A 144,179-nucleotide genomic window follows, 5' to 3' on the forward strand; every position below is an offset into this window, starting at 1 on the left:
AGAACAAGGGTACTGAGCGTGACCAAGACAAAAAGTCACTTGGATGTCTATCCACTCGTCAGTGACTTGCTTGATGTTGCAGTAGTATGACTAGTCCTTTGACCTGCGGTGCTTCAGCTACTCACAGTGAGGTTATTGTAGTTTGACTACACGTATACATGGTCTCTAGTCATATGGGTCCTTGTAGTGTAGATTGGCTGCAGTAAGTTCACTGTAGGAGTAGGGTATGCACTTACATGGAATCTATCGACCTTGATAGAAGAGGAGTGATCCTATGTGATTTGTTAGACTGAGTTCTAAGACCTTGGCCAGGGCAGTAATATAAAGTGGAGAAAGATTTTCCACTATCGAACTCGAGTCGAATAAATCTTGACATATGACAGACGAAGGGGTTTGACGAGTTATCCATGACCTCTGTCCTGTAGGGATCCACGATAGTAGGACTGTATCACATGATAACTGCACCTAGAGGTTCATCATTCTATTCTACTGGGTAGCCACTACATGCTGCTAGGTGTCACTGGTGGATAGTGGGACTCACAGGGATTATCTCGATGATCGATAAACCCTAATGAGTAGAGTTGGAATCGTTCCAATCCATTGAAAGGAGTTTTCAATGATATTGTGATAGAGATCATAATATATCTCACTACCAGTCAGAGTAGAACCTATGGGGTCACACACACTAGAAGTATTGACCGATCCGATGGTTGAATTGTGATTAGGAATCACAAGTAATCAATTCGATTGATATTCAGTTGAAGAAGGAACAAAGGGAATTAATTAAATTGGACTTGAGACAAGAGTCCTACTTCGAGTAGGATTCCTAGAGTCCTAATTGAATTAGGACTGGGAATCCTAGTTGGAGTAGGACTGGGATTCCTACTTGGAATAGGATTCCTACAATCCTAATGAGATTAGGAGTTTTGAATTAAAATCGGATTCCTACTTGGAGTAGGATTCCTAGAGTCCTAATCAGATTAGGACTTCGGATTCAAATAGAGTCCTAATTGGATTAGGACTAAAATTAAATAAGTCCTAATTGGATTAGGATCTCCTAAGCCCTAATTAATCATCAACCTAATGAATCAAGATGACTCCTAATTGGGTTAGGATTGAAGAGTTCAAGTTAAGTCATGGTTCATTCAAGTTCTAATTGGATTAGGACTTGTATAAAACCCAAATTGGTTGAACCTTGGACTAAGCCTAATTAGATTAGGACTTAGCCACTAGAAGACCTCCTAATCCTCCTTAGAGGAGGACTAGGGTTAGCCAAGAGGGAGGGGCGCACGCCCCTCCTCTTTTCCCTTTGTTGGTGCGGCAACACAAGAGGGGCCGGCGCCCCTCTTGGAAAACAATCAAGGGCTCCTAACTTGTAGGAGCCCTTCATGCTTAAAAGGGGATGTGGGCGGCACCCTAGGGTAGTGAATTGAAGCCCTCTTCCTTCTCCACCCGTGAGCCCCCTCTCCTCCTCTTGTTTCAGCCGCAAGCAAAGGGAAAAGCCAAGAGGAGTCTTGGCGGCATCCTCTTCCTCCTTTCCTTCTTCCAACGCAGGCAAAGGAAAAAGGGGCTGCAAGGCTTGGTGTTCTTCTTCCTTGGTTGCTTCTTCCTCTTCCTCCTCTCAAGCACAATCAAGGGTTGATTGAAAGAGAGGAGATCAGCCATCAAAAGTTATCTCTGCAAGGGAGCTAGCACCTCGGTGAGATAGAGAGCTTGGATCGGATCCTGCTTCGTGTGGATACCCGTAGAGGCCGGACACTTGAACGGCTTCAAGCGAACCTTCATCCAAAAATCACGATCATCAGTTTGCGGTGATCATCTACCCGCACAAGGTGAAGATCTGATCTTCTAATGTTTTAAAAAGTTTTTTAATCCTTATCTATCTACGAACGGTTTTTGAACAACGTTCATGCGATGAACGGTTGATCCCGCGCATGCCTCTTCCGCTGCATCTGAATTTTTTAAATTTCAGCGGCATGATCGGGGTTTTCTAACAGTGGTATCAGAGCTTAGGCTTCATAGATTAAGGTAAGGATTAATTATTAATAGGCTTATTAAATCTGAAAATTGAAAGATTATGCATGCTGAAAATTTTCTGCATGCAGATTTTTCTAGGATGCTGATTTTTTGCATGCTGATTTTTATGTGATAAAAAGATGATTCTAATTGCATTGTTAATGGGATTACAAAGTTTAGAATCATGATTAGCATGATCAGCAACCTATTTCATGAGATAATCAGTTAGTTTTCAGATCTGAAAATTATAATTGCTGCATGTGGTGATGATCATAGGATTCAAACCCTTTTGGTATCAAATGTAATGACCTGCGATGTGATCTGTGATGTCATGTAATTTTTCAGATGCTTGCATGCATCTTATTTGATGTTTTGAGAGGCCTGCGTGCCTCCTAAAAGAAGATGCAATTTATTATTATTTTTATTTTACATCTGGTTGTATTTTTATGATGTGATGTACGTCAACGACCAAGTTGAAGACAAGGCATGAGATGAACAGGTGATCTAAGCGGTTGATGGCGATTGGATCAAGAGTTGATCAAGGATCGAATCAAGGAGGCTTGGAACCAATTCAAGAGTTGAAGACCAGTTGATCGATTGACGTGCATGTGCTTGTAATACGACCTAACTAGAATCCATGATCATCACCTATTTAAAGTTTAGCTTTAATTATTGCTGCGATTATAACTGCCTGCAATGTGCCGTTTGCATGTGATGTGAATGAGAGTCGGGTAGATAGGTTTACATATGATGTAGCAAACCCAATTGAGACCTTAATTAAAACCTCCTCAATCAAGTCGAGAGTGAACCAACATGAGCAAGTCATATTAGATTAATTGATCTAATTGGTGTCTAGGAAAGCATGAAAGGTGGTTACTTAATTAGGACCTTACTCTCTGAGTAAGGGGAGCCTCCCACCTGCTTACCTGGCCAATTGTTCGATTACCTCTTATGAAGAGCTCAAGTTGCAAACACTAAGACCTGATTAACCAATATTAAGTCAATAGGTCTTCCACTGTAGTAGAGCTGCTAAGGTCTTTCTGATGTTGATTTGTCTCGGCTGGATACAGTGGTCAAGTTGCATCGGGGGGCTGGACCTCTCTATAGACATGAGATGTTGTAGGATAAAGGTGGGGTTGGGCACCAATAACTGTTAGGTGAGGACCCAATGACGACTTTATTCCTACGGTTATACGGTGGGTCTGACTTAACTAAGAAATGGGACCAATAACTGTTAGGTGAGGTTTTCATGGCTTAGAGACCAAGTTACACTGCAACATGCTTGAGAAGCATTGTACAAGAGTTGTACATTCATCAATCTATGTGTCACCAATAACTGTTAGGTGAGGTGGCATGTAAATCGGTGGGACCGCAGTACCCACTAGAAACCCTAGTCGTATGGGATTTCCGTTTTTCTACCAGGGGAGTGTGAGGAATTCGAGAAAATAGTGGGAGTTACATTTGTTCTAAAAGACCTTAGAACAGATTAGGATCAAGTACAAAAGTCTAACTAGAATCTTTACTCTCTGAGGATTATAAAGTCAGCTTCTAGACTCTTAACTCATATCCTATAGAACAACCGTTTGACCAAACCCAATTATAAAGATTGGCTCAGCAAATTTCAAAAATAGTTTTGAATTGTGAGAAATTCGGGTATATGCTAGACCATGGAATCCCCATGTTACCAATCCGTCCGATCACTGATCAGCGTAAGACGCTTGTTAAGTGGATGAACAATGACAATAAAGTTAGGTGCTGCACAATGGCATCCATGTCCAATGCATTACAATGCCAGCATGAGAACATGAAGATTGCCAGGGACATATTAAATCACCTGCAAGAGTTGTATGGTGATCAGAGTCACGCAGCTCGGTTTGAAGTGTCCAAGAGGCTCTTCAAAGCCAAGATGCACGATGGGCAGTCTGTCCATGATCATGGTTTGACCATGATGAAGGACTTAGAGAAGCTTGAGAAGCTTGGCATGACCATGCACAAGGAATTGCAAACGGATTTGATCCCGCAATCCCTTCCAGCTTCATATGAATAGTTTATAGTAAACTACCATATGAACAAGGTTGTATGCACTAAAATAGAATTGTTAAATAAATTGGTAACTAACTTAGGGACCTTGAAGAAGTTCAAGGGGCATCGTTTTCGCTGTCAAGTTGGTTTCTACTTTCAAGAGAGAGTCTATTTGGAAGAAAAAGAAACCTGCGAGGAAACAGAAGACTAAGAAAACACCAAGTAAGGAAGTTCCAAGAAAAAGGCCAATTGCAAGAAAAAGTGTTTCCATTGCATCATGGACGGCCATTGGAAGAGGAACTGTCCTACATACATGGGAAGCATAAAGAACATGAAGGGTGACAGACCTTCAGAAGGTATGTCAGATATGCTCAGGGTACTTAGGGACTGTTACCTATTGCTAGCAGAAATTTGATTTCTGTATTTTATTTAGCACAAAAAGATTTTTATTTGAAAAATAAATTGATTCAACATGGTTTTATGATTGACAGTCTCTATCACATACATATGGATGTATCTGTGAATATATCTGAGCAAACAGTGAATACCATAGGATCTAATAGATCCAAAAATGAGATAAATCTAAAGTATTTGTGGCACCTCAGGCTTGGCCATAGAGGAGAAGACAGAATAAACAAATTGGAGAAACATGAGCTTTTGAGCTCATTGACTTCCGAGTCATATTTGATTTGTGAATTCTGCCTTCAAGGAAAGATGGCCAAGATATCCTTTGTAGGACACAGGAAGGTCCACTGAAATACTTATCCTAGTACACACTGATGTGTGTGGCCCATTCGATGTGCAGGCTAGGGGTTATAATTTTTTACTTCATTTACCGATGATTACTCACGGTATGGACATGTGTATGAGACACAAATATGAAACTTTTGAAAGGTTCAAAAAGCTTAGATATGAAGTAGAAAAATAAGCACAAAAACTCATTAAGGTTCTTCGATCAGATCGAGGAAGTGAATACCTTAATGGAGAGTTCCGTGATTATCTCAAGGAGAATGGTATAGTTTCATAATGGACTCCTCCTGGTACACCTCAGCTCAATGGAGTGTCAGAGAGGAGGAATCGGACTCTATTGATATGGTCCAGTCCATGATGAGCTTCACTGATTTACCCTTGTTTCTTTAGATAGATGCCCTATTTTCAGCTATTTACTTGTTGAATAGAGTTCCCTCTAAAGTCCATTCCTACCACACCATATGAGATATGACATGGTAAGAAACCAAGATTTGAGGATGTCCGGCCCACGTCAAGAGACTACATGCAGACAAGTTAGAGGCTAGGACCATAAGTGCTCGTTTTATAAGATATCCTAAAGAGTCATTAGGATACAATTTTTACGTCTCAGAGGATCACAATGTGTTTGTGAGCCGTCACGCCATCTTCTTGGAAAAACCAGTTTATCCTTGATAGAGGCAGTGGGAGGAAAATTGAGCTTGAAGAGAAAGTCTCTGAAAAGCAACGAGTCATGGATCCTATCGAACCCATTCATACAGAGCCAGTACACGATGTCCCTCAACCATCTCGTAGATCTAGTAGGGTCTCCCATCCTCCCGATAGATACTTAGGTATACTAGAAGAGGATACCGAGGAAATGTTCCTAGTGGGAGATAGGGATCACACGCAGGATCCCAAAACCTACGACGAGGCGATATCTGATATCGATTCCGAGAAATGGTTGGAAGCTATGAAGTCAGAGTTAGACTCCATGCATTCCAACCAAGTCTGGACCTTAGTAGACCCACCAGAAGGTATTGTACCTATTGGATGCAAATGGATCTACAAAAGGAAGATAGGTTCGGATGGAGAGGTAGAGACCTATATGGCAAGGCTTGTGGCGAAAGGGTATAGTCAGCGCGAAGGCATTGACTATCAGGAGACCTTTTCACCTGTAGCCATGCTGAAATCCATCCGAACATTGCTTGCCATTGCAGCATTTCATGATTATGAAATCTGGCAGATGGATGTGAAAACAGCTTTCCTAAATGGATATCTTGATGAAGACATCTAAATGGAACAGCCTTTGGGTTTCACTTCCAGTGATGGAGATCACAAGGTCTGCAAGCTGCAAAGGTCCATCTATGGACTAAAGCAAGCATCTCGGAGTTGGAACACTCGTTTCAATGACGCAATCAAAACGTTTGATTTCGAAGAGGAACCGTGTATTTACAAAAGGGTTAGTGGGAGCGCTGTCGTATTTCTCGTACTGTACGTGGACGACATCCTCCTGATAGGGAATGATATTCCCATGCTAACCTCGGTCAAGGTCTGGTTATCAAAAAGGGTTCTCCATGAAAGACCTTGGGGAAGCATCCTATATTTTGGGAATAAAGGTCTATAGAGATAGATCTAAAAGGATGCTTGGCCTATCACAGAAGATGTACATAGAGAAAATGCTGAAAAGGTTCAACATGGAAAACTCTAAAAGGAGTCTCTTACCCTTAAGGCATGGAATTAATCTCTCCAAGAAGATGTGACCCAACACATCTGAAGAGATTCAACGCATGAGCAAGATCCCCTATGCATCAGCAATAGGGAGCCTCATGTATGCCATGCTATGTACATGACTTGATATAGTACATGCTGTGAATGTCACGAGCATATGTCAATCAGATCCAGGCAAAAAGCACTGGATAGCTGTGAAGAACAGTCTTAAGTACTTGAGAAGAACTAAGGACTTGTTCTTGGTCTTTGGGAGAAGATCAGAGTTGAAGGTAGAAGGATACACACATATTGATGTTAGAAAGTCTACATCAGAATATGTGCAATGGTGGTTCAGTAAATTGGAAGAGTTCCAAACAATCGATCATTATAGATTCTACCTTAGAAGCTGAATGTTAAGCCGTCTCTAAGGGTGCAGTGGAAATCTTTTGGTTTAAAAAGTTCATTGCATAGTTAGGTGAAATGTCATCAGATGTCATAACACTCTACTGCGATGACAAAGGCACCATAGCACTAGCTAAGGAGCCAAAGGTCTCACCAGAAATCGAAGCACATAGAGCGGCAGTTTAACCTAATAAGCGACTACCTCGAAAGAAAATAAGTAGAGGATCAGAGAGTAGACTCCACAGAAAATGTGGCGGACCCATTCACTAAGCAGCTAAGTCGGCAGAAAACTAAAACGCATCTTGAGAAGATGGGGCTTAGGTTTATGACTGATTGGCTTTAGTGCAAGTGGGAGATTGTTAGATGTATGCCCTAGAAGCCAATCTGGCTGACACATTGTTAATTCTAGGGACATAATTTTGTACTTGACTATTTATTATTGAATAAATAAAAGGCATCTTTTCATTCATATTATTTATGTGTCTATGAATCGTCTAAGAAATTAATAAGATGATGATGCATATTCTCAAGAGTTGAGAATTTGAGCCATGTATCATTGGTGATTAATTTCTAAATGCTCCTGATCAATGGATCATCACGAGGACGGTGATCGATCCGATCAGTGCACAGATCACTTTCCTTTTGGATGGACGAGACTTGAGTCCACAGTGTAGGGACACTGAAGTGATAGTGCAGGTGCTTGTTAGAAAACAAGGGTACTGAGCGTGACCAAGACAAGAAGTCACTTGGATGTCTATCCACTCGTCAGTGACTTGCTTGATGTTGCAGTAGTATGACTAGTCCTTTGACCTGCGGTGCTTCAGCTACTCACAGTGAGATTATTGTAGTTTGACTACACGTATACATGGTCTCTAGTCATATGGGTCCTTGTAGTGTAGATTGGCTGCAGTAAGTTCACTGTAGGAGTAGGGTATGCACTTACATGGAATCTATCGACCTTGATAGAAGAGGAGTGATCCTATGTGATTTGTTAGACTGAGTTCTAAGACCTTGGCCAGGGCAGTAATATAAAGTGGAGAAAGAGTTTTCCACTATCGAACTCGAGTCGAATAAATCTTGACATATGACAGACGAAGGGGTTTGACGAGTTATCCATGACCTCCATCCTGTAGGGATCCACGATAGTAGGACTGTATCACATGATAACTGCACCTAGAGGTTCATCATTCTATTCTACTGGGTAGCCACTACATGCTGCTAGGTGTCACTGGTGGATAGTGGGACTCACAGGGATTATCTCGATGATCGATAAACCCTAATGAGTAGAGTTGGAATCGTTCCAATCCATTGAAAGGAGTTTTCAATGATATTGTGATAGAGATCATAATATATCTCACTACCAGTCAGAGTAGAACCTATGGGGTCACACACACTAGAAGTATTGACCGATCCGATGGTTGAATTGTGATTAGGAATCACAAGTAATCAATTCGATTGATATTCAGTTGAAGAAGGAACAAAGGGAATTAATTAAATTGGACTTGAGACAAGAGTCCTACTTCGAGTAGGATTCCTAGAGTCCTAATTGGATTAGGACTGGGAATCCTAGTTGGAGTAGGACTGGGATTCTTACTTGGAATAGGATTCCTACAATCCTAATGAGATTAGGAGTTTTGAATTAAAATCGGATTCCTACTTGGAGTAGGATTCCTAGAGTCCTAATCAGATTAGGACTTCGGATTCAAATAGAGTCCTAATTGGATTAGGACTAAAATTAAATAAGTCCTAATTGGATTAGGATCTCCTAAGCCCTAATTAATCATCAACCTAATGAATCAAGATGACTCCTAATTGGGTTAGGATTGAAGAGTTCAAGTTAAGTCATGGTTCATTCAAGTTCTAATTGGATTAGGACTTGTATAAAACCCAAATTGGTTGAACCTTGGACTAAGCCTAATTAGATTAGGACTTAGCCACTAGAAGACCTCCTAATCCTCCTTAGAGGAGGACTAGGGTTAGCCAAGAGGGAGGGGCGCACGCCCCTCCTCTTTTCCCTTTGTTGGTGCGGCAACACAAGAGGGGCCGGCGCCCCTCTTGGAAAACAATCAAGGGCTCCTAACTTGTAGGAGCCCTTCATGCTTAAAAGGGGATGTGGGCGGCACCCTAGGGTAGTGAATTGAAGCCCTCTTCCTTCTCCACCCGTGAGCCCCCTCTCCTCCTCTTGTTTCAGCCGCAAGCAAAGGGAAAAGCCAAGAGGAGTCTTGGCGGCATCCTCTTCCTCCTTTCCTTCTTCCAACGCAGGCAAAGGAAAAAGGGGCTGCAAGGCTTGGTGTTCTTCTTCCTTGGTTGCTTCTTCCTCTTCTTCCTCTCAAGCACAATCAAGGGTTGATTGAAAGAGAGGAGATCAGCCATCAAAAGTTATCTCTGCAAGGGAGCTAGCACCCCGGTGAGATAGAGAGCTTGGATCGATCCTGCTTCGTGTGGATACCCGTAGAGGCCAGACACTTGAACGGCTTCAAGCGAACCTTCATCCAAAAACCACGATCATCAGTTTGCGGTGATCATCTACCCGCACAAGGTGAAGATCTGATCTTCTAATGTTTTAAAAAGTTTTTTAATCCTTATCTATCTACGAACGGTTTTTGAACAACGTTCATGCGATGAACGGTTGATCCCGCGCATGCCTCTTCCGCTGCATCTGAATTTTTTAAATTTCAGCGGCATGATCGGGATTTTCTAACAGTTCTTCTTTTAGAACTTTATTTTTATTGATTAGTTTTTTGTGTTCTTCCATGAGTTCTAAAAATGCATCATGTAATTCATCAACAGTAAAATCACATTCAAGTTCAGAATCTACCTCATCGTCATTGGCCATATGGCATATTTGGGCCGTCTCTTGATGATCTTCCTCTTCCGAACTTGACTCCTCACTTTCACTCCATTCAGCCATGAAGTTCTTCTTTTTAAGTTTTCTTGCCATCCACTTTAATTCCGGGCAATCTATCTTATAATGCCCGGGCTTGTTACACTCATAACAAATAGGTGTTTCCTTTTCCTTTTCTTTGTCCTTACCCTTTTCTTTGCTTGAGCTACCTTTGAAGAAGGGTTTCTTTTTATGAAATCTCTTCTTACCTCTCATAAATTTTCTAAATTTTCTTCCTAGCATAGCCATTCCTTCTTCATCAAATTCATCATCATCATCAGATTCTTCCGACTCAGTTTCTTATTTTGGAGTGGTAGACTTTAGGGCAATGGTCTTTCTTCTCTTGACCTCATCTTCTGAATTTTGCCTCATGGTCAACTCATGGGTCATGAGTGATCCTAGAAGTTCCTCCAATTGCAGTGTATTGAGGTCCTTTGCTTCCTGAATTGCTGTTATCTTGGCCTCCTAAACTCTTGGTAGAGACTTGAGAATTTTTCGCACCAATTCAGAGTTAGTATAAGACTTTCCTAAACTCTTTAGCTCATTTATAATTTCAGTAAAACGAGTAAACATATCAGTTATGGACTCAGTGGATTCCATTTTAAACAATTCATACTTATGTACTAATATGTTTATTTTTGACTCCTTAACTTGATTAGTTCCTTCATGTGTGACCTCAAATTTATCCCAAATTTCTTTTGCAGAGATGCATGTAGATATTCTATTGAATTCACTTACATCTAGTGAACAGTAAAGTACATTAATTGCTTTAGCATTTAATTGTGCTAATCTTCTATCACTTTCATTCCAATCCATTTCTGGTTTGGGTATGATAGTGCCCTCTATACTAATTGTGGGTGTGTGAGGTCCTCTAGTTATAATATACCACAATTCATAGTCTAGAGCTTGAATGAATATCCTCATCCTAGCTTTCCAGTATGTGTAATTTGTGCCATTAAATAGAGGAGGTCTATTTGTGGATTGCCCCTCACTCATAGAACATCCCACTTGGGTTGTCATGATCTTTGACTCTTGATTGTGAGATCAACAAATACTATAGGAGCACCTTGCTCTGATACCACTTGTTGCCCAAGGTGACAAGCCAAGAGGGGGGGATGAATTGGTTTCTCTTAATTTTTTACTATCTTACTTATGTCAATTGATGAGTTAGTGGAATATAACAAAGCACAATACAAACACACAAGAAGTATAGTGGTTCGGTGCTCTCCTAAGCACCTACGTCCACTTCCCAAGCGACCCCTTGGGAATTCACTATAATTCCGCGGATTACAGTTGGATTATTTTCCGGGCTCACAATCCAAAAACCTTTACACTTTGGTTTTCCGGGATCACCAAAAACTTATGTTGGTTTTACGGGCTCACCAACGAACCTATGTTGGTTTTCCGGGCTCACCAACGAACCTTTACAATTAGTTTTACGGGTTCACCAATAAACCTACACCGTTGGTTTTGCGGGCTTACCAACAAACCTTTACAAGGTGATTAATAAAAGAAGTAAGAAGGTTTAAGCTCCTAGATGAGCAAATATAACAATTATAATCTACAAAGAAGAGTTTAGAGAATAGTTATTGCTTGATGAAACTTCTCTCTTCTTCGTCAAGAGTGCTTCACTCTTCAAGGGTGGATGGAGCTCTTAATGACTCTTGGAATCTGCTCAACCACTTTCTTTTGACTCTTGAATGAAGCACTTGGATGAAGAAGATTAGGGCACTTGTCTTTCTTGTGTAATCTTTGATATTTTGCAAAAGGATATTTTCTTTGATGAATAGTGCCATTTTAAATAGTTTCCTTCATCCATTGGACAAGCCCCAATGGTTATAATTCAAAAACTAGCTGTTACTTACTGTTGGAAGGTCAAAAAGTACTTCTGCAGAACTAGCCGTTATGCTTTTGCCCGTGCTTGGGTCGACTCAACTTTTACTGGGGTCGACCCAACTTTCACTTGGGTCGACTCAACCTTTTCTTGGGTCGACCCTCTCAGAACCACAGAACCTTGCATTTCAGCCTTCCTTCACTTGGGTCGACTCAACATCTTTTTGGGTCGACTCAAGGTTCAGTTGGGTCGACTCAACTTCCACTTGGGTCGACCCTCTCAGGGTTTCCAGAGAACCTATTTTTGAATGTCATTGCCTTTGGGTCGACTCATGTTAACTTAGGGTCGACTCAAGTTTGGGTCGACTCAACTTTCTCTTGGGTCGACCCTCTCAGTGTTTCGAGAGAACTGTTTTCTTGAGGCTTGAGGTTTGGGTCGACTCATTCTTTACTTGGGTCGACCCAACTACTGTTCATCCGTGCCATTTTTGCAGATGTGTGCCAGATGCTTTCTTGATGTGCCGGGGTCGACCCAATCAACCTTGGGGTCGACTCAATCCATACTTTGCTGCAACTTAAGGTTAGATTCATCCATATAAACAATGAAATGTATCTTTATCTTATTATACGAATGTACTGAGAGTAACAGACTTATAAATGATGTATCGAATTAACTTGTAACATACTCTTGATTATTGTATTAATCATCAAAATACCACTATCATCCTCACCCTTGATGAAGTTGGACAAACTTAATGTGTTGGAGATTTGCATGCAACATCTTAACATGTCAAGGTGCAAGCGAAGAAAAAACTTAATGTCTGGACAAGGGTGCGGTGCAGCGACTTGTAGCAAAATTAATATTTTAGAAGTTTTCTCTTTGATGGTGAGTTCAAGTAGAGAAAATTTGAGTCTATTGAGGTATAATCTGTAGTCACTCGGTGGACCATGTTTCTCATTGATCCTCCTCATAAGCTAATAGTATATCAGCATACAAGCTTAGAACCTTGATTAGAACCATCCTATTCTGCTTCCCTTTTCTCATCAACCGCACTTTCCTAGATTGCTCGAACTCTTGGTTCACCATCAAGCACCAGTGGCCATTGCTCGAAAATAGTCCAGTTGTTCTTGGTCAACAAAGTCATGTGGGCACTTTGGTGAAGAGCTGATTATTCATTTATTGGATCTTGCCGGTTTCCAATAGATACTATGAAAGGTGATCACATCTGATTTATAAATTCCATTCTTTTTATTAACTTAAATAAATTATGAAAACTCATGCAAGCATGATAAAGTTGTGCTATATGAACCAGAGAAAGCCGTTGATGATTGCCAAGCTGCAACTAAAGTAGCAATCTTTGCTCGCCAAAAAGAGGGTGAGGAAGAACTTCATGTTAAGAAATTTTAAAAGATGTTACAAGTCTAATTGCCATAGTGTAGGCCCAAAATACCTACCTTGCTAGGTTATTTTGATGCCTGAGTGGAAATAAAACTATTTTAACAAACTATTTTATTATTTTTTGAGAAGAAGAAACGTCTATATCATTATCAACGTCAGTGCGTTTCAATGTATCACAAGGATCGATGCTGATGGAGTCCAAGCTCTACAATCATAGATTATTATGTAGACTACTCCAAGCTCTACAATCATAGATTAGCATGTAGACTAATGGTGGAGAGACAAGTGATGAAAGGGGCAATTCGGCTTCTTACTCTACAACCTTTTACATTCACTTAAAAGAATGAACTCCAATCTTAATCCTAATATTCAACCCTAAATCAAAGAAGCCTAGGCTTTCTTTAAACAATCATTAACAATGGACATCACCAAGAAGTCATTGCTGATTGCCACTATCTAGTGATTGCCATCAGACGCTCATCTTCAATAGATCAATGAGCAAAAAAAGGATGCTTAAGGAGGAAGAGAGCCACCAAAGGAGAAAGAATGATAGAGCGGTTAGGCTGCAGTAGCCCCAAATCGACCCATAACTCTATCATCCAAAGGGCTTGTGCTGAGTTGATGGATTTAGAATATTGCATTCAAACGATGCAAAAGCTAAATTTAAAAATATTTGATCACAAAATATAAATATATTATAGTTATTAAAACTTTAACTAAAACTTCTACATAGTAGCACACATGTTATAGAGATTACCTTATATGTATAATATTATATTATATAATATAACTATATTGTATAATTTATGTAATATTGTTTACACCATATCTCGGCAATATAACTGGCAGTCAAAAGCAAGTGCCACATGGATTAAGTTTGATTGATTAAAACAAGTGAGAATCATGTGACTTTTGCTAAGATTGGATAGAATTTAGCCATGAAAATTATACAAGGATGGAGATATAGGCCAAATAGATAGAATTCGGCCATAATACGGATAAGTAGGCCAAAAGATCAAGTTTTGGTTATAAAAGATAGCCGATAGAAGATCGAGGTGACCATCCTAGTTTTAGATTTTCCAGAAAGAGAACTATATTATAGGTTGGATAATGGAAGACAAGAAACAGAAGCTACATCAGGATAAATTAAAGGCTAATAAAGCATGACTATCGATTTGGTAGTTGCATAATGATCATGTTTGTGTGCATGCATAGTGAGAAGATGGTTGGTAGCAGTTACTAGAACTAGTATATGTAGGAAGCAACTATCCAAGCGGGCAGTTATTGTGTTTGAGGGTAGTTGTTATGTTTTAATATAAATAAGTAGAATCGTTCTATGTAAAGGACCCTTCAATAATTAATCTAATTAAATTATCTTTATCTTTACCTTAGTCTTTATCCTAAGAGTAGCGATAACTTAGAATATCTACTGAAGCCCAATGCTACATCCTCATCATAGCCAGCACTACACCACTACCAGACTATCAACATATTTATCTTGAATTATTATGCTAGAGGTGTTATTGATATATTAATACCATTGCCTTAGTTATTAAAATATTATAGATATAAAGAGCAGACTTTGCATGTCTTGTGGGGATTATATGCTATGGATGTGCGGTTGTCTGCCATGTGCTTGACATGGGCCTTTGTTTTAGGGCATGATAGATAAAATGGTACCAGAACCTAAATTTTGGATACTTAGTGCTTTGATTAGTTAGTATAGAATGGGGTAGAATTTAGGGTATGATAGGATGCCTTCGAATAAAAAAAACTCCTAGTACTAAAAAATTGTTTAATTCATTTATAATGTCAAACCTAATCTTTTCTTATGCATATAGGTTGGGATGGCCCAACCTCGAACCTAAAAGTTGACTGATATTGTAGAGAGTTCCTGTGTAGCTAACACTCGCCATACTCTTGGTACCCTTCAAACTGGTTGCACCTCCTAAATTGCTGATGCCTCTTGGATAGTTCACACCCTATTGTCTAAGTAGTCTAAAATTCAAGTAGCCAACTCTATTCACTGATAGGCCTTCAACACCCTAGGCAACAATCAAGGGGCTAGTAGCATTCTGGGAAATCAAGGTTGAGTAGCTGACTTAGTGCAAACCCGGACTAGTTGATTAGACTTTACAGTAAATGCAACAAATGGGGCAGCCAAGGACTGAAGATGGGCAATCTTTAAGGTTGGAAAGAAGGATCATAAAGGTAGAATTCGAGAGTGCACCGAGGCCACCACCCTCTCAAACTCCTCTAGGTGGAGAAACTTCCCGTTAGGATTAGGCTGCATGTTCAAGGTAGAACCATGGAGAGGCACTTTATATTAAACTCTATGCTTGCTTTGCCATCTAGAAGGTAAGATTTTATTATCTATAGTCATGCCTCCAGAAAGGAGCTAGGATGTGTTCTAATGCAAAATGGAAAGGCAATAGTGTATACCTACAGATAGCTGAAGCCATGTGAGCAAAACTATCTTACTGTTGCCTAGTAGACAACCCAAGAGGGGGAGGGGAGTGAATTGGGTACTAGATAAAACTTTAGTTTCTTTTTAAATTGTCTAATGTGATTAAGAAAGTTTTCTTGATTTTAATCTAAAGAGATTAGTCAAACTATAAAGAAAGCAATAGAGAAGAAATACTCAAGAAACCACAATACAAACACAACGAATTTTATAGTGGTTCGGACCCAATTCTGCTCCTACATTCACTCTCCAAGTCTCACTTGGAAGTTCACTATAATTCCTTAGATTACAGCCGGTTGTTTTACAAACTCACAACTAAACTTGTTGTTTTCACGATATTACAACGAACTCGGTCAGTTTTCACAGACTCATCGACTAGACCAATCCGATTATTTTTTCGAGCTCACAATCCAATCCAGTTGATTTTTCCGGCTCACCAACTATAACTTTACAACATTGGTTTTCACTGGCTCACCAACAAACCTCAATCTCCTTGATTCAATCTCTTGATTGAATCAAGTAACAAAATCAGAGCTTAAATGTTTAAGAGTTGCAGCTTCAGAAAAAAAAAGCATATTTAACAATGTAAGCAATATGAAAAGGAAGAAGCTTTGAAACAGATTTTTGCTGAAGGAAGATGTGGCTTCTTCTTTTCTAGATCCTTTTTTGAATATACCAGTGGTTGAGGATCAATAAATCGAGCTTTGAATGTGAGGAATACTTCTGAAATCGATGTAGGCGCAGTTACTCCTCTTTTCTCTTTGGAAAGGCTTTAACTCTCCTTTGGTGGTTGTGAACTTTGAATCCTCTTAATTGGTCTTTGTATTATTGTCTCTACTTTATTTATAAACACTTTTTAGAGCTTTAATTTTCGAGAAACAGTCATTGGAAGAGGTGAAAGAACCGTTCTGACATGACTGTGCAACCTGATAATAGACCGTTGAGATCGGAGTCGACTCGCGCGACTTGGAGATGGCTCGGTTGAAACTGGAGACAACTTGCATTCTTCGAGAGATGACTCGCTTACGACATCTTTAGAAGTACTAGATAGACGCTCTTTTCGGAGATGGCTCGCAACATTCTAGAGTCGACTCGCCAAAAGCGAAAAACGGCTCGCGTCCTTCAGGTGTCAACTCGGCCTTAGGGTATCAGAAACTGACTTTCTGTTTTTTCTCATCAGAGTCGGCTCACGACATTCTGGAGTCAACTTGCCAAAAGCGGGAGACGGCTCGCATCCTTCAGGTGTCGACTCGGCCTCAGTATATCAGAAACTAACTTTCTGTTTTTTGTCATTGGAGTCGACTCATCCACAGCTGGAGTCGACTTGGCATCGAAGTTTTGAAAACTCGATCTCTGACTTGTTCCTCGGAGTCGACTCGACCTCAGTGCCGCAGAATACACTCTTCTGTCGTTCTTGTCGGAGTCGACTCGTCCATGGCTGGAGTCGACTCGATATCAATTGGCTTGAAAGCGGATCTTCTATCTTTTTGCAGGAGTCGACTCGGCATCAGTTGGAGACGACTCGATCTTTGCTCTACGAATCGGGTCGGTATTAGGCGGAGTCCTAATCCTCATCTAAAGTAATATTTTCAGGACTACTAGCTCTAGAAGGATGACCCCTAAAGGAAGCTCTACGAGATCTAGTGTGCGGTGCCGTTCGTGTAGGCTGAGTGGTCTGGGAAGGCGGGAAAGATTGTCCTGCACTCTGCCGCTCCAGTCTGGTGATGATCCTTTCCAAGCTAGTCAGATTGCCTTGGAATCCAGTCTGGTGAGTGAAATCGCCTAGGGCAGTCTCAAGTCCTTGGATGCCCTGCTCTAATCTTCCTCTAAGAGTGGCCATTTCTCTGGCAAACTTAGACTGTCTCTTCGCAATTAGCGATATCCTATCAGACACTCGAGCATCCACCTCATCTGTAATCATCCTGATCATCCTCCTCACCTGATCATCATCTAGTCTCACAGAGGATGCATCCTGCTGTCCTGCCGATGCTGAAGGTGAGGTATAGAAAATGTCAGAAGATGAAGGTGAGCTAGATGTAGTCTCTGCTCGTGCTCGGCTAGGTCCTCCTTCCTCCAGTGAATGTGGTCCAAATCTTTTTCATTCCCATTTTGCATTCACCTTTCTATACTCCATTCTATGCAAAGATTTTTCATTGTAGACATCAGTGTGGTATAGTAATTTTTGCGGCTCCTTCTCAGTGATAACAATTTCGAATACTCTAAATAGTAAAGTGAGAGTCATTTCATAGGATAGACTTAATCCGGTCTTTATGGCAACCTCATTCATATAAATCATCATCATCCTTGGCAAGTTCAGCTGAAAGCCTACTAATACGAAGTGTATTACTACAATATCTCTCTCAGTCAACCTCTCAAAACGTCCTGTCTTTGGGAACAAAATTCTTCCTAAGATACTGTGGAGAAACCTCATTTCTACAGGTAGTTGGTTTGCTGTAATGTCTTCCAAGGGATCTATTTCATCCTTTTCCAAGATTGCTCTAAGTGCTGCACTTTTATCAGAATGCATTGTATGGGTAAGTCCTTCATTCGACATCTTCAGAACTCGAGCAAACAATAGTTCTAACAGAGCAAACTAAAGTTCCTGTCTTGCTATCTGTTTTCAAGGAACTATAGAAATCTCTAACTAGGTTAGGGTAGATGGGTAAATCTAACAAGCAGATGTAACCCCAACCTAAGGCCTTCAACTTTTCTCCGATTGTAAATCCTTCTCTTTCAAAAAATTCAAAATCGATTCTGCTACCCGTGGTTACGACTCTCTCGGCACATGATCTAGGAGTTTGGCCGAGGGCGAAGGAGAGATCGGGATTACGGCTTCTGTCGAGCTGGGTTTCCTTCGCATGGATCTTCTTTCCTCTGGAGTCATTTCGGTAGATCTCTTCCTTCGGAATACGAGTTTCTTCCTAGGTCTCATCTTTGCTAAGATTTGGTGAAAATACGGAAGGCTTGGAGTGTATTTTTGAGAAGTTTAGAAGGAATGGCTTGAAAGAGAGCTAGGGCATGAACGGAAAATGGCTTGAAGGAGGATCGGAAAATGAACAGTCGGCTCGTATTTAAAGTGAACGTTCCTTCAGCGAGTCAACTCAAGCTTTAATGGAGACAACTCAACCAAAAAAAAATTGTCGATCCGTCCTCGAGACGACTCGCGCAAAGTACGAGTCGACTCGCAGTTCTACCTCGAGTCCTATCCAGTCCAAATATATTCAATAGTCTTGGGTTCAAATAATTCTAGATTGAGTTCAAGAACGACTCAACCACTATAGCAAACATTCAATGTTATCACACCGTCATGATTTATTATACTTATTAAATACTTATTTATATTATAAAATATAATTGTTTTATATATGTTTTGATATTTTATATTTTCATAATTAATTTTTTCATCCTTTTCTCTTTGATATAAAAACTAAAAATGATTGATCCCATTTTATATAGTATTCATGATAGTTTCAAAAAATTTTTAATTAAAATATTTCAAAAGATCAATCATTTCAACATATTTTTATTTATATAATTTTTTTCTTAAAATTTCAATAAAGATAGATAAATCAAGATTCTTTTTTATTTATGCTGCAATTGAAGCCTAACAATTGTATTGAATATTTTTTTAATATTTTTAATATTACATACTATATTTGAGGCAATGGAAAATTTATTTTATTCTTTATGATATTTTCAAAATCTTTTTATTTAAAATATTTTGAAAATCATTCATTTCAACATATTCTTATTTATATAGTTTTGTTATAATTTGTTTAAAAGTAGTAATTCTTGATTCTTTTTATTTATGCTACGATTAAAGAATAGCAAAAGTATTTAATATATGCAATTTAAATACTTTTATATTAAATATTTTATTTTTTAAATATGTTTTAATATAAATCCTACCAGATCAGTCATTCAAATTTTTGGCCAAATCAAACTTCATGCAAGTATGATGACTATATCTTAGGCCATTGCGGTGCATTATATGTAATCTTGATAATGGATTTTATTTTCATCCTTTATGATTATATTATTTATGTTAGTTTTTATAATCATATCTAATTATATTTGAATAATATATGGCTTATATCATAGAGAAAATAAAGATATGACTATAACTCAGCTTGTATTCATTTAAAATAAATATCGGTATGCTAAATATTTCATGCATTTCCATATTTATTTACAAAAATGATAAATACTAATTTTATTATTTATTTAATTCTTTTATTTATATTGATATTGGCTGATAAGGTTTGGATAAACACCATCTCTTATGTCACCGTTCATTCAGCAGCCCAGCTGCATCCTTTAAAGTTTAAACCATCCTATAAAATAGGAAACCAGCCCTGGGTCTACTTTACCTTGCGGCGAGGACCGTTCCCCTGTTCCTGTCTTTTCTGCGAAGTACCGCCGGATCGAGGATGTCTTTTACGGAGAACGACTGAAAGAGACAGAGACACCTCCCCTCCCCTCCCCTCCCCTCCCTTTACCGTTAGAATTTTTTGTTTCTTGCTCTTTTCCCCTCGCTAAGAGCCAAGAATTCAAACCAAAAAGCCACCCAAGAGCTAGGAAAGCGGGGCAAAGGAACAGGAGTCCTCTTCCCATCTCCATTTATTCACCTCTTTTATAGTAGGTAGGTGGGTGGCGATTTCGGGTCTTCCTCAGTTAGGTGAGCGATTGAAAAATAATAATAAAATAAAAAACATAGCTTTCCCCTGTTTCTCTTTTATCTCTCTTCTTTTGTTGAATATTATATGAAACGTATGTGTCGTTGGATTTACTTGGGTCGCCATTCCTTGTTGCTGGCCTTTTGTATCTACTGTTGCTGTTGAACGTGTCTCCTTGGGTTTTGGATTATTATTGGTGACTTGATCGGGGAGGTGGTGAGGGGATTTGGATTGGGCTCCTTTTCTTTGCCGCTCGAGGCTTCTTAGTCTTTGGAGAGGAAGAAGAAAAAGGTGTGCTTTGGGATGCCTTCATCCTTTTTGTCTTGTTTTTGAGGCTTTTTCGCTATTTATTTATTTGCCTTTTGATCTATTTGGATTATTACTTTGTTTGGGCTTTATTTGCTGCTGTTCTGTTGTTATATTTTGTTTTTTTTTTTTAAATCAGACCTCGAAGTAGTTTTTTTTTCTTTCTTTTCTTCTTTTTTCCTTCTTTCATCCATCTCTGTTAGCTGCTGTTATTTGGAGTTTTTTTCATCTATTGGTTTGATTCTTGATGAGCAATTTTGTTCATTAGGATTTTGATTGTACTATTTTTCTTTTTTCTTCCTGATTTTTGTGGTTGTTGGCTTTTCCCTTCGAGAAAACTTATGCTTTTTTCCCCGAATTTCTTTCTTCGAGATGTAGTTTGTTGAAGGAGCTTGTCCTCTCTGTTTCATCATTTCCTGTTTGATGGTTTAATTATATTCATGTTTCATAATTGAGCTTTGGTATATTCTTTAAGTTAGTATTTACCTTAAACGGCTGAATGTTTTCAATTGCTTGATTTGTTGATATCATAAATATCATTTGCTTCGGAGATTGATGGGTTCCTGGAAGTCTCAATCTATTGCCCTACAAAGATCATTGGTCTACCAAGTTCCTAATTTTCCATTTATAAACAAACTATTTTATTCCTGGTCTCATTCACTGATGAACTTTTGGAATTTAGGATAACTGCTCCTTTAAGAGGTGGGGCTTGTTTCAGTTCTACTAGGATCTTTTTATTTTATTTTGCACTTCATTTGACTTGGCTTTTTTCTTTTAACTAAGTCTTATCTATATGGCTTCTCTTAAATAGTCTAGAAGGATGAGAGGAGACGGAGCTGCAACTGCAAACTACTTTGTGTTAAATACAGGGGCTAAGATTCCAGCTATAGGACTTGGAACATGGCAATGTGGAGGAGACATCTGCATTGAGGCAGTGGCCACAGCTTTGAAGGTTGGTTACCACCACATAGACTGTGCGCACCTATACGGTAATGAGGTTGAAGTGGGAAAGGCTCTGGCTGAAGCTTTTGATGGTGGACTAAAGAGGGAAGATGTGTTCTTGACTTCCAAACTGTATTGTGCTACAAATTCACATAAGAGAGTTGAAACTTCTGTAAGAGTTTCTTTGAAGAACCTAGATGTTTCCTATTTGGATCTATATCTTGTACATTGGCCTGAGAATTCAGCTTTTGGAGATGCTACTGATCCTCCATGGAATTCAGGGAGTGAATATAGGCAGTTCTTGCATCGGTTAAAGCCAACATGGAGGGCCATGGAAGATCTTGTGGAGATGGGTCTTGTTCGTGCTATTGGTGTTAGCAATTTCAATCTTCAGCAGATTAGTGAATTGCTTCAGTTTGCAAAGATTGTTCCAGCTGTCAATCAGGTCTGTTTGATATTGCCCTCTTCTATTCCTTAACATTCTGCATTGCTACTTGTTAAAGAAATATCTTTTAGAAGTTAGGCTTTAGCAAATACAAGCCAACATTCTCCATGCACCTTTAGAGTTTGAGACATGTAATTTCGACCATTATATCGCTTTTGTCCAATTTGACACAAAATATTCTCCCTAATACAGTCAGAATGCTGAAGCCGTGGACAATCTATTCGTTTTGTTTTTTTTTTTCTAAATTGTTTCTTGGACACAGGCACTAGAGTTAGATTTATGAGTAGATAGAAGGTCCAAAATTCAGCAAAGGAGGAAAAAAAGGATACAGGACTTGCAGGAAAATATAACTTTAATAACTAAATAATACATACATTAATGCTTATCTTGCAGTATCAAAAATATGAAAAGATAACATCTAAGGTGTTCCATCCTCTATATATAAAATTAATGAAGTGATTGATTAATTCTTGGTGTCACTTTTGATTTTAGACATTTAAATAATTGCAAATTATTAGATCAATACATTAAAAGGTGTTACACTGGTAAATTAGTGATGCATAAGAGCTTTAAAAGTTCTCGCAACTATAAATCATGAGATATGAGATTTGTTCATTTGCTATGTTTACTTTCAATTAAAGGGTATAAGCATTACAGATGATGAAAAAAAACAGACACTAGTAAGATATGAAACATGTTAACTTATAATTGGAGAAAATAGAAGGAAAGTGTTTTATATTCCTTATAAACGCAAACATGTAATTTGGATTATTATATCACTTTTGTCTAATTTGACACAAAATATTTCTTCCTAACATGGTATGCCGTATGTTAGGATCAAGTGCTGACCATTATACCAAAAGCGGCTGCTTATAGTGAAGGCGCTACTTTATATCCTTAAACTGCACCCAGCCAGCGCCTCGAGTCAGCTACTGGGTGACACCAAGCCATGGGTTCAGGACCCAACCTGGGGTATAACCCACCTACTAACCGGCGCATCCACGTTGGCAGGCGGCAGGACTGACTCGGCCAATCCGGCCTCCGCCAACGTTGACTCGACCCCTTAGGCCTCCGCCAACAATCCCCCCCAGCGCGATGCCCGAGTTTCGAACTCGAGACCTCTGGCTCGGATATCAGTTGTTAGGATCAAGCGCTGACCATTACACTAAAAGCAACCGCTTATAGTGAAGGCGCTACTTTATTTTCTTAAATCGTACCCAGCCAACGCCTCGAGTCGGCTACTGGGTGACACAAAGCCATGGGTTCAAAGACCGAACTGGGGGTATAACCCACTTACTAACCGGCGCATCCACGCTGGCAGGTGGCAGGACTAACCGGCCAACCCGGCCTCCGCCAACGTTGACTCGGCCTCTCAGGCCTCCGCCAACACCGTACCGGCCTGAACCGGTGGTATAGGGCAGAGTGTACTAGTTTGTTGCCGGTACCTGGTATGGGTGGTATACCGATATTCAGTACGCCAAAAAAACTCTATACTGTACCGACACTATAATAGCGTGGAACCGGTACGGGTCCGGTACTGAGACGGCGAACCTTGCTCCCTAATACAGTTGGAATGCTGAAGCCATGGACATTCTATTCACTTTGATTTTTTTTTTCTAAATTGTTGCTTGGACATAGGCCCCAGAGTTAGATTTACAAGTAGATAGAATGTCCAAAATTCAGCAAAGGAGGGGAAAAAAAGGATACAGGACTTGCAGGAAAATATAACTTTAATAACTAAATAATACATATACTAGTGCTTATCTTGCAGTGTCAAAAATATGAAAAGATAACATCTAAGGTGTTCCATCCTCTATATAAAATTAATGAAGTGATTCTCTGTTGATATATGGTATCGAATTAGTGATTGATTGATTCTTGGTGTTACTTTTGATTTTAGACATTTAAATAATTGTTAGATCAATACATTAAAAGGTGTTACACTGGTGCATTGGTGATGCATAAGAGCTTTAAAAGTTCTTGCAACTATAAATCATGAGATATGAGATTGTTCATTTGCTATGTTTGCTTACAATTAAAGTGTATAAGCATTACGGATGATGAAAAAAGACAGACACTAGTGAGATATGAAACATGTTAACTTATAAATGTTTTGGAGAAAACAGAAGGAAAGTGTTTTATGTTCCTTATAAATAGTATTTTTTCTGAAAATACTTGTTTCTAATACAAACTTGAAAATTAGCTTCAGGATACAAGATACATGACAATTTGATTTTTTTTTAATTTTTTAATTACCTTCATCCATGTTCAGATTCCGAGAACTACAAAAGCCCGATCCTAACATCATTATGGTTGGTTGGACAACTATAACTCCAAGAAGGTACGGAGGTCAGATCAAGACGGGATTTCTGCTAGGAGCAGAAATAGGGTTGATGGGAATTGAAGCACATTGGAAGTTGGCAAATGGAGGATTTTGTAGTGGCCAGGTTATGGAAGATAATTTAAAAGACTTTTGAAGTGGAGGATGTGTCAGGCACAAATCATAATCTAATCGAAGTAGCGGAGAGGACACCTGCTAAATGGAAGATATATCAGTGAAGCATAGATGGCAGAATATGGAAGAGGTGGGGATCATAAGGTGATGGGCCATCCTTAGGTGTGTGATGATCGATGGGCTTGACACTGTTTAGGTTTAGTCTATCTCAGTTAAGCTTCTTGCTAACCTATTAGGAGCTGAGGTTAGGCAGCAACAAGGATTGAAGTAACCCCTTACTGTTTTTCCTCACATTAGTAAATTGTCGTAAAGCAGCAGCTTCAAGCTTTTCTATATTTTTGTTTCCCATTGTTAGTCTTTCCATGTGTGTGTGTGGTTGTGTGTGTGCTTCTGTCTCTCTTTGACATGTGCCATGCTTCATATGCTGCATAGTGCATACATTGTCAGATTTACAGTTTTTTATAGTTTATTGTACAATCAAGCATGTGAAAAGAGTTGGAAATGGATTGAACAAATAAAAAACAGGAATGATACTAGTGAAGGATAAGTGATGAAAACATAGTTTAGATAGTTTGTAGTGGACGATATTGATAAATATAAACGAGAAGAAGTTTATTATAGAAGTGGGTACGATTGAAAAAAAGAACAAATGGTAGAACTGGTTAGTTGGAGCATAACCTAGATTACTTTAACCTCAGTTGTTATCATGGATAATGATTTAGTTATATGTATTATATTCCGCATTTCACAAATGATAATATGTGCCTTCCTGGCTTGGCCTCTCTTGCTTTCCTGCTATTATACTTGAGCTATTAAAATGAACTTACAGATTTTTCTTATTCAGCTGACTGACATGGTTATCTTTAGGTGGAGTTGCACCCTTTTTGGAGGCAGGACGAAGTTGTAAAGTTTTGTCAAGAGAAAGGTATCCATGTATCTGCTCATACTCCATTAGGAGTACCGACAGCTCCTGGTATGTCAACCACCAGTCCTGGTCTGTCTGACAGTGGATCAGAGGATGAACCTGGAACTCCTAGAATAACATTTAGAAGGTCAAGATCAGTGCATGGACCAATGCTGAAGCTTTCTGTTGTTGAAGATATTGCAGAATGCCACAACAAGACAGCTGAGCAGGTTACTGGCTCTACCTTTTCCTCAATCTTTATCCATAAGTTGATAATCTTTATTAATAAATTGATCATTTACCATCAATCTGTTGAATAAAATAGTCTTGCAGAAGAAACATTTACCACTTGGAAATATCTTACAATTTAGTTTTATTTGTTGAGGAATATGGGGAAGTAAAAACTTCCTAATGCTGAGTTAACTGAAAATTTTCTTTGCTGAAATAATGTTCTGTTTGTATGCTCAATTGTGTCAGTCACTTTTTCTTTTAATGTATGAGAACCTGAATGACTATGTTTTACATATGGATATAAAGAGAAGGTACCTAGTTTAAATTTTCTTAGAGAGCATGTGGAATATTAACTAATCAATCTTAGGAGAGAGGTTGAAAGCTCTTATGTATGATGTGAATAAAATACATACATAATGGTATCTGCAACTATCTCCAACAATTAGAAGATAAAAATAAGAAGCCATTGGCATCCCATATATTTTTCCAGAAGTGATAGTTATCTGATGTGCCCGCATGATTTGTATATGTATTGTCAATTCTGTCTAGAAAATGGATTTTTTGGGATCATGTCCACTTGGAAATGCATAAAAAACTAACAATATATGTTTACAAAGGTTTCTTGGTGAAGATCATGAGGGGTCCAATGATTCGGAATCTGAAATGTAGGGCATTACTCTATGATTTAGGTTGTTGAAGAGAAATGATATATGTTGGATATTGACCTAGGCTAAATTTCAATTCTAAAACTCAGATCCTGAATCCTAGTGAAGGGAAGATATTATTAAAGACAGAAGAGGATTTTGAGAGAAAAATGATTAAACGCTGATGTGGGTCATGGAGTTGGATTACGTGGTTTGAAATGAACAGGGTGGCATGGATAATAAAGATGAGGACATCAATTACAATATCCTTGATTCCTTGTATATAGTATACCATATTCTATGATATTGTGCCTCAGGGTCGTTAGTGCAGTTCAAGGATTTGTATCCTTGTTGCATTCATGCTAGCTCATCTAGTTATTTATCTACATACATGAACTAGTATTTGTTGCTGCTGATCTTGGGACGCCGATGCAGACTGCCTTAGCAGACATGTGAGAAAACAGATAAAAGGTGAGAGCTTGCCGGATTGGCTCCAACTGGGCCTTCCGATGCTTAAGTCAGAGAAGATCTTAGAGGGGATCAAAAGGAGGAAGAAAGAACAAAGAAGCAGAGCCTCTTCTTGCTATGGTGATTTTTATGTTACCTCTTTGGTAGAGGGCCTCTGGGTTTCTTTATAGTTGGAATTCCACATTTGCAGTGAATCATATCTCAACAAACCTAGGATCGTACTGTAACAAATTGCTGATATGGTGTAATAACCTTGAGGATGTGCTGCAATAGCTTGGCATGTGACGGGATTGTTGAGGCCATGTGCAAATTTGAGATGAAGGAACCGAATTGTTTTCTTCATGAGAAGATCCTACTCGACTCGCATCAGTGGTCAAGGTGGTTGAGCTGAGTCGTGAGATATCGGCCTCGGAGGTCGACTGCCCAGGTTTGCTCGTGTCGGTAGAAGAGATCTGACCAAAATGCCTTGTAGAGTTTTAGGATGTGGCTTGACCTCTACATGAGTCATGAGTTGGACGAATCTCATCGTGTCACATCACATTGGTCATTAAATGCCATAACATTGCCTGCCCCCACTACCGAGCTTGAAGCATTTCTTTGATTCGAGCGAAGGAAGTAACCGTCTGTTAGACTCACTGTCACTTTAATGAGGGCATTAACTCCAAAGTGGTGCCTCTTGAAGGATGAGTCCTGATGCTTTGCCTTCTAAGACGTTGTTTGACCATTTGGAGCAATGTTGGTGCGTTGCTGTCCATTGATCTCGATGGGAAAACGACTGAGTGAACCAATTCAGGTTGTCCAGGACGGAGCTCCATGCAAATCCACCATGCTTGAGAAGGCTTTAAGCATCCCCCCCCCATTGTTATGAGAGGAATGTAGAACCTATTCACCAAGTGCTCCAAATCAACCTTAGCTGGTGGTTTTTGCTGCTCTTCCTTTTTTTTTTTTTACCTAGGTAGGTGACCTTTCTTTTGATTCTCCCCTTTTACTTTTGCAGGATGGACTCTCCTCGGGAAAGGCATTGCCAAAATTGTATGGAAACACTTCATTTGGCCTTGTGGCTAGCTAGGGAGAAGGCAACCAAGGCAGGGGCCAAAGTTGGATCCCTCAAGAGCAGGCTGGCAGACGAGAAGGATTGGATCTAGGTGGTGCTGCTCAGAGCAGTTGTTATAAAGGAAGAGCTAAGGGTAGCTCGGCTTCGGGTCACCCAGGATGAGAAGAAAGCTTCTCGTGTGGTAGAGAGGTTCATGGCATCAGGGAGCTACCAAGTATGGCGCGTCCTCACTGCGATCGAATCATTTGTGGAGGGCTTTGATGAGTGTTGAAGCCAGGTGTTGAGGCTCGTCCCATGGGCCGACTTAAGAAATCTCGATTCGGCCGCAGACAGTAACGGCGAGGCCGAGGAGCGGGAAGTGACAGTGAGGCCGGGGAGCTGTTGAGCCCCAAGCAATAAGCCTTTGCTAACACCCACCGCACTCTTCTTGGCGCCACCATGGAGGCTCATGACAAGGTGTAGGGTGGTATCTTGAGTTAGGGGACCTTCGCAGAGTTGTCGGCCTTGTAGAGCCGAAGTGTTACCAGTCTAGATGTTTTTCTCTTGTAATACAGTAGTTTAGTTTGACCTTTGACCTACCGTATAATTACATTATTAATGAAATAAAAGATTACGCGTACCTCTTTGGTCTAGATGATTTGCTTAAGGTCGTCCTGAAGATGCCGAGGTGGACCAGATTTGGCTAGAAACATGTATCTCCGAGGTCAGTTCAATTGGGCCAGAAAGCCAAAATGGAGCTATAGTTAATAAAATCCAGATATCCAAGATTAGTTGAGTACTTTGAGATGAAGCCATAACACCATAATACCCTTGGGACTGGCCAAGAGAGAAAGATAAGGCTGAGAGATGATGATGAGGCGAGATTATAGCAAGATAAGCCAAAATTATAAGCCAAAATGCATTCTGAGCACATAACATCATAATTCTATAGAGTGCATAAGATTTGCAAGAATACCATCGGTACAATTAAGAGATAATTAAAGATTGTCTCGTTGGAGTAGAATATAATTCCTTGCGAGCCTCTTATAAGAAGAGAATACTTGACCAAGGACGAGTATAGGGGCTGGTAGGCCTGCTCGAACCTTGGAGGCTAACGAGCCTTGAGAACACACGAGAACAAGTATAAGGGCTAGCAGGCCTACTCAATCTTCAGGGGCTAACGGATCTTAAGATTACATGAGGACAAGTATAAGGACCGGCGAGCCTTCTCGATCCTCGAGGGCCAACAGGCCTTGAGAATACATGACAACGAGTAAGGGCCATTGGGCCTATTTGGACCTCGGGGGCCAACGAGCCTTGAGAATAATGATGATGAGTATGAGGGCCAGTGGGCCTGCTCGAACCTTGGGGTTCGACGGGCTTTTTGTCGGTGAACACTTCGGGTGATCATGCTAAGCATGCCTCCTAGATTGAGCTAGGATTTTTCAAATAGGAGATCCTCCGAGGTCCCTAACATCCATGAATTGGTACGACCTATAATGCTTTAGCCTCTTAGGTAGGGAATTTGAAACACAATTCCATTATCGATTAGCAATAAAAAATACAAAGATTTAGAGATAGAATTTGTACTGGTTCTTACATTCTGCTGTTGCTAGGGTAAGAAGTTAAGAACTTTTCGAGTTCAGTTGCTCGGCACAGATGCTCCTAGCTCAGTTGGGCTTTACCATCATTTTGCTTAGGCCGAAGGGCTTGGGTTCCTTGCTGAACGTTTTCAAAAGATATTGGCTATCGCTCCGATGAGTGGTTGATTACCGTCCTGCATTTTGGGAGTTCGCCTGCCTCAACCAGAGCTCCGGTGATCGCTTATGTACCATTCAAGGTATCCTCGTCGGACGAGGGCTTCAGTCTTGTCTTTTAGTTGAAGGCATCCTTTTGTGTCGTGCACATGATTTTTGAGGAATTGGCAGTATCTTCCAATGCCCCTCTTCTTGGCGAGGGTTCGCAACTTTTGAGGCCAATGTATGTAGTCTCGGTCCTAGATCTCCATTAGAATTTGGATTTTTGGCGCATTGAGAGGAGTATACGTCTTAAACTTAAGTGGTGGACTTCGAGTTGGTGTAGCACTTCGCTCTTCTCGACTGTGTTTTCTCCTCGGATTGTCCTTCTTGCAATTTGTTGCTTATGGCCTCGTTTTTCCGCTGATTCCTTTCAAGCAGCAAGGGTTTTCTTGGCATTAATGTACTTGTTTGCCCGAGTTAGAGGTTCAGCCAAATCCTTTGGAGGCCTCTTCTCTAAAGCCTATTTAATCATTGCGGTTATTGCAATGGAATGATCCAGCTCGTGCACCTCTAACTCCTCGGTGTTGAACTGATTGATGTAGTTTTGGAGGGACTCGTCTTCCCATTGTCTGATACCGAACAAGCTTATCGAATCTTTTCTCCATCTTCTGCTACAGATGCAATGGTTGGCGAACTGGCAGCCGAGTTGATCGAAGGAACAGATCGAGCCTAATTGGAGGCTTGAGTACCAGAGTTAAGCCGCTTTCCTGAGCGTGGCTGGGAATGCCTGGCACATCACGGCTTCGAAGCTCTCAAGATGATCCATTAGATTTGTGGTGCCATCATAGAGCTCAAATTAGAGTACTTTAAACTCCTTTGGTAGGGGGCTCCTTAATAATTTCTTTGTTGAAAGGAGATTTTTTCATTGTCTCGTGATTGTCTCCAGCTTCGACCTTTCGCTCCTATAGGGCTTTGATTTGATTGCCCATCTTCTCAATTCTGTAGTTGAGGTCTGCTTCCCACCCAGAGACTTCTTAGTTGATGCGGAGAGAGATCGTTGGGACTGGAGCTGGCTCTGGAAGGAAAGTGGGAGTGACATTGTTTTTAACCTCTTCCATGACCTTTGGGATGGAGTTAACTGCTACCTTGGGCTTGATCATCTCAATGACTTGTCTGGCCCGCTAAAGGAGGAGTGATCTGCTGTTGCAGTCTTATACCATCGACATAAGAACTTGTACCTGCTCAACTAGTAGATTGAGCCGCTTGGTATCAATAGTCTATGCACCTAGTTAAGGGGGTGGAGACCTTGGGGAGCTGTGCGGGGAGCGTTGAAAATCAAGAGGGTTCACACTCACAAATTACTCTATGGAAGAAAATTGGAGAGGATTTTAGGCACACATGAATAACTTGTATTCCACTGACTTCAAAAAACAACTAGAGTACATGAATATTTATAGACACCATTAGATGGTCTTTTAACCTCCCTAATTGAATTGGTTATTACACCATACATAACCCCAAATAAATCTCAAATAACTCCCTCTAAATAAAACCCTTATAACTCCATGTAACTCCCACATGACTAAAAACCCAAAAGACATGTAACTCCTGACCATACTAATATGCAATTACAGAGAATAAAGCCATAAGTTACTAATATTAAAAACTAAGTTTAGTAACCAACATCCGTCCTTAAACTTGGTTTTGCAACTCCAAGCAAACTCCTAAACTTGCAAAAAGTTTCACTCTTGAGGGGCTTAGTAAAAATATCGGCAATTTGATCTTGAGACTGTCGGGTTACCCCCGCACGCATTGCGACGATCGCAACGGAAACACACATGCGGGGTTGTTCATCACACGAACAACCCAGAGAAGGTAGATTTCAAAAAAAATTCTGAGTTCTCTAACTCAGAAAATTATGAAATCTAAAAGATAAGTTAAAATTAAATCTTAATTATTTCAGATCTACAATTAAAAATTGTAAAGATCAAATCTTTACCTTTGAGCGGGTAGATCTTCACCGTTATCTGATGATCGTGGAGATCGGGTTCGCTTGAAGCCGCACAAATGTCCGGCCTCTACGGGTATCCACATGAAGATCTGAATCGATCAAGGTCGTGATCTCACCGGGGTGCTAGCTTCCTTCAGAGATCCCTTTTGATGGTTGGAACTCTTCTAAGCAATCAACTCTTGATTGCTCTCAAGAGGAGGAAGGAGAAGGAAGAAACACTTTCTTTCCTTTTCTTTACCATGGAAGGAGGGAAGAGAGGAACACCTTCCTCTCTATGTTTTCTTCTTGTCTTGCGGATGGAAGAAGGAAGAGGGAGCCTTGCTGCCTTTTTCCCTTGCTTGCTGTGGAAGGAAGAACAGGAGAGGGGAGGAGGCCGCCAACATGAAACAAGAAGCAAGGGGGGTCGGCCCCCTTCTCCTTTTTCTTATGCTTGCCCTAGGCGTGGCCTCCTCATATATATAGGAGGAACCACGCCAAAACGGGTCTCGCATCCTGAACACCCGGGATGAGTGTCTCGGACACCCGGAATGCGCGTGCGCATCCCGGGAGTATCCAAGGAAAGGAGGGGCTCTTACTCATCCCTTCTAATCCTAATCAAATTAGGATTTAGGTGGCCCTTGGTTCATTGAATTCTAATCTAATTAGGATCCAATTAGTCTCCTTATTTGATTCAAGATCCTTATCCATAAGATTAAATCAATTGTGACTCTTGGAGTCCTAATCTAAATAGGACCCCATTGGATCATGACTCAATTGAACTCTTCAATCCTAATCCAATTAGGAGTCATTTTCATCTATTAGACCAATCATTAATTAGGACTCTAGAAATTCTAATCCAATTAGGACTCATATAATTTTAGTCCTAATCCGATTAAGACTTTAGGAATCCTACTCCAAGTAGGACTCTAATAATTTGAAGTCCTAATCCAATTAGAACTTTAGGAGTCCTACTCCAAGTAAGACTCTTGAACCTTATCAAATAAGATCGAGCCCAATTAATTAAGTCCAATTGATTCAATCAAATTGCAATCCAATTGCAATTAATTCGTTCTTCAACGCACTAATCTTAGTGGGTTAAACCAATGATCAATCAAATTGACAATTACAAACTATTGTGATTCCAAATCACAATCAAATCATCAGATTGATCAGATTCTCTATTGTGTGTGATCTCATAGGTTCTATTCTGTCTGGTAGTGAGATATATTGGGATCCCTATCGCAATATCATTGAAACTTCTTTCAATGGGTTGGAACAATTCCAACTCTTCTCATTCGGGTTCACTGATCATCAAGTGAATGCTTTTGAGCCTCACAATCCATCAGTGACACCTAGCAGCATGTAGTGGCTACCTAGCAGAATAGAATAGATGGATCTCTAGTTGCAATTAGCGTATGATACAATTCCTCTATTGTGGAACCCGACAAGATGGAGGTCATGGATCACTCGTCAAACCCCATCATCTGTCATATGTCAAGATTTATTCGACTCTAGTTCGAGATTGGAAAACTCTTTTCAAAAAAGTACTTTGGCCAAGGATTTACGAACTCAGTCTCATAAATTACATAGGTTATATCCTAATTTATCAAGGCCGATAGATTCCATCTAGATGCACCCCTACTCCTACAATGAACCTACTGCAGCCAATCTGCACCACAAGAACCCAAATGGATAGGGCCCATATTTATGTGCTCGTCAAACTACAACAACCTCACTGTGAATAGCCGAGGCATCGCAGGTCAAAGGACCAGTCATACAACTGCAGCATCAAGTAAATCACTGACGAGTGGATAGACATCCAAGTGACTACTTGCTATGGCCACGCTCAGTACCCTTGTTCTCTAACAAGCACTTGCACAATCCCTCCAGTATCTCCACACTATGGACTCAAGACTCGCCATCAAAGAAAGTGATATGTGCACTAATCTTAGCGGATCGATCACCGTCCTCGTGATGATCCATCGATCAAAAGCAATTCAAGAAATAACACATTAAATTCTCAACTCTTGAGAATATGTATTATCTTATTAAATCTTTGGACGACTCATGGACACATAAGAACTTGAATGAAAAGAATGCCCAACTTAATAAATTCATAATTAGGTCAAGTACAAATTTATGTCTCAGAACAAAATAATACGTCAGCCAAATTGCCTTCTAAGGCATACTTCTAACAGAAACTTCATGTACTTGAGATTCACTTCCTTAGCCATACATTCTTTAATGAAATGATACTTTGTATTGATATGTTTGCTTCGCTCATAAGATACCGAATTTTTGGCTAATGCTATTGCCGATTTGTTGTCTACAAAAATCTCCGTTGGTTCTTCTTGTAACATATGAAGCTCCTTTAACAAATACCTTAGCCAAATGGCTTGACAAACACAACTTGAGATGGCAACATACTCTACTTCACAAGTAGAAAGCATAACAATAGGTTGCTTTTTTGAAGATCATGTAAAAGCCGCACTTCCCATAAAGAAAATATATCCTATCGTACTTTTTCTTTCATCCACATTCGGCCCAATCACTATCTATATATCCAACAAGTGTGAAGTTATCAACAAATGAATAAAATAGGCTATAATTAAAGGTACTTTTTATGTAGTGGAGAATTCTGTTGGCCACCTTCAAATAGGATGAAATAGGAGCTTCCATATACCGACTAACAAGTCCAACCCCAAAACGAATATTGTTGCCCAAGATAACAACCCAAGAGGAGGGTGAATTGGGTTTTCTAAATTTTAGGACCTTACTTAAGATGATAGATGTATTAGTAATTTAGCTTGTGTTAATTATATAGGTGCAGTGGAATCAAAAAGAACACAATGCAAACACACAAGAAGTATATTGGTTCGTGCTCTCCAAAGCACCTACGTCCGCTCTCCAAAGCACCTACGTCCACTCTCCAAGCATCCCCTTGGAAATTTACTATAATCCCGCGGATTACAGTTGGATTGTTTTATCGGGCTCACAATCCAAAAATCCTACAATTGTTTTTATGGGATCACCAACAACCTAACCGTTGGTTTTACGGGCTCACCAACAACCTACACCGTTGGTTTTACAAGCTCACCAACAAACCTTACAAGAAATGAAAGAGAGGAAGTTTAAAGCTCCTAAATGAGCAAGAAATATAATAATGCACTTAAAGAAGAGTTAAGAAAATATTTATCGCTTTGTAGATTGCTTTTCTCTTCTTTGCCAATGTTGCTTCACTCCTCAAGGGATTGGTAGAGCTTTTGAATGCACTTGAATACTGCTCAACCACCTTCTTTCAGAATTTAAATGAAGCAAAATTGATGAAGACACTTGAACTTTCTTTTCTTTTGAATGCACTCTTGATTGCTTTTCTCTTCTTTGCCAATGTTGCTTCACTCCTCAAGGGATTGGTAGAGCTTTTGAATGCATTTGAATACTGCTCAACCACCTTCTTTCAGAATTTAAATGAAGCAAAATTGATGAAGACACTTGAACTTTCTTTTCTTTTGAATGCACTCTTGATTTTTGCAAAAGATTCTTTTTCCTGATGAATAGTGCCTCTTAAATACTTCTCCAACCTCTAATAGTCACTCCGTAGTTGTTGGAATGGAGAAACTAGCCGTTTCTAGCTGTTGGAGACTCAAAATGTATTTTTGCAGAACTAGCCATTTTGCTGTCAGTTGTGCTGGGGTCGATCTAAGCAAATCTGGGGTCGACCCAAGTTACTGTTCCACAGACTGTGGTCGGCTCATGTTTTTCTGGGGTTGGCTCCAGCTACAGTGGGGTCGACTCAAGCTTGGCTGGAGTCGGCCCTCTCAGGAATTCCAGAGACTTGTTTTTCTATCATTGGGCTAGGGTCGACTCAACTTCTCTTGGGGTCGACTCGAGCTACAGTGGGGTCGACTCAAGCTTTTCTGGGGTCGGCCCTCTCAGGGATTCTAGAGACTTGATTTTCTGACTCTTCAGGCTGGGGTCGACTCATGCTTTTCTGGGATCGACCCAAGCTACAGTGGGATCGACTCAAGGTTATCTGGAGTCGACTCTCTCAGGAATTCCAGAAACTTGCTTTTCTGGCTCTTTTGGCTGGGGTCGGCTCATCCTTTCTTGGGTTCGACTCAAGCTGGGGTCGACTCATGGTTTCTTGGTGTCAACCCAAGCTCTGTGCTATTCGTGCCATTTTGTGCCAGAATATGCCAAATCGTGCCAGGATCGACTACATTACTTCTAGGGTTGACTCTATCTCTGTGCCAAGTGTTCCAAGGGTGTGCCACTTGTTCCAAGATGTGCCAAAAGTATCAGGGTTGACTCCAAACTGACTGGGGTCGACTCTAACCCTGTTTTTCTGTACTTGAAAGTTAGTTTAGCACATCAAAGTAATAAAAGGATATTCCAATTAATTTAGGATGAATGACACATTCAAGTTTCATTTATGTAACTAACAAAAATACGGAAATACCCCTTATAAAGAAAACTTCACTCTTAGTTTGGTCAAACTGAAAATTTGATTTTCTCTCAAATTCTGCTAATAGAATTTCCTTGGAAGAATTCTTGAAGGCTGTTATAAAACATGGTAGATGAGTGTATCATGAATGTATCAAGATTGTAGGATGTATCGAGAGTATATCACTTTTCTCTTTTTTGAGTGTCTATTTACTTGATTAAGCTTGTTAATTGCAATGGTACTTCCATATGGCCTTCATGGTTTTGTAAACATCAAAATAACATTATGATTCTCAATATCCGGCCTTGCGCAAGTTAAATATCTTAAACTTCTAACAAGACTTTTGAAGAATGTAGGATCTACCTTTTCTCCATCTTCATATCTTGATAATTTGACTCCACATTCCACGGGAGTGCTCACCGGGTTGCTATCATCCATCTTGAACCTTTTGAGAACTTCTTTAGCATAACCTTCTTGAGAGATGAAAATTCCATCTTCCATTTGCTTCACTTCAATGCCCAGGTAGTAAGCCATAAGGCCAATGTCTATCATCTAAAACTCTTGAGACATAACTTGCTTGAATTCTTCAAACATACTAGAATTGTTGTCGGTAAAAATCAAGCCATCTACATACAAGCAAACCACGAATATATCTCTATTATCATTGACCTTTGTGTAAAGGGCATGCTCATAAGGACATTTGGTGAACTTGTTGTCTTGGAAATACTTGTCAATTTTGGTATTCCAGGCTCTTGGTGCTTGCTTCAAGCCATACAAGGCTTTCTTTAATTTCAAAACTTTATCTTCTTGCCCTTTCACAATATATCCCAAAGGTTGTTTCACATAAACCTCTTCTTCAAGAAAACCATTCAAGAAAGCAAACTTCACATCCATTTGATGGATTCTCCAATTGTTTTGTGCTGCCAAAGAAATAATTAATCTAATAGTTTCCAAATGAGCAACGGGTGCAAAAACCTCATCATAGTCGATCCCGGGCCTTTGGTTGTATCCCTGACAACAAGTCTTGCCTTGTGTCTCTCAGCTTCTCCTCTTGAATTCTTCTTTGCCTTGTACACCCATTTGACTCCGATTGCTTTTTGCCCGTCCGGAAGAGTGGTGAGCTCCCAAGTTTCATTCTTCTCTATGGCTTTAATTTCTTCATTTATAGCATCTCTCCACTTCTTGTCTTGAGTTGTTTCTTCAAAGTCTGTTCACTACCAGCAAAGACAAAAAAGTGTTAAATTACTTAATCTTTCCGTTACCTCATTGTTGGGAACCCGCCCATGCCGCTGATATTTCAAAAATTTTTCAGATGGCAGCGGAATCGGCATGCACGGGTTCGACGTTCATCGCATGAACGTTGTTTCGAGACCTTTCGTAATTAGGTAGGAATTAAAACTTTTAAAATTATTAGAAAGATCAAATCTTCACCTTGCGCAGGTAGATGATCACCGCAAATCTGAATTCGTGGTTTTGGAAGAGGGTTCGCTTGAAGCCGTTCAAACGTCCGGCCTCTACGGGTATCCACACGAAGCAGGATCCGATCCAAGCTCTCTATCTCACCGGGGTGCTAGCTCCCTTGCAGAGATAGCTTTGATGGCTGATGTCCTCTCTTTCAATCAACTCTTGATTGCACTTGAGAGGAGGAAGAAGAAGGATGAAGAAGAGGAAGAAGATCAAATCCCTTCGCAGCTTTCTTCTCTTCACACGCGCTGAAGCCAAGGAAGAAGACCAAGAGGAGGGAGACGCCTCCTCTTCTTTTTCCCTTGCTGATGGCGGCTGAACCAAGGAGAGATGGAGAGGGGGTGGCCACGTGATGAAGAGGAGAAAGGGTTATCTAGGGCGCCGGCCCTAGTCCTCCTTTAATAAGGATGAAGGGCTCCTACAAGTTAGGAGCCTTGACAACTTTCCAAGAGGGGGCGCCGGCCCCCTCTCTCTTCATGTCGCACCTAATCAAGTGGAGAGGGGCTGATGCCCCTCTTACTTGGTTAGCCTAATCCTCTTCCAAAGAGGATTAGGTCCCTCTTTCATGGTTTAATCCTAATCTAATTAGGATTGGCCAAATTGGGTTTAATCTATGCTAGTCCTAATCCAATTAGGACTTGAATGAACCATGACTCAATTGAACTCTTCAATCCTAATCCAATTAGGAGTCATGTTGATTCATTAGATTAATAATTAATTTAGACTTAAGGAATCCTAATCTAATTAGGATGTATTTAATTTTAGTCCTAATCCAATTAGGACTCTATTTGAATCCGAAGTCCTAATCTAATTAGGATTTCTAGGAATCCTACTCCAAGTAGGAATCCTATTTTAATTCAAAATTCCTAATCTCATTAGGATTGTAGGAATCCTATTCCAAGTAGGAATTCCAATCCTACTCCAACTAGGATTCCCAGCCCTAATCCAATTAGGACTCTAGGAATCCTACCCGAAGTAGGATTTGTGTTTAAGTCTAATTAATTAATTCCCTTTGTTCCTTCTTCAACTTTTATCAATCAAATTGATTTCTTGTGATTCCTAATCACGATTTCAACCATCGGATCGGTCAATACTTCTAGTGTGTGTGACCCCATAGGTTCTATTCTGACTGGTAGTGAGATATATTGTGATCTCTATCACTATATCATTGAAAACTCCTTTCAATGGGTTGGAACGATTCCAACTCAACTCATTAGGGTTTATCGATCATCAAGATAATCCCTATAAGTCCCACCATCCACCAGTGACACCTAGCAGCATGTAGTGGCTACCCAGCAGAATGGAATGATGAACCTCTAGGTGCAGTTAACATGTGATACAGTCCTACTATCGTGGATCCCTACAGGACGGAGGTCATGGACAACTCGTCAAACCCCATCGTCTGTCATATGTCAAGATTTATTCGACTTGAGTTCGATAGTGGAAAACTCTTTCTCCACTTTACTGCCCTGGCCAAGGTCTTAGAACTCAGTCTAACAAATCACATAGGATCACTCCTCTTCTATCAAGGTCGATAGATTCCTTATAGGTGCATACCCTACTCCTACAGTGAACCTACTGCAGCCAATCTACACTGCATGGACCCATATGGCTAGAGACCATGTATGTGTGCAGTCAAACTACAATAACCTCACTGTGAGTAGCCGAAGCACCGCAGGTCAAAGGACCAGTCACACTACTGCAACATCAAGCAAGTCACTGACGAGTGGATAGACATCCAAGTGACTTCTTGTCTTGGTCACGCTCAGTACCCTTGTTCTCTAACAAGCACCTGCACTATCACTTCAGTGTCCCTACACTGTGGACTCAAGTCTCGTCCATCCAGAAGGAAAGTGATCTGTGCACTGATTGGATCAATCACCGTCCTCGTGATGATCCATTGATCAGGAGCATTTAGAAATTAATCACCAATGATACATGGCTTAAATTCTCAACTCTTGAGAATATGTATCATCATCTTATTAATTTCTTGGACGATTCATAGACACATAAACAATATGAATGAAAAGACGCCTTTTATTTATTCAATAATAAATAGTCAAGTACAAAATTATGTCTCTAGAATCAACAATGTGTCAGCCAATTTGGCTTCTAGGGCATACATCTAACAATCTCCCACTTGCACTAAAGCCAATTGGTCATATATCTTAGGCCCATCTTCTCAAGGTGGGCTTCAGTCTTTTGCTGACTCAGCTGCTTAGTGAACGGGTCTGCCACGTTATCCGCGGAGTCTACTCTCTGCACCTCTACATCATAGTCGCGTATGAAATGGAAGCGCCGCTCTATGTGCTTGGACTTCTGATGAGACCATGGCTCCATAGCTAGTGCTATGGTGCCAATGTTATCGCAGTAAAGTGTTATGGCATCTAATGACATTACACCTAACTCTGTAATTAACTTTTAATCAGAAGGTTTCCACTGCACCCTTAGATACGGCTTATCATTCAGCTTCTAAGGTAAAATCTATAATGATCAGTTGTTTGGAACTCTTCCAATTTACTGAACCACAATTGCACATATTCTGATGTAGACTCTCTATCATCAATATGTGTGCATCCTTCTACCTTCAACTCTGATCTTCTCCCAAAGACCAAGAACATGTCCTTAGTTCTTCTCAAGTACTTAAGACTATTCTTCACAGCTATCCAGTGCTTCTTGCCTGGATCCGACAGATATCTGCTTGTGACACTCACAGCAAGGGCTATATCAGGTGGTGTACATAGCATGGCATACATGAGGCTCCCTATTGCCGATGCATAAGGAATCTTGCTCATACGTTGAATCTCTTCAGATGTGTTGGGGCACATCTTCTTGGAGAGATGAATTCCATGCCTTAGGGGTAAGAGACCCCTCTTGGAGTTTTCCATGCTGAACCTCTTCAGCACCTCCTCTATGTACATCTTCTGTGAAAGGCCAAGCATCCTTTTAGATCTATCTCTATAGACCTTTATTCCCAAAATATAGGATGCTTCCCCAAGGTCTTTCATGGAGAATTCTTTTGACAACCAGACCTTGACCGAGGTTAGCATGGGAATATCATTCCCAATCAGGAGAATGTCATCTACGTACAGTACGAGAAAAACGACAGCACTCCCACTAACCTTTTTGTAAACACATGGTTCCTCTTCGTTTTTGATGAAATCAAACGTTTTGATTGCATCATCGAAACGAGTGTTCCAACTCCGAGAGGCTTGCTTTAGTCCATAGATGGACCTTTGCAGCTTGCAGACCTTGTGATCTCCATCACTGGAAGTGAAACCCAAAGGCTGTTCCATATAGATATCTTCATCAAGATATCCATTCAGGAAAGCAGTTTTCACATCCATCTGCCAGATTTCATAATCATGAAATGCTGCAATGGCAAGCAATGCTCGGATGGATTTTAGCATGGCTACAGGTGAAAAGGTCTCTTGATAGTCAATGCCTTCGCGCTGACTATACCCTTTCGCCACAAGCCTTGCCTTATAGGTCTCTACTTCTCCATCCGAACCTATCTTCCTTTTGTAGATCCATTTGCATCCAATAGGTACAATACCTTCTGGTGGATCTACTAAGGTCCAGACTTGGTTGGAATGCATGGAGTCTATCTCCGACTTCATAGCTTCCAGCCATTTCTCGGAATCGATATCAGATATCGCCTCGTTGTAGGTTTTGGGATCCTGTATGTGATCCCTATCTCCCACTAGGAACATTTCCTCGGTATCCTCTTCTAGTATACCTAAGTATCTATCGGGAGGATGGGAGACCCTACTAGATCTACGAGGTGGTTGAGGGACATCGTGTACTGGCTCTTTATGAATGGGTTCTATAGGATCCATGACTCGTTGCTTTTCAGAGACTTTCTCTTCAAGCTCAATTTTCCTCCCACTGCCTCTATCAAGGATAAACTGATTTTCCAAGAAGATGGCATGACGGCTCACAAACACATTGTGATCCTCTGAGATGTAAAAATTGTATCATAATGACTCTTTAGGATATCCTATAAAACGAGCACTTATGGTCCTAGCCTCTAACTTGTCCGCCTGTAGTCGCTTGACATGGGCCGGACATCCCCAAATCTTGAGATGACCCAGACTTGGTTTCTTACCATGCCATATCTCATACGGTGTGGTAGGAACGGATTTAGAGGGAACTCTATTCAATAAATAAATCACTGTGAGTAAGGCATCTCCCCAAAGGAACATAGGTAAATCAGTGAAGCTCATCATGGACCTGACCATATCCAATAGGGTCCGATTCCTCCTCTCTGACACCCCGTTGAGTTGAGGTGTACCCGGAGGTGTCCATTGTGAGACTATGCCGTTTTCTTTGAGATAGTCCCGGAATTCCCCACTAAGGTATTCTCCTCCTCGATCTGATCGAAGAGCCTTAAGAGGTTTTCCAGTTTGTTTTTCTACTTCATTCTTGAACTCTTTGAACTTTTCAAAAGACTCAGACTTGTGTCTCATAAGATACACATACCCATACCGTGAATAATCATCGGTAAAGGTAATGAAGTAAGAATAACGTCCCCTGGCTAGCACATCGAATGGGCCACATACATCTGTATGTACTAGGGTAAGTATTTCAGTGGTCCTTTCCCCATGTCCTACAAAGGGCAGTCTAGCCATTTTTCCTTGAAGACAGGACTCGCAAACTGGATATGACTCGGAAGTCAATGAGCCTAAAAGCCCATCTTTATCCATTTTGTTCATTCTGTCTTCTCCAATATGGCCAAGCCTGAGGTGCCACAAATATCTTTGGTTTATCTCATCTCTGGATCTTTTGGATCCTTTGGCACTCACATCTTGCTCAGTAACATTCACAGATACATCCATATGTAAATGATAGAGACTGTCAATCATAAAACCACGTGCTACTATTTTATTTCTTAAATAAATAGAACAGTAGTCTTTGTCAAATGTAAAAACATGACCTTCCTGTGCTAGACATGAAACAGAAATCAAATTTCTGCTAGCAACAGGTACATAATAACACTCTCTAAGTATTAAACTAAATCCAGACGGTAGTCGCAGATGGTAGGTGCCTACAGCCACAGCAGCAACTTTTGCCCCGTTGCCAACCCGAAGGGTTACCGCACCTTCCGCCAGCCTTCTACTTTCCTTTAGACCCTGCATGGTAGTGCACAAATGAGCACTAGAACCAGAATCTATAACCCAACTAGAAGTAGAAGAAACCGTTAGATTAGTTTCAATTATGAGCAAGTCTATACCTTCCGAAGGTGTGTCACCTTTCTTGTTCTTCAGGCTCTCGAGGTATGAAGGACAGTTTCTCTTCCAGTGGCCTTCGACATTGCAGTGGAAACATTTTCCTTTGTCGTTAGCCTTTTTCTTTTGAACTTCCTTCTTTGGCTTCTTGTCTTTCTTCTGCTTCTTTGCAGGCTTCTTTTTCTTCCAAGTAGACTTTCTCTTGGAACCAGAAGTCAACTCAGCAGCAAGGACATTGCCCCTTGAACCTTTCAAGGCTCCCTCAGCAGTTACCAACATGTTGATTAGTTCAGTCTTAGTGCATTCAATCTTATTCATGTGGTAGTTTACTATAAACTGACCAAATGAATCAGGAAGTGACTGTAGGATCAAATCCACTTGCAATTCCTTGTGCATGTCCATACCGAGCTTCTCAAGCTCCTCTAGGTCCTTGATCATGGTCAGACCGTGATCATGGACAGACTGCCCTTCGCGCATCTTCGCTTTGAAAAGCCTCTTGGACACTTCAAAGCGAGCTGTGCGACTCTGCTCACCATACAACTCTTGCAGGTGTGCCAGTATGTCCCTAGCAGTCTTTATATTTTCATGCTGGCATTGGAGTTCATTAGACATGGATGCCATCATATAGCATTTTACTCTAATGTCATCATCCAACCACTTTTTATGCATCTCATGCTGAACATCAGTAGGACGTGCTGGTAGTGTGGGGATATCTGAATCGAGTATATAGCCTATTTTCTCACAGTCCAAAACAATTTTGAGATTTCTAAGCCAGTCCTTGTAATTGGTTCCGGTCAGTCGGTTGGTCTCAAGAATACGGGTCAAAGGGTTTGAAGCTGACATTGTATCTGCAGAGAGTAAAGATTCTAGTTAGACTTTTGTACTTGATCCTAATCTGTTCTAAGGTCTTTTAGAACAAATATAACTCCCACTATTTTCTCGAATTCCTCACACTCCCCTGGTAGGAAAACGGAAATCCCACACGACTAGGATTTCTAATGGGTACTGCGGTCCCACCGATTTACATGCCACCTCACCTAACAGTTATTGGTGACACATAGATGGATGAGTGTACAACTCTTGTACAATGCTTCTCAAGCATGTTGCAGTGCAACTTGGTCTCTAAGCCATGAAGACCTCACCTAACAGTTATTGGTCCCATTTCTTAGTTAAGTCAGACCCACCGTATAACCGTAGGAATAAAGTCGTCATTGGGTCCTCACCTAACAGTTATTGGTGCCCAACCCCACCTTTACCCTACAACATCTCATGTCTATAGAGAGGTCCAGCCCCCCGATGCAACTTGACCACTGTGTCCAGCCGAGACAAATCAACATCAGAAAGGCCTTAGCAGCTCTACTACAGTGGAAGACCTATTGACTTAATATTGGTTAATCAGGTCTTAGTGTTTGCAACTTGAGCCCTTCATAAGAGGTAATCGAACAATTGGCCAGGTAAGCAGGTGGGAGGCTCCCCTTACTCAGAGAGTAAGGTCCTAATTAAGTAACCACCTTTCATGCTTTCCTAGACACCAATTAGATCAATTAATCTAATATGACTTGCTCATGTCGGTTCACTCTCGACTTGATTGAGGAGGTTTTGATTTAGGTCTCAATTTGGGTTTGCTACATCACATGTAAACCTATCTACCCGACTCTCATTCACATCACATGCAAACGGCGCATTGCAGGCAGTTATAATCGCGGCAATAATTAAAGCTAAACTTTAACTAGGTGATGATCATGGATTCTAATTAGGTCGTATTACAAGCACATGCACATCAATCGATCAAGTGGTCTTCAACTCTTGAATTGGTTCCAAGCTTCCTTGATTCGATCCTTGATCAACTCTTGATCCCATCGCCATCAACTGCTTAGATCACCTTTCATCTCATGTCTTTGCTTCAACTTGATCGTTGATGTACATCACATCACAGAAATACAACCAGATGTAAAATAAAAATAAAAATAAATTACATCTCCTTTTAGGAGGCACGCAGGCCTCTCAAAATATCAAATAAGATACATGCAAGCATCTGAAAAATTACATGACATCGCAGATCACATCGCAGGTCATTACATTTGATACCAAAAGGGTTTGAATCCTATGATCATCACCGTATGCAACAATTATAATTTCATATCTGAAAACTAACTGATTATATCATGACATAGGTCGCTGATCATGCTAATCATGATTCTAAACTTTGTAATCCCATTAACAATGCAATTAGAATCATCTTTTTATCACATAAAAATCAGCATGTAAAAAATCAGCACCCCTGAAAAATCTGCATGCAGAATTTTTCAGCATGCATGATCATTTAATTTTCAGATCTAAGATGCCTTTAGATATTTAATTCTTACCTTAATCTACGAAGCCTAGGCTCTGATACCACTGTTGGGAACCCGCCCATGCCGCTGATATTTCAAAAATTTTTCAGATGGCAGCGGAATCGGCATGCACGGGTTCGACGTTCATCGCATGAACGTTGTTTCGAGACCTTTCGTAATTAGGTAGGAATTAAAACTTTTAAAATTATTAGAAAGATCAAATTTTCACCTTGCGCAGGTAGATGATCACCGCAAATCTGAATTCGTGGTTTTGGAAGAGGGTTCGCTTGAAGCCGTTCAAACGTCCGGCCTCTACGGGTATCCACACGAAGCAGGATCCGATCCAAGCTCTCTATCTCACCGGGGTGCTAGCTCCCTTGCAGAGATAGCTTTGATGGCTGATGTCCTCTCTTTCAATCAACTCTTGATTGCACTTGAGAGGAGGAAGAAGAAGGATGAAGAAGAGGAAGAAGATCAAATCCCTTCGCAGCTTTCTTCTCTTCACACGCGCTGAAGCCAAGGAAGAAGACCAAGAGGAGGGAGACGCCTCCTCTTCTTTTTCCCTTGCTGATGGCGGCTGAACCAAGGAGAGATGGAGAGGGGGTGGCCACGTGATGAAGAGGAGAAAGGGTTATCTAGGGCGCCGGCCCTAGTCCTCCTTTAATAAGGATGAAGGGCTCCTACAAGTTAGGAGCCTTGACAACTTTCCAAGAGGGGGCGCCGGCCCCCTCTCTCTTCATGTCGCACCTAATCAAGTGGAGAGGGGCTGATGCCCCTCTTACTTGGTTAGCCTAATCCTCTTCCAAAGAGGATTAGGTCCCTCTTTCATGGTTTAATCCTAATCTAATTAGGATTGGCCAAATTGGGTTTAATCTATGCTAGTCCTAATCCAATTAGGACTTGAATGAACCATGACTCAATTGAACTCTTCAATCCTAATCCAATTAGGAGTCATGTTGATTCATTAGATTAATAATTAATTTAGACTTAAGGAATCCTAATCTAATTAGGATGTATTTAATTTTAGTCCTAATCCAATTAGGACTCTATTTGAATCCGAAGTCCTAATCTAATTAGGATTTCTAGGAATCCTACTCCAAGTAGGAATCCTATTTTAATTCAAAATTCCTAATCTCATTAGGATTGTAGGAATCCTATTCCAAGTAGGAATTCCAATCCTACTCCAACTAGGATTCCCAGCCCTAATCCAATTAGGACTCTAGGAATCCTACCCGAAGTAGGATTTGTGTTTAAGTCTAATTAATTAATTCCCTTTGTTCCTTCTTCAACTTTTATCAATCAAATTGATTTCTTGTGATTCCTAATCACGATTTCAACCATCGGATCGGTCAATACTTCTAGTGTGTGTGACCCCATAGGTTCTATTCTGACTGGTAGTGAGATATATTGTGATCTCTATCACTATATCATTGAAAACTCCTTTCAATGGGTTGGAACGATTCCAACTCAACTCATTAGGGTTTATCGATCATCAAGATAATCCCTATAAGTCCCACCATCCACCAGTGACACCTAGCAGCATGTAGTGGCTACCCAGCAGAATGGAATGATGAACCTCTAGGTGCAGTTAACATGTGATACAGTCCTACTATCGTGGATCCCTACAGGACGGAGGTCATGGACAACTCGTCAAACCCCATCGTCTGTCATATGTCAAGATTTATTCGACTTGAGTTCGATAGTGGAAAACTCTTTCTCCACTTTACTGCCCTGGCCAAGGTCTTAGAACTCAGTCTAACAAATCACATAGGATCACTCCTCTTCTATCAAGGTCGATAGATTCCTTATAGGTGCATACCCTACTCCTACAGTGAACCTACTGCAGCCAATCTACACTGCATGGACCCATATGGCTAGAGACCATGTATGTGTGCAGTCAAACTACAATAACCTCACTGTGAGTAGCCGAAGCACCGCAGGTCAAAGGACCAGTCACACTACTGCAACATCAAGCAAGTCACTGACGAGTGGATAGACATCCAAGTGACTTCTTGTCTTGGTCACGCTCAGTACCCTTGTTCTCTAACAAGCACCTGCACTATCACTTCAGTGTCCCTACACTGTGGACTCAAGTCTCGTCCATCCAGAAGGAAAGTGATCTGTGCACTGATCGGATCAATCACCGTCCTCGTGATGATCCATTGATCAGGAGCATTTAGAAATTAATCACCAATGATACATGGCTTAAATTCTCAACTCTTGAGAATATGTATCATCATCTTATTAATTTCTTGGACGATTCATAGACACATAAACAATATGAATGAAAAGACGCCTTTTATTTATTCAATAATAAATAGTCAAGTACAAAATTATGTCTCTAGAATCAACAATGTGTCAGCCAATTTGGCTTCTAGGGCATACATCTAACACTCATTCGTGGCATCATATATGTTTTGAAGACTCCTTGCGCCTTTTGGTCCTTCACTTGAACTTGCCTCACTTGATGATGAGATGATTGCACTTGAGCGGATGATGGAGGTGTTGAAGGTGGAGAAAGGGGTTCCAAGACTTGACTTCCTTGCTCCTCTTCAAAGAAAGGAAAAAAATCATACTTTTCTTTTGGAGAATTCCAATCCCATGAACTTGTTTCGTCAAATTCAACATCTCTACTAGTGATGGTCTTGTGACTTCTTGGATTGTACAGCTTGTAGCCCTTGGATCTTGCATCATAACCGATGAAGACTAATTTTTCTCTCGCCATCTAGCTTAGAGCGCTTTTCATCCGGCACATGCGCATAGGCTATGCTTCCAAAAACATGCAAATGAGAGACACTTGGTCTTCTTCCACTCCATGCTTCTTGTGGTGTTTGATTTGGCACACTTTTGGTACAACACCGGTTGGATAAGTTCACCGCACAATTAATGGCTTTGGCCCAAAAATCTTTGGGCATATTCTTGCTTTTTAACATACTCCGAATTGTTAAAGAATGGTGAATTCCATTTTTCTCACAAATGCTTTTGAAAGCATTTGATGTGAAATCACTTTCTCTATCGAATCGTATAACCTTTATATCAAAACCACTTTGTTTCTTAACAAGTGCCTTGAGTCTTTTAAATGCTTCAAACATCTCCGATTTTTCTTTAAGAAAATATACCTAAGCTTTTCGGCTTAAATCATCAATAAATAAGTGAAAGTACTTGTTCTTATCAAAAGATGGTGGATTGAATGGACCACAAACATCCGAATGAACAAGTTGTAGTGGTTCCATTGCTCTTGTACTAGCTTCTTTTGGAAAGCTTTTTCTTGATTGCTTGCCAAAAAGACATCCTTCACGAAGTTGATTTGGGTGGTCAATAAAGGGCAACCCATTCACCATATCTTTCTTGGCCAATAATTCTAGCCCATCAAAATTCAAGTGCCCAAGCCTCAAGTGCCAAAGCCAATTTGGATCTTCAACACAAGCTTTCAAGCATTTAGCAACATCGGTTTGAAGGTTGAGCAAAAACATGCGGTTTCTTGTCATTCTAACTTTGACCACCAAACTTCCTTTTTGATCTCTTATCGAAAGACTAAGATCTTTCATTTGAATATCATAGCCTTTCTCTAAGAATTATCCTAAGCTCAAAATATTATTTTTCATGCCTGGGACACACAAAACATCAGCAATAAATTGATGACCATTTTCAAGCGAATCAAAATTGTACCTTTTTCCTGGATCGAAACTTTGGAAGAATCTCCAAAAACCACATTACCACTTGCAGTTTCATCCAGCTCCACAAATTTGCTTTTGTCACCGCACATGTGGTTGCTAGCCGCATTGTCAAGATACCATAAATCATGATATTCGTTTTCTTCTCCTTTGCATGCCAACAACAAAGTTTGCTCTATCTCTTCATTTTCAACATAGTTAGCTTCTTCTTCGGCATTTTGAGAAGGACTTCTACACTCCAAAGCAAAATGACCATATTTTTACAATTATAGCAACGAATTCTAGATTTATCATACCTCCCTTCATTTGATCTCGAATTGTTTCCTCTTCCACGTCTTCTTGATTGATACCATTCTTGCTTCTTTTCTTTTTTGTTGGATGATCCACGACCACCTCTTCCTCTACCACGTCCATTTTCACGTCCATGACCTCTTTCGCCTGTCCCACTACAATCTTCTTTCTCTTTCAAAGAGATTTTTGTTTGTAACATTTGCTCTAAAGTCTCTTGCTTTTTGACAACCTTCTCTTCATGAGCTTGTAGTGACCCCATGAGTTTACCGATTGTCATGGAGTCTAGATCTTTGGACTCTTCAATGGCTACAACAATAAAATTGAACTTGGGATCCAATGAACGAAGGATTTTTGCAATAACCCTCGTATCACTCACATTTTCGCCGTACCTCGTTAGTTGATTTATGACGGTCAACACCCTTGAAGAGTAATCTGAGATTGATTCAGATTCTTTCATATGTAAGGCTTTGAATTCACTACGCAAAGATTGAAGACGAATCTTCTCGACTTTGTCAACTCCTTGATTGGAGTTTTGGAGAATCTCCCAAGTTTGCTTCGAAGAAGTTGCATTAGCAACTCGTTGTAGCATGCCATCATCCAAACATTGATGGATGATCATGATGGCCTTCCAATCCTTCATTCTTGTGCCTTGTAAGGACTCTTTTTGAGTTGGAGTCAAGGAATCATCGTTCTCCGATTCCTTGTAGCCTTTGTCAACGATCTCCCACAAATCTTGAGATCCCAAGATTGCCTTCATATGGATATACCAATTTTCATAGTTATCCTTGGTGAACCACAGCATTTGAAACGTAAGCATTCCCTTTGCCATCGCTCTTTCTTACAAGAAAAGTCTTGGCTCTGATACCACTTTGTTGGAAATCAAGAGAGTTCACACTCACAAATTACTCTATGGAAGAAAAGTGGAGAGGATTTTAGGCACACATGAATCACTTGTATTCCACTAACTTCAAAAACCTAGAGTACATGGATATTTATAGGCACCATTAGATGGTCTTTTAACGTCCCTAATTGAATTGGTCATTACACCATATATAACCCCATATAAATCTCAAATAACTCCCTCTAAATAAAACCCTTATAACTCCATGCAACTCCCATATGACTAAAAGCCCAAAAGACATGTAACTCCTCACCATACTAATATGCAATTATAGAGAATAAAACCATAAGTTACTAATATTAAAAACTAAGTTTAGTAACCAACAGGGAGTTGTTGGACTCTGGCTGAATGGCTCCTAGGTGGTTGTTCCTTTTGAGCTTCAGGGCTCTTCTTTTTTCTCACAGATGGTGCCAATCTGTTGCCATTGACCTAAAGATGCTGATGCAGACCGCCTCCGTGGACTTGCGAGACAATGGACTAAAGGTGAGAGCTCGCCGGTTAGCTCCGATCAGCCCCTTCGATGCTTAAGTCAGAGAATATTTTAGAAGAGAACAAAAGGAGAAAAGAATAGAGAAGCAGGGTCTCCCCTAACTATGGTGATTTTTTGCGTTCTCTTTGCTAGAGAGCCTCTGAGATTATGTATAGCTAGGATCCTGCATCTTCAGCAAATCATATCTCAATAAACTCGGGGTCACGCCATAACATGATGTGGCGTAACAACCTTGAGGATGTGTTGCAATAGCTTGGCATGTGATGGATTACTGAAGCCATGTGGGACCAGTTGCTTCCTTCGTAGGAAGATCCTGCTTGGCTCAAATCAGTGGTCAAGGTGAGCTAAGAGATATTGGCCTTGGAGGTCGGCTGCCTTAGGTCTGTTCGTGTTGGCAGAGGTGGCTTAACCAGAATGCCTTGGCGAGTTTCTGGAGGCATGATGGACGAATCTCATCATGCCACATCATCTTGGTTATTAAATGCCATAATAGTAATAAAGCAATAAGCATTGGCAAGTACAATTGGTGGTACATGACTGTAGCATGCTTAACTCTTCTTATTTTCTATCTAGGCATCCTAAATCTTATTTCCATTTAATTGTCTAACAACTATGATGATATTTTTTTTGTACTTTTTTAATGAGGATTTGAAATCCTACTCTCTAGTTTGGACCCATAAAATGTTGTCATTCGGTATCATATCAAAGGTTACAATTCATCATAATTCAAAATAAATAAGATCCATGCAATATTATCAGTATATAAACATGGCTGGCACTGAAATACATGAACATCGCCTACAATGGAGTGTCAATTTGTAAACATAGATGGATGTCTTTCACCAGTTTTATTATGAATTTTAAGCTTAGTTTATTGTTTGTGTGTAAAATATACTTGTCTGGTATTAGTTTGTATTAAAAAAATATTTGAAATTGTTGTGCACATGTTGAATGTAGGATTTTAAAGATTAGTTTAAAGCAAAGTTTTAAATCTCAAACAAATGGTACATTATCAACCCTGTATGATGGGCAATGTCAAAAAAATTGTGATTCTGCATGAACCCCATATCAACTCGAGGGTGTCAACTGGTTCAGCACACTAAATAGATATGGGAGGCATACCCTATCTCATACCATACTTGTATGTGAATGGTACAGGAGCATACCATGGGTTTTGACACGATGGTATATAACTTTATTTATTTGTTTACAACATGTGTGCATACTAGTATCAAGCAATTAAAATTGGTTTGACTAAAAAACTTAGCATATCATATTGAATCATTTTACAAATTTGTGTATCTCCCCATCGAGATGTGTGCCAACCATGGTATGCTGAACCGGCCCGTACCAACCGGTTTAGCATGTACCGAACCTGTCCGGGCCCTGACCGGTACGGTTCAGCCGTGGAAAACGGTACATAGCCTGTACCGACAGAATCTAGCCGGAGCCAGAAAAGAAGAAGATAAGGCGAGAGTGAGCGGGGGAGGGAGGGAGAAGAAGAGGCCTCCGTTGTCATTGGAGGGCCTTGGGGCCGCGGCGGAGGCCGCGGGGGAGCGGCGGAGGCCGAGGCCGTGGCCATATCCTCTGTTTCTTTCGAAATAGGGGATGCGGCCACGAAAATAAAATTGGAGTTTTTTAAGTGAAGTCGGCAAAACGCTTGCCGACTTCACTTAAAAATTCTCAAATTGTTTAATTTGAAGATTTCTAAGTAAAGTCAACAAGAGAGTCGTCGACTTTGCTTGAAAAATTTCAATTTTTTTTCTGCGGCCATGTCGAAATAGGGGCGCAGCCGTGGCCTCGGCCTCGGCCGCCCCCCTGCGGCCTTCCGCTGGCGGTGGAGGCCTCTCCTTCTCTCTCCCTCCTTCGCTCGCTCTCTCTTTCACCTCGTCTTTTTCGGCTCTGGCTCTTGGTACGGGCCCGATATCGAAACGGTACCGAGGACGATGAGCCGGTCTAGTAGGCCACCGGTACGCCTACCGGTACCGGTTCGGAATACCTTGGTGCCAACTGTGGGCATACTATGCATGACATGCCAACACTTTCCCAGCATAAGCTGGATACATGATACTTTAATCCTTGATGGAGAATAGGGTATTGGACATGAGCAGCGGAAAGGGAAGGAGGGTTGTTATGCACTGTTGCCTTTCTCTCAGACCTGATGTTTTAATGTAATGAAGACTGCTGTTGGTTGTGCTGGAAGGAAAGATGAAGCAGAACAGAAATGGAAAAATGAATGACAGGAGGTAAGAGGAAGATGGCTAGGAGAGTGAGGCTAATGGAAATTGAAGTAGTAATTTTGTAATGGAGAGGGCAGAGATATTGTGAGCAAAGAAATTTTCCTTAAAAACCTTTTGTGCAAGTATCATAGATGTCACCTTTGAACAATTTCATATGATGGTTAAATCTGTGGATTCCATGGGAACTCTAGTTAAGTAAAAAGCTTGTTGAAATGCCACATGTCGTAGGAAGAAGCAAAAGCCTTACATTTATGATCCTACTTTGTGACTGGAAATTTTGCTTTCAATAGGTTAACAGAGAATGGGGATCAAAGTAGGTCATACCATACTGAACCGGGCGGTATGGAGTATATATTGTACCATACTAGTTTGGTATTGGTACATGGTATGGGGGGTATACCGACATTCGGTATGTTGAATTGGCCCTTTATCAGGCATAGGGTGGTTTTGGTATAGGGCCCGGTGCTGAGACATGATGAGAACTTTTTGTTTGTTTGTTTGGTTTTTAATTTTTTTAAAAGCTTGAGAGCTATAGGAAAGCTAAATGCATTGCGCTCTAGTATAGTCCTTTGCTGCAGAATCATAATGTAACTTTGTTGAAGCTCAATCTTGAGGTTAAAACTACTAGGGAAAAACAAATTATCTTACTTTCCTCAGAATCCTTTGTGATGTATCAGATTCACTTATTAAGATCCAGGCGTCATTTGTGAAGGAGAAATCACAAGAAAATATTTTATGCACATAGTGCGTGTGAATGTCTATGTGCAGGCACACACATGCATGATCATATATGCATGTGCATGACTGTGTGCGTGTAGACATGCATCTGTATGTCCATATGTATTATGTAGTTCGTTATACATGTACATGCATGCATATAGGGAAACAGAAGAGGTCAATGATCCTCCATAAAATTTTTGGGATATCAGAATGTTCTAGAAGGTAATTTCTGGTGTCCTTAGATCCTCAAATTTGTAGGGCTGGTGGAATCCCTCATCCTGCCGCTCTCTTAAATACTACCCTCCTCAACTCTTCCAAGCATGAGAGGAATTTGATAATAGGGAAATCAGGCTGTTTAGGGAAATCAGGCATCCAAACAGGACTTCGATACGTAATTTGATGCTGATGTAATCCAAATTATATCTAGGGTCTTAAACTTAGTTCTTTTCTTCCATCAGGTGTTTTCTGTTTTAAAGATTCACAGGTTGCCTTTTCTTTTTCCTAGTTTTATTGATTACTTTTTCTAGTGTACTCTGCTGCCTTTCAAAGTAGGTGTGCAAAATTCCACTTTAGGTGTGCAAAATTCCACATTGGAAACTAATTTCAAGCTACAGCTGTCAGAGTCTACAAAAGTTGGGCCAAACTTTGGTGATGATAATAGAATTTTTCAGTTTGGGTCATATATGGTGGTGGACAAATGGTTTTGAAATCTTAGCTCCAGTGTTGGGCTTGATATCACTTGAACTTGATGTGGACTCCAGATCACCTAAAATGGTTGTTCTTTAGAGAGAATAAAGGAGACTGGAGCCATAAATTTGAGAAAATTTCCCTGGGATCTACAAAAAGGTGTGACTGGTGAGATTTCTGGTTGTAATGCTGAAAGTTGATGAGGACCTTTTGCTTTCTGTGTGTTTCATGGCTGATATACGGGCTTGAGGGAGTCACCCTTTAGTTATGGAACCTTACCCCTTTGTTTGTGTTTCTTATATATAAATCTTTTTCAAATGTTAGGTTTCTTTTATCAAATGTGATCATAAATCATATTTATTTTTTCATAATGATCATTGGATCATCAATATCATTTATATATATTTTTTTGAGTCTTCATTTATATTTTACTTTTGAATGAATTTGTATGCATTCTCATTGATGGCATTTGTACTTCATTTATTATAGGTCATCCTGAGATGGGGGCTACAGCGAGGAACTAGTGTGCTCCCATGCAGCCTAAAGTCGGAGAAGATCATCAGAAATATAGATATTTTTGATTGGTCACTTTCGGATGCGGAATGGAATAGGTTGAACGAGATTGAACCACAGGTATGCCTTTTTGGAAATTGGCCTGTGAACACATCTGAAAGTGGGTTTCTGTCAGGAAGCGGTCCTCTCCAGGCAGTGCACGAAATGGAAGATGATACTGAATGAGATTCTTGATCCCTACTACTATCTCCTGAGATATTATAAACTATAAGAAATTATCATTTTAGACGTGAGAGATTTTACAAATATTTCTGGACCATCAAAAATTGATGGAATTCTGTCAAGCTTTTCTGTTAGTTTCTGCTTTCACTTCATGTAGTAGCGTGTAATATTTTTGCTTCAACTTTTCCTGTAAAAACTGTTCCCCCCCCCCCCCCCCCCCAAAAAAAAAAAAGTAAAAAAAACTTCCCTTATGTCAGCACTTCAACAACCTTCAACTCTAAAAGATCATTATCTAAGCCTTTTCCATGTCAGGCTGTTATCAGACTGGTTCTCCAAAGCTGGGTTGATCATTTTGCAGCGCATGCAAATGTATGGCAACTTTTGGTTGTTACAAGACTAATTGACTCAATTGATACTAAGGTGGAGATCAATGCAGTGCATTTATGTGAATTTTGTAACAGCTAAAGGAGTCTCTGGATTCAACTTTTTATGCCATCAGATGAAAAACTTTGAAGTAATCTCTGGATTCTATTTCATTTTCATTGACAGAACTAAAATTTTTATCTGATGTGCTTATATCGCGCCTCCGCTATCATTTTCCTGGTTAGTAAAGATATCTTTTATTGTTGTCGCTTAATGTGATGATCAAATCACTGTCATTATCCACATATCTGTGATGATCATACCACCTCTTAGCTGCAAGCATGGAGGCCATGGTAGGTGTCATTACTGAATTCAAGCAAAAATTGACTGCATCGATTTCTTTGTGACATGCATGTGTATGAGCAACATGACCAATTCCAATGGGCCAATAAATGGTGTCGGTGTTTGTCGGACCAACATTCATGCCTTTTTCTATGATGTCTTAAACATGCATGGAAAGCTACACAATGTGTCTTATCAGTGGTGTTGCGAAATGTCCTAATTAACAGAGCTCCAGACATAAATCATTGCTGATGTGGTGGGAAATTAGCGGGATCATCCTACTAATGCTTTGTGAACTGAAGCCATTGTCTCTAGGTGGTTAGGACAAGTCACCTATAAATTTGGCTAGTCTTCAATTTCTTAAATTGTCGCGCAACTCAAGTACATGTGTACAATTTCTTAAATTTAGGCTCGTTTCCTGATTTTCAGAAGACATGTCTCAACATTGAGGAATGACCCAGGAGTACATGGTTACAATTTCTTAAATTGTTGCGCAATTAGGAGTGAAAGTAGATAATATCCATCTGAATTTGTTTTCATATCCGAATCTATCCAAATATGGATATAATTTTGAGCACAGGACTAATATCTATATTCGTATCTATATCTGTCAAAGAAAAATGAATATGGATATGAATAGATAACGACCCAATCCGTATACGAATATCCGATTCTATTTGTAATTCTATTTAGACTTAGTCAGTTTATGCAGGCACCACTCCAACCCCATATGGATGCTGATCTTCGATTCTTAAGATACCTCAAATCATGCCCTAGCTTTAATATCCTCATGTCTACTTCGAACGACTTTTATCTCAGTGTTTATTGTGATGCTAATTGGGCAACTTGTTCCACTATTTACCATTCTATCATAGGTTATTGCATCTTTCTTGGTGATAGCCTTATCTCATGGCGCATGAAGAAATAATGTACTATCTCTCAGAAAAATAGATTGTCATGTCGCTTGAAAAAAACTACAAGTATGCACAATGCAGACCAAGTTTCTTCGAAGTGACAACCCGTGTGCTGATATTTTTACTAAAGCTTTGGGCCGTGAACAGTTTTTTTATTTGCTACACAAGTTGGGTGTTGCGGATCTATACACACCAACTTGAAGAGGAGTATTATAGTTGTCAGAATCATGCACAATCTCACCTATTATAGTATATACGATATTGGATATCACAGCTACTACATATTGCATACGCAATTTTGGTTTATCAGCTCAGATCAATCTCTAAAAATTATGAGATCTGATTGTTATCTTCAAATTTAGTATTTGTACCAAATTATAAAATTTTGCTGTTGTATTATACTATATCTAGTCTTTAGTATCTTTTCTATAATTCTAGAGTTTTATTATTGTATTCTACTATATCTGGAGGCTCAACTTGTATATAAAGTACACCAATATCATGAACAAAATGAGCAATTCAAATCTTATTTTCAATACAAATTTCTCAGCAATGATGTTATAATTAATTGGCTATAATGGAAGTTTCAAAATTAAGTAGTCATTGTTAGAGTGCAGGTTCAAGCAGAAATACTCTTGCTTTTGAGATTCTCTTGTCTATGGAAAAAGCTCTTCTGTATAAAGAGTAACCCCAATGCTACGTAGAGATACATGCCTTTGCATCATATATATGGATGTATGTTGTTCTTGAAGACTGATGTTTTACTATAAATGATGCAAAAACAAATTTCTAAACCCCAATTGTTGCTATGAGGTTGTTGGGTGGTATAGGGGCAACCTATCAGCTAGGCCTGCTTTATCAATTCCACTTTCTTTACAAAGTTATTAACATTCAAGCTTTTATCTTTGCGTGACACATCCACCGCGACAATTGTGACAATTTATTTCAAAGTTGGGCTCTGCATTCTTTATATACAATAATTTTTTAGAAGAAAACCAACTTCACAGCAGATGCTATTCTGACGCCTTTCAGTAAGAAAATCATTTAAGCTTTTCAGTCATTCAATGAGATGATGGAAATTTCCAAATTGTCAACGTTTGAATTTGGCAGATCTTTCCTTCTAAGTAAACAAAAAAAGAATGAAAATTGCTCATTAATAGCAATTAGATACAATTCGAGGATTCAGCTAGCAAGCTAAGATATTGAAGCTAGCACTTTACACACTAAACTGGACCAGATAATACAGGCAGATTGTACGAATTTGATGGGTACTAATTCCTGTATAGGAGTTGGCTATGACTATATTGATCTAAGGTTTGTTGTACTAGTTAGTACCGGCGTATACTGATCGTACTGTACTATATTGGTACTAAATTGGTATGCGGTATAGAGGATATATCGACACTCGGTATACCAAACGGCTTCTGTATCGGACGTACTAACATTATATTAGGAAGATATTGGTATGAGGTCTGGCAGCGATACGACGAACCTTAATATTGACATATGGTAGGTCTTGTCGTTTAACTCAAACAGTATCATGTATTGGTACAGAAGCCTACCCATGCCATTTGGCAAGAAACCTTAATGGAACATGTACACTATCCTAGTCCTTAAAATTTAGAATATCAGAATCCTCAAACCACAAAGGACAGAAAGATCATGCAGGGATAATTAAAAAACTATTTTAGGGATACTGAAGAAATAATGCAACATAATAAAACACACCAATTAAAACTTCTAGAATTATGGGGCTATGGTGGTGCCTTTTCCTATTAGAGAGTTGCATTGCGGTCCAATTCTCCTAGGTCATCATAACTTTACTGAGTAAATGGCCTTCATGTAATCACAAGACCTGTGAACTTCCTTAATTTGCATCCTACAGAATTGAGGAATCACAGAGAGGTAGCAAGTTGTAATTCAAAATAACGAAACCATATACCAAGGAAATAGGAGTTTGCAGAAAACATCTTTCTTATGGTAAGGAACTGATAAAGAAATGCAGGTTATGAATGTCACTCAAAAAATAAAATTATCAAATGAAAAACTAAGATTTCTAATGACTGAATCTAATTTCGGTTGAATTCTATGGATTGTGAGCTCATGGAGATTCCTCTCTCCCCCTTCTTATATAGGTAACAATTTTATTAATAATCAAAACAATGTCTTTTCCCCCAACGAGGAAACTAAGATTACGGTACGTTCCTTCTATGATTCTATCAATCCATCTCCAGCGAAATATTTTTGTTTTTCATTAGCACAATGACCTACATAGCTGAAACTGCAAACATGCTCATGAGAAGGAACACTTTAAATTCGTTTCTGTTTTAGATTATTATATAGTCTGACCTTAGGAGATGGGTGTATCAAAAGCAGAAAACTTCATGCTATTCTAATTACTAGTATGAAACCATTTTTTCAACTTTCTCTGACCCTGATTGGAGATCGTAGAATGCAGAGGTTAAGTAATTATACCAATTATAGTTGGTCCTCAACATTTGACATACTTGGTCTTTGATCATTCTAAATGGCAGTGGCTCTCAACCTATAGAAACTTGGATTATTGTTCTACCTCACTCTTATGTATCACACCAAGTGAATGCCATTTGCAGAAATCTTCTCAAAGAAATATCGAGTTCGGGCTTCTTTCACTCCTTTTAAAACAAATGGATGTGCTCATGTGTTGGCAAACTTTGCAATCAAATATGTTTCTAATTCTACTTGCTCTTCTTCTCATCCAACTTTTATCTCTCTTAAATTAATTGTACAGAAGAATCATATAAATTGCACAATCTGTACAAGGGAGTTATAGTTGAAGGAATTGGCCTTAAGAGATTTTTAAAGTTCGAGGAGTGGATGCATTTACTAGATATTCTAAGATCTTCCACCCTCGGCTATTTAGGATTAAAGAAAACTTATGAAACTAGGGTAGTTTTAGGTTTTTTTTTTCCTAGTGGTAAGTATGGACGTAGGGTAGCTGAAAGTGACCCTGAAATAATTTGGAAATCTGAGTTTGGATAAGAATCTGACAGTGACAAAGGCAGATACATCTAAGAGCTACACAAAAGAAATAATCAAATTGAAAATGGTTCCTTAATCTCTTCAAAACTAGCAAAACAAACAATTTTGAATCATGAATGAACTATTCAAAAATCATGAAGAGTAAAGTTTTTTATTTGCACCAGACATCAGAGGATCAATGAGAACTAAGAAGTGTGCCAACAACATGTTGTCACCATTGTTACCATTGTTTTTGAAAGGTAATCCAAGTGTACCAAAAAAAAAAAGGTAATCCAAGAAGGACCCCTCTGATAACTCTTACAACAGAGATAAAATGTACAACTTATCTTTTACAACAGAAGTGTGAAACTAAGTCTTATTCATGAAAAAAGTGCAACTTACATCTTAGTATGTGTATGTTGTAACCTTTGATGACCTCACCTCCTCTCTATGTATAGTAGGAATTGCCAGAGAAGAAAATGCTAATTGATGATATGCAAATGTTATGTACAAGTGATCTCTATGTTTTGGGGAAGATTGGAAACTGGCACAACTCTCCCATACTGAAGCTAGAGTGCAAATGGGGAAACGAACCAGAAACACTAAATTTTGCCATAACAGAGAGGTAAGACCTCCTCATTTTGTCATACAGCCATCCAGACCAATGTTCTCTAGCCATGCAACTAGTTGATGGGACAATGGCCTCAATTTTGGAGAGTCATTTAGGCAAAGACATGCAATCTCAAGCATCTGCTTCATCTGGCTATCATGCTCTTTATCATATATGAAGGGGTCAAACACCTCATTTTCCCTCTTCTCCTTTCTCATCTGAAGCACCCAGGAAATTAAATCCCTGCCACCCTTTGGTCTACACATATCCACTGGTCTCTTACCAGTAAGGAGCTCCAAAAGAACAACACCAAAGCTATAGATGTCACCCTTGAAAGTAGCAGCAGAGGATTGACCATATTCAGGAGGGATGTAGCCCAAAGTCCCAACCAGGTCTGTTGTTACATGGGTGTCGCACGGCAGAATAAGCCTTGCAAGCCCGAAATCAGCCAAATGAGCTTCAAAGTTCTCATCAAGGAGTATATTACTTGATTTGATGTCACGGTGCAGTATATGGGGCTGACATGACTGGTGCAAGTATGCCAATCCCCTTGCTGATCCTTGAGCTATCTGAAGCCTTTTCTCCCAATCTAGCATGGATCCCCCATCCTGCCTTTCATGAAGCCAGTAGTCCAAGCTCCCATGCTCCATGTATGAATAGATTAAGAGTCTATCACTTCCAATCCTGCAGTATCCTTGAAGCAGAACAAGATTTCTGTGCTGAGCTCTAGAGAGAGCTTGTACCTCGGCTTGGAATTCCTTCTCCATCTGGCCATAATCACCAGAAAGCCGCTTGATAGCAACCTTGCTCCCATCCGGTAAAACTGCTTTAAAAACTAGACCAAAGCCCCCACACCCAACGATATTAGCTTGGTCAAAGTTGTCGGTAGATTTCAAGATATCACGGATGCTCAGCTCCTTGTTGTCCTTGTTCTGAAACAGAAGAACCAATGTAGATGCTGCTGATTCCAAGTTTCCATTGGCATCTGCTACCACTTTTACAGTATCTTCCTGCCTTCTGGAATTGGAATGAGTTCTTGACACAAATAAATAGATAATAGCAAGAAGAAAAGCTGTTCCCAGCCCAATTCCGACAGCCATTCCGATGATCACACCTTTATTCTTTTGTCCCTGGCTCACCGTCTGTATGGGAGCTTTGGAATCGCAGGAAGGTAAACGAGGACCACAGAGACCCGGATTCCCATCGAAGGCAGTACTTGAGAAGGTCGAGAACTGGCCTCCAGTTGGGATTGACCCGACCAAATTGTTGTATGCCACACTGAAACTTGATAGAAAATTAAGCCTGGTAAGTGATAAAGGAATGCCTCCTGTGAGATTGTTGTGTGACATATCCAGAGTCTCCAAGCTTGACATGCCTGATAACTCGTCTGGTATTGTCCCGGAGAGCCTGTTCTTGCTTAGGTCCAATACGTGGAGCTGCTTAAGGTCCCCAAATCCAGGCAAGATTGGTCCAACAAGCATGTTATTACTCAGAATCAAGGATGGAGGGAAGCTGCTGACCTGATTATACTGCAATCCCTTCCCAGACATATTCTTTTTAATAAAGAATGGAAAGTCCTCCATCGTGGTCCCCTGCTGTAAATTGTTCGGAGAAATAAGGCCTTTCATCTGAGCGAAACTACTTGGGATTTCTCCAGTGAATGAATTGTTAGAGAGATCCAAGTAAAATAGATGGTCATAATATCCTATCCACAAAGGGATGGTCCCATCCAGGCGATTCCATGACAAATCCAAAACCTTCAATTTTCTGCAGTTAAGCAACCACAGAGGTATTGACCCCAAAAGATCACAGTTTGCGATGACAAGAACCTCTATATTCTGAAAACCTTGAATCCCATCCATTGGCATCCTCTCACCATCAAAGAAATTTTTAGTGAGGACAAGACTATTAAGGCTTGGGCAATCCTGTAGAATTTCCAATGCCAAGGACAAATTGGAGATGCTGTTATTAGATAGTGAGAGATGCGACAGTGAACTGAGGTTCTTGAAGCTGATGGGAATTTCACCAGTAAGACTATTCCTAGCAAGATTCAAGGTCTTCAATTCCACACACTGAGATATATTATAAGGAATAGGACCAGTGAGCGAATTCGTAGCAAGATCGATAAAGCTCAGGTGAGTCATAGCTGTGCAATTGAGAGTTATATGACCACTCAGAGAATTGTTCCTTAAATTAAGCACTCTAAGACTGGGCAAGTTAGCCAAGGAAGCAGGTAAAGAGCCATGGAAACTGTTAGATTGAGCACAAAAATACTCGAGCATAAGGCTACCAAAAACATTCGGGATGTTCCCTGAGAACAGATTAAAGGAAAGATCCAACTGAGCAAGGTTAGAGAGATTACTGAATCTTGTGCTCATCCGACCGAACAGGCGGTTCTCCTGAAGGTATAAGCTCTTCAAAGATGACAGCTTGAACAAATCTTCAGGCAAATTCCCAGTAATATCATTCATATAAAGAGAGAGCTCAACAAGAGAATTGCAATTACCAAAACCCACGGGGAAGCCGCCGGTGAAGGCATTCATCGAAAACTGAAGGATTTGAATTCGGGTGGAGGAATTACAGATGCCCGGGTTGATTAGACCCACAAACCCATTGAAACTGATATCGAACTCTTCAAGATTCGTCGACCCGGAGAGAATCGGGTGGCTGCCGTTGAACATATTGTAAGAAATGTTGAAAACCCGAATCGAAGGAAGGTAAACATCCAGTGGGATGGGCCCGGATAGATCATTCGAGCTGAGATCAAGGTGCTCCAGCCGGGGGTGATGGAGCAGCTGCAAGGGAACAAGGCCTTCAAGAGAATTATAAGAGAGATTGAGCCATCTCAGCTGATCCAAACCAGTCAAAGAATCAGATAAGGAGCCCTTCAAGCTCTTGTTCTGGAGATCCAACCCGATCACCCGTCTTTCCGAACCCGTCGGCCGGTCACACAAGACGCCGGCCCAGGTGCAGCAGTCGATGGGAGAAGAATCAAAGCTCCAGCCTTGGATCCCTCCATCGAGGGCACTCGAGAAGCCCTGCAAAGCATGCAAATCGCCAGAATTGCAGGTCTGGTTCTGGGAATTGGTAGGTATGAAAAAGAAGAAGAGGAAGAAATACAACAACAAGCACCACGTGTGCATGAAGAGAAACCACTTCGGGTCCCCCCTGTCTCCCATTTCAAATGATCCCAAGAACCAGAGAAGACGCAGAACGGTGTAAAGGAGGCTCCTTTCCGGCGTTATAAGCTATGGCTGGCGAAACCCATTCGGAATTCCGGACAGATTCTTGCTCTGCGAGTGCTGAACTTTGGGATTCTACAACCAAAACAAGAGAACAGAGCTCTACAAGAAAAACATAGGAGTGGAAGAAGAGGAGGAGGAGGAAAAAGAGTGAACTTTTCTCTGTGGAGGCAGTGAGAAGAAGAGCTGAGAAGGGGAAGAAAAAGAGAGGTTTGGTATGGTTCTGGCTCGCGTGTGTTCCATTTCAACTCTTTTCTTGGTCTCTGAATTATTTTTATAATAATTTGGTCAAATTTAATATCCATATCTTGTTGGATTTCCACTTGTTTTAGTTTTTTCAATTAATGAAGGTAGTTTGCGGGTGGGGAGAGCCCTGGAAGAACGACGTCAGGGGGAGAAGGAGGGAGGGAGGGAGAGATAACCGGGAGTAGGCGGTGGGCGGGCGGCGATGGTGTGCGGGGCTTCTGTCGGGGAGCAGAAGTCAACGGTCAAAAGAAGACGACACGTGCATCGCCGCTTTGGGCAGCGCCGGTTTTCGGGGATCGGATGGCGACCACTGCATGTTCTGTTGTTCCTTCGGACCGTCTGGATTAAAATGTTAGGCTACAAAGGACAAGAATACGATACAATTTTCTTTGTGGTTATTGGAGAAAAGTTTGGTGAAATATTTGTGAGTGGGGAACAAGGGAAGGAAGGTTTCATGTGATCATAGCGTGGTGGTTGAAGGGATTTGGGGGATCGTGATGCCACGGCTGCCTTGACTTTTGGCAAAATAGGACAATTTACATGTCGTCTTCCTAATTTTAGGAGCTTCTGTTTGTGTTCCAAGTTTTGTACGGGATCAGTTCAATGCGGCTTCTGGTTTGCATCGACAAGGGGGATGTGAGAAAGTCCACTCGTTGGATCTGGTGTTCGGCGTGCGATACCAAAAGTAGGTACCGGGTGAATGGTGACTGCTATCCTGAATTTTTGTTTTGTTTATCTTTATTTGAATATTTTTCTCCTTCTCTTCCCTCCTAAAAATGTTAAATTTATTTGTCTCTTCATCAACCACGCTTTGCTTCAGTATATTTAAGCTAGGAAGGTCTGAAGACACGTTGAGATTCGGCCGGATTCATGAAACCACTTGGGTTCCTTCTGCATGCGATTCGTCGATGGGCTGGTGCCCCCGACACGATTTTTTTCTACATATCAGATCTGGCTAGTCAGAAATGCATGAAGTATGTCCGGAGGCAGATTGTGGAGTATGTCTGGAGGCAGATTGTGGAGTCCATCTATCATGTGCTAGTTGAGTGCCCGCGTGCTAGTCAGATTTGGAGGTGTGCGGGGCTCCCCTATGATCCGGGGCAGAGGTGGTCATCCATTGACGAGTTTCTGCACTTTCTAGAGGTCCCGGGGTCAGGGTCTGAAGCGGAGGATCAAGGGAGGGACTCGTGTTACCTACTTGGTCTACCACTTCTGGTTGGATAGGAATGCACGAGTCTTTGAGGGTTGTAGTTCACTTACCGGGTTGGCCAGGGACATCTAGGGTACCTTTTATGCTCTTGCAGCGTACAGATATGTTTTCGTATCCTGGGTGCCCCCACCTCCTGATTTTCTGAAGGTGAATTTCGATAGCAGTATGACCGCTGATGGGAGAGGCAAATGTGTAGGCTTCGTCATTAGAGATCATGACTCCAGACTAGTGATGACAGGGGGCCAGCGGATCTTCGATTTGTCGGTAGTGTGTGCTGAGCTTCGAGCCGCCTGGGAAGGCATATCCTATGCCAGACGAATACTTGGTGTGGACCAGATCATCCTCGAGGGCGACTCGACCACTGTGATTGATTGGATCAGGGGTTGGGGACGTGTAGGTGAGGGCAGGCCGCTGCTTCTGGACATTCGCAGACTCTTGCAGGAGTGTGGCACCCATCAGACTACACACGTCTACAGGGAAGCGAATTGTGCAGGTGATTGGGTCACTTCCTATGCGGCTTACCATTCTGAAGGCTTTGTTTTGGAGGGAGCGCGACACAGTGCCGGAGTCTCTTTCTGCTTTGTTATTTTTGAATTTTGTTGGCCGTATCCACACCCGTAGGGTATGAGCCGCCGTTGTACAAAATAAAAAAATGCATGAACCTTTGCGAAAGTAGCCCTTCACCGAGATTCATTGCAGAACATGCCCAAGTACAGGCGGCAGAGATTACTTATGTAGACCCGTCGTATAGACTTTTGACAGCTTGGGGCACTTGGGGCTCTTCTTTTGCTCGTGTAACGCCTCATACGATGTTTTTCACCTGAAAGCCCTCACCTTTGAGTTTTCTCAAGATTAATTTCGATGGATGCGTGCTAGATACAGGTAGAAGGAGAGGTGTTAGATTAATCATCAGAGGCTTGGACTCTAGGGTAGTGGCTGCTGAAGGCTGTCAGATCTTCGATACCTTAGTTCCGAAGGCCGAATTGAGGGCGACATGGGCTGGCCTGGGCCATGATCAGCGCGTGTTGCGGGCCAGTGTAATTATGTTTGAGGCCGATTCGACTACGGTGACTGGTTAGATTCAAGGTAGCACTGGCAGCGCAGGAGGGTGCCACCCCCTGCTTCGAGACATCTCGGCTATAATTAGTAGAGATGTGGCCTTCTAGGCTAAGCACGTATTCAAAGAGGCTAATGGGGTCGTGGACTGGGTGGCCTCGTATGTGGCTAATCACTCCGGAGGTGCCTTGTGGGACAGAGAGAAGGAGTTGTCTTGGTTGCTCCGAAACTTGTTGTTTTCTGACTTTATTGGATATATCCATACTACAACTATATGAACCATCCGCTATAGTGAAAAAAAAAAAAATCTATACGTCTAGCCGATATTTTCAAAAACAAAATCATATACTATACATTATCTACTTTGGGCATGTTGATACAACTTTGTACTACGCTACTTATACCAAATGTCACTATTAGAGGCACCAAATAAAATTTGCTGGAGTAATGCTTTGCATAACTCTTAGCATACCCTGAATGAGCACCAAACCAAGTTTTTGCACATTATACACTAATAAGTTGATCCTCGGTGACTTGCAAAACATCGGAGTAGGGTACCCTAGGAGGTGTATAAAGCATTTGCCAATTTGTTTGTCACTAGTTTCAATGGAACTAGTAAGGAATGAAAAAGGAAGGGCTCAGTGAGGCTATGAGCTAATTTAGATATAGGCAAGTAACTAATATACAGAACCCTAATTTAATGGAATTTATCAATAAAATTGGCAAAAGGTGATCCAATCTAAAACTTGACCCGTCTTTATACTTTCCTAATGAATAACTTACCTCTAATTGTGTTATTAAAAGATTTCATCTAGCTTTTTATGGATTGGTATGGGCTATGAGAGTAGGCATCCTCTGGAAATAGCTTTAATAGGCTAACCATAAACTGGGACACAACCATATTGAGCTCAAAATTTCTTGCAAGTAGATGCAGTTTCATACCATCAGGGACATGCCTTTGTTAATTTTATAGATATCTAATCATTGATCAAATTTCAATTTATACAAGTATTGAGTTATGTTGGTTGTTTTGCAATGTAAATTGATGTTAGATTCAAATTTAGTAAGGCTCGAATTTTAGCATAGAGATGCAATCAACTTGAGCAAGATTGCCTTGGAAGTTAACATTGAAACATAATTCTACTGAGCTTGGGTTAACGCTGTTCATATTTCTACATTATACTATTAAATGAGATAGGAATATGTTAGTTTAAATTTCATCTACCAAATTTTGTGTTAGTTTCTCTTTTCACAAATATCTATGAAAAAAATCATTAAGAAGTTAGTTCACATGTGCATCTATTTTTCTTTATTTCTCATCAACATGATTTCTACTAAGCATCCAAACCAAGAGCACTCTATTTTTTTTTAAAAAAAAAATCTCTATACATCTCATATTCACATCCCCAACCGAATGAACTATTTTTAAAATTAAAAACAAATAAAAATATTAGTATATTTTATCTCTCTAATTTTTAAATTTTTTCAACTCTTTTTTTTATTTTATAACATGCATTGCATATCTCTATTTCTGGCATCCAATATTATAATATCAGCGATAAAATTAGGCCTACAATTGGGTTGGATCAACATAACCAGGTTAGGCTTGACCTAACTCAAGTTTTCAAATTAGGAGTGGGTCATGGTCTAGAAAAACGACCCATCTAATAAATCTAGCCAAACTAGAATCATTTTTTCGACTAACTTGGTCTTCCGCATGCTGCTCCATTAACCAACATTAAAATTGACCAAATATTAGATACCAAACACCCAGATTAACCTTTCTCTATTTGGCTCAACCCAAAATTCCATGGCTTTTAAATCGATGCAGTGGGAAGAGAAAAAAAGAGGTGATTTGATCAATGAGATTATACTTCGAAGATTAATATACAAATAGAAAAAAAATTGAAATAAGAAATTTTTCACTTGGTGAAAGAAATTCTCTCAAAAATTTCTTTCATACCCTACCCTAATTTGAGTATTAAACCCGATGTGAAATCATACTCGAAATAGGACTCGACAATAAGAAAATATAGTAAAATTATTTAATTACAAATATAAAAATATGACTAGAATTTGATATTGTTCCCAATGAAAAATTAATGAGAAAATCTACCAAAAATCTCTAAATACCGTTTACTTACTCACATGATGAAAACAAATCAAATTTTTGCATACTATAGTTTTCACCCACGAATCTACTGTCCCTTTAGATACTTAGTATGGTCTCATTGGTCATAATAGTATTTGTTGGCTACACCTTATGCTGCATTAGAAACCTTTGAACTGCCTATTGTTGGTTCTATTACCATACTTTGGTAAGTAAGTTGGATACTACAGTTATTTTTTTTTGTAAGGTCATGACTGAATTATATATATCTTTATGGAGAATATCAATGCTAGCATTCTGTATTAACGTCCTTTTGGAGTTTTCTCCGCTTATTACATCGCTAATAGCTAAACGCAGAATGCATATCCTACATAAAATTGAAGCTAAACCCAATTCAACTTGGACCTAATTAGGTGCATTTGATCTTGGATCCGAGTCACACTTGCCTGGACCCGACGTGAATGATCCCATGGGCCCTGAGATTTTTTGCATGGCCAACCTAAACTAAGTTGCCTGGTCAACAATTTCGGTCTAAATATAAAATCAAAGCTGAAAAACAGTGGGATCTAGTTTTAGGTTATGCTTTCCTTGGTCTAGAACTAACCCAATTGTAAGGTTAAATTAACAAAATAATCCTTAGTGGACCGATATTCTCGACACCATAAGGGTAAAGAAGTCAGAATCCCTCAAGATGTTCTACCCCGTTTGAGTTCGGCAAATCACATCTTTAACACCAAAAATGTTCTAAGCAATTTCTAAGTCCGCATTGGACTGAAGCTACACTTGATTCAACTTGCATCTAAATGCATTTGATTGTATATGGGTCATGCCAAGCTTGACCTCACTTGAATGATCCAATGATTGATCCCCAAATCTTTGACGTGTACAATTTGACCGAATTCCATTAGTCAATAGTTTAGATCTCAGTCCAAAATCATAGTCCAAGAAGAGTTGCATCAGACTTGGGTCATGCTTGCGCTGGTCCATCCTTACCCAGCTGCAATCTTAGAATTAGGGCAATCCTAAATATACTGGCTATTGTCACACCCTAGCGTAAAAAAATCCCTCATCATGTTCTACCCCGTTTGAGTTCTTCTCTAGATCACTTCTTGAAGCAAAAAGCATTCGAAGCAATTGCCAAGAGTAAGAAGTTCTAGAAATTAAATTCTTCGTGCAAATGTTGGCTACAAGGCTGCATCATCTCCAGTAACATACTATCAAACCCCCTGTAATTTTGGGGTCGAGTTCAGATTATCTGCAGTGCAACTTTTGCAACATACAGTCCAGTTCAATTGTAGATAGCCACCATATCATTCATCTCGAAGATAGGTACGGCTCTCATTTATTCCTAGAATACAATGAGTACGATACATGATCCATTGCGGTAATGAAAAAAATTGCTCGGTGGTAGCCATACACTGTAACATAGGATCCTGCGGTGCAAAAATCACCCCGTAGAGAATCTTGGTTCAAAAAAAATCCAGGCATAGCTGTTTAAATATGGGTTGTTGGCTGTGAACATCAGAATTTTAGCTTCAAGAGGAAGACCCGTGAGAGGTTTTCTATTGCTTCAAGCAAAGGAAGCGCATCCTACGACTTTTAGGACATTGAGCTCTGGTCAAAAAAGTCCCACTTGTAGATATTGAATTGTAGTTATCGCGAGATGCTTTGCTTGCAAGTTGGCACAGATCACGGTTTTCAAAAGAGGAAGAAGGTAATGCACGCATGCAATCAAAGGAAGGAAAAAAATAAAAAGTAAATTGCAAAACCTCACCTAAAGTTTAGGTTTATTAAACTTAAATCCTATAATTTGTAAAATTTACACTTACATCCTGTTCAGTGAACCCAATTACTTATATGGAAAGTCAAAATTACTCTGGGATAGAAAGGAGGATACATATGTTTTCTTATATTTTTGGATGATTGCTATATCATTTAAGCTTGTTTTGGTTATTTTTGAAAATTTTCTAATATGGTATTTAGCTCCCATTTAAGGTTAACCGTTGGCTAATTAAATTTCTATTAAATGATAGGTTAAAGTGTCGGATAAAAATAAATCTCGAGGTAAGCGTAGGTTTTTCATACTATTAGATGTAAGTATAAGTTACCCCTAAATTCTGAAAATTTTTGTAATTTATTCAAAAATAAAAGCTCTCTTTCCATGGAGGCGACAATCCTAGCCACGTTCATTTATTTCTTATAAATATTATGCTATCCATGTAAAATGCTAGATTGCCGTGAGTTCTCAGGGTCACTTCTATACTTTTTTTTTTTCCCTTGCGTCCCGTGAGTTAGATGGAGGTCCACCTACAATTACTTTGTGCACTTTTTGTGGCCATTTGGTGTGGCCAATTTAAAGCATGGTAGGAACGTAATGTATTGGGTCAGGGTTGGATGGACTTTGGCTGAGGTGGTAACCAAAAAATACAACTAATGGACTTTAAAAAAGCCACCTCCATGACTCCAAAATACTACAATTAATGCATCTTGGCCCAAGCCATAGGTGCTTCTTGGTGCACCTGCATCCGATATTACTTAAAAAGCCACTGACGCGTGGTCTTCATGAACGACTCAAATCCCCTCGACTCATATTGGTAGGATATATATGAGTGGATGAGAGAGTGATGGGCACCAGCATCACTCCACTTTCCACTCTCAGAAGAGCTAATGGTGGAGATTATTTAAACATATATACTCCTTTTACTTTAGGTGCATGCTGAGCTTGGCCCCTTCAACACCCATTATAACACCACCATTACCCTGCTTGCATTTCCCATGCTCCAAACGGCAGAGGGTTTATACTTGTGACTATGTTAACTAAAAGCTTGTTTGAAAAATCTAGCAGGATTAGGCTGAATTTTCTATTAGATTCATGGAGAAGACACCATACCTTTCCGGCCCAAATCTTATGAGAGAGAAAAAGATCTCCATGAGTCTTTTTTTTTTTTTTAATAGCTGCAGACCAACGAACTTACAGATTAGATTTAGGCTAAAACTAGGATAAAATTTTAGAAGAATACAGACTATGTAGGGTAACAAGTTCTATTTCTACAGAAAATTCAGCCTAATCCTCCACGAACCCTAGCTGATATTGTTGAAATCACCACTTTGTTTTTAATGGACGAGCCCAATATGTGAAATTTTTTAATAATGAGGTTAAAGAGTGCGGAGACAGAGTTCGAACTCAGGACCTCTGCTCTGATACCATGTTGAAATCATCACTTTTCCTAAAAGCTTAAGCTTATAGGATGAGGTAGATTTATTTATATATTTTATATTTTCCTACAGATATGGCATTGCAATATGGCTTGTAATGGGACCAAGGAAGAGAGAGGATCCAAACTCTAGCAAAAGGAAGTCTTCCAGGCCATCAAAATCCGGACACGAACGAAGAAGCATCAGAAAAACCCAGAACCGGCCCCTGCGAACTGTTATCCCATGCCTCAAGCCTGCGGTATTTTAGAGCTGACGTCTTCTTTCCACCCAGCAAAGGAGCACTCACGGGGTGGCAAAAGGAGTAAGATGGTCTGCTAATAAACAATGGAGGTCTAAGTGATCATTAGTGCTAACAAGTGGGTAGAGGGATAGTTAAGCACGACTCTGAGGAATTTCTCATTTAGATATCAATTGGTATAATAGTCTATCGTGTGATACGTGGGGGGACGACGCTGGCTGCCGAAAGAAGTTGCAAGAAGCACCACCATGAAGAGGTCTGAGGATATGATTAACAAACTCTAGTTGGGCTCCCACGCATCCAATCTTGCCTACCATGGGATACATTAGTGATTATTGGTGACTGGCAAGTAATGGAGATGCTTTTGCTTATCATTATATACTCCTAGTGGAGAAGATTTGAAGTGAAGAAGTGGTCCAGAAAGATGCCAACCAAGCTAATCAACTTATTTTCAGAAAGGTGGTGCCATCTACTTTCCATGAGCACAGTCAAAAGCTGTTCCAATGGTGGTGCCATGCCAAAGCTGATTTGGCTATTGGAGTGCCTTTTCTTTATCTTCTAAGTGGATGTTGTCGCATTTTGAGAGGGATTGGGTAGGTCTGGACTTGACTTCAGAAGTCTATTGGTTGTGGTGATGCTTATTTTTGACGAGATCCTCATCGGTGGAACATATTGGATGATGATCCATGATAGTATCGGTGAGTATTATGAGTTGTCTCAGGTAGTGAAGATAATGGAATATTAGTCACACATACATGTCTACCCATGTCATCAACTTAATTATGATACGTAATATTAGTCATAGGTCCAATAACCCTTCGTTTTTAAATCTGCTTGTGATCAGAGAAGAGCACACAAGTTGTGAGACAACTTATAAGGCATCCATTAGGGTCGGCAGAACCTTTCCAAACTAAGCGGTTTCGGCCGTTTCGAGCCGTTCCGATAGCTCATCAACACAATTCCGGCAACGAAAATGAAAACCATTATCGGAGGCAGAGAAGGAGAAGAAAAGAGATGAAAAGAGAGACCGAGCGGGGAAGAGAGGGAAAGAAAGAGGGAGGAAGGTTGGCGGAGGCCGACAGAGGGCCGATATAGGGGCAGTAGTGGAATGGAGTGGTCGCATCCCTGTTTCGTTCGAAACAAAGGTCCGACCGCTAAAATTTTTTGCATTTTTTAAGTGAAGTAGGCAAATGGCTTGCTGACTTCACTTAAAAATTAATTTTTTTTAATTTCATGATTTTTACACAAAGTCGGCAAGCCATTCGCCGACTTTATTGGAAAAAATGCAATTTTTTTTATCAATCGGACCCCTTTTTCGAATGAAACAGAGGACAACTGCTCCATGCCGCTTCTGCCCCGCCGTAGGCCTATGCTAACTAGCCTCCCTCCCTCTCTCCGCCTTCTCTCTCTCTCTCTCTCTCTCTCTCTCTCTCTCTCTCTTTCTCTCTCGTTCTCCCTCTCCTTCATCTCTTCTACTGTGTTGGTACGGGCCCGGCACGGTCCGGCACAGGTCTATATCGATTCGTCTCGTTGGGCAATCGGTACAGTGTCTGGTACTAGTTCCGCTGACGCTGGCATCAATCATAATCTTTTTCTCCCTCCCAAAAAACTAACGTGAGGTCAAGAAAAAGTTAATGTCTACTGGTTCTTGAGATACAAGTACTAGGAGTAATGAGCTCTAGGCAACCTTTGCAGTTGGCTAGAAGCATGGAAACCTCTGCAGAAAAAAATCAATCAATTTAAGTATAAAAATCATCTTTTGCTCGATTGATTGCAATGCCATGGCTTGAACTTCAATTACAAGTTCCACTGATCTCATCAACATCCCTTGTGCAGCCACCTTTGTTTTGTGCTTGTTGGATGGGGCTGCCACTTGATATGTCAAAGGGCATGCTCTCACCTCCATCAACCAAAACTCTACCATTACATTTCTCTTCAAGCACTCAAGAGAACATTGCCTTTGAGGACGAGCCATAATTGGGCCAGAGAAGACCTGCTGCAGCTTATAGTTTTGGTAATAAAAAAGGATGGAGTCCGTGAAGCTCGCCATTGAATACCAGATGATGTTAGTTTGCATCTCATATATCAGAAGTTGCCAGTGGTCGAAGCAATCACTAACACTCAAATCAGCATTAGCTGGTTGTATTCTTTCTCATATTTTTTTTTCTTTGCCTCACTCCTCAACTTCTAAGTCATACAATTATATGAAAAAAAACAAGTCAGAAGAAGTCGGGATGTTATTGTTGCCGTGGTGTTTTGAACCATTTGGTGGGAGCGCAATACCAGGACTGTGAGGGACCAGTTTAAAGGCGCGCATCAGATTAGAGCCAGATTGTTTCATTACTAAAATGTTGGATTGATTGTGTAAGTGAGAACAGAAGAGGGTTTAATTGAGTTGTTTTCTTGATGTGGATGCCTGGCTTTGGCGTCCACAACATTGTTTTGTAATTCATGATCTTAATGAATTTGATTGGATTTAGTCCACTCTTTCTCTCAAAAACAATTATATGAAAGAAAAAAGAAAAAGAGTCATTGACACATCAATTGTGTGTCAAATATGGCATGCTCATGGTGTCAAAAGGCTTAGAAAAACTTGAACCATTCTCATGGTTTTACCTACTTATTACCTAACCTTCCCAGAAGTCCAGCAAAACAAAGACCCAGAATTGCGTTGAAGTGTCATAATAGGACCATATGCTTTTCCAGGTTGCGATGATGCTTTTCTGAATTACAAATATTTTGAGGTTTTGCAGCAAAACTACACTGAATTGTTTAGGAAGAAATTTACATGACTAATGCAAAAGTCAAAATAAAAAAGAACTCTACAACAAGACACGACACATGTTATTGCTCCTGGACTGACCCCAATAATTCAGTGCCAAAAAATGAGGTATTATTTGATATTTTTTGTCTCATTATTTGATTTGATGATATTTCATGTTATTTTTTTTAGTATAACGCAACTTACTAATTATTTTATATTTTATATCATTTTAAAATAATAAGATACATCATTTAGGTTAAACCAGAATCATAGAAATACTAAAAATATAAAAAAAAAGCATAAAAAATATCAAAAAAAAATCAAATTAAACCTAAAACCATTGAAAAAGTTTTAAAAAATTGATTGCTAATTAAATCAACTTGAAAAACTCTAAAAAAATAAAAAAAATGGGCGTGCTGGTATGGAACCGGCATGCCCAAGCGTACTGTGTGTTGGTACAGTGCCGAACCGGTACTGTATCGATCCATTCGCCAACCAGTATGTATTTCGATACCGATTCGGCGGACCTTGGATGCTATGTACTGTTGCTCCATGTAAAATTCCAACCTTTCAATTTTAGATCAATAAGACTTATAGACAAAATGAAATCAATGAAGGCAAGGTTGTCCTTCACAATCTGAGGGTTACCTTCCTATTTGTTACATTTGGTGATGTTGTACTTTTCATGGAACAAGCAGGAGCCAGGGAACTCTTTTCGGACATTCGAAAGCTCTTGGAATAAAGATGATCTCAACGTTCTAAATTTGGGCCATAAGATGGATATAGAATTCTTTGGCTTCTGGAAATGGAGCTTGATAATAAGCAAGAATATTTTAACATTCGATTCAATAATGAGGTCTCTGATTGCACTTCTTCTGCTAGGAGCATTATAGCTGCTAATGTTCCAAGATACAGTAATTATGCAAAAAAAGTACAGTGTATTAGGAGAAAGGAAGAGGTTGTGCACGCCTCCAGGAGCCTCATTTCAGCTAGCGACATCCAAGAAGTAGGGAAACAAGGAATGAAAAGCTAGAAATTTTCTACATTAAGCCGAGGATTGGATCAATTCACTTGAATTATGTCCTTCGCCTTCTTCAAAGCCAGAAGGTTTTCTGCCACCTCCTTGGTGATGTTTTCAAAGAAGGAAAAGCCACAGACTTTCCCCCATCAAAGAAATAGCTGGTGAGGAATTGAATGGAGAGGCATAGCAGGGTTTTCAATTGGATGTTCCATTGGAGGCAGCTTCTTCTTTGACCTTGCAAGGGGAAGCTTTTCCATAGCTGCCTTCGTTGCCCCAACAACTTCGACTCTTAAATTTTTCCTAGGTTCCACAATCCAAGATTCCAAGGCCAACGTGGAGGGCACGTGGCACACCAGGACATCCGCATTGTCCTCGTGGAATCCTCGTGGAAACCATTTTCCAATGGTATCCCACGATTTATTAGGGAAGGAGATGGAAGGTCTTTCAATAAGGTCTTTCAATGTAGAACTAGGGTTAGGGATAAGGCTTGTCAGGTCTAGCGAGCTATGAGAGTTGATGCGGTCGTCGTCTTTGTCAGGAAGCAAGGAAAGGCTACTGAGGTTAAAGCAGGTAGGTGGAAGAGGTCATTATCCAAAGCAGGGGCATCAGGTGATACAAGGGAAATAAGAATTGGGTAGCTGATGCTTTGAGCCACCACACTTGTTTGGTTACCACTAAGCATGCGACTGTAGCAAGTTTTGATATTTTCAGAGTTATGTTCACTACCGATCCTAGATTTTTAATGAGGTGCAGGCTCAATAGCACGATGACTTTTAGTTATAGGATAGCTTCTTGTTTAATGAGACTTGCCTATGTGTTTCAAATTGTTTGCTGAGGCATAAAAACCTACAAGAGTTGCATGGAGAGGATCACTTTAGCCGTGACAAGATATATCATCACGTATCTATGCAATATTACTGGCCCAAGGTAAGGAAAGATGTTGAGAGATGTGTCCATGCCACCTATGCCAGTGTTTACAGGGATAGCAATGAATGCAGGAGTATAGATGTCATTGTTAGTACCATGCACTGTGAACCCACATCAACATGGACTTCGTATTGGGGCTCCAAAGGACGGCATGGCTTTGGCTTGATCTTTGTAGTGGTGGATTATTTTTCCAAGATGGTCTAATTTACTGCGTGTAGGAAGAAAATGGATGCATCTCTCATTGTAGTTCTATTCTTTCGAGAGATGATACATCTGCATGGAGTTTCAATTTCAATCACCTCAGTTCAGAGCCCCAAGTTTATGCCACATTTTGGGAGGAGCGCACCTATGGTAGAGACTAAGAACAACTCTTTCATTTAGCGATACCTACTACCCGTATACGGATGCATAGACTAAAATAGTGAATAGGAGTATAGGCAGCATATTGCAAAGTTTGGTTAGTAAGAATCTGAGGTAGTAGGAAAGAGGCTTACCCAAGTAGAGTTTGTATTCAATAGATTCATTATAAGTCGACATTTTAGATTGTATATTGTTGGAACCCAAGATGTGCAATGGATTTAGTGCCAAACCTGCAACCAGGTTGAAATAGCATGTGAGCTAAAGGCATCGTGCAAAAGCTTCAAGATCTACATGCTCGGTTGTGGGAAAATATTGAAGAATTAAATAGGCATTACAAGGAGTATGTGTATGAGCATAGACATAGGATGATATTCAAGGTTGTTGACTATGTGTGGGCTATTATTACTAAGGAACACCTACCAACCAAAGAGTAAGGAAAACTCACACCTCGCAAGGTTAAACGTTGTGTGATTATAGAGAAGATCAGTAATAATACCTATCACCTGAAGTTACTAAGATATATTTGCACCCATGATGTTTTTAATGTCAAGCACCTCGGGGTGCCGTTCCTACGGGTGCACATGGTAACTAGGTCGGATTGGATCATAAGTGATCTCGACTCAACCCGGTTTCTTGTTTAGGTTCTCATGTTGGACCCAGACCCAACCCGATAGAAGATCAGGTAGGGTTGGCTCTGGTCTACTGCTAAAATTTCTGACCCAATAGGTTATTCAGGTTGGGTCGAGTCTATGTATAACCCAACCTCAACCAAAAAAATTCGGATCCGGATCGGATCTAGTTTAGGTTCGGATCGGGCCTAGTTCAAAATTGGGTTGGATTTCTATACTTATCATTCCGTGTACTTGATTTCTTTGCAATGAGCGAAAACTACAAAAAGGAAGTCATGCAGAACCATATAAGTGAAAGAGCCTAAGCATCAAGGATTAATGCCTATACAAATTAACCTAATAATGACTGGCTCAACCTTGTTAGCTACAAGAAAATTTTTTTGTTTAGGCATTCAATACTTTGTTTGGTAGGAAAAAATTGCATTTATACTAAATTAGGCTCATTTCCCTCTTCTCCTTTCTCATCTGAAGCACCCAGGAAATTAAATCCCTGTCTCCCTTTGGTCTACACATATCCACTGGTCTCTTACCAGTAAGGAGCTCCAAAAGAACAACACCAAAGCTATAAATGTCACCCTTGAAAGTAGCTGCAGAGGATTGACCATATTCAGGAGGGATGTAGCCCAAAGTCCCAACCAGGTCTGTTGTTACATGGGTGTCGCACGGCAGAATAACCCAGGCAAGCGCGAAATCAGCCGAGTATATTACTTGATTTGATGTCACGGTGCGGTATATGGGGCTGACATGACTGGTGCAAGTATGCCAATCCCCTTGCTGATCCTTGAGCTATCTGAAGCCTTTTCTCCCAATCTAGCATGGATCCCCCATCTTGCTTTTCATGAAGCCAGTAGTCCCAGCTCCCATGCTCCATGTATGAATAGATTAAGAGTCTGATCACTTCCAATCCTGCAGTATCCTTGAAGCAGAACAAGATTTCTGTGCTGAGCTCTAGAGAGAGCTTGTACCACGGCTTGGAATTCCTTCTCCATCTGGCCATAATCACCGGAAAGCTGCTTGATAGCAACCTTCCTCCCATCCGGCAAAACTGCTTTATAAACTAGACCAAAGCCCCCACACCCAGCGATATTAGCTTGGTCAAAGTTGTCGGTAGATTTTATGATATCACGGATGCTCAGCTCCTTCTTGTCCTTGTTCTGAAACAGAAGAACCACTGTAGATGCTGCTGATTTCAAGTTTCCATTCGCATCTGCTACCACTTTTAAAGTATCTTCCTGCCTTCTGGAGCTGGAACGAGTTCTTGACACGAATAAATAGAATAATAGCAAGAAGAAAAGCTGTTCCCGGTCCAATTCCAACAGCCATTCCGATGATCACACCTTTATTCTTTTGTCCTTGGCTCACCGTCTGTATGGGAGCTTCGGAATCGCAGGAAGGTAAACGAGGACCACAGAGACCCGGATTCCCATCGAAGGCAGTACTTGAGAAGGTCGAGAACTGGCCTCCAGTTGGGATTGACCCGACCAAATTGTTGTATGCCACACTGAAACTTGATAGAAAATTAAGCCTGGTAAGTGATAAAGGAATGCCTCCTGTGAGATTGTTGTGTGACATATCCAGTCTCTCCAAGTTTGACATGCCTGATAACTCATCTGGTATTGTCCCGGAGAGCCTGTTCTTGCTTAGGTCCAATACATGGAGCTGCTTAAAGTCCCCAAATCCAGGCAAGATTGGTCCAACAAGCATGTTATTACTCAGAATCAAGGATGGAGGGAAGCTGCTGACCTGATTATACTGCAATCCCTCCCCAGACATACTCTTTTTAATAAAGAATGGAAAGTCCTCCATCGTGGTCCCCTGCTGCAAATTGTTCGGAGAAATAAGGCCTTTCATTTGAGCGAAACTACTTGGGATTTCTCCAGTGAATGAATTGTTAGAGAGATCCAAGTAAAATAGATGGTCATAATAGCCTATCCACAAAGGGATGGTCCCATCCAGGCGATTCCATGACAAATCCAAAACCTTCAATTTTCTGCAGTTAAGCAACCACAGAGGTATTGACCCCAAAAGATCACAGTTTGCGATGACAAGAACCTCTATATTCTGAAAACCTTGAATCCCATCCATTGGCATCCTCTCACCATCAAAGAAATTTTTAGTGAGGACAAGACTATTAAGGCTTGGGCAATCCTGTAGAATTTCCAATGCCAAGGACAAATTGGAGATGCTGTTATTAGATAGTGAGAGATGCGACAGTGAACTGAGGTTCTTGAAGCTGATGGGAATTTCACCAGTAAGACTATTCCCAGCAAGATTCAAGGTCTTCAATTCCACACACTGAGATATATTATAAGGAATAGGACCAGTGAGCGAATTCGTAGCAAGATCGATAAAGCTCAGGTGAGTCATAGCTGTGCAATTGAGAGTTATATGACCACTCAGAGAATTGTTCCTTAAATTAAGCACTCTAAGACTGGGCAAGTTAGCCAAGGAAGCAGGTAAAGAGCCATGGAAACTGTTAGATTGAGCACAAAAATACTCGAGCATAAGGCTACCAAAAACATTCGGGATGTTCCCTGAGAACAGATTAAAGGAAAGATCCAACTGAGCAAGGTTAGAGAGATTACTGAATCTTGTGCTCATCCGACCGAACAGGCGGTTCTCCTGAAGGTATAAGCTCTTCAAAGATGACAGCTTGAACAAATCTTCAGGCAAATTCCCAGTAATATCATTCATATAAAGAGAGAGCTCATCAAGAGAATTGCAAGTACCGAAACCCACGGGGAAGCCGCCGGTGAAGGAGTTCATCGAAAACCGAAGGATTTGAATTCGGGTGGAGGAATTACAGATGCCCGGGTTGATTAGACCCACAAACCCATTGAAACTGATATCGAACTCTTCAAGATTCGTCGACCCGGAGAGAAGCGGGGGGCTGCCGTCGAACATATTGTAAGAAATGTTGAAAACCCGGATCGAAGGAAGGTAAACATCCAGTGGGATGGACCCGGATAGATCATTCGAGCTGAGATCAAGGTGCTCCAGCCGGGGGTGATGGAGCAGCTGCAAGGGAACAAGGCCTTCAAGAGAATTATAAGAGAGATTGAGCCATCTCAGCTGATCCAAACCAGCCAAAGAATCAGATAAGGAGCCCTTCAAGCTCTTGTTCTGGAGATCCAACCCGATCACCCGTCTTTCCGAACCCGTCGGCCGGTCACACAAGACGCCGGCCCAGGTGCAGCAGTCGATGGGAGAAGAATCAAAGCTCCAGCCTTGGATCCCTGCATCGAGGGCATTCGAGAAGCCCTGCAAAGCATGCAAATCGCCAGAATTGCAGGTCTGGTTCTGGGAATTGGTAGGTATGAAAAAGAAGAAGAGGAAGAAATACAACAACAAACACCACGTGTGCATGAAGAGAAACCACTTCGGGTCCCCCCTGTCTCCCATTTCAAATGATCCCAAGAACCAGAGAAGACGCAGAAAGGTGTAAAGGAGGCTCCTTTCCGGCGTTATAAGCTATGGCTGGCGAAACCCATTCGGAATTCCGGAGAGATTCTTGCTCTGCGAGTGCTGAACTTTGGGATTCTACAACCAAAACAAGAGAACAGAGCTCGACAAGAAAAACATAGGAGTGGAAGAAGAGGAGGAGGAGGAAAAAGAGTGAACTTTTCTCTGTGGAGGCAGTGAGAAGAAGAGCTGAGAAGGGGAAGAAAAAGAGAAGTTTGCTGAAATATTTGTGAGTGGGAACAAGGGAAGGAAGGTTTCATGTGACCATAGCGCGGTGGTTGAAGGGATTTGGGGGATCGCGATGCAACGGTTGCCTTGACTTTTGGCAAAATAGGACAATTTACGTGTCGTCTTCCTAATTTTAGGAGCCTCGGTTGCGTTGCAAGTTTTGTACGGGATCAGTTCAATGCCGCTTCTGGTTTGCATCGAGAAGGGGGATGTGAGAAAGTGCGCTCGTTGGATCTGGTGTTCCGCGTGCGATGCCAAAAGTAGGTACCGGGTGAATGGCAACTGCAATCCGGGATTTTTGTTTTGTCTATCCTTGCTTAAATCTTTTTCTCCTCGTCTTTTCTCCTGAAAATGTTAGATCTATATGTCTCTCCATGGACCACGCTTTCAGCATAAGCAAGCGCGAAAGGTCTAAAGAGCCATTGAGATCCCGCCGGATATATGGAACCACCTGGATTTCTTCCTGCACACGGTTCATCGATGGGCCGGTGCCCCCTCCAACATGGCAGGTGGCAGTTGAGGTGACCTATACTGCGTATCAGATCTGTTTGGCCGAAAATGTATAAATCTTTGAAAAGAGTAGCCCTTCACCAAGGTTCGTTGCAAAACGTACCCAAGTACATGTAGCAAGAAATTACTTATGCAGGCCCGTTGTATTGACCTTTAATAACTCGGGGCACCTTGGGCTCTTTTTTTGCTCGTGTAGTGCCTCGTACGATATTTTCCACCTAGGAGCTCTCACCTCTGAGTTTCCTCAAGATTAATTTCAATGGATGCGTGCTAGATAGAGGTAGGAGGGAAGGTGCTAGATTCATCATCAGAGGCCTGAACTCTAGGATGGTGGCTGCCAGATCTTCGACACCTCAGTTTTGAAGGCCGAGCTGAGGGCCGCATAGGCCGGCCTGGGCCATGCTCGAAGCGTGTTGCGGGCCAATGCAATTATGCTTGAGGATGATTCGGCTACGGTGATTAGCTGGATTCAAGGTGGCATCGGCGGCGTGGGAGGGTGCCACCCCTTGCTTCAGAACATCCGGGCTATGATTAGTCGAGGTGTGACTTTTCAAGCCAAGTATGTGTTCAGAGAGGTTAATAGGGCTGCAGACTGAGTGATCTTGTATGTGGCTAGTCACTCCGGAGGTGCCTTGTGGGACGGATAGAAGAAGTTGCTTTGGGTGTTCCGAGACTTGTTGCTTTCTGACTTTATGGGATATATCCATACTACAACTATATGAACCATCCGCACTAGCAAAAAAAAAAAAAATCTACATGTCTGGCTGATATTTCCAAAAACGAAATCATATACTATACATTCTCTACTTTGGACATGTTGATACAACTTTGCACTACGCTACTTATACCATATGTCACTATTAGAGGCACCAAATCAAATTTGCTGGAGTGGTGCTTTGCATAACTCGTAGCATACCCTGAATGAGCATCAAACCAAGTTTTCGCACATCATACACTAATAAGTTGATCCTTGGGGACTTGCAAAACATCGGAGTAGGGTACCCTAGGAGGTGTATAAAGCATTTGCCAATTTGTTTGTCACTAGTTTCAATGGAATTAGTGAGGAATGAAAAAGGAAGGGCTCAGTGAGGCTATGAGCTAATTTAGATATAGGCAAGTAACTAATATACAGAACCCTAATTTTAATGGAATTTATAAATAAAATTGGCAAAAGGTGATCCAATCTAAAACTTGACCCGTCTTTATACTTTCCTAAGGAATAACTTACCTCTAATTGTATCATTAAAAGATTTCATCTAGCTTTTTATGGATTGGTCTGGGCTATGAGAGTAGGCATCCTCTAGAAATAGCTTTAATAGGCTGGACATAAACTGGGACACAACTATATTGAGCTCCAAATTTCTTGCAAGTAGATGCAGTTTCATACCATCAAGGACATGCCATATGCTGCATGGTCTAGTTGGTCGTAGTATTTGTTAGCTACACCTTATGCTGCATTAGAAACCTTTGAACCGTCCATTTCTATTGCCATACTTTGGTGAGCAAGTTGGACACTACAGTTATTTTTTTTTATATCATTATGGAGGATATCAACGCTAGCATTCTGTATTAACATCCTTTTCTAGTTTTCTCTGCTAATTATATCGCTAATAGCTTTTCTTTTAAACACAGAATGTATATCCTACATAAAATTGAAGCTAAACTCGATTCAACTTGGACCTAATTAAGTGCATTTGATCTTGGATCCGAGTCACACTTGCCTGGACCCGACGTGAATGATCCCATGGGCCCTGAAATTTTTTGCATGGCCAACCTAAGCTAAGTTGTCTGGTCAACAATTTCGGTCTAAATATAAAATCAAAGCTGAAAAACAGTGGGATCTAGTTTTAGGTTATGCTTGCCTTGGTCTAGAACTAACCCAATTGCAAGGTTAAATTAACAAAATAATCCTTAGTGGACCGATATTATCGACACCTAAGGGTCAAGAAGTCAGAATCCCTCAAGATGTTCTACCCCGTTTGAGTTCCGCAAATCACATCTTTAACACCAAAAATCTTCTAAGCAATTTCTAAGTCCGCATTAGACTGAAGCTACACTTGATTCAACTTGCATCTAAATGCATTTGATTGTATATGTGTCATGCCTAGCTTGACCTTACTTGAATGATCCAATGATTGATTCCCAAATCTTTGACGTGGACAATTTGACCCAATTCCATTAGTCAATAGTTTAGATCTGAGTCCAAAATCATAGTCCAAGAAGAGTTGGATCAGACTTGGTCAAGCTTGCCCTGGTCCATCCTTACCCGGCTGCAATCTTAGAATTAGGGCAATCCTAAATATATTGGCTATTGTGACACCCTAGCGTAAACAAATTAATCCCTCATCATGCTCTACCCCATTGGAGCTCTTCTCTAGATCACGTCTTGAAGCAAGAAGCATTCGAAGCAATTGGCAAGAGTAAGAAGTTCTAGAAATTAAATTCTTCATGTAAACGTTGGCTACAAGGCTACATTATCTCCACTAGTGTACTATCAAATCCAATGTAATTTTGGAGTCGGGTTCGGATTATCTGCGGTGCAACTTTTGCACCATACAATCCTGTGCTATTGCAGATAGCCACCATATCATCCATCTTGAAGATAAGTACGGCTCTCATTTATTTCTAGAATACGATGAGTGCGATCCATGGTACATCACGGTAATAAAAGAAAACTGTTTGTGGCTGCCATACACTATAACATAGGATCTTGCGGTGCAAAAATCACACGATAGAAAATCTTGGTTCAAAAAAAATCCAGGCATAGCTGTTTAAATACGGGTTGTTGGCTGTGAACATCAGAGTTTTAGCTTCGAGAGGAAGACCCGTGAGAGGTTTTCTATTGCTTCAAGCAAAGGAAGCACATCCTGTGACTTTTAGGACTTTGAGCTCGGGTAAAAAAAGTCCCACTTCTAGATATTGAATTGTATAGCAGGGTTTTCAATTGCTCCCATGATGCCTTTAATGTCAAGCACCCCGTTCCTAAGGGTGCAAATAGGTTGGGTTGAATTGGGCCATAAGTAATCTTGACCCAATCCAGTTCCTTGTTCGGGTTCTAATGTTGGACCCAAATCTAACCCAATAGAAGATTAGGTCGGGGTGGCTCTGGTCCACTGCTAAAATTTCTAATCCAATAGGTTATTCGGGTTGGGTCGAGTCTATGTATAACCCAGCCCCAACCCAAAAAATTTGGACCCGAATTGGGTCTGGATTGGGTCCAGGTCGGGTTTGGATCATGATTGAGTTGGACACCATGCATCTTCCTACGGTGAACTAAGCATCATCTTGTAGCAAAGTTTTTCAGAACTGTGTATCTGTTTGCAGGATGTCGCACATTATCTTGCAACAGAACCTTCAGGACGAATCATATGCCAATATAATAGCCCCTATTGGCGAGGTCCTCAACATAGCCAGGTCAAAATTCAAATAGTTTTAGGATCTCATATTTCAGTTCTAAAATTATATAGTAAAAAATATCAATCAATCATATCTATAATAAGATTATATATCGTCATAATATTCTAAAATAACATATTTAGCAATAACATACTATGCATCAAATTCTTACATCATGGACAATATCGCTCAAAAGTCATGAATATAATAATTTTGTAATATTGATAAATTTAGAAAAAGTAAAATATTACTCATCTTGCAAACGAATCCAAGTGTCAATCTAATCAGTTTTAAAAATTCTCCTAAGATATTGGTATTTAAAAATTATACTCTCATCAGAATTTATCATAATTATTTCAAAAATAGAAATTCTAATTCTAACACCCTAATAGGGCTAATCTAATGGAAGTGCCGGACATCATGGTTGGTCCAATCAAAGCAAAGTTCATTTGATCATGCTCGCACTATGATACAGGAGTTTCAAAAGAGATCAGGGGTGATCAATTCTAACAATATTTAAAAAGGTCCAAGGTGGGGCTGCTATGTTGCCTGTCGATTATAGATCAGGATGCTTTACTAGAGTTGATCCAAAAGTACAAAGAGAGGTACCATACTGGTTCCAAAATCTCTTGAGAGAGTAGAGAGAAAGTCCAATAGAGAGAGAAAGGATGGAGAAGAGAGAGAGAGAGAAGAGGGAAGAAAAAGCAAGCTTCACTCTCTAACCAAGAAAGAGGAAAGAAGAGGGTAACTATGGATGGTGCCTGGTGTCAAAGGACCCACAACCGGCCAACAGGCGATGGGCACCGATGGCGACTGGTGGCTAGCAGTGCCAAAACTACTTAATTCTAACCTCTTTAACCATGAAAATCAAGCATCCCAATAGCGAGAACTCTAACCATGGTCTCCTGCCACCGCGAGGGATCAAAGAAAGACCTCGACGATGAGCATCAGTTGTAGGAACAACTAGAATCAAGAAAAACAGGGGTCTGGCTACCGAAACAAAGGAAATAGGGCATCACCCTTTTTTTCCAAAAATTTGGCGATCACCAGCCTAATCGGGGCTCCAAACGACCACGAAAGAAGGAGAGAAAGAGTAGCTCAAGAGCGGCCGGGTCCTTACCTGGTTTTCGGCAGTAATTGGCTGCGACGACGGTGCGAAGGCGATCGATGATCGAAGAAAAATTTAAAGAAATCCTCCGACAGGGAGTTCCGATCTAGGTTGAACCTCTGGTGGAGTGGAAGAAGGATCGAGATGGCCTCTAAATAGGCTCGACCGTGACCGAAATCCAACCCAGAGTGGGATTCCATCCGATAATCTCAGGAGGAAGAAGTCTCCAATTGAGAGTCTCTTCCTTTTAAGCACATGCACAACATGTGCCGAAATTCTTTTTTTTTTTTTTTGTTTTGGTTTGGACCAAAAATGGCTGGGCCTATCAACGGGATCAAGCCCAGTTTGCATGGTTTTACACCCTTCCGCCGCGTAAATTCTCATGGCTCATATATAAAGCTCCCTTAAGTTCTTCAGGAAGCTTGCTTCTGGACCATGCATCACTTTCTAAGAACTTTTCCTATGAACTCCTACTTCTATCTTTTGTGGTTAAGAGGCTAGCAATAGTCTTTGGTGGTTAAGACGGTGGCATTTCTCAACAATTTGAATCCCTATATCTCTTAGCATCCGCATCTCTGTCTCATCTCCACTTACGAACACTTTCTTGCGGAGGAGTTCCCAACCAGAATTCTCTGGTAATTGCTTCACTTTGCGGATGTTTTCTGCACCCATAGTTGTAATATTATTTTCATCTCGAGTAGTAGCTAAGATCCGACCAATATCTACAAACAACACTTTGTGTGGTCTTGCTGATTCTCACAATCATCGACAAGGCCTCTTACGCTCTTCAACTTCTCCTAAAGCCGTTTGAGCTCATTCTTCAAGCCTAACTCCATCACCGCACTTTGCATGTTGAACTCAGCATAGACACATATCTCCCAACAACAGCATCTAAGATCATCGCAAATTTTTTTTTATAGACTACAGATTACTGGATCCTCCGGAACTATGAAGCTTCACTACACTTAGGGCCTGTTTTGGATAATCCTATTGAATCCTTAGGATTATAGGATTTCTAGGACTACAGAATATAATTAAGGCCTGACCAAGCCCATATTAACTAAAGCTTTCCCAACCTATTTCACGGGGATAGAAAAAAGAACATTTCTGGCTATTCCTACTAGATTGAACTATAAATCCGTAGAATTTTTGGATTGAGCCATCCATTTAAGTATGACCCAGTATTAACCAAACTCCACCCAACCTAAATCTCAAACTCCATCCATAGACTAATATCTGGGTTGGCTTTGGACAAGTTATGGAAGCAGACGGGCCAACAGGCCTTACTCCTACAAGATTTTTAGTTCAATTCTGTAAGAATATCCAAACAGGCCAAAAGTCTTTCTTTTTATCGTATAGGATTCAGGCTAGTCCACTCCAAAGCTATTCTTACGTATTTTATGAATACGGACCTAGCCCAGCCTGTAACTTTTGATCGTGTTGGTTGTAATGGGCCAATCTATGGATCCTCAAGGATTTTTAACCTAATTCTATGGAAAAATCTAAATAGGCTCTTGGTAAATTATGAATCTACTCCTCCTCCATGAAGTTTCGGAGATCATGAATCTACTAAGAAAACATTTGTCGGGAAAATATCTAAGCTGGAAAACAGAACTTGCCTGTTCCTTCATCTTTTTACAAGACACCACCAAGAGAAGAAGAAAAAGAAAAAGAGAAGGAAACAACAATGCTTCCTTCCAATAAGCAAAGATCTTTCGGCCACCAGAAAAGATACCTCTCGCCAAAACCAAAAATAATTGTTTTTTTTAATTTCTATCTAAGACCAACACGGAGAAAAGGTTAATTCCTTTCCCATAAAGATATAAAATAAGTATATACTGAGTCTAAGGCTCACTTTAAACTAACCTGGATCAACACTATATAAATCAAACTATTAGATAAAAAGAACTATTTATTGTCATGGGAGTTTGTGACGGCCAACACTCTCAATTATTCTGAACTCCATATTAACAATGCTGAGCTTGCCGCTAAGATATCCGCTAATTGTTCTTTCATTGAGATTGAATTAAATCATTTTTTTTATCATGTAATCTTCTCTAATAAAGTGATAATACTCATTTGGGTCGGCCGCATACCCACTAAGACATAATCTTAGAGAATATGCAAGACCTGTTTTGAATATATTGTTCTTCTAGATGCATAGACTTTAATGCTTATACTTATTTAGGGATTGAAATACTTTATCTAGATGTGGTACTATTTTCTTTCGTTAAGTTATTTTCAATAACTAGATCATGGTATGAACATTAAACATGGTCTCTTGATTTAAAAATGCGTATAAATTTCCCCTATTGCTTTAAGTTTTATGTTACATGCTATAATTCTGGTGAGCGAAATTTTTGTATACACTTTCAGGGTTTATAATATGCTTTATAATAAGAAAGTTCAGGAGTTCGTATTGATCTCATTGTCTTGCTTGCTTTGCTTGCAGACAATGCTGATTGGGATGATATTTTGGTTAAAGCCATAAAACAACTCAATGGGAAAGTTTGCAAAAAAAAAAGGTAAAAATGCTCACGTTTTACTTTTGCCATGTTTCCAAGCATGCATAGAGGATGGATCACGACTGGCAAATAATTTTCCCTTGTTGGTTTTTTTGATTTAATTTTAATAGTTAATTTAATGATGGCTAGAGGCTAGGGTCTTGGTTGGATTGTAAGAAAAATGTAAAGAATCTTGGTAAATAATTTCCTTATTTGTTTGTTTATTTTCTGCAGGGTGCATGGTAAGCTTTAGATTTAAAGAATTATGTAAAGTTTTGTTTCTTAACTAGTGTTTTCTTGCTAAGAGGTTTGCTTCTTCCTGTTGCTTAATTTTATCAACAGGCGGCCACAAAATTTGAGCATAGAAGCAGCAAAGGCTGTAACTATGACTGGGAGGTTTGCAGTTCTGTCTGGGTCTTCTTCTTTGCAGAAGGTCCTTTCCATCCAGTGATGGCACTGAACAGCTGTGTCCATTCCAAAGCCCTGAACTCAGCAATACCAACCTGCATGACAAACTACACATGCCACCAAGAATGTGAAAAATGATTTGTAAAACAGAAGGAGCTAAATACTATTTTACACAGCTGCAACTTGTGCACAAAACTGAACATTTATTCAAAAATAGCATCCAATATCTACACATAACACTACTCAAATCATGCAAATAAACTTGCTATAAGTAGTACCATGCAAGCTTTTACAGCTGGGACTTCACAGATTCTCACACTAAGCATCATAATGTGGAGCTATCTGTTTCTTTAATACTTCAATCATAAAAATGCTCATAGCTCCCATTCAGAGAGAGTGAGGAATATAGCAGACATGTGCCCAGCAGCCAGCAAGAGTGTATCCACTGTGCCTTCCTATCAAAACCATGCCAAAAATAGTCAAGTTGTCCACCCATCGAACTTTCAAAACACGGTTACACTTCCCCTTGTCGACTGATAGCAAGCGTAAAATATATGAGAATCATTGTCCCCATGCTTGACCTGTAAATAATTTGCAGATATATCTGGTTACTGTAAAGGAGAGATGTAGAAACTTCTGCTTCAGTAGGAATCAATAGTAGTGCTCACTGTGGCTCAAGAGCATCACCAGGTAGCAGTAAACATTACCTTAAGCAGAAAGCCTGACAAAGATTAGGTCTAAGAGTCAAGGTATATGACCTATCATAATTTGAGATCATTTTCACTATCAAAAACCTGAAATTAACTCCTTGACTTGGTACCTAATTCCTAAACATGGAGAAATAGCCAGCTATGAAGAGTAATAGACCAGACGGTGGGTATGAAGTCCTTCATTGGTATATTTATCATATAATGATTCAAACAAACACAAGTATAGTGTGCATGCTTAAAGTTCCAAAAAACTTGGAACGAATCTATATGAGAAGAAAGACGGTACTTGACATAGAGTCCTTCACATGAATGAAACATCATTCAAATAAGAAATCGGTGCCTCACATGTATGAAACAGACTGTCATACTGGACAAGTGTTGATAACTACAGTCAATCTACTTGCACAGCTAAATGTTGTGAGAGATGAAGGGAGGAGCAACGAGGCTTGCCCGTCAGGAAAACGGTTCTACAACATAGCCCAAAAGTCCAGGTTCATGGTGTTGAAATATCTAAGACACAGAAGAACAACCCTTCTGTTCTTCTTGCCCCATGGGCCATCCCCATTGCAGGCTCCTCTGATTGTGGGACCACTGGTTCAACCAGAGTCATTAAGCAACCTCTAAATAATATGCAATGAACTGAGAAATTCCTTCCTTGAAAGACAATTCAGAATAATCAGCAGAGGTATTTTGACAAATTCAAGGGAGCAACGTAGATCTCAATTATTGTTAATCAGTTAACATAATAGAGTTAAGACGATGACCACAAAGTTGAAATATGTTTGTGGCCTCTTTCCTGTTTCTATCATGTTGCATATTTTGAGTTGTTCCTCATATAGAAAACAAATCAATATTTCTATAGATCTCTCAGCAAATTAAAATGAACATGACCATGGTACCACTTCAAACACTGGGGTTTAGGGCCTCAGTTGCTATAATGCAGAGAGGATCAAAAAAAGACTGCAGTTTCAGATGAAAATTTGGGTAGTCAACTAAGACAGCTAAACATTATGTAGTAAACATCTGTAACTGGAAAAGGTCCAACCATTCTCACCAGTTACATGAATGATGAAATCACTCAAGAATAATATTCTTTTAGCTCAGACCACAATTTCCAGCCATTCATCGAGGTAAAAACAAATGGAATCCAATTACCTCAGCTTCCAAAAGTTTAGCGTCATTATTAGAATTAGAAGACCATCAGGGTACTTACATAGAAGCAAAAAGGAGAAGGATTTTCTTCGGGTTGATAGTTGTTAGGCGATGAAATCTCCTACTCCTTCCATCCCCAGTATCTGCAACACCGGAAATATTAACTGAAGTTGGAGGCGCTATGAGAACTTTGATTGGCATCGCAGGCTGTTTCAACTGATCCAGCTGGGAACACCCCACTGTTAAAGTGGAAAAGTAATCAAGATTCATATAGACATACAATCATTCGATTATGGAAAATTATTTGTTTAATAACGACAACAATGGCTACAATATAATTTCCAGTAGTGATGTGGCAAATTCCAACTCATACAGTAATGAGGTATTGATTTCCACAAAAACAAGTAGCTAGATGAGACATTTGAAATATCCTGCTGTGGCAATCAGATTGGTCAGGGTCATTCGATGTTTCCAACAGACAAGGGCTCAATTTGAGATACTGCAAGAGTGGCCCTATGAATGCATGCGCAGGGATCTTGTAATAATATTAAACTGCTGCAATATCTCGTGTTATACACTTTATATGTAATACAGAATAGATAGAAAAAGCTAGCCACAAAGTGCCAAACTTTCCAGGTAATCGCATGTGCCCTGCATTCTGATCTAATACTTTAGAATGCAGTGGTTACTAAAGGACACACTTCATACCTTTAATGACAAGTTTTTTTGATGTCTCATCTGCTTCTTGCTCTTCACCATTTCGCTTCTCCATTCTGCTTGAACCCTTACGAGAAAGAGCTTTCTGTTTGTACAATAAAAGAAGGAGAAACCCTTTACCTAACTCTTTTAATAAATGTGGCTAATTAACGGGAATCTAGAATGTAGATTTATTGATAACTAGATCGGCAAAAATCATGTATTTATCAAACTCTTCTTCTTAAAAAGAAATGGATATATCAAACTCACGGTCATTTTCGGACTTCCAGAGCACTTATCAGAGGGCTGTGTAAGGCTTTCAATGTCCAGAACTACATTTCCTGCTTTATCCATAGCTGCAATCTGGTTCTGCAAAAATTGGAACAAAGAACTTTGTGACAACATTACAAAGCCACAAGAAAAAGGAAAACATACAAACAGATTAGTTTACCATATTCATAATTAGATATATAACCACATGAATTAAAGAAGGCAAATGTACTGGTGAGGAACAGCTCTAGATTGATATGTGAATAATTTGACCCTACAGACCTACTGACACTGGATCCATGATTGTGTATAACAACATGCATAATATTTATATGGGTTCCAGATCCAAATTTGGAAACCGAGTAACATCTATTGATAACAAAACCTACAACAGTAGGTACCTAAGTTACCAAAATATTTTAACATTCACCCTGCATCATCCTGGGACTAGCTTCCCCAGTTACTCTAATCAGACCTCTTAATTCCTTAATTGAGTATATTTTCTTCCATTTTGTGGCCATGTAAACACCTATCTTCTTCTAGCACTTGCAAAACTTCTCTTAAGGTTCCTTTCCTAAGTCATTTTATACACTTCTAAAACCCACAGATTGATACCCTAAGCCCCCCTATTTGACAGGGATTGTTCCTGTGCTTCATCAGAATGAATCAATAAACCATCAAAACAAACCCCCATTGTTTTTGTTTCAATGTCACTAAATTCTAATAATTTTTACAAGCTCTTATACTTCTAATTCTAATCTTATTTACAACCATTATCCTGTTACAACCCAACAATTCTAGCTATCTTTAGCCTTCAAACTTCATGTGCAGTCTCAATATTTTCCAGAAGAAAATGCAGAAGAAGCACATTTTCCTAGACATAAAAGTTTCACTTACCTGCAGGAAGACCTCCTCCATTACAAACTAAGGTTAACTTCTTAAGGGTATACTCAACACCAACTGCCACCAAGGATTGAATGTTTCAACAATTGACCTTCCAAAACTAACCAAAAAAAATGTTGAAACATTAGCAAAGATATAAAGCTCCAACACCAAATCAGCGAATTATGGTACGAAATTTAGAAGAATCGAAATCATTTTGGTGGTGTTCCGAAGGCTGAAGCTTACCACTGATCAATCTACTTCATCCAAAGAGTAAGCATAACAGCATAAAAGATCGAATGAATTAAAAGAATCTAAGTGAATTGTTCAGAGAAGTCTTGGAAAAAGTAATTTACCAAGGATGTAAAAGAACAAATGGACACAATTTGTTTAAAGGGAGGGAACTATAAATGGGATAAAGAACAATACCTGTTTATAGCTTGTCTTCTGCAAATTTTCTTAATTTTCAGAGAAGAGATCCCAAGATATCTCCACCATTCACAATAACGTTGTTGGCTCCACAGTCCTGCAAAATCCAAGATATTCATACAAGAAAATTAATTACACAAACTTTTCTCATATTTTAGTTTATAAAATCGTTCTTTTACCTAAGAAAAATTATAAAATACTTCTATAGCCAAAAGATGACAAATAAATTCGCATGCATTCCTTTTGTTCTCCGCACAATATTTCAGAGGAAAACAAAATAAAGAAATTATACAATTCATTGCAGCTGAAAAGAGAGGAAGATAAATAAAAATCGTTCTAAGATCCTCAGGAAAGGGAGGGGAAAAAAAGAGAGAAAAGAAACTTTTTCGCCTCTCCAAGGAGGCCTTTAAGCCCAACAAATGTTCCAAACTACCAGCCAAGATTCCTCAAACCAAGATTCTTCAAACAAAACAGAAGCTAATAGACCAAAAAAAAAAAGAAAAATAGAGAGCGCAAGGGTACGAAAGCCTGCTTTAATGAGCCGGAGAAGAGATGACGAATTGATTCATTAAAGAGAAGAATGGAAGAAATGTCAACTAATAACACCAAACTGCCATTAAAGTCCTCAGTTTCCAAAGCAATCCATTTCTTTGTAAGTTTAAAACTAACTCCACTTTCTTCTTAAAACACCATAATCTACAAATTAAGAACAATGGAAAAATCTCTGGACTAAGAAACGGTGATACCTTGTCTCGTTTAGACCTGCTAATGACCGCAAGAGAGAGAGAGAGAGAGAGAGAGATTGAAGGCAGAGGTGGACAGAGAGAAGGAAGGAGAAATATAGCCGTTGGAAGCTCCTCTCTTTCTTGGGAGAGTTTGGAGCGACCGCCAACTGCTAAATTACGTTTGGAGTTATCGATGCTTCCGGTGGTGCGGTGGTCTCTAACTCCTCGAAATGGGGTTTCTTTAGCAACAGAGACTGTGTCTCAGAGGAACAGAGCTCACCCCACATAGATATAGGCATAGATATAGTTCCACTGAGTTCAAATATATAGCATGAAAAAGTAAGTTACTCGTTTGATTTACGAAAGAATATTTTTTTACTGAAATATTTTTTTTAAAGTTAATATCTAAATACATGATATCTGAAAAAGTAATTTTTATATATTTAATTGAATATAAAAAAGTATATTTATATTTAGTTGAGTAACAATTTTTTTAAAATATATATATATATATATATATATATATATATATATATATATATATATATATATATATATATATATATAATATCGTAACAAAAGAAAACAGCTTATTAAATTTTATCGAAAAATTTAAAAATACTTTTAAAAAAATATCTGAATTTCCAATCTATAGGAAAGTAAATTTTTCATCTTTCATATGGATTCTTTTCATTAAATATAAAAATTTTATTTTTTAAAAAAATATATTTCTATATTTTTCAAAAAATATAGTTAAATATAAGAATTTTTTTTATCCTTGATCATATATTCCACCCTCTCTTTAGGACAAAAGAAAAACATCTAGTGTAATAAATGACTACACCAATGAGGGACTGCATTTGAATTTGCCATCTATAGTGCCGTTGGATCTACATCTTGGTGGCTGCGAGCGCAGGTAGCGGCGAGAGGCGCCTCGCCCGTGAGCGTGAAAGAGGCGTTTGTCGGCTAGCGCGGTGAAGCAGGGGCAAGATCTGTGGGCTAGACACGGGCGAAATAGTTTATCGGGATCGGGAGAGATCGGGACACCGAGGGTGGGGATAAGGGGCCCGTGAGTGGTTCAGCGAATGGGGAGCATAAGGCCAGAATGGATCCAATTGCGGGTATCTGCCAATTTAATCTGCCAAAGAAGATGTGGAAAGAGAAAACTAGAAGTGGAAACGGAAGAAAGATTGAATTTTTTTAGTAGTTCTGGGGATCATCACTTGATGGAAGCTAACTGCATTTAAATTGGATGGTATGTGTGGGAGGATATTGAAGAATCTCAAGTGAAAATTTTATTATCGTGATTACTTTATCACGTCTTGTCATACTACTGCAATTATCTGAAGACATTCTAATAGATTTTATGAATTAAAACAAAGAGATTTAGACTCCATTTGGTAAAGCTTTTGTGGGCAGAAAATACTTTTTAATCCTCCAAAAATACTTTTGAATGGTATTAGAGTGTTTGATAAAAAAATTAAAAAACTATTTTAGCTTTGTCGGAAAGCTAAAAATATCTATTTGAGAGAAGTTCCAAACTGGAGCTTCGTCGGAAAAGTACTTTTAGCACGCGTCGGAAAGTTGTTTTAGATTTATAAAATATTTTTTTTAAGACCAAAATACTCATAGTAAAATCATATAATTACAATAAAAATGACACTATATTTTTTTTCCAAAAATTAGTTCCTAAAAATATTATATTAATAAATATTAATATTTAATGATAATAATTATAATATTTTATATCAAAATATACAATATACAATATTATATTAACTATATTAGAATAGTATTATATTATATTATGGTAATATTATACTATATCATATATTTATATATTAATACATATTATATTTTATTATGCTCTCTTGTATAATACTATGCAATATCCTTTATTGTCATTTTGTCATACTAAAAGTATTTTTTCAGTTTGTTTGTCAAATATATATTAAAGTTTTATGGAACTTTAGAAATGCAGTTACCAAACAACAAATAGTTTTTATAAAAGCTTTACTTCAAAAAGTTTTACTTTTTAAAGCTCTACTGTCAATAGCTCTGCCAAAGAGTCTTACCCTTAAAAAAAAAAAAAAGATTTACTAGATAATAAAATGTTGCCATATTTATTTATTTATTCTGGATTTTTTTTTTTTTTTTTTTGTTGGGTGGGGGGGGGGGGGGGGGGTTACAACCATACTTAGTCATGCTTATTCCTTGTTCCACCACAGAGATCATGGTTACCATCTACAGTCTAATGACATTTTGACTGATGTGGAAGATATCATTTCAAATAGAATCCGAAGATTGTTGCGATAGCACAAAAACAGTGAGTAGTTTACATAGTTTAAAGTTATTCATGTATTGATTTGTATTTATTTATAACCAAGAATAGGACAGTGTTACCACAAAGAGGAGCACAAACTGACCTCAGCATATGGCGTCTGTAATGCAGATGATTGATTTTATGGATGGCCATGTTTCTATCACATTCAACATTGACCAGCTGAAAGCAAAATCTACAGAATGGTATTTATCTCACTATTTGCTATTATCTCACAAATGTTATATTTTTGTTTAGGACAAGTGGTCAAATAAATACGTATTTAGTTCAATTATTTTTTGGTATGACAGCAAGACACAAAACCCTAAAGTAAATAGAGAATCATCAGAAAACAAAATATCACTGAATGATATAGAAATCAAAATGCTAGAGTCCTAAATCACTGTGCCTACATAGCTGGCAACGAAAGATGCCATCAAATATACTTCAGAAACCCCGCGACAGATGCGTGGAGCTTCAAAAGCCATCAAAGAAGCACCAATTATCTAAATATTTGATAGTAGACGGGAGCGTCCTCCGTTTTAGTTCAGTTCTCTACCAAAGCACAACAACAGTGTTCTTATTATTAAAAAATTCTTGATGCATTAAAGATTGTTATTTGTTTGAATGATTCTTCAAATTTTTAAAAAAATTGAACTGGTTGATATTTATTTAATGTTCTATGAACTTTGATGAGTAATTCACAAATTGCCTAAATCTTTTCTAAGTACTCATGAATTACTAATTACTGATGTATTCTATTGCTCACTGGCTTTCTTGATATCTTTTATCGTTCTTAACTTTCTCAAGCATGAATTTTTAAATGTATTATTTTGTTTCTTTATATTATTCCATTTTTATCATTAAATTGACTTTCTAGTTTTTAACAAGTTATTTATATAAGAGAAGTGTTAAATCAACATTTTCTATAACTAATAAAGCAGAATTATCATATATTACAAAGCCATCGGTTTCATAGTAGTATGACCAAATATGAAGCTCATTTAAAAATGTATACACACCAAAAAATATGATTTGTCTTTAAAAATTATCAAACTATGGAAATGAAATAAGTATAGATTGATCGCCTCATTTGCTTAGTTGTTGACCTATCACCATATTGCTAAATCATTTGTCTAATTAAAAAATAAAAATATGAAAAATAAAAGAGTATCTACTGGTATTTAGGTCCAGCTCAATATGTACCTATTCAAGTAAATTGGTTTGCGGAAGATTAATTAATTTTTTAATATAAAACTCTGTATACTATGTCTGTCTATCACTATGATATCCGGCCTATCACCCCCAGCAAGACATATGACAAATGGCTGCACATCTTATAGGATTTGGTCTTATAAGACATGCAAAGCCTCCTAAATAATTTCATAATTCTAAGAATAAATTTCTTCATATAATAGTGGATAAGCAGGGGTATTTAGAGCCTGTCTACATTCTACAATAAAAATTTTAATAATCAAATTTCATAATTTGAAAATCATTTAAAACAACCCCCAGAATTTTTCATTAACACATTCTTAAAAACACTACATAAACTTGATCAAAAAATTATTAAAGTAGAGACTATGACTAGATTCTAAACAGGCCAACACACCATCTAACCCAGTTTGCACTACTCTTCTATATTTGGAAAAAAGACAAGTATGGTGAGTTAACAATCTAATAAGTTACCCCGACATCCCTAGTTGGATTAAGCATATAATATATAAAATTAAGCATAGATAAACACAAATATCATTATCGTTTGTAAAGGAAGTAAATTTTGAAAATTCAAATGAATTTCACGAATGGCATATAGGTATATATCAACATAATAATTTACATTTTAGAATGCTAGTATAAAAATCAGGTTTAATGCATCTTATTAAGAAAAATTCCTTTTATAAAACTCACAAAAATTTTGAATTGCAACTCTTGCCCTCACTTAATTTTCATGACTATGGCTTTGATTAGCACCGTGACAAGGCTCAAAGAGATTAGCACTTGAATATATGATTACTAGTAATCAACCCTACTAGCTAGGCATGAATACTAGACAATGGCATTTAATTTATTGGAAACCATTATCTGAATCACATATTGATCAATAAAAAATTTTAATATCCATGTACTTTTAGCAATCTTCAACAATTTAAGCATCCAATTTCATCATACAAAATCAAACCAAACTAGTCTTTGGATGCGTAAAAGTTACCAATTAAGCAGCCCGGCTAACTTCTCAGGTGTTAGCCCAACCTTTACAAAAGTTTGCCTCCCTGGAACTCTCAACACCCACCTAACTTCATAAGTGCTGGCAAGACCTTTTCCCAACAAGTTTTTTTTTTTTTTTTGCTAAAGCAGGTATTCCATATGATACGTGTACAAATACATCCAATAAAGTCAGAAAACAAAAGATCACGAAGTGCCCGAAACAGCTCTTCCTCCTCGGCCCACATTGTATTTCCGGAATGGTTGGCCACATATACAGTTACCCAATCCGCAGCCTCATTAGCCTCTCTAAAAATATGTATGGTCTGAAAGGCCCCTCCATCCCTAACCATCATCTAGATATCCCGGAGTCAGGGGTGGTCCATGCCAACACTCCTCGGACCTTCTGGATCCAACTGATCACCGTGGCCGAGTCATCCTCTAAGATGATTGAGCTGGACCACCGCAAATGTCGAAGGCTCGTCTAAGCAGCCCTCAGCTCCGCATTAGGAAGCGAGATGTCAAATAACTGGCAGCCATCCGCTGCCACCACCCTAAAGTTTGGGTCCCTAACGACAAAATTTGCACCTCCCCACATGCCTACCCAACAAGATTTCTTCCTGAATTTCATAATAATATAGTGGAGTAAAAGCTTTTGTACAACACAAGAACCTCTCTCTCAAGTTAAATACAATAGAACAAGCTCACAATAATTGGCTCTAAGTAAAGGAGAACACTAAATTTGTAGTTATTGCTCTTTCCCTCTTCTTTTTCTTGCTTCTAGTACTGCTCTTCCTTTTTGTTTAAGCTTTTCAAATTCTTTCTCATTCTCTTTCCTTCTTGCTGCTCCATGAATACCGTAGAAGCTTCATATTTATAGCAGAGGAACTAGGAGGCAGCTCCTGGTTATCCTTCTTGCTGCTCCATGAACATTACTAGTCAGCTCTTCAAAACTGGAGATGGCTCCTAATATGCTGAGACGATTTCTAGACCAACTTCACACGGCTCTATGCTTGGAGACGACTCCCGTGTTTCTGGTGCAACTTCTAAAAAGTCTTGATCAGCTTCTTTCTTCTAGAGGCGACTTCAGAGTAGTGCAGTCAACTCTTGTAAACTGGAGATGACTCCTGAAGCATTGGGGATGACTTTTGAATGTTGTCAGGCTGCTTTAGTCCTCCAAAGCTGGAGATAGCTGTTCATCTGTGAAGCTTCTCTTTCTTTACACGGACGGGTTGACTCCTCTACCTTTGAAGGCGGCTCCTCAGTGTGATTTTCTACAACCTTCTTTTTTTCATTTGTAAGGCAATTTTAAATGGGTTAGTGACTCTTAAATATTTTGTTATCATAAAAAATAATCCTTTAGGAGTAATAATCTCCTCGTTTTTTATGATGATAAAATCTTTAAGTATATGCACTAAAAACTATAGTTGCCTTAAACTTCTATATTGTATCGAATGCATGCACTTTTACTGTATCAGAGCACCAGAATTTATAACTGAGAGCATTATAATTTTCTTTGAGAATCAGGACAAGATAATTCAAAGTGATTTGTATAGTATATTCATTATGTATCTAGACCTTTGAGAGATGGTAACAGAGCAACACTTTTTTGTTATATATCAGAGAAATTTCACTTTAAGTACCAGAGTAATTATGTATTAGAGCAATCTATGACATTGGAACATATATTTAACGTTTCATTTTGGGCATTAGAGCACATAGTTTTCAAGTTTTAGTATCAGAGCATTTTGAATTTCATTTCTCATATTAAGTTTCAGTTATCAGATCATTTTAAGTTTCTATTTTTCATACATTGTTCCTTATAACTTTAGAAAATGTACTATAATTCTCCTCCTTTTAGCCAACATTAAAAAATACTTTATGGGGCAAAATATAAAGAACAATGAATAAGAGCATAAACTTAATATACAATATATCAAAGTAAATAAGTACATTTAAAAGTAGAAAAAAAGATTGGCACACCAATACACAAAGATAATTGAGGAATAGACACTTTCATTGATATAAGAAAATTCGCAAGTACATTCTGAAAGAAAACATTGACAAACAAAATATAGTCAATTGAGGATCCTAGTTGCTCCTATCTAAGCTGGAGCTGCTATTAAGCCCTATTAGATCCTTGCCAACATGCTGGTCCTAGATCTAAAAGAAGGTCTTGAGGAAGATTGCTGAGGAGGCCTTGGTCCAAGGTTTACAGGATCATAGAAGGGGCCTCTAGGTGGCTGATAAGTAGAAGAGGAGGGTCTATTCAACCGCTCTAATATCCTATTGTTGGCGGCCGCCTGAGGGGCCGAGTCAATGTTGGCGGAGGCCTGGAGGGCCGAGTCAGTCCTGTCGCCTGCCAACATGAATGCGCTGGAGGAGTAGGGTGGGTTATACCACTAGGGGATCCCTGAACCCACTGGCGAGGCCCTGTCGGAGTCCGGAGTTGGGCGAGGCTTGATCGGAGTCGACTCGTGGTGCTATGGGCCCCTGCGCTAGTTTAAGGAAATAAAGTTGTGCCTTCACTAACACCTGCGGGTTTTGGTGTAATGGTAGCGCTTGATCCTGACAATTGGTATCAAAGCCATAGGTCTCGAGTTCGAAACCCAGGCATCACATTGGGGGGGGATTGTTGGTGGAGGCCTGAGGGGCTGAGTCAACGTTGGCGGAGGCCTGGAGGGCCGAGTCAGTCCCGCCGTCTGCCAACGTGGATGCGCTGGAGGAGTAGGGTGGGTTATACCACTAGGGGGTCCCTGAACCCACTGGCGAGGCCCTGTCGGAGTCCGGAGTTGGGCGAGGCTTGGTCGTAGTCGACTCGTGGCGCTATGGGCCCCTGCGCTAGTTTAAGAAAATAAAGTTGCGCCTTCACTAAAACCTGCGGGTTTTGGTGTAATGGTAGCGCTTGATCCTGACAATTGGTATCACAGCCATAGGTCTCGAGTTCGAAACCCAGGCATCACGTTGGGGGGGGGGGATTGTTGGCGGAGGCCTGAGGGGCCGAGTCAACGTTGGCGGAGGCCTGGAGGGCCGAGTCAGTCCTGCCGCCTGCCAACGTGGATGCGCTGGAGGAGTAGGGTGGGTTATACCACTAGGGGGTCCCTGAACCCACTGGCGAGGCCCTGTCGGAGTCCGGAGTTGGGCGAGGCTTGGTCGGAGTCGACTCGTGGCGCTATGGGCCCCTGCGCTAGTTTAAGGAAATAAAGTTGCGCTTTCACAAACACCTGCGGGTTTTGGTGTAATGGTAACGCTTGATCCTGACAATTGGTATCAGAGTCATAGGTCTCGAGTTCGAAACCCAGGCATCACGTTGGGGGGGGATTGTTGGCGGAGGCCTGAGGGGCCGAGTCAACGTTGGCGGAGGCCTGGAGGGCCGAGTCAGTCCCGCCGCCTGCCAACATGGATGCGCTGGAGGAGTAGGGTGGGTTATACCACTAGGGTTCCCTGAACCCACTGGCGAGGCCCTGTCGGAGTCCGAAGTTGGGCGAGGCTTGGTCGGAGTCGACTCGTGGCGCTATGGGCCCCTGCGCTAGTTTAAGGAAATAAAGTTGCGCCTTCACTAACACCTGCGGGTTTTGGTGTAATGGTAGCGCTTGATCCTGACAATTGGTATCAGAGCCATAGGTCTCGAGTTCGAAACCCAGGCATCACGTTGGGGGGGGGGATTGTTGGCGGAGGCCTGAGGGGCCGAGTCAACGTTGGCGGAGGCCTGGAGGGCCGAGTCAGTCCCGCCGCCTGCCAACGTGGATGCGCTGGAGGAGTAGGGTGGGTTATACCACTAGGAGGTCCCTGAACCCACTGGCGAGGCCCTGTCGGAGTCCGGAGTTGGACGAGGCTTGGTCGGAGTCGACTCGTGGCGCTATGGGCCCCTGCGCTAGTTTAAGAAAATAAAGTTGCGCCTTCACTAAAACTTGCGGGTTTTGGTGTAATGGTAACGCTTGATCCTGACAATTGAGGATGATAGTGTTATTTTGATGATTAACACAACCATTGAGGGATACCTAATTAAATATTACAAGGTAATATGATACATCATTACTAAGTTCGTCACTCTCGGTACATTAGTAGAATGAGATCAAGATGTATTTTAATGATTAAAAATGAGATAAAATTTGCGATAGAAAAGGGATAGTGAATTCAAAATTCCAATTCGGCAAAGTTTCAAGTGAAACGTACTCTTAAGTGGACAATAGTAATTTTCATTGTTTAAAGTATGTAGCACCACCATGACATATATTCAAAATTATTTGAAGTTTATTTCATTGATTATATGGATGAATCTAACCTTAAGTAGCAGCAAAGTATGGATTGAGTCGACCACAAGATTGGTGGAGTTGACCCCGGCACATCAAGGAACCATCTGGCACACTTCTGCAAAAATAGCACGGATGAACAGTACTTGGGTCGACCCAAGTGAAAGTTGAGTCGACCCCATCTTCAAGCCTCAAGAAAACAAGTCTCTGCAATCCCTGAGAGGGTCGACCCAAATGGAACTTGAGTCGACCCAACCCTGAGTCGACCCCAACTGAACATGAGTCGACCCAAAGGCTATGTCATTCAAAAATCAGTTCTCTGGAATCTCTGAGAGGGTCGACCCAAGTGGAATTTGAGTCGACCCAACTGAACCTTGAGTCAACCCAAAAAGTGTTGAGTCGACCCAAGTGAAGGAAGGCTGAAATACAAGGTTCTGTGTTTCCTGAGAGGGTCGACCCCAATGTTGCATGAGTCGACTCAAGTGAAAGTTGGGTCGACCCCAGAAAAGTTGAGTCGACCCAAGTACGGGCAGAAGCATAACGGCTAGTTCTGCAAAAGTACTTTTTGTCCTCCCAACAGTAAGTAACGGCTAGTTTTTGAAATCTGACCAATGGGGGTGTCCAATGGGTGAGGAAAACTATTTAAAGGGACACTATTCATCAGTGAAAATATCCTTTTGCAAAAATATCAAAGCTTACACAAGAAAGACAAGTGCCCTAATCTTCTTGATCCAAGTGCTTAATTCAAAGAGTCAAAAGGAAGTGGTTGAGCAGATTCCAAGAGATATTAAGAGCTCCATCCACCCTTGAAAAATAAAGCATTCTTGACAAAGAAGAGAGAAGTTTCATCAAGCGATAACTATATTCTAAACTTTTCTTTGTAGCTTATAATTGTTATATTTGCTCATCTAGGAGCTTCAACTTTCTTCTTTTTTTTATTAATCACCTTGTAAAGGTTTGTTGGTGAGCTCGCAAAACCAACGGTGTAGGTTTATTGGTGAACCCGTAAAACCAATTGTGAAGGTTCGTTGGTGAGCCCGTAAAACCAACATAGGTTCTTGGTGATTCCGGAAAACCAAAGTGTAAAGGTTTTTGGATTGTGAGCCCTGAAAACAATCCAACTGTAATCCGTGGGATTATAGTGAATTCCCAAGGGATCGCTTGGAGAGTGGACGTAGGCGCTTAGGAGAGCACCGAACCACTATACTTCTTGTGTGTTTGTATTGTGTATTAGTTTAATTTCACTCACTCATCAATTGACTAAAGTAAGATAGCAAAAATTTAGAAAAACCAATTCACCCCCCCTCTTGGCTTGTCACCTTGGGCAACACCTATTTAGGCTATGGACAACCTAGGTTGAGGAGACTAGAAGTGTCATGCCCCTGCCTGCGCAGGGCACGTGAGGCACCCAGTGCCCATGTGGGGGCCATATGAGGGGGGGAAATATGGAGCTCCCCTGCCAAATATTGTCCGATTCTGGGGCTTCACGCAAGCGTCCTTCACCCCTCTCCGGTTTTGTTTTTCTCCCAAGATGCATTTTGGGAGAAAAACAAAACCGGAGAGGGGTCTGAGAGGTGCGTGCGGCGCGCGTGCGGACCTCGAAACTGGACAAAATATGGCAGGGGAGCCCCGTGTTCCCCCCTCATGTGGCCCCCACATGGGCACTGGGTGCCGCACGTGCTTCGGAGAGGCGGGGGCGTGTCTTTTGGTATCAGAGCTGAGGATGGCTCTTGTCCGATGGTGGAAGAGTATGAGGCCCAATAGTTCCACATCGGAAATACGCGTTTTAAGTGGAAAACAAAATCGGGAAGGGGTCGGAGCAGCACGCGTGTGGGCTCCAAAATTGGATAATATCTGGCTTAGAAGACAGTCTTCAACTGTACATCACATGTGGCGCGGGCTCAGTCCCAATACATAGGGTGACACCCGCGCATGCCTATCAAAGCACTCATCATATGAGCCCCCGGGTGGAGAGCCACGCTTCGTCACACGATCACGCGTGAGAGTTTCCGGAAATAGGATAGTCTCCACTAATCCTTTGCTTTGACACCAAATATCACAAAGTCCTCAGATTCCGAGGATTGCATGATTCAAATAAATATGCATAAATCACAACTTCTTGTGATTTGAAGATTGAGATCATATCTCAACCGTAAAAGAGATCAGATCTCTTACCTTTAGAAGGGGGTTCCTTCAAGGATGCTTCGCAGCCGCACAAGCGTCCGGCCTCAATGACTCGTCCACGCGAAGCTCCGGAATGATCAGCTTTCCGAGGAGTGCTAGCTCGTAGGGAGGCAGAAGGTTGGCTGAAAGGGAGAAGAAGGAAGAAGATGGACCTTCACAGCTCAAGAACTCCTTCTTGGGCTTTCACCTTTAGAGCTACTCTCTCTTCTCACTCTCTTTCTCTGGTGCTCTTGATATGTTAAGAAGAAGGAAGAGGGGTGGCCTATTTATAGGCCAAGAAGAGGGTGAGGTGTCCCTATGAGGTGTCTTGCCAGGACACATGTCACACATGCAAGAAAAAGAGGTGTCCTGCTCCTCCACGTGTCACGCATGCAAAGGGGTGAGGTGGCCTGGAGGGTAATGTCATGGATGACCTCATGAGGCAGATGAGGTCATGGATGACATCAGGTGGAGTGTGAGGTGTGCAGGCCCACCACAAGTCATACATGCAAGCAAAAGAGGTGTCCTGCTCCGCCATGTGTCACGCATGCAAACAAAAGAGGTGTCCTGCTCCGCCACGTGTCACGCATGCAAAGGGGTGAGGTGGTCGGGATGTGGGTTCCACATACAGTATGTGGGTCCCATAAATGCAAGACGTGGGTCCCACATATAGTATGTAGGTTCCACCTAGGCAGGATGTGGGTCCCACATAGGGAAGGAAGTCCTAGTCATACTAGGATCATAATTGATTTTGATCCAATTTGACTCAAGCCAAATCTGATTTGGTTGGGGGCAAATTAGACATTTTTACCAAACCAATTTTAGTGTCAATTACGGTTTTACCAATTTCAAATCATATTTGAATTTGGTCAAGCCCAATCTCTATTACTCAATCAAATTGAGTCTAATCAGTGATCCAATCACCAATTAACTTCTTCAAGCAACAATTGCTTAGGGCAATCAGTCAATCACATTGATTATTTTACCTCTAGACGATTCTCAATCGTCAATCAGCCATTTGATCAATCCAGAAACTTCTAAGCGTGTGACCTCACAGGTTCGAACCTAAGCCGCTAGTACAAGAATACTTCCTGCACTAATCGAAGTAAGCATCTAGCAAATACATTTACAATCAACAATTGATTGGATTTAGGACACAATTTCCAACAACTTCCACTTGAACTAAAGCCAATCACTACAGTATCGTATACCCATCTTCAAGTAATGATGGTCAAACTCCTTTACACTGAGGGCCTTAGTGAAGGGGTTGGTTAAGTTATCCTTTCCGTCAATCTTTTGAAGATCAACGTCATCTCGTTCTACTATCTCATGAACAAGGTGATACCGGCGCAGAATGTGCTTGGTGTGCTGGTGTGCCTTTGGTTCCTTAGCTTGAACGATGGCCCTAGTGCTATCACAGTATAGTGGGACTGGTCCATCAGCGGAGGGTGCAACTCCAAGCTCAGCAATGAACTTCCGCAGCCACACAGCTTTCTTCGCCGCATCCGATGCCGCAATGTACTCCGCCTCGCACACAGAGTCTGCTATAGTAGTCTGCTTGGAACTCTTCCAACAGACAGCCCCACCATACAGGGTAAAAACATAACCAGACACAGACTTGCTATCATCATGGTCTGATTGAAACTGGAATCAGTATATCCGACAAGTTTCAAATCTTCATAGACCAGCCACTTATCCTTAGTATTTCTCAAATACTTGAGGATAGATTTTACAACGGTCCAGTGGCTCTCTCCTGGGTCAGACTGGTACCTACTCACTACTCCTAGCAAGTGTGCCACGTCCGGTCGTGTACATATCATGGTGTACATGATGGACCCCACAGCCGAAGCATAGGGAATCCTATGCATACGGTCTCTCTCTAGCAGAGTTGTTGGACAATCTCTTTTAGAGAGAGAAATTCCAAAAGCTATCGGAAGATAACCCTTCTTGGAATTCATCATGCTGAACCTTTTCAGCACGGTTTCAATGTACATGGATTGGGACAGACTGAGCAACCTCCTAGATCTATCTCTATAGATCTTCATCCCAAGGATATAGGATGCTTTTTCCAAATCCTTCATGGAGAATTGTGATGAAAACCACATTTTTTACTCTCTGTAGTGCAGCGATGTCATTCTCTATTAGGAGAATATCATCCATATACAGTACAAGAAATAAAACTACCGTACCATTAGCCCAATTGTATATGCAAGGTTCCTCTTCGTTCTTAATGAAGCCATAAATTTTGATAACGCTGTCAAAATGAATGTTCCAACTCTGAGATGCCTGCTTTAGTCAGCTGCTACGATTTTAATCTTGCTCTTTTAAAAAGGAAAATTAAACATAGGATACCCCAAGTATAGGGTGTAGCAAAGTAATATTCTCGGTGAGTCCGAGATCGAATCCACAGGTTTTTGACAGTGAACAAAAACTAAAGGCTAAATAATATTCGGATTGACAAAATATAACTAAGGCATGAGGATTCAGCCTAGCACTTCATCATGCTTTTCTTAAAATCATCTATTATCTCAGTTAAATAGATTTAGTTTTATGGGCAGCATTACAGTAATTCTATTTTAAACTACAGGGATTTCTAAGCATCTGTTATACCCGGGGGAAATAACAAATCAAAGAAAATATATAAGTTTGAAATAATTTCTATAAATTTACTGCACCATAAATCAAATAAAAAAAAATTAAAATCCCATTGATGATTAAATGAAATACATGAAGAAAATGCTAGGCTTTTCTCTAGCCTTAGCTAGAGAAGATTTAGCTACTCATATGAAATGGAAACATTTTATAAAAGGGATTAGCATAGAATAAATAAAATAAACATAAACCCCTTTTTTTTTTCTTTCTTTCTTCGATTAGGAAACAGAGTACTCTGTTTCCTTTCTTCTTCTCCCGTGGGCTCTCCTCTTCTCTTGCCCGGCTGAGAGGATTGATCGGAAGATGCAAATGAAGACTTCCTGGTTCCGTTGGTTCCTTCTCCTCTTCTTCCGTCGGCTCCTTCTCCTCTTCTTCCGTCGGCTGCTGGTCTCCTCCTTCGCACACGGCTCTCCCGGCTGTTTTCTCCCTCCCGTCCCCTCCTTCTTCACCGGATGGCTCCCCTTTTTATAGCATGTTGAAGGCGCGGCTGGTGAGACGCGTGGAGGTTTGGGGATGATCCGGTTGCTTGAGATGCGGGATGAAGTTGAATCGCTTGGGATTCTTCAACTGGAAACGTTGTAGAAATTTGGGAATGGATGAAACATGGGGTAGATGAAGTTGAATCGCCTGGGATCTTCGGCTGCTGGGATGCTTCCACTGTTGCTTGGAATGATCCGTTGGAAGACAAGAAGCCATGTGGCCGGTTGATGCCACAACGCTTGAGATGCCATGATCGGTTGGGATGCGGCTGGGAAGTGTGGAAGAAGATGACCGTTGGGGTGTTGAGAAGACTCCTCACAGCCGCTGGATTTGTGGATGAGCTGGGAAGAAACAGGGAAGATGGAAGGACTCTGAGGAGATGCCATGATCGGTTGGGAAAACTGGGAAACTCCTCGCATGCTCGAACGGATTGAATTGTTTTGGGACTTTCGAAACGGCACAGGGACACTTGAAGATGTTGGGAAATCACTTGCTTCAACTCATTGATGTGGATACATGGAAATTTTATGTTAGGAACTGTTGAGTCGCCTCATCACGGACACAGGAGAATTTGTTAAGCTCGAACTACCAGGCATTGGGCTAAAATCCAGCATTATTGGGTCTTTTGAATTACATGCACTCAGACACAGATAAAACATTAATTAATTAATTTTATTAATAAAGATTAGCTATAATACTAATTAAGATAATATGAAAATTTTACTTTTATACTCTCATCACACCCCCCAACTAGCTTATTGCTGGTCTCTAGCAATTTAGTGTGAAAATGATAAAATGAGAGTGCAAAAGTATTGTTTATTAATATGCATGAATTAAAATAAATACTCACTTTCGTAGAGCATGACGATTGCACTTAGCACGTGCAACAAGCCGTTAAACCCCTAGGTTACCCTAGTGGACGAGTGTTGTCTCGTGAGGGTTTGCAGTGATGTTACCCACAAACATCGTTTTTAATTTAGAAGATACTTTAAAACATAGCAACTCTTAAGGCAAATGTAAATGTGACGTCTCAGAATACCTATACCTCCACCACAATTGCGTACCCTTTGAATTCTAGGTGCACTACTCAAATTCACAAGTGTTAACTACCATTTGTTAGCTCTCAATCCACTAAATTTTCTGAATATCACATGTTATTTATCCAGAATGGTTCGCATATAAAAATGAAGCTATCAATCCCAACTAGACGTCCCAGGTACACAGAGTTCTAAAACAATGGAGTCAAACCAGTCATCCACACGTCACTTGGTTTAAGTTTAACTAACTTACTCATGTTTAATTTATTTTTATATATATATATATATATTTTTTATTATTTTTTTTTTACATAGTGACTACAACAGTCCAACTCCATTAGGCTCTAGTAAGGTCCATGTAACGAGCTTTGGGTCAATGACTCTTGATCCAGTTGGCTCAAGGCATTAGGTGAAACACCCCTCGGACTTAATTACTCGAACCAGACTACGCCACGAGGCCAGACTAGTCACTTATTTCAGTCATTTTCACCTTTTTACGCGAATACTCGCTGCTTTGTAGGCAAGAGGCCCGGTTACTCAGTGAAGACAAACAGAATTATTTCTCTCTTTTTTTTAATGAAATATATATATATACATATGTAACGTGACTGTATTGTGACTATAGGTCAACCAAGGTCAGAACATAAGGCACCCAGGTGATCTAGCCGGGAATTTCAAACTCAATCTTTATGTGAAAACCAAAACATGGACTTTAAGACAAGGACACTCGTACTTCTTTTGCGAATAAAGTCAACAAATAAATAGGTAACACAAGTGAACTCCTGAGGCTTTCCTATTGTCATTAAATACTTGTGTGGGGATCTAATAATAGGTCTCTAATAAGTCATAATATGCTCCTTGCCTTAATAGCTGCACATGTTTATTTCTTGAAAAAAAAAATATATATAGTGGTAATTAGATGCAACAAAATATATGTTTGTTATTATTATATATTATTATTATATATATATATATATTTTTGTATTATTATTTTTTTATTTATATATATATAAATATATATTTTTAAATATTTTTTTTATGAAATATATGAAATATATGACAATTGGTATGATATATAGAAAAATATAGTAATCTCTCCCCCCACTTAAATTCAACATTGTCCCCAATGTTTCAACATGAATGCATTAAATATGATTGTATGAAGGATAATAAGGCTGAAGATTAGAATTTACCTGATAGAATGACTGCACACTGTTGTTGCTCACCAATTGTCATATGAAAGAAAGAAAAATTATGTACAAACAGAGGATCTCTAGCAGATATAGAGATCAATCCTGATAAACAGGATCTCCCAGATTGGTCGATTCAACCTCTGGGGTAAAGTTGTCCAAAAATAACTTCAAACGTTGGCCATTTACTTTAAAAATATTACCGGTGTTTGGATTCTCTATCTCAACAGTTCCATACGGATAAACAGTTTTAACTATAAATGGGCCGGTCCACCTAGATCTCAATTTTCCTGGAAATAAATGAAGTCTTGAATTATACAATAGAACTTTCTGGGAAGGCTCAAATGTTTTTCTCATAATATTTCTATCATGAAAGACTTTCATTTTGTTCTTATAAATTCGAGCATTCTCATATGCTTCATTCCTGATTTCCTCTAGTTCATTAAGTTGAAGTTTGCGTAGTGAACTAGCCTTATCCATATCAAAATTAAATCTCTTAATAGCCCAGTAGGCTCTATGCTCCAATTCCACAGGCAAGTGACAAGGTTTGCCAAAAATAAGATGGTATGGAGACATACCAATCGGACTTTTAAAAGCAGTACGATAAGCCCAAAGTGCATCAGTTAAACGCAAAGACCAGTCTTTGTGATTTGGGTTAACCGTTTTTTCCAGAATATTCTTAATTGATCGATTGGATACTTCAACTTGTCCACTTGTTTGTGGATGATAAGGGGTGGCGATTATATGGGTGATCCCATATTTTCGCATTAAAGCCTCAAAGGGCTTATTACAGAAGTGTGAACCCCCATCACTGATGATGGCTCGAGGCGTTCCAAATCTGGAAAGAATGTTTTCTTTTAAAAATTTTAAAACAGTTTTGTGGTCATTATGTTTGCAAGGAATTGCCTCAATCCATTTGGAGACATAATCTACAGCTACTAAGATGTACAAATTTCCGAATGAAGGAGGAAATGGACCCATAAAATCTATTCCCCAACAATCAAATATTTCGATAATTAAAATTGGATTGAGGGGCATCATATTCCTACGAGTTATCCCACCTAACTTTTGACAACGCTCGCAAGCTTTGCAAAAGTTATGGAAATCTTTGAACAAGGTGGGCCTATAGAAACCGCACTGTAAAATTTTTGCAGCCGTTTTCTTAGCAGAGAAATGACCACCGCAAGCTTCAGAATGACAAAAGGAAATGACACTAATAAATTCGTCATTAGGTACACATCTCCTAATAATTTGGTCTGGGCAGTATTTGAAAAGATAAGGATCATCCTAGAGGAAATTTTTTATTTCGGTCAGAAATTTTCTTTTGTCCTGTTTATTCCAATGAATCGGGAGTTCACCCGTGACAAGAAAATTTGCAATGTCTGCAAACCAGGGTGACGACGTGATCTCAAAGAGTTGCTCATCAGGGAAAGTGTCTCTTATGGGTGAATTGTCTATGAAATCTGGAAGAGTGAGATGGGACAAGTGATCAGCTACTACGTTCTCTACCCCCTTTTAATCTCTTATTTCTAGAAAAAATTCTTGGAGCAGAAGGATCCACCTAAGCAAACGTGCCTTAGCATCCTTTTTTGAAAGAAGGTACTTAAGGGCAGCGTGGTCAGTGTAGATAATGATTTTGGATCCAATCAAATAAGACCTAAATTTGTCTAGTGCAAATACTACGGCGAGTAGTTCTTTTTCCGTAGTGGTGTAATTCATTTGTGCACTATTTAAAGTCTTACTTGCATAGTAGATAACATAAGGTTTCCTTTCTTTTCTTTGTCCTAGAACTACCCCAACTGCATATTCACTAGCATCACACATAATTTCAAAAGGAAGCAACCAGTCAGGTGGTTGCATGATGGGAGCAGAGGTCAGCAAGCTTTTAAGTTTATCAAAAGCTTTTTGACATTCTTCAGACCACACAAATATGGTTTCCTTTTGAAGGAGATTACATAAGGGTTTAGATATTGAGCTAAAATCTTTAATGAATCTCCTATAAAATCCTGCATGACCCAAAAATGAGCGTATATCTTTGATAGTTTTTGGGTTGGGTAAATTAGCAATTAAGTCAATTTTAGCCTTGTCTACTTCAATTCCTTCAGATGAAATGACATGACCGAGAACAATTCCCCTAGTTACCATGAAATGGCACTTCTCCCAGTTTAAGATTAGATTCTTCTCCTCACACCGAATTAAGACTAGTGTTGCCCAGATAGACAACCCAAGAGGGGGGGGGGGGGGGTGAATTGGGTTTTAAAATAATTTTGCAATTAAACGTTGTGGATGACTAATTAATGCTTTACCAAGATGATTAATTAATTGCTATGTGCTGTGAATGAAATGAGAGTAAAAGAAAGAGACACACAATCACAAACACAAGACTTTTATAGTGGTTCGGAGCTAACCCTTGCTCCTACGTCCACTCCCCAAGTCTCATTTGGGAATTCACTATAACCCCTCGGATTACAGCCGGTTGTTTTACAAGCTCACAACCAAACTTGTTGTTTTACGAGCTCACAACGAACTCGGTCGGTTTTCCCTGGCTCACCGACTAGAACCACCCCGATTGTTTTCCCGGGATCACAATCGAACCCTTACACGTTGGTTTTACACTCGGCTCACCAACCAACCTCTACACCCTTGATTCAATCCCCCGATTGAACCAAGCAAAGACAATATGGAAAGAATAAGAAACAAACAGAAAAACTGAGCTTCTTAAAAAGCAGATTTGCTACAATATAAACTAGAGAGGAGTTAAGAGCCCTCAAACACTTTTGAGTTGGAGTAGAGTAGGGCTTCTTGAACTTTGAGTCTCTTCTGGAATGTCTGGTCGACTTGAATGCAGGAGGAGGCTTCTTTAAAATGCTGGGAAGAGAAAGTTGGATGGAGTTAATGGCGCTCTTCCTTCTTTTCGTTGAAGACAAGTATGCAGAGAATGAATGCTTGATTTCTCTGAATGGAATGGTGCTTCACTACCTTGCTACAGTCCTCTGTGGCTATTTAAGCCATCCCCCACGGAAACTAGCCGTTAGACACCTTTTTCTGCCCGTTATGCACACTCTACACAACCTGACAATATGTCCGTTGGGGGTCGGAGTCGACTCGCGCGATCAGGAGTCGACTCGGCTGTAGCGGGAGTCGACTCATGCTTTTCTGGAGTCGACTCGGCAACTGTTCTGGATTTGAATTAAAGTGGCCTCTTCGACTTGGAGTCGACTCGACTTGACCCGGAGTCGACTCGCCAACTTCTGGAGCTGATTTGGCATTTTCGGAGTCGGCTCATCCCATGAAGTCCACGGAGCCAATTTTCAACCTGGCCCACTCGAGTCGACTCGACAATCCTGGGAGTCGACTCGGCGCTCAGAGCCCGAACTCCTGATCTTCTGTCTTTTGGCTCGTCCAGTCTTGGAGTTGACTCGGACTGTTCTGGAGTCGACTCGGCTCTCAGTTTCTGAAATATGGCCTTCTGCCTTTTTGGTGTAGCGCTGCCTTGGGGTCGACTCGAGCTGTCTGGGAGTCGACTCGGCTCTCAGAGATAATAATTCGGTCTTCTATTTTTTTGGGGTCGCGCTGTCTCGGAGTCGACTCGCGCATTGCGGGAGTCGACTCGAATCTCAGAGTCCGAAAACTGCTCTCTGACTTTTGCCTTGTGAACCACTGAGAGTCGACTCTCGCTTTCTTTGGAGTCGACCTACCAACCATCGGAGTCGACTCGCGTTCTACAGGAGTCGACTCGAATCTCAGGGTCGAAATTCGCTCTCTGACTTTTCTGTCTGTAACTCCTTGGAGTCGACTCATACTACTCCGGAGTCGACTCGGTAAACATCGGAGTCGACTCGCGCACTTCAGGAGTCGACTCGCTGACAGGTTTTGAGTTGATGCTTTCTGCTCGTCTGTCTGTTCTCAGTCGGAGTCGACTCGTAATGATCCGGAGTCGACTCGAATCTGTGCCAGTGATTCTGATACGCTTGGAGTCGACTCGTAATACTCCGGAGTCGACTCGAGTCTCGGACTTTGGTTCAAACTGACTTTTTAACTTATCCAAAATATTATGAACCAAGTCTAGAAACACTTTAGACAAGATTTTCACTGAAACACTCAATTGAATTCATTAGTAAACAAGAGATATACTCAGATGCTTTGAGCTCATCAAAATCAAATAGGGTTATGATCAATCACTCCACAATCTCTCCCTTTTTGATGATGACAAAACATTGAGTATATGTAAAGTGAATTGCTCAATAAACAAGGAAATAAAATCCATAAATGAATTCAAGTGTCTGGTTATTTAATTTATCCAAGCTTGAAAGGTGTGAAACAATAAATTTTGGAATTAAAGCTCCCCCTTTTATTTGGAATTATATAAGCCTTCATATCATGCAATCAATTGTTTGGCTTATATATATTTAATGATTTAGCTTTCTTAAAAATTCAGATTCTCCCCCTCAACATATGCATTCAACTTTGTTTTGATTCTCTGAATTTTCTTTTAATGCATTGAAGTTTTTGAACTGAAATTTTTGGTTTTTAGAGGAAAAATCTGTCAATTTATTCTTGAGTAGGATTCAGCTAATCTCCGAATATTCCTTGAATAGATTCTAGAGATTACTCCATTAGGAGCCCCAACAGAGAGATAATGAGCCTCGAGGTACCAAATCCACTAAGAACAAATTATGTTTTAATTTTTGATTCTCATTTTGAGTTCTTTTATGTTGATTCCATTTACATATCTACTAAATATTTCTCCCCCTTTTTGTCATCATATCAAAAAGGAGGTAAGCAGAACAAACAATCACTTAGAGATCAAATTGCACACAATTGAAGAGAATATGTCTACTCATTGTATTGATATGTATGTAAATGCATTTTAGAATACAATAAGTAAAGCAAAAAAGTACATGTCAAAATAACACAAAATGATCTAAGGCTTCCTCGAGGAGGATGCGGGTCCCCGGGGCATGCGCTCTGCAAGTAGTATGACTGCATTGGTGACGTGCTCGAGCTGTCGGATAATGGCCGAGGTGGCCCTGCTATGTGTCGTATCGAGCTCGGTCACCGACTTCTGAAGTGTGTCCAGCTTGTCGATGAGCACATTCGCCAAGCGCTCGGCCCCCTGGGTAGTGGTGCCCATATCCTGTCGGAGTTATAGCGCATCTTCCGAGTGGTGCTCGAGACTTCGCTCATGCTATGGAACTGGGCTTGGACCAGGAACCGTACATTGTCGATCTCTTCCCGCACATGGGCCGTCATCTCAGTCACGGCTGTCAAGGAAGGGACCAACGCTGAAGATGGTGCACGAGCTCGAGTCGACTCCAGATGAGTACGAGTCGACTCCGACTGAGAACAGACAGAAGAACAGAAAGGATCAACTCAGAACCTGTCAACGAGTCGACTCCTGAAGTGCGCGAGTCGACTCCAATGTTCACCAAGTCGACTCCAGGGAAGTAAGAGTCGACTCCAAGCAGTCACAGGCAGAAAAGTCAGAGAGCAGTTTTCGGGTCTGAGATTCGAGTCGACTCCAGTGGAACGCGAGTCGACTCCGATGGTTGACAGGTCGACTCCAAAGAAAGCAAGAGTCGACTCTCAGCGGTACACAAAGAAAGTCAGAGACCATTTTATGGACTCTGAGATTCGAGTCGACCCCCGCAATACGCGAGTCGACTCCAAGACACCGCGACCCCAAGACAGACAGAAAACCAAGTTACTGCCTCTGAGATTCGAGTCGACTCCCAGACAGCTCGAGTCGACTCCAAGACAGCTTCACGTCAAAAGGCAGAAGACCATCTTTCGGAAACTGAGAGCCGAGTCGACTCCAAGGAAGTTCGAGTCGACTCCAAGACTGGACGAGCCAAAAGACAGAGAATCGGGAGTTCGGGCTCTGAGATTCGAGTCGACTCCCAGGACAGTCGAGTCGACTCGAGTGGACAAAATTCAAAATTGGATCCACGGACTTCAGTGGATGAGCCGACTCCAAAATTGCCAAGTCAGCTCCAGAAGTTGACGAGTCGACTCCAGGTCAAGACGAGTCGACTCCCAGTCGTGAAGGCAACTTTAATTCAAATTTGGAACAGTTGCTGAGTCGACTCCGGAAAAGCTTGAGTCGACTCCCGCTACAGCCGAGTCGACTCCTGATCGCGCGAGTCGACTCCAACCCACCAACGGTCATATTGTCAGGCTGCGCAGAGTGTTCAGAACGGGCAGAAAAAGCACTCTAACGGCTAGTTTCCGTGGGGGTTGGCTTAAATAGCCACAGAGGACTGTAGCAAGAGAGAGAACAACTATTTCACTCCAACTAATCAAGCATTCAAGCTCTGCAACGTGCTCTTCAACGAAAAAGAGGAAGATCTGCATTTACTGCTTCCAACTACATCTTCCCAGCAATTAAAGCCTCCTTCTCCTGCATTCAAGTCGACTACTCTTTCAAGAGGAGACCAGAAGTTTAAGAAGCCATTTCTCATCTCTAATTTAAAAGCGTTTGAGGCTTCTTAACTTCATTTATTGTTCATATTGTTTTCATCTGCTTTTTGAGAAGCTCATTTTCTGTTTTCTTTCTACAACTTGTATTTACTTGGTTCAATCGGGGATTGAATCAAGGGGATTGAGGTTGGTTGGTGAGCCGAGTTAAAACCAACGTGTGTAAGGGTTCGATTGTGATCCCGGGAAAACAATCGGGGGTGGTTCTAGTCGGTGAGCCTGGGAAAACCGACCGAGTTCGTTGTGAGCTCGTAAAACAACAACTTTGGTTGTGAGCTTGGAAAACAACCGGCTGTAATCCAAGGGGATTATAGTGAATTCCCAAGTGAGACTTGGGGAGTGGACGTAGGAGCAAGGGTTAGCTCCGAACCACTATAAAACTTGTGTTTGTGATTGATTGTCTCTCCTTCTTCTCATTTCATATTACTCACAGCACATAGTAATTAATTAAATAACTTGCAATAGTTTTTAATTAATCATCCATAACGTTTTTGTAATAACCCCAAAATATTTTTTTATATAAAAAAGGATAGAATAGTCCTTTAAAATTGATATGAGGGGTAAAATTGGAAGGAATGAAAAGATAATGGCATAGTTGTAGATGCGTTGAAGTGGTAAGGGTAAAATTGGAAAGGAATCAAAAGTTAATGGCATAACAGTAGATATGTTGAAGTGTTAGGGGCAAAATGGGAATTTAATAATATTAAAAAAAGGGTGAATAGTATCTTGATGTGATTTAATTGGAGGGTTTGAGCTGGCTCACGGGAGTGAAACAGAGAGGAGAGGGGGAGGATTCTCAGACGACACAGAGAGAAAGAAAAAGAGAAGAAGAAGAAGAAAAAGAAGAAGGAAGAGGGATTCGAGGTGGAAGGGAGTCCCGGTTGCACTTCCAGCTGAAGGGAAAAACGTAGATCTCCTTCCCCTCTACGCAAGGACCTCGATTTCCAAAAAGAAAAAGGTAAATATCCGTCCCTATCTAGTCTTTTGATGACATTAGGCTATACAAAGGGTGGATATAGTCTAGAGGGGTCGGATAAGGGTTGTAGAGGCGGTTAAAAGAGGAAGAATCAGATTTTGACAAATTTTTCCGATACTACGGAAAAACTGTGTCGAAGTCCCAACTTCGGCGAATTATTTAGGGGGACAAACGGCCTCCGATGATGATGCATGTTATCTCTTTGGAATTCTCTATGAGTGTAGAATGTTAGGTAAAAATTTCATCAAATTTGGAGTCTGAAAAGTGGATCAAACCCGGGATGAAGTAACCGGCTGTCGGTCTGGGTTACTGTTCATCCGGGTGGAAAATAGGGGATTTCATGCTATAATAGGGTATTAAGCCTAGATCAAGCTAAAAGGGACCTTGTACTCATGCAAGGGAGTCCCTAATACACATAAATGGTGAGTTAATTAATTAAAAAGAAAAAGAAGAAAGAAAAGAAAAGATTCAGGGAACAGGGGAGTTGAATCAATTAAAGTTCCCTATGTTATAATTGGCACGTAGATTATAGCCCTTGATACAAGACTAAATGTATTGTAAATGCATGTCACAGTTGGGCAAGAAGCTAGGGAACAAGAGGAAGAAGTTCCCCACTGCCTGCTGTAGATTTTTGGAGGCGTATCAGGGCTGTGCCGGATTGACAGGTGAGTGGGAGTTATGTACTTTGCACCATGAGCTTCCTTAATTCATTTTCATGAATGTCGCCAAGTGTGAATTGATTCCACTTGAGCATATTGATTGATATTGTAGTAGATTCCTCTATAATCTTGATTCTCCATGCTTGATTATTCTGTACATGCATTTGAGGAAACATTGAGAAGAGCCTTTTTAGTGGTATATTGAGTTGTATTGCACTTCCTTGACCCTCACTCCTAACCCTAATGTTAGTTTATGATTGGGTCATGATCGAGTGAGTGGTAATCTTGATTATACTCCTTTTTAGTAGAGTATTGGGAGGGTGCATTATGGCATTTATGCATGGCTTGACAGTATCTGCAGGACACCTATAGTCGATGGGGTTGAACATCGGCCTTTGTGCACATAGTAGCCTTCTGGGTGGGCGGAGCCCAGTCCCTTCCTAGGGGGGGACACGGCCCTAGGCGTAGGATCGGCCGGTCCTACGACTTATATTCTGCTTGCCGCCGGGCATAGTAAGACCCCGCGAGGTGCAGTATGGCTTTCCGCGGATGTAGAATTCCCGCGAGGTGCCGTTTAGTATGTAGATGTGAGATGGATTTCTGTTCTGGATACTGGCCAGCATTTACATGATTAGTGTGGTGTCTTATCCTGCATATGCATGTGACAGTAGGGAGTTGTTGCTGGTTCGCCTGGGGCGTAAAACCTACCTCCCGACAGCTGTCTATCATTTACATTATCAGTATGGTGTCTTATCCTGCATATGCATGTGACAGGGGAGAGTTGTTGCTGGTTCGCCTGGGGCGTAAAACCCACCTCCCGACAGCTGTCTAGTGATGATTTACATATTGGTGTGGTGTCATATTCGATGTATGCATACGGCAGTAGGGAGTTGTTGCTGGTTCGCCTGGGGCGTAAAACCCACCTCCCGATAGCTGTCTTGTTGATGATTCAGCCTATTGACACCTGATTTATATGATTCAGTACTATGACCTGTTGAGCATATTCATGAGTAGCATATATGTTGACTTGATTATTCCATATATGCTTCAGATGAGTTGATATTGATTGTGGTGATATTGATAACTTACTCCATATTCTCTATGTTGAGATCATGTTCATCTTGTTATTGATCTTGAGATTTCATCTCGAGCCATGATTATATTCTGTCTCATGTGCATAGTACTCTCTACTCCACTCACTGAGTATTTATATACTCACTCCCCAGTTTGGTGTTTTTGATTGCAGGGCAGGCATTGTATAGAGAAGAGCAGGGTTAGTGGTTACCTGCTAGCTGTGCCGCTCCATAGTATAGTATAATATAATGTAGATAGAGGTTTATACCTTTTGGTGTATTATAAACCTTCTATTGTATATAGTGCATAGTTACAATCATAGATCCTGTTGTGGATATGGGTTTGACCATGGATGGATTAGGAAGCAGGTATATATATATATATATGTGTGCAGATGAGTTATATGCCTGAGATGATGTATTGATATATATGTCCAGGTTCATTATGTGACAGATTATGTGATTGCTGCTCTGACAGGTAGTGTTGTTGTATGTATTGAGATAATCCTGACAGGTCACTATAGAAAAAGTGATCATTTTGTGCATGTATCATGCCAAATTTTTCAAGATTTATTGATGATTGATAGGTAGTAGGGTTCTACGTGGTGGCTGGTGGCCTTATGCCTACCCGCACCCTAGGACCGTCGCGGCGGCCCGCCGGGAACGGAGCGGGGGTCGTGACAAAGCTTGGTATCAGAGCAAAGGTTAAGAAAAGTCCTGTCAGAGCAATAGGGTGAGTCAGAATTAAGTATAGGATTATACTATGGAGCATAAGGTTTTTCTGTATGTTAATTTATGAGTCATTTACAATTCAGTAAAATATATTATGACTCAGTGTGTAACGACTGTCCTCTCTTTTTAACTCTTTTAGAGACATATAAAGAATACCTCCAAGGAGAGGACATGCTCGTCCTGGAAAGAGGATGGAGCCAGATATAGCATTGGATGCGGGTTCCGCCCATGTCGAGCCCCAAAGAGAAAAATCTCCTCCTGCAGACAGGCAGAGAGTTGATGATCAAGGAGAGGTAGGAAGTAGAGATGCATTGATGGAACAGTTACTGGCGGAGAATCAGGCTCTGAGGGAGCAGATTGCTCGGGGAAAATCTCCTGCCCCATCAGTAGTATCCATCTCACCTCCTGTACCTGTGCCAAGAAGTTTGGCCAGGCGGGCTCTAGATGATGAGGGGATTACTGTACAGGAATTTCTTAGGCTCAGAACCCCGGAGTTTAAGGGGAAAGAAGGTGAAGATCCCCAGAGATTCTTGGAGGAGACTTAAAAGATGATACGGAGACTGCCCTGTTCTGATGCAAGAGCTATAGAACTTGTAGGGCTTACAATGAAGGAAGATGCCTGGGACTGGTACCAGAGGCATATGGAAGATAGATTGTACAGTAGGAATCCTCCAACCTGGGAAGAGTTCAGGCAAGCAGTGATGGATGAGTTCTTGTCTCCGGCTGAGAGGCAGAATTGGGCTCTTCAGTTTGAGAGGCTGAAGCAGATGCCCGGAATGAGCGTATCTGAGTACGCTCGTGAGTTCACTAGATTGGGGAAGTATGCTCCTTACATCATCCCCACTGAAGCTGCCAGGATAGAAAGGTTCAGACGAGGTCTGATTTCCCCACTTTATAATGCAGTACTGGCAGTAGAGGTCCCCACCTTGTCTAGGCTGATAGATAAAGCAAAACAGTGGGAGACCAGAAACAAAGAAGAAAGAGCTGAAAGAGAATAGAGGAAAATAAGTATGGGGAAAGGGCAAAGCAGCAGAGGTAGATCTGAGGAAGTAGATCTCTCGGAGGGCCCGACGGAGCAGTCTGTACGCTCAGCTCCACCTGCCCCACGTAAGAGGAAATGGAGGGAAGAGGTCAATCACAAGATACTTTTCTACCATCAGTACCTCGTCCTCCAGTCACTATAGCCAGAACTGAATCTGGGTTCCAATCATGGCCAGTGTGTGGCATATGTGGGAAGCAGCACCCTGGCAGATGCAGAATGGGCCAGGGAGTGTGCTACAGATGTGGACAGCCGGGTCATTTTGCCATAGAATGCCTGCAGGGTGCCACCCAGCAGTTTGTGCCTTTGGCATCCTACCCTTCTGTGCAGATGGACAGGCCTAGTAGTAGGGGGCCTGTAGGCAGAGGCAGAGGTCAGACACCAGCATCACAGCAGAGTGTTGGACCATCTCAGCCATCAGCTCCAGTAGGTAGAGGGCAAGGAAGGGTGTTCACGGTAAATCCACAAGAGGCACAGGCATTAAATGTAGCTGTGACAGGTATGCTCCTCATTGATAAGATTAAAGCTAGAGTATTATTTAATTCTGGAGCTACCCATTCATTTGTGTCCCCTTATTTTGCTAAAAAGTTAGCTAAGGATAAGATATTAATGCGTATTCCCTTAGCTATTAATACACCTGTAGGGGATAGTATAAAAGCGAAGTATGTATATCCTACCTATGTGGTAGAGATAGAAGGTAAAACACTCCTAATTTATTTGATTTCCAATACCACACTGAGCAGAATATGAAGAGCAGATACACTCACCCCTTTGAGTAATCAGGTAATTTACTCTTTTAAATTCGAGGACGAATTTTATATAAGGGGGGAGGATGTAATAACCCCAAAATATTTTTTTATATAAAAAAGGATAGAATAGTCCTTTAAAATTGATATGAGGGGTAAAATTGGAAGGAATGAAAAGATAATGGCATAGTTGTAGATGCGTTGAAGTGGTAAGGGTAAAATTGGAAAGGAATCAAAAGTTAATGGCATAACAGTAGATATGTTGAAGTGTTAGGGGCAAAATGGGAATTTAATAATATTAAAAAAAGGGTGAATAGTATCTTGATGTGATTTAATTGGAGGGTTTGAGCTGGCTCACGGGAGTGAAACAGAGAGGAGAGGGGGAGGATTCTCAGACGACACAGAGAGAAAGAAAAAGAGAAGAAGAAGAAGAAAAAGAAGAAGGAAGAGGGATTCGAGGTGGAAGGGAGTCCCGGTTGCACTTCCAGCTGAAGGAAAAAACGTAGATCTCCTTCCCCTCTACGCAAGGACCTCGATTTCCAAAAAGAAAAAGGTAAATATCCGTCCCTATCTAGTCTTTTGATGACATTAGGCTATACAAAGGGTGGATATAGTCTAGAGGGGTCGGATAAGGGTTGTAGAGGCGGTTAAAAGAGGAAGAATCAGATTTTGACAAATTTTTCCGATACTACGGAAAAACTGTGTCGAAGTCCCAACTTCGGCGAATTATTTAGAGGGTCAAACGGCCTCCGATGATGATGCATGTTATCTCTTTGGAATTCTCTATGAGTGTAGAATGTTAGGTAAAAATTTCATCAAATTTGGAGTCTGAAAAGTGGATCAAACCCGGGATGAAGTAACCGGCTGTCGGTCCGGGTTACTGTTCATCCGGGTGGAAAATAGGGGATTTCATGCTATAATAGGGTATTAAGCCTAGATCAAGCTAAAAGGGACCTTGTACTCATGCAAGGGAGTCCCTAATACACATAAATGGTGAGTTAATTAATTAAAAAGAAAAAGAAGAAAGAAAAGAAAAGATTCAGGGAACAGGGGAGTTGAATCAATTAAAGTTCCCTATGTTATAATTGGCACGTAGATTATAGCCCTTGATACAAGACTAAATGTATTGTAAATGCATGTCACAGTTGGGCAAGAAGCTAGGGAACAAGAGGAAGAAGTTCCCCACTGCCTGCTGTAGATTTTTGGAGGCGTATCAGGGCTGTGCCGGATTGACAGGTGAGTGGGAGTTATGTACTTTGCACCATGAGCTTCCTTAATTCATTTTCATGAATGTCGCCAAGTGTGAATTGATTCCACTTGAGCATATTGATTGATATTGTAGTAGATTCCTCTATAATCTTGATTCTCCATGCTTGATTATTCTGTACATGCATTTGAGGAAACATTGAGAAGAGCCTTTTTAGTGGTATATTGAGTTGTATTGCACTTCCTTGACCCTCACTCCTAACCCTAATGTTAGTTTATGATTGGGTCATGATCGAGTGAGTGGTAATCTTGATTATACTCCTTTTTAGTAGAGTATTGGGAGGGTGCATTATGACATTTATGCATGGCTTGATAGTATCTGCAGGACACCTATAGTCGATGGGGTTGAACATCGGCCTTTGTGCACATAGTAGCCTTCTGGGTGGGCGGAGCCCAGTCCCTTCCTAGGGGGGGACACGGCCCTAGGCGTAGGATCGGCCGGTCCTACGACTTATATTCTGCTTGCCGCCGGGCATAGTAAGACCCCGCGAGGTGCAGTATGGCTTTCCGCGGATGTAGAATTTCCGCGAGGTGCCGTTTAGTATGTAGATGTGAGATGGATTTCTGTTCTGGATACTGGCCGGCATTTACATGATTAGTGTGGTGTCTTATCCTGCATATGCATGTGACAGTAGGGAGTTGTTGCTGGTTCGCCTGGGGCGTAAAACCTACCTCCCGACAGCTGTCTATCATTTACATTATCAGTATGGTGTCTTATCCTGCATATGCATGTGACAGGGGGGAGTTGTTGCTGGTTCGCCTGGGGCGTAAAACCCACCTCCCGACAGCTGTCTAGTGATGATTTACATATTGGTGTGGTGTCATATTCGATGTATGCATACGGCAGTAGGGAGTTGTTGCTGGTTCGCCTGGGGCGTAAAACCCACCTCCCGATAGCTGTCTTGTTGATGATTCAGCCTATTGACACCTGATTTATATGATTCAGTACTATGACCTGTTGAGCATATTCATGAGTAGCATATATGTTGACTTGATTATTCCATATATGCTTCAGATGAGTTGATATTGATTGTGGTGATATTGATGACTTACTCCATATTCTCTATGTTGAGATCATGTTCATCTTGTTATTGATCTTGAGATTTCATCTCGAGCCATGATTATATTCTGTCTCATGTGCATAGTACTCTCTACTCCACTCACTGAGTATTTATATACTCACTCCCCAGTTTGGTGTTTTTGATTGCAGGGCAGGTATTGTATAGAGAAGAGCAGGGTTAGTGGTTACCTGCTAGCTGTGCCGCTCCATAGTATAGTATAATATAATGTAGATAGAGGTTTATACCTTTTGGTGTATTATAAACCTTCTATTGTATATAGTGCATAGTTACAGTCATAGATCCTGTTGTGGATATGGGTTTGACCATGGATGGATTAGGAAGCAGGTATATATATATATATGTGTGCAGATGAGTTATATGCCTGAGATGATGTATTGATATATATGTCCAGGTTCATTATGTGACAGATTATGTGATTGCTGCTCTGACAGGTAGTGTTGTTGTATGTATTGAGATAATCCTGACAGGTCACTATAGAAAAAGTGATCATTTTGTGCATATATCATGCCAAATTTTTCAAGATTTATTGATGATTGATAGGTAGTAGAGTTCTACGTGGTGGCTGGTGGCCTTATGCCTACCCGCACCCTAGGACCGTCGCGGCGGCCCGCCGGGAACGGAGCGGGGGTCGTGACAGTTTTAAATTATCTAAATTATTTTAAAACCCAATTCACCCCCCCTCTTGGGTTGTCTATCTGGGCAACAAGTGGTATCAGAGCCTAAACTCTTCCACCCAAGAGTAAAAGATCGAAATGACAACCCCATTTGGATCTTCCCACATTGAGGGTCAGTCCACCCAAAGACCCCCATTCTTTAATGGGTCTGACTACTCATATTGGAAGGCTAGGATGAGAATATTCATCCAAGCCCAAGACTATGAGATGTGGACTATTGTAGTAAATGGGCCATACATCCCATCCATATATGTAGATGGTGTCAAGGTACCCAAACTAGAAACGGATTGGGATGAACATGACATGAGGAAGGCACAACTAAACTCTAAAGCTATGAATGTGTTTTATTGTGCCTTAGATAGAAATGAATTCAATAGGATCTCTACTTGCAACTCTGCAAAAGAGATTTGGGATAGACTTGAAGTGACCCATGAGGGCACAAATCAAGTTAAAGAATCCAAAATAAATATACTGGTTCATAAGTATGAACTATTTAGAATGGATTCTAATGAGACAATCACTAGCATGTTCACTAGGTTTACAGACATTGTCAATGGCCTAAAAAGCCTTGGCAAGAGCTATACTAACAGTGATCTTGTCAGGAAAATCCTTCGGTGTCTACCTAGGTCGTGGGAAGCTAAAGTGACGGCAATCCAAGAAGCCAAGGACTTGAACAAGTTACCACTAGAGGAGCTTCTTGGATCCCTAATGACGCACGAGCTAACCATGAAGCAACACAACGAGGAAGAGTCCTCCCATAAGAAAAAGGTAATAGCTCTAAAATCTACTTCATCTAACAAGGACTTATCTTGCAGTAGCAGCAGTGACGAAGAAGAGGATGAGGAAGATGATGGTGAGGCTCTTCTTGTGCGCAAGTTCAAGAGATTCATCAACCACAAGAAGTCCTATCATCAAAGGAGAGGCCCCTCAAATTTCTACCGCAAGGACAAAGGTAAGGAAAGGGAAAACGAGGGGATTGGGTGTTACGAGTGCAAGAAGCCGGGTCACATAAGAGCTGAATGCCCTTTACTGAAAAAGGGGAGCAAGTACAAAAAGAAGAAGGCTCTTGTCACGACTCTATCCGACTCCGACTCATCATCCTCTTCATCGGATGAGGAACAAGAGGAAAAGGCCAATCTCTGCTTCATGGCCAATGAAAGTGAGGTAACATCCAAATCACCTTTAGATTTTACTTTTGATGAGCTTTATGATGCTTTTAATGAATTAATGATAGAATATAAGGCAATAAATCTGAAGAATAAAGAACTAAAAATAGCTAATCAATCATACATACTTAAGTACGATGAATTAGTTAAGGATAAGGACTCAATCACCAAAGAAAATATGGAACTTAAGACAAGCAATAAACTTTTAACTCAAAAGACTAATACCTTAACTAAAGAAAATGAAAGGCTAAATAAAGAAACATTAGAACCCAAAAACCATAAACAAATCCTAAACAAGGATCTCACAAAAGAACTTAATGATCTAAAAGCAGAAAATCAAACACTAACTAAAGAACTTAACAAATACAAACCCTTAGTTGAAAAATTTACCTATAGTTCTGAAAAGTTAAACATGATACTTAATAGTCAACGAGCCGTATTTAATAAAGCAGGGTTAGGATATAAACCAAGAAATAAACAAAAACTTCTTAGTAACTTCTTTGTTAAAGCTGGAGAAACTAAAACTAAGAAAATAACCTGCTTTTGTTGTGGAACTATCGGACATAAGGTAAATGTATGTGACTATAGGAAAAGTAAAACAAAAAGGAAAATAAAAAGGGTATGGGTTCCAAAAGGAACCAACTTGACTAACCATGAAGGACCCAAGAAAACTTGGATACCTAAGGTGACATGATTTGCTTGTGTAGGAGTGTCTTGCAGTCAAGGTCAACAAAAACTGCTGGTATTTGGATAGTGGCTGCTCAAGGCACATGACGGGTGATAAAGATCAATTCTTCACCCTCGAAGCTAAGAAGGGAGGTGCTGTGACTTTTGGAGACAACAACCAAGGTCACATCATTGGTATTGGTAAAGTTCAAATCACTCCTTCTACTTTTATAGATAATGTTAGATATGTTGATGGTCTTAAGCATAACTTGTTAAGCATTAGTCAATTATGTGATAAAGGATATGATGTTATGTTTAAACCATCACTATGCATTATAACAAATCCTAATGATAATAGTTTAGTTTTTTAAAGGGATTAGGCGTGGAAATGTATATGTTGTAGACCTAGAAGATCTTGCAAAACATAACCAATGTTTAGTTGTTAATGAAACTAAAGAAAATGATGCTAGTTGGTTATGGCACCGTAAGTTAGGTCATGCAAGCATGGACACAATAACTAAACTAGTTAAAAGAGACTCCGTGATAGGTTTGCCAAAATTAAAATTTGAAAAGAACAAAATATGTGAAGCATGTCAATTTGGCAAACAATCTAGGAACTCATTTAAATCCATAAAATGTGTCTCTACTTCTAGACCTCTAGAATTATTACACATGGATCTATTCGGTCCAACTAGAACAACAAGCCTAGGTGGAAATAAATATGGTCTAGTCATTGTAGATGATTATTCTAGGTACACATGGGTCATGTTCCTAGCACATAAGGATCAAGCATTTTCTGTCTTTAAGAAATTCCATAAAGAAGTAACCAATGCTAGAGATAACTCAGTAATAGCTATTAGAAGTGACCATGGTACCGAATTCGAAAATCAGTCATTTGAGGAGTTTTGTAGTAAAAAGGGGATAACCCATAATTTTTCAGCACCTAGGACACCACAACAAAATGGAGTTGTGGAAAGGAAAAATAGAACACTAGAAGAAATGGCTAGAACTATGTTATGTGAAAGTAACCTCCCTAAGTACTTTTGGGGAGAAGCCATTAATACTTCTTGCCATATATTAAATAGAGTTTTGTTAAGACCCATTATAAAGAAAACACCTTATGAACTTTGGAAAAACAGAAAACCAAAAGTTAATTACTTTCATGTTTTTGGATGTAGGTGTTTTGTTCATAATAATGGGAAAGATAATCTAGGTAAATTTGACTCTAAATCGGATGAAGGAATATTCTTAGGTTATTCTACAACTAGTAAAGCCTATAGAGTCTTTAATAAAAGAACCTTAGTTATAGAAGAATCTATACATGTTGTTTTTGATGACTCTAGTGACATCTCGTCTAGTAAGAAGATTAATTTTGATGATGATGTTGAAATACTTGAAGAAAAGATAGATGAGATGGGATTTCAAGATAATAATCAAAAGTTGATTGAAGGAGAATCATCAAGCCAAGAGGGTATTGTGGATCATGGGCTAACTAAAGCTTGGAGATATGCTCATGGGCATCCTAAGGAACTAATTCTAGATGATCCATCTCAATCCGTTAGGACTAGAGCATCCCTTAGGAATTTGAATAACCATCTAGCTTTTGATTCACACTTTGAGCCCAAACATATAGAAGAAGCCGAAAATGATGTAAATTGGATAAATGCAATGCAAGAAGAACTAAACCAATTTACTAGAAACAAAGTGTGGAATCTAGTAGAGAGACCCTCTGAATATCCAATTATAGGTACTAAATGGATATATAAAAATAAGCTAGATGAAAATGGAATTGTTATAAGGAATAAGGCTAGACTAGTAGCAAAGGGTTATAATCAAGAAGAAGGCATAGATTTTGATGAAACCTTTGCTCCCGTAGCTAGACTTGAGGCTATTAGATTATTATTAGCATATGCATGCTCTAAGGACTTCAAACTATATCAAATGGATGTAAAAAGTGCTTTTTTAAATGGGTATATTAATGAGGAGGTATATGTAGAACAACCTCCTGGTTTTGAAAATCATCAATATCCCAATCATGTATATAAACTAAACAAAGCACTTTATGGTTTAAAACAAGCACCTTATGGTTTAAAACAAGCACCTAGAGCATGGTATGAGAGGCTTAGCAAATTCCTATTAGAACATGAATTCTCTAGGAAAAATGTAGATACAACATTATTTCTGAAAAAGCAAAATAAGGATATGTTATTAGTACAGATTTATGTTGATGATATCATTTTCGGTGCTACTAACAATCGCCTCTGCGAAGAGTTTGCTGATTTGATGCAGAGTGAGTTTGAGATGAGCATGATGGGAGAGCTGAACTACTTCCTCGGGCTTCAAATCAAACAGTCTGAAGGAGGCATCTTCATCAATCAAGCTAAATATATCAAGGAGATGCTCAAGAAGTTTGATATGGAGGGAAACAAATCAATCAGCACCCCCATGAGCTCATCATGCAAATTAGACCAAGATGAATCAGGTAAATCTGTAGATCAAAAACTTTATAGAGGTATGATAGGATCTTTACTGTATCTTACTGCAAGTAGACCTGATATTATGTTTAGTGTGTGCATGTGTGCTAGATATCAGGCTAATCCTAAAGAAACACACCTAGCTGCAGTTAAGACAATTTTTAAATACTTAATAGGAACTAAGAACATAGGGCTATGGTACTCTAAAGAATCTAGCCTAAACTTAATAGGATACACAGATTCAGACTTCGCTGGATGTAAGCTTGATAGAAAAAGTACCAGCGGGTCGTGTCAATTTCTAGGAGAAAACCTTATCTCATGGTTTAGCAAGAAACAAAACTCGGTTGCATTATCCACTGCAGAAGCTGAATATGTTGCAGCCGGGAGTTGTTGTGCTCAAATCTTATGGATTAAACAACAGTTAGAAGATTATGGCATTAAACAAGATAAAATTCCCATTAATTGTGATAATACAAGTGCCATAAATCTAACTAAAAATCCAATTCAACATTCAAGAACTAAACATATTGAGATAAGACATCACTTCATAAGAGATCATGTATTGAATGGTGATGTGACACTCCAATTTGTTTGTACTGATAATCAATTAGCAGATATTTTTACAAAACCCCTAAGTGAAGAGAGGTTTAGTGTGCTTAGGAGGGGATTAGGAGTGATTGATCCATCCTAGTGGTAGTTTCCACTAGATTCATTGATTTTGATGATTACAATGTGGTTAAAATAGAGTTCCTTTTCAATGATCATCAAATCAGGTCTTAATTAGGTGATTTTTCCTCATTTGGCACGATTATAGCATGATTTTTAGGTGCGTGCCAAGGTTAGAGACGACTCGAGTAAGTTACAGAGCCGGCTCCTAAGGGGGAGTCGACTCGCGCATTGGCGGGAGTCGACTCGCAAAGATGGCAGCAGAGGGGGAGTCGACTCGCATATTGTCGGGAGTCGACTCGAGGCCTACAGGCGCATAAGGAGAGTCGACTCGTGCATATTCTGGAGTCGACTCGAGGTCGAGTCGACTCGCGACTCAGTGGAGTCGACTCGCAGTCGGGATCCGACTTTTTAACCCTAGATTTGTCGTTTCGAAAACACTTTTCTCACAAGCCGCCACTGTTCAAAAAGCCCTAGAGCCGACTCCTAGGTCGTCCGCGATCGTCTCCAACCCTTTTTCCGTCAATTTTTCACCGGTTCTTAGGGTTTTCGTCCGTTCCTAGGTCGTCTTCGATCCGTCCCAAGCTTCCTCCGTCGACCCTTCTCCGTCCTTTAGGTTCTTCATTCCATTTTAGGTCAAAATGCCATGTAAGACCGTGGTTAGGAAGAGGTCCTGTCCCGAGGCCGGTCCCGAGCGGCGCTCCAAGGCGCGGCACGATCCCGCGAGGCAACCACCTTCGGCTCGTTCCCCGCCTAGGGCGGTTCCCGCGAGGCCATTGGCCGGGAAGGTCGTCTCCACCGGGAGGTATGTCGATTTCGACTTCCTCTCCCGGGAAGGGTTCACCATAGGTGAAAGACTTAGGGTCCAGGGCTTAGAGTTCTTCCTTACATTGGACCTCCCCACATATCCAGGGCTCGTTAGAGAGTTTTACGGTACCGTCCATCGGGGAGATGGGGGTATCGAGGGCACAGTAGCCGGTGTCCCTGTGTTTGTCACGGAGGATCTTATTGGCCACATCCTCCACCTTCCACTAGTAGGGGTGGCTCCCACACATCCCGAGGACAGAGTTGAGGCCCTTACGGCCGTTCTCGGGCATCCACCCCAGTCACCCGTAGACGAGGTATCCGCCAGCTCACTACCGATTGAGATGCGGATCCTCTTGAGTATACTGTCTAGGTCCATCTTCCCTAAGACAGGGAGATTTGATTTTGTAAATGAGAGGGACCTAGCTCTTATGTTCTATATGCTTCATGACACCCCAATCAACTTCCCTAAACTCATATATCGATACATGTGTGAGCCCCTAGATAGACCTAGGCTCACCCTCCCATATGGCATGATATTCACCCTTCTGTTTAGGGAGTACGAGGTTCCCATTCCTGAGGGGGAGCCCTTTCGCGCTTTGCGATGGACTGATCGCATGCGTGCGGGGACCCTACACAGGATGGGGTTTCGGAAGAGAGAGGGGGTATGGGTTAGGAAGTCTACCCTCACCGCTCAGACCACCAGACCTTCATCCAGTCCTGAGCCTGATTCAGATTACCCAGACCTTCCAGACCATCCAGACCTTCCATCCACTCCTCCTGCTCCTACCACCTCCGCCGGACCTTCCTCCTCGGCACCACCCTCTATGGCGGTCCGGATTGATCCTGAGCAGCTCCGGGAGCTGCGACAGGAGATAGTCAGAGAGGTGAGGGATGAGCTGCTTCGGGAGCTCCGAGGTGCGGTGCCTGCTCCCACTCCTGCACCCGTATCTTCTCAGTTGGTCCCTTCCTTGACAGCCGTGACTGACATGACGGCTCATGTACGAGAAGAGATCTACAATGTCCGGAGTTTGGTCCAGGCCCAGTTCCAGAGCATGAGTGAGGTCACGAGCACCACTCGACAGATGCGAGAGGACATAGGTCGTGACATGCACACCACCACCGAGGGGGCCGAGTGCTTGTCGAATGTACTATCGACAAGCTGGACGCACTTCAGACGTCAGTGACTGGGCTTCAGACGTCGGCGACTGAGCTCTCCACTACACATAGCAGAGCCACTACGTCTATTATCACGCAGCTCGGACATGTTACAGATGCAGTCACCCTCCTCATGGAGCAGAGCCGATTGAGAGGAGGAGCACCATCCTCGAGAGGAGGAGCCACATCCTCGAGAGGAGGAGCCACCTCATCGAGAGGGGGAGATACATCCTCGAGGGGGGATCTTCATCCTCGAGGAGACCATAGATGTTCTTTTTGTTTTGTTTTGTATTGTTTTGCTTTACTTATTGTATGCTCAAATGTATTCACATTCATATCAATACAATGAGTAGACATCTTATCTTCATTTCTGTGCCATTTGATGATTGGTTGTGCTATTTGTGCCATTGATTGTGTGTGATTACCTCCTTTTTGATATGATGACAAAAAGGGGGAGAAATATGTATAAAATATGTAAAAGGGGAGAAACATGGATAAAATATGTAAAAGAAATCAATAAAAAGATAAACTCTTAAAAACACACACAAATTTGTTCTAAGTGGATTCGGTACCTCGAGGCTCATTATCTCTCTTTTGGGGCTCCTAATGGAGTAATCTCCAGAATCTATTCAAGGGATATTCGGAGATTAGCTGAATCCTACTCATGAACAAATTGACAGATTTTTCCTCTAAAAACCAAAAAATTCAGTTCAAAAACTTCAAAGCATTAAAAGAAAATTCAGAGAATCAAAACATAGTTGAATGCATATGTTGAGGGGAAAAATCTGAATTTTAATCAAACTAAATCATTAATGACATATAAGCCAAACAATTGATTGCATAATATGAAGGCTTATATAATTCCAAATGAAAGGGGGAGCTTTAACTCCGAAATTTAATGTTTCACTTCTTTCAAGCTTGGATAAATTGAATTACCAGACATTTGAATTCATTTATGGATTTTATTTTATTATTTATTGAGCAATTCATTTTACATATACTCAATGTTTTGTCATCATCAAAAAGGGGAAGATTGTGGAGTGATTGATTAAAACCTCATTTGATTTTGATGAGCTCAAAGCATCTGAGTATATCTTTTAATTACTAATGAATTCAATTGAGTGTTTCAGTGAAAATCCTGTCTAAGTGTCCCAAGACTTGGTTCATAATTGTTGGATAAGTTAAGGAGTCTGTTTGAACCAATGTCTGAGACTCGAGTCGACTCCCGAGTATCACGAGTCGACTCCAAGCGTATCAAGTTCACTGGCACGAGCTCGAGTCGACTCCAGATGAGTACGAGTCGACTCCGACTGAGAACAGACAGAAGAACAGAAAGGATCAACTCAGAACCTGTCAACGAGTCGACTCCTGAAGTGCGCGAGTCGACTCCAATGTTCACCAAGTCGACTCCAGGGAAGTAAGAGTCGACTCCAAGCAGTCACAGGCAGAAAAGTCAGAGAGCAGTTTTCGGGTCTGAGATTCGAGTCGACTCCAGTGGAACGCGAGTCGACTCCGATGGTTGACAGGTCGACTCCAAAGAAAGCAAGAGTCGACTCTCAGCGGTACACAAAGAAAGTCAGAGACCATTTTATGGACTCTGAGATTCGAGTCGACCCCCGCAATACGCGAGTCGACTCCAAGACACCGCGACCCCAAGACAGACAGAAAACCAAGTTACTGCCTTTGAGATTCGAGTCGACTCCCAGATAGCTCGAGTCGACTCCAAGACAGCTTCACGTCAAAAGGTAGAAGACCATCTTTCGGAAACTGAGAGCCGAGTCGACTCCAAGGAAGTTCGAGTCGACTCCAAGACTGTACGAGCCAAAAGACAGAGGATCGGGAGTTCGGGCTCTGAGATTCGAGTCGACTCCCAGGACAGTCGAGTCGACTCGAGTGGACAAAATTCAAAATTGGATCCACGAACTTCAGTGGATGAGCCGACTCCAAAATTGCCAAGTCAGCTCCAGAAGTTGACGAGTCGACTCCAGGTCAAGACGAGTCGACTCCCAGTCGTGAAGGCAACTTTAATTCAAATTTGGAACAGTTGCCGAGTCGACTCCGGAAAAGCTTGAGTCGACTCCCGCTACAGCCGAGTCGACTCCTGATCGCGCGAGTCGACTCCAACCCACCAACGGTCATATTGTCAGGCTGCGCAGAGTGTTCAGAACGGGCAGAAAAAGCACTCTAACGGCTAGTTTCCGTGGGGGTTGGCTTAAATAGCCACAGAGGACTGTAGCAAGAGAGAGAACAACTATTTCACTCCAACTAATCAAGCATTCAAGCTCTGCAACGTGCTCTTCAACGAAAAAGAGGAAGATCTGCATTTACTGCTTCCAACTACATCTTCCCAGCAATTAAAGCCTCCTTCTCCTGCATTCAAGTCGACTACTCTTTCAAGAGGAGACCAGAAGTTTAAGAAGCCATTCCTCATCTCCAATCTAAAAGCGTTTGAGGCTTCTTAACTTCATTTATTGTTCATATTGTTTTCATCTGCTTTTTGAGAAGCTCATTTTCTGTTTTCTTTCTACAACTTGTATTTACTTGGTTCAATCGGGGATTGAATCAAGGGGATTGAGGTTGGTTGGTGAGCCGAGTTAAAACCAACGTGTGTAAGGGTTCGATTGTGATCCCGGAAAAACAATCGGGGGTGGTTCTAGTCGGTGAGCTTGTTTGGTTGTGAGCTTGGAAAACAACCGGCTGTAATCCAAGAGGATTATAGTGAATTCCCAAGTGAGACTTGGGGAGTGGACGTAGGAGCAAGGGTTAGCTCCGAACCACTATAAAACTTGTGTTTGTGATTGATTGTCTCTCCTTCTTCTCATTTCATATTACTCACAGCACATAGTAATTAATTAAATAACTTGCAATAGTTTTTAATTAATCATCCATAACGTTTTAAATTATCTAAATTATTTTAAAACCCAATTCACCCCCCCCCCTCTTGGGTTGTCTATCTGGGCAACAAAACTCTATTTAATATATGACAAGAAGTATTAATGGCTTCTCCCCAAAAGTACTTAGGGAGGTTACTTTCACATAACATGGTTCTAGCCATTTCCTCTAGAGTTCTATTTTTCCTCTCCACAACTCCATTTTGTTGTGGTGTCCTAGGTGCAGAAAAATTGTGTGTCATCCCCTTTTTACTACAAAACTCATCAAATAAATGATTTTCGAATTCGGTACCATGGTCACTTCTAATAGCTATTACTGAAGTATCTCTAGCATTGGTTACTTCTTTATGAAATTTCTTGAAAACTGAAAAAGCTTGATCCTTATGAGCTAAGAACATGACCCAAGTGTATCTAGAATAATCATCTACAATAACTAGACCATATTTATTTCCACCTAGGCTTGTGGTCCTAGTTGGTCCGAATAGGTCCATGTGTAGTAGTTCTAGAGGTCTAGAGGTTGAGACACTATTTATAGATTTAAAGGAGTTCTTTGATTGTTTGCCAAATTGACATGCTTCACATATTTTATTCTTTTCAAACTTTAATTTTGGCAAACCTATCACCGAATCTCTTTTAACTAGTTTAGATATTGAGTCCATGCTTGCATGACCTAACTTACGGTGCCATAACCAACTAGCATCATTGTCCTTAGTTTCATTAACAACTAAACATGGATTGTGTTTGGCAAGATCCTCAAGGTCTACAACATACACATTTCCACGTCTTATTCCTTTAAAAACTAAACTATTGTCATTTGGGTTTGTTATGATGCATAGTGATGGTTTAAACATAACATTATAACCTCTATCACATAATTGACTAATGCTTAATAAATTATGCTTCAGACCATCAACATAGCGAACATTATCAATAAAAGTAGAAGGGGTAATTTGAACTTTACCTATACCAATGATGTGACCCTGGTTATTGTCTCCAAAAGTCACAGCACCTCCCTTCTTAGCTTCAAGGGTGAAGAATTGATCCTTGTCACCCGTCATGTGTCTTGAGCAGCCACTATCCAAGTACCAGCAATTTTTGTTGACCTTGGCTGCAAGACACTCTTACACAAGCAGATCATATAATCTTAGGTATCCAAGTTTTTTTGGGTCCTTCATGGTTAGTCATATTAGTTCCTTTTGGAACCCATACCCTTTTAATTTTTCTTTTAGTTTTCCCTTTCCTATAGTCACATATAGTTGCTTTATGTCCTACAGTTCCACAACAAAAGCAGGTTACTTTCTTAGTTTTGCTTTCTCCAGCTTTAACAAAGAAGTTACTCAGAAGTTTTTGCTTATTTTTAGGTTTATATCCTAAACCTGCTCTATTGAATACTGCTCGTTGACTATTAAGTATCATATTCAGTTTTTCTGAACTATATGTAAATTTTTCAACCAAGGGTTTGTATTTTTCAAGTTCTTTAGTTAGTGTTTATTTTTCTGCTTTTAAATCATTCAGTTCTTTTGTGATACTCTCATTTATATGTTTATTATTTTTGGGTTCTAATGTTTCTTTGTTCAGCCTTTCATTTTCTTTAGCTAAGGTATTATTCTTTTGTATCAAGATTTGGTTGCTTATTTTAAGTTCTGCATTTTCTTTGGTGATACAATCCTTATCCTTAACTAACTTATCGTATTTATGTAGGTAAGATTGATTAGCTATTTTTAGTTCTTTATTCTTAAGATTTATGGCCTTATATTCAATCATTAATTCATTAAATGCATCATACAATTCATCAAAGGTAAAATCGAGATGCGTGTTGGATGTTACCTCATTTTCATTGGCCATGAAACAGAAATTGGCCTTTTCTTCTTGTTCCTCATCCGATGATGAAGATGATGCGTCGGAGTCCGATAAGGTGGTGACAAGGGCTTTCTTCTTCTTGTACTTGCTGCCCTTCTTTAGTAAGGGACACTCAGCTCTGATGTGCCCCGGCTTCTTGCACTCATAACACCCAATCCCCTCATTTTCCCTTTTCTTATCTTTATCCTTGCGATAGGAATTTGAGGGGCCTCTCCTTTGATGATAGGACTTCTTGTGGTTGATGAATTTTCTGAACTTGCGCACAAGAAGAGCCTCATCATCATCTCCCTCATGATCTTCTTCTTCACTGCTGCTACTGCAAGACAAATCTTTGTTAGATGATGTAGATTTGAGAGCTATTACCTTTTTCTTATGGGAGGACTCTTCTTCGCTGTGCTGCTTCATTGTTAGCTCGTGAGTCATTAGGGATCCAAGGAGCTCTTCAAGTGGAAGCTTGTTCAAGTCCTTAGCTTCTTGGATTGCCGTCACCTTGGCTTCCCATGACCTTGGTAGACAGCGAAGAATTTTCCTGACAAGATCACTATTAGTATAGTTTTTGCCAAGGCTTTTTAGGCCATTGACAATGTCAGTAAACCTAGTGAACATGCTAGTGATTGTCTCATTAGAATCCATCTTAAATAGTTCATACTTATGAATTAATATATTTATTTTGGATTCTTTGACTTGATTCGTGCCCTCATGGGTCACTTCAAGTCTGTCCCAAATCTCTTTTGCAGAATTGCAAGTAGAGACTCTATTGAATTCATTCCTATCTAATGCACAGTAAAGCACATTCATTGCTTTAGAATTGAGTTGTGCCTTTCTCATGTCATGTTCATCCCAATCCTTTTCTAGTTTAGGTACAGTGACACCCTCTACATAGATGGATGGGATGTATGGTCCATTTACTACAATTGTCCACATCTCATAGTCTTGGGCTTGGATGAATATTCTCATCCTAGCCTTCCAATATGAGTAGTCGGATCCATTAAAGAATGGAGGTCTTTGGGTGGACTGACCCTCAATGTGGGAAGATCCAAATGGGGTTGTCATTTTGATCTTTTACTCTTAGGGTAGAAGAGTTTAGGCTCTGATACCACTTGTTGCCCAGATAGACAACCCAAGAGGGGGGGTGAATTGGGTTTTAAAATAATTTTGCAATTAAAACGTTGTGGATGACTAATTAATGCTTTACCAAGATGATTAATTAATTGCTATATGCTGTGAATGAAATGAGAGTAAAAGAAAGAGACACACAATCACAAACACAAGGCTTTTATAGTGGTTCGGAGCTAACCCTTGCTCCTACGTCCACTCCCCAAGTCTCACTTGGGAATTCACTATAACCCCTCGGATTACAGCCGGTTGTTTTACAAGCTCACAACCAAACTTGTTGTTTTACGAGCTCACAACAAACTCGGTCGGTTTTCCCTGGCTCACCGACTAGAACCACCCCGATTGTTTTCCCGGGATCACAATCGAACCCTTACACGTTGGTTTTACACTCGGCTCACCAACCAACCTCTACACCCTTGATTCAATCCCCTGATTGAACCAAGCAAAGACAATATGGAAAGAATAAGAAACAAACAGAAAAACTGAGCTTCTTAAAAAGCAGATTTGCTACAATATAAACTAGAGAGGAGTTAAGAGCCCTCAAACACTTTTGAGTTGGAGTAGAGTAGGGCTTCTTGAACTTTGAGTCTCCTCTGGAATGTCTGGTCGACTTGAATGCAGGAGGAGGCTTCTTTAAAATGCTGGGAAGAGAAAGTTGGATGGAGTTAATGGCGCTCTTCCTTCTTTTCGTTGAAGACAAGTATGCAGAGAATGAATGCTTGATTTCTCTGAATGGAATGGTGCTTCCCTACCTTGCTACAGTCCTCTGTGGCTATTTAAGCCATCCCCCACGGAAACTAGCCGTTAGACACCTTTTTCTGCCCGTTATGCACACTCTGCACAACCTGACAATATGTCCATTGGGGGTCGGAGTCGACTCGCGCGATCAGGAGTCGACTCGGCTGTAGCGGGAGTCGACTCATGCTTTTCTGGAGTCGACTCGGCAACTGTTCCGGATTTGAATTAAAGTGGCCTCTTCGACTGGGAGTCGACTCGACTTGACCCGGAGTCGACTCGCCAACTTCTGGAGCTGACTTGGCATTTTCGGAGTCGGCTCATCCCATGAAGTCCACGGAGCCAATTTTCAACCTGGCCCACTCGAGTCGACTCGACAATCCTGGGAGTCGACTCGGCGCTCAGAGCCCGAACTCCCGATCTTCTGTCTTTTGGCTCGTCCAGTCTTGGAGTCGACTCGGACTGTTCTGGAGTCGACTCGGCTCTCAGTTTCTGAAACATGGCCTTCTGCCTTTTTGGTGTAGCGCTGTCTTGGGGTCGACTCGAGCTGTCTGGGAGTCGACTCGGCTCTCAGAGACAATAATTCGGTCTTCTGTTTTTTTGGGGTCGCGCTGTCTCGGAGTCGACTCGCGCATTGCGGGAGTCGACTCGAATCTCAGAGTCCGAAAACTGCTCTCTGACTTTTGCCTTGTGAACCACTGAGAGTCGACTCTCGCTTTCTTTGGAGTCGACCTACCAACCATCGGAGTCGACTCGCGTTCCACAGGAGTCGACTCGAATCTCAGGGTCGAAATTCGCTCTCTGACTTTTCTGTCTGTAACTCCTTGGAGTCGACTCATACTACTCCGGAGTCGACTCGGTAAACATCGGAGTCGACTCGCGCACTTCAGGAGTCGACTCGCTGACAGGTTTTGAGTTGATGCTTTCTGCTCGTCTGTCTGTTCTCAGTCGGAGTCGACTCGTAATGATCCGGAGTCGACTCGAATCTGTGCCAGTGATTCTGATATGCTTGGAGTCGACTCGTAATACTCCGGAGTCGACTCGAGTCTCAGACTTTGGTTCAAACTGACTTCTTAACTTATCCAAAATATTATGAACCAAGTCTAGAAACACTTTAGACAAGATTTTTACTGAAACACTCAATTGAATTCATTAGTAAACAAGAGATATACTCAGATGCTTTGAGCTCATCAAAATCAAATAGGGTTATGATCAATCACTCCACAACTAGCCTTAAATGGTCTATACAGTTTTCAAAAGAGGAGCCGAAAATAGAGAAATCATCCATGAAGACTTCCAAAAAACGCTCAACCATGTCAGAGAAAATACTGAGCATGCATCTTTGGAAGGTTGCAGGAGCATTACATAATCCAAAAGGCATTCTCTTGTAAGCAAATGTGCCAAAAGGACATGTGAAAGTGGTCTTTTTCTGATCTTCAGGATCAATTGCAATTTGGTTGTAACCTGAATAGCCATCTAGGAAGCAATAATATTTATGACCTGCTAACCTTTCTAAAATTTGATCAATAAAAGGTAGAGAAAAATGATCCTTCCTAGTGACAGAATTAAGTTTCCTATAGTCAATGCATACACGCCAACTAGTGGGGACCCTAGTTGGAACTAATTCATTGTTGGCATTTTTGACTACAGTAACACTAGATTTTTTCGGGACCACTTGGGTTGGACTTACCCATTTACTATCTGAAATTGGGTAGATCATACCCGCATCCAGAAGTTTCAGAACTTCTGCTCTAACCACATCCTTCATGTTTGGGTTTAATCGACGTTGAGGTTGACGAGAAGGTTTGGCATCAGCTTCTAAGTGGATTCTATGAGTGCAAATTGAGGGACTAATTCCCTTGATATCAGCAATTGTCCACCCTATTTGATGACCCAAAGATTGATTCATAGATTGATTTTGATGATCACAAAACCTTGAAGTATAGATACTAATGTTTATGTTGCAAGGAGAAAGATATTTATGTTGCAAGGAACATAGCAAGTTGGAAGAACACAAGAAGGCCTCTAAAAGCACTCAAGAAAAGTTGGAAGAAAGCTACAAGTTATTGGCCCAAGTCTCAAGTTCAAAAGATTCAAATTGGAGGAGCAAATTCAAGGAAAATTTAAAAGAATAGTCTTCGAGTCGACTCCTGAGGAATTCGAGTCGACTCCAATGCTTGGCGAGTCAACTCGAGAGTAGAACGAGTCGACTCCAGGGTGTAAAAGGCAGAAAAGTCAGAGAGGGATTTTCGACCCTGAGATTCGAGTCGACTCCTGAGGAATGCGAGTCGACTCCAATGGTTGTCGGGTCGACTCCAAAGAAAGCGAGAGTCGACTCTCAGTGGTACACAAGGGAAAACTCAGAGAAGCAGTTTTTTGGACACTGAGATTCGAGTCGACTCCCACAAAGTCCGAGTCGACTCCAAAGACAGCGCAACCCCAAGACAGAAGACGGTATTTTCGTCTCTGAGAGGCGAGTCGACTCCAAGACAAGTCGAGTCGACTCCAAGGCAGCGCGGCTCCAAAATACAGAGGATCAGTTTTCCGACTCTGAGATTCGAGTCGACTCCCAGACAGCTCGAGTCGACTCCAAGGCAGCACTACACTAAGATGGCAGAAGACCAACTTTCGAAAACTGAGAGCCGAGTCGACTCCAAGGAAGTTCGAGTCGACTCCAAGACTGGACGAGCCAAAAGACAGAGGATCGGGAGTTCGGACTCTGGGATTCGAGTCGACTCCCAGGATAGTCGAGTCGACTCGAGTGGACAAAATTCAAATTTGGAACAGTTGCCGAGTCGACTCCGGAAAAGCTTGAGTCGACTCCCGCTACAGCCGAGTCGACTCCTGATCGCGCGAGTCGACTCCGATCCCAACGGTAATATTGTCAGAAAGTGCAGACTGTGTCCAACGGCTCTATTTTTGTCTCTAACGGCTAGATTCTTGTTTCCACGCCATCTAAAGCTATAAAAACAAGAGGAGAGCTAGGGGAGAAGGCATGGAAGTGGGAGAGATCATCTAGGAAAGAGATCTCAAAGAGATTACAAAGGAAATCTCCCACAAGCACAAAAGGGCCATCCAAAACGAAATAGAGAGAAGAAGAGCATCCAAGTGAATCCGAAAGCTTCCTCTCCATCCGCGTGCTGCCTCGGGGATCCTCTACTTCATGCCAAATCAGAGGAGGATCAAGTAAAGAAGAAGCCGAGCTCCTCCATCTTCAAAACTCGTTTGAGGGCTTCTCTTTACTCTATTTGTTTATATTGTCATATCTGCTTGTTTAAGAAGCTTTGATTTGTTTTTATTCTTTGTTTTAATATCTTGTAACTTGATTCAATCAAGGGATTGAATCAAGGGGTTAAAGGTTTGTTGGTGAGCCAAAGGGAAAACCAACGGTGTAAGGTTTGTTGGTGAGCCAAAGGGAAAACCAACGGAGATAGGTTTGTTGGTGAGCCAAAGGGGAAAACCAACGGAGATAGGTTTGTTGGTGAGCCGAGGGTAAAACCAACGTGTAAGGGTTTGATTGTGAGCCCGGGAAAACAATCGGGGTTGGTTCTAGTCGGTGAGCCTGGGAAAACCGACCGAGTTCGTTGTGCGCTCGTAAAAACAACAAGTTGGGTTGTGAGCTTGTAAAACAACCGGCTGTAATCGGTAGGATTATAGTGAAATTCCCAAGAGGTCTTGGGGAGTGGATGTAGGTGCTGGGGTGCACCGAACCACTATATGTCCTTTGTGTTTGTAATGCCTCTAGTTATTGTCTAACTAACACACTTACTTACTTAGATAAATTGCTTGCTTAATTCTTATCCGCACATCCTTTAGTTGCAAGCATATTTAATCAAGTCGAAGTCTATACATCAAACCCTTGCTAAGTTTAACTTTCACTGTGCATCTATACAACTTAGCATAGTTACTCATAAAGTTTTAGAAGTAGCATAAAAGTTTTAAAAGACCCAATTCACCCCCCCTCTTGGGTTGTATCTACTGGGCAACATGTGGTATCAGAGCAGGTGCTCTAAGTTTAATCATTGATCTCACGATCAAGAGCCAAAGATCATGACAACTCAAATAGATAGTTTTCTAGGAGAAGGACAATCAATTAATACACCTCCACTATTTAATGGCATAAACTATACACATTGGAAAATACGCATGCGCATCTTTATTCAATCACAAAACTATTATTTATGGAAAATCATAACAAATGACCTTCACACACTCTCACAAACTATTAATGAAAAGGACTTAGCACAATTGAACGCTAATGCTATGAACATGTTATATTGTGCTATTCAAGAAACGAAGTTTAATGAAATTTCTGCATGCTTATCTGCTAAGGAGATCTGGGATACTTTAGAAAATATTTATGATAAATCTCAGACTAGCTCACATGTGCTTCAAATATATACTAACAATGAGACTGCAGAAAAGGGTGTTGAATCTCCCTCAGTCGAGTCGACTCCAAGTATCTCAGAGTCGACTCTCAAGTTCACCGAGTCGACTCCAATAAGGTCCGAGTCGACTCCGAGGCAAATCAGCTTCCTAAAGACAAAGAAGAAAAGGAAGCAAGAAGAAAGGAAGAAAGAGATAAAAAGGAAGAAAGCCTTGACCAAGAAAGAGTCAAGCCAGAAAATAAAAGTTAGGAGCGACAATGATGATATTAGCTCCAAGAAACTACAAGAGGTAACTGACTTGTGCTTTATGGCACAAGAAGACAAGGTAAAAACTGAATCTACTCTTACATCAAATAATTTTCAAGAAGAATTTTCTTATGATGAATTATTAAATGCTTTTCATGATTTGTATGGTGAATGTAGAAAATTAGCTGTAAAGAATAAAAATCTTAAGAAACTAAATCTGAAAATTTCAAAAGAAAGAAATTCTAATGATGAAATACAAGAGAAACTAAATTCTGAAAATGAATGCTTAAGGTCATTTTCAGAAGAATTGATTCAGAAAAATCATAGCTTAATTAAAGAAAATCAAAACTTAAGCGAAGAAATTAATCAATTAAAATCTTGCATTAACAAATTCACCGTAAGCTTAGAAAGATTAAAAATGATGTTTGAAAGCCAACATGCTGATTTTGATAAATCAAAATTTAGCTTGACTCCTTCACTTAGCCATAAATCTCTAGAGAAAAAGGTTATCAATTTACCAAGCAAACCATTAAATAAGATAATTTATTTCAAAAATAAAAAGGATGGGAATAACAACTTTACCTATCGTTCTAGTATAATTAAATCAAATGGTAAAGTTATTACTATTAAACAGATATGGGTTCCAAAAGGAACCATATGTCCTAACTCTCAAGGACTCAAGCAAGCTTGGGTACCCAAAATGAGAAAATGAGGATGTACACATAGGTGTACCAAGGTACCCATGGAACATAAAGAAACTTAAAAAGTTATTAACAAAAAAAATAATAATGAAATCAGTAATTCTTGCATCTCATCATTATTTGTGCTTTAGTATTTGATATGATTTGCTAGTAGTGATCAATTTTGTATATAGAAAATACTTTTGGAAATATAATCAAATCATTTCATTTTACTCACTAGTGGATAAGGTGCTAAATGATTAATCAACTTATTAAGAATAACTCTATGAATTCTCTATATGCTTGATTGAAAGTTTTTATCTATGGCATTATTGTTTATTGATCATAGATATGATAATGTGTACTTGGTATGCTTTTGAATATATGCACTATGAATACCAAGATTAAAGAAACCATATTTGGCATATGAAATCAGCTCATGCTAGTATGTACTTAATCTCAAAAGACCTTGCCATAGGATTACTTAGATTATCCTCTTAAAGGTCAAAGTTTTACTATGCATGCTAACTAAGGAAACAAACAAAAATAATTTCTAAATCTAGAGATGTTGTTTCCATCACTAAGTTTTCACAAGCTTACATTGGATTTGTTTTTGGCAAGTAAAATTAAAGTATTTTCTACATTTGCTAAATCTTGTGAAAGGGATCAAATGAAAAAGGTTTGCAAACTATGAAAGTAAAAGAAGTATCATGGCATAGTGATTAAAAACCAATTTTGTGTTAAGTTGTGCACAGAAAAATAATATTTTCAGCACCAAGGACACCTTAAGTAAAATAGGATTAATAGAATTCTTGAAGAAATGAAAAAGACAATTGTGTATGATAGTCATCTACTTAAATGATTTTTTTTAAAAAAAACTATCATCACTGCTTGTCATACATATGATTTCTATTAGATCTATTTTTGATGAAAACTCCTTTTGATCTTCTGAAAAATGGAAAATGAACCATTGCATATCTTTCATATTTTTCAGTCGTACATGTTATGCTTGATATGTTCTCTTGAAAAATAATGCCAAATCTAATAAAGATATTTCTATCCTTGGATATCATTCATCAAG

The 144,179-nt window shown here is 40.4% G+C and overlaps 3 protein-coding genes and 1 pseudogene across 10 annotated transcripts; 1 reads left to right on the forward strand and 3 right to left on the reverse strand.

Moving 5' to 3' along the window:
* Positions 1 to 19,800: 19,800 nt before the first annotated feature.
* On the forward strand, positions 19,801 to 55,062 carry LOC103697990 (NADPH-dependent aldo-keto reductase, chloroplastic-like). 5 transcript variants are annotated; one of them, XM_088717910.2, is made up of 4 exons: positions 19,801 to 20,134; positions 21,250 to 21,825; positions 25,148 to 25,414; positions 54,251 to 55,062. In XM_088717910.2, the coding sequence occupies exons 2-4, from the start codon at positions 21,259 to 21,261 to the stop codon at positions 54,497 to 54,499; spliced, it is 1,083 nt and encodes a 360-aa protein (XP_088574036.1). In that variant the 5' UTR covers positions 19,801 to 20,134; positions 21,250 to 21,258; the 3' UTR covers positions 54,500 to 55,062. The 5 variants fall into 5 exon arrangements, with proteins under 5 accessions (XP_088574036.1, XP_088574037.1, XP_088574038.1 ...); XM_088717911.2 differs by having other exon boundaries at positions 19,808 to 20,098; positions 54,251 to 54,764; XM_088717912.2 differs by having other exon boundaries at positions 19,825 to 20,423; positions 21,255 to 21,825; positions 54,251 to 54,764.
* A 4,253-nt stretch (positions 55,063 to 59,315) lies between these two features.
* Positions 59,316 to 63,350, reverse strand: LOC103721165 (phytosulfokine receptor 1-like). 2 transcript variants are annotated; one of them, XM_088717908.2, is made up of 2 exons: positions 62,858 to 63,213; positions 59,316 to 62,763 (listed from the first exon to the last, which is right to left on the reverse strand). In XM_088717908.2, exon 2 carries the CDS (start codon positions 62,404 to 62,406, stop codon positions 59,752 to 59,754), a length of 2,655 nt encoding a protein of 884 aa, XP_088574034.1. In that variant the 5' UTR covers positions 62,407 to 62,763; positions 62,858 to 63,213; the 3' UTR covers positions 59,316 to 59,751. The 2 variants fall into 2 exon arrangements, with proteins under 2 accessions (XP_088574034.1, XP_008809466.3); XM_008811244.6 differs by having other exon boundaries at positions 59,316 to 63,350.
* A 13,759-nt stretch (positions 63,351 to 77,109) lies between these two features.
* Positions 77,110 to 80,763, reverse strand: LOC103721168 (phytosulfokine receptor 1 pseudogene; annotated as a pseudogene). The gene has a single exon (XR_016399802.1). The product of XR_016399802.1 is annotated as a phytosulfokine receptor 1 pseudogene (transcript).
* Positions 80,764 to 88,543: 7,780 nt separating this feature from the next.
* Positions 88,544 to 93,518, reverse strand: LOC120107168 (uncharacterized). 2 transcript variants are annotated; one of them, XM_039120344.3, is made up of 7 exons: positions 93,246 to 93,518; positions 92,500 to 92,596; positions 92,086 to 92,191; positions 91,189 to 91,287; positions 90,931 to 91,024; positions 90,284 to 90,461; positions 88,544 to 88,941 (listed from the first exon to the last, which is right to left on the reverse strand). In XM_039120344.3, the coding sequence occupies exons 3-7, from the start codon at positions 92,104 to 92,106 to the stop codon at positions 88,875 to 88,877; spliced, it is 459 nt and encodes a 152-aa protein (XP_038976272.1). In that variant the 5' UTR covers positions 92,107 to 92,191; positions 92,500 to 92,596; positions 93,246 to 93,518; the 3' UTR covers positions 88,544 to 88,874. The 2 variants fall into 2 exon arrangements, with proteins under 2 accessions (XP_038976272.1, XP_088574032.1); XM_088717906.2 differs by lacking the exon at positions 92,086 to 92,191.
* Positions 93,519 to 144,179: the final 50,661 nt, after the last annotated feature.

Source organism: Phoenix dactylifera, chromosome 3 (assembly GCF_051530095.1).
Source record: "Phoenix dactylifera cultivar Ajwa chromosome 3, Ajwa_hap1_PhDact_Kaust_v1.1, whole genome shotgun sequence".
NCBI classification, from domain to species: domain Eukaryota; kingdom Viridiplantae; phylum Streptophyta; class Magnoliopsida; order Arecales; family Arecaceae; genus Phoenix; species Phoenix dactylifera.

What these genes read in the sequence shown, in the direction of transcription:
- LOC103697990 (XM_088717910.2), top strand. Translation starts at nt 21,259, where the DNA reads ATGAGAGGAGACGGAGCTGCAACTGCAAACTACTTTGTGTTAAATACA. An exon ending in TTGTTCCAGCTGTCAATCAG is followed by an intron (nt 21,826 to 25,147) that starts GTCTGTTTGATA and finishes GGTTATCTTTAG; the next exon opens with GTGGAGTTGCACCCTTTTTG. An exon ending in ACAACAAGACAGCTGAGCAG is followed by an intron (nt 25,415 to 54,250) that starts GTTACTGGCTCT and finishes CATTTATTATAG; the next exon opens with GTCATCCTGAGATGGGGGCT.
- LOC103721165 (XM_008811244.6), bottom strand. Translation starts at nt 62,904, where the DNA reads ATGGGAGACAGGGGGGACCCGAAGTGGTTTCTCTTCATGCACACGTGG.
- LOC120107168 (XM_039120344.3), bottom strand. Translation starts at nt 92,106, where the DNA reads ATGGAGGAGGTCTTCCTGCAG. An exon ending in AAAAAAACTTGTCATTAAAG is followed by an intron (nt 90,462 to 90,930) that starts GTATGAAGTGTG and finishes CCACTTTAACAG; the next exon opens with TGGGGTGTTCCCAGCTGGAT. An exon ending in CTTCTCCTTTTTGCTTCTAT is followed by an intron (nt 88,942 to 90,283) that starts GTAAGTACCCTG and finishes AATTATTTACAG; the next exon opens with GTCAAGCATGGGGACAATGA.